The 144,179-nt window shown below is 35.6% G+C and overlaps 2 protein-coding genes and 1 long non-coding RNA gene across 4 annotated transcripts in view; all 3 read right to left on the bottom strand.

Annotated features, from left to right (window-relative positions):
* The window catches only part of LOC127868607 (phosphoinositide 3-kinase adapter protein 1-like), a 72,272-nt gene extending 28,527 nt beyond the window's left edge, over positions 1-43,745 (bottom strand). The window contains exons 1-16 of one of the 2 annotated variants that reach the window (XM_052410481.1): positions 43,200-43,744; positions 37,164-37,805; positions 33,429-33,570; positions 32,526-32,777; positions 31,709-31,911; positions 30,303-30,390; positions 28,787-28,948; positions 28,109-28,279; positions 27,681-27,848; positions 27,003-27,188; positions 16,038-16,207; positions 15,016-15,129; positions 12,802-12,922; positions 11,482-11,531; positions 7,622-7,669; positions 4,872-5,801 (exon numbers count right to left, since the gene is read on the bottom strand). In XM_052410481.1, coding sequence (XP_052266441.1) covers positions 5,793-5,801; positions 7,622-7,669; positions 11,482-11,531; positions 12,802-12,922; positions 15,016-15,129; positions 16,038-16,207; positions 27,003-27,188; positions 27,681-27,848; positions 28,109-28,279; positions 28,787-28,948; positions 30,303-30,390; positions 31,709-31,911; positions 32,526-32,777; positions 33,429-33,570; positions 37,164-37,730 — 2,451 coding nt within the window. In that variant the 5' untranslated portion in view covers positions 37,731-37,805; positions 43,200-43,744 and the 3' untranslated portion in view covers positions 4,872-5,792. Of the gene's footprint in view, positions 1-4,871; positions 5,802-7,621; positions 7,670-11,481; positions 11,532-12,801; positions 12,923-15,015; positions 15,130-16,037; positions 16,208-27,002; positions 27,189-27,680; positions 27,849-28,108; positions 28,280-28,786; positions 28,949-30,302; positions 30,391-31,708; positions 31,912-32,525; positions 32,778-33,428; positions 33,571-37,163; positions 37,806-43,199 lie in introns of those variants that run through there. The other variant, XM_052410480.1, reaches the window with a different exon arrangement.
* A 20,819-nt stretch (positions 43,746-64,564) lies between these two features.
* On the bottom strand, positions 64,565-70,702 carry LOC127868606 (uncharacterized). The gene is made up of 2 exons (XR_008044197.1): positions 66,931-70,702; positions 64,565-66,785 (listed from the first exon to the last, which is right to left on the bottom strand). It is a non-coding gene; the product is annotated as an uncharacterized LOC127868606 (long non-coding RNA).
* Positions 70,703-75,674: 4,972 nt separating this feature from the next.
* Positions 75,675-141,172, bottom strand: LOC127868601 (protein flightless-1 homolog). The gene is made up of 31 exons (XM_052410479.1): positions 141,090-141,172; positions 114,796-114,906; positions 114,323-114,475; positions 113,853-113,938; positions 112,825-112,901; positions 108,286-108,474; positions 107,682-107,798; positions 105,974-106,032; positions 105,599-105,756; positions 102,646-102,730; positions 101,559-101,712; positions 100,757-100,910; positions 99,621-99,703; positions 99,372-99,422; positions 99,005-99,117; positions 98,394-98,579; positions 96,310-96,366; positions 95,816-95,931; positions 95,134-95,269; positions 93,660-93,744; positions 93,061-93,371; positions 92,643-92,726; positions 90,255-90,351; positions 87,859-88,033; positions 81,618-81,834; positions 80,379-80,416; positions 79,969-80,092; positions 79,284-79,373; positions 78,785-78,877; positions 77,152-77,265; positions 75,675-76,688 (listed from the first exon to the last, which is right to left on the bottom strand). Exons 1-31 carry the CDS (start codon positions 141,150-141,152, stop codon positions 76,554-76,556), a joined length of 3,711 nt encoding a protein of 1,236 aa, XP_052266439.1. The 5' UTR covers positions 141,153-141,172; the 3' UTR covers positions 75,675-76,553.
* Between the last annotated feature and the right edge of the window lie 3,007 nt (positions 141,173-144,179).

Below are 144,179 nucleotides of genomic sequence, written 5' to 3'. Positions count from 1 at the left end.
CCATACAAAGCGCGCACAACAGAGTCCTCGGTCTCTATTATAAATTTGCAAATTTGACAGTTCTAGCTAGTGCACTCTGGGGCATTGCGACTAGCGAAGTCTGAAGGCAAATTCACAGATCCCGCCAGATGTCGTAGGTTCACACCATAACGACTGACAGAAGACAAGAAAGACGTGACTCTCGGACTGGACGAAAACTCACCTCTGCACATTTTCTCAAAAGAACGAACACAAGGCAAACTGTCTGTTAAAACACATGCTTGGCACTTGGATTGAACAATGTAGGGACTGAAATGCTTTACTGCAGCATTGATAGATAAGGCCTCTATCTCGCACGGTAACCACGTCACTTGATGCTTCCGTAGTTTGGCACTGAAGAAACCGGCTGAAGGTAGGCTATTGTTTCGGGTAACGTACAAAGTGGCACCTATGCCTCTCCGAACTTCTGAGCCATCAGTAACAATCATAATTTGATCGTCCGTCCTCGGTAATACAATTGACTTGTGGTTGAGAAGAGATATCTGTGCAGCCGTAAATTGGTTATGCAACTCATCACTCCACAAAATTGATGTCCTGTCCAGGGCGACAAGCTATAGCGTCTTCAAGCTGAGAGAGGTATCTTGATGTATTGGGGATCACTCTGCCTAAGATCTTATACGCACCAATAAAACCTCGCAAACCCTTGACAGTTTCAGGAGTAGTACAAGTAGACAAGGCTGTTTTCTTGCTGAAAGTTTGCCATTCGACCATGTCCAACCCAAGATAGTAGTTGTCGTAGGACATATGACTGTCTTTATTGACGATAATTTGAGGTTTGCTTTGTCTAGTGCTGTCAAAACACGCTTTTAGTTTTCATAGAGTGCTGGCAGGGTGTCTGCACCACAATTAAGGTCATTAGCGAGCTTAGCTACAATGCCGTCTTGTAGACATCCACCTAGTACGCGGCACATAACCTCCTCAAGTGCTGTTTCAGTGCCTTGCACTCCCATCGCGGTCCTAATATACACTCGTACGCCCTTGAATGGTGTAACTACCCCACAATATTTCATAGAGTCCTTGCTTAAGGGTATCTGGTAAAAAGCACTGGTCAGGTCAGTTACAATTTTATATTTTCACGGTGCAATAGTGCGCAAAATGGTGTCTACGTCAGGCATAAAAGATGGCTGTGGTTTGCTGTACCTTGCTACCTCAATGAAAGCAGTAACTAGTCTGTAACCGCCCTGCGCCTTTTTCACTAAAAATGAGGTGTTCAAGTATTCGACACTAACTTAACATCTTCTGGACGAGCAAAAACACCCTTTTCTTCCAGGTCATCAAACTTAGCCTGGAACTCAACAAGCTTGTCTCTTGCATATTGAGATACTCTTCCCTTACGTTGCGGCGGTAGTGTGAGACCTATGTTAACTTTTGCTTCAAAAGGTCCGCATGCTCCATTATATCCAGAAATGTCTCCATTGAAGACGCTCTCATACTGGGTATGAAGGGATTGAAATTGAACTTTTATGTCAATAGGTAAAATGTTGTCAGTATCCATATAAATGCTATTTGATGAGGATTTCTCAATGCATACTGGTTCACGCAAGGTAGGTTCAGACACAACGTTCTTAAATACCAACAGGATAGTTGGAAGCGCCTGGCAAACATGATCGTGCTTGCCTAGCTTTTGTGGAATCCAAGATTCATTTAGGATTCAAATCTTTCCATCAATGGCATCTATTATCTGTGGGGTGGGTCAGGAACCGTTTGTGTTGACACAGTCAGATCTGGGCTCTAAAGCAAGAATTGTGTCTGGTGTTTCTGTCGAGGGTAACTGTATCTCAACGTAATCCCCTGGCCACACAATGGTATTGGAAAAAGATACTGGTAAAACATACGGACGTTTTGTAACACCATCTGCATGTTTACTGTCACTAGATGAAGCAGAAGGGCCATATAATATTGGTGGATCAGACGCTATCCTGATTTTATGCTTTGCTGCTCGGAGAGATATATCGTTCGCTTCCATGAAGGGGATTCCACCTAGTGCATCCACATCAAACTTGTCTACTTCTACAACTAATGCATCAAACGTCAGCTGCCTGCAGCCCCTGGTGAACTTGATATGTACTTCACCTAATGTAGGAAGTGGGGACATGCCATCAGCCTGAATTGCTGTCTTAGAGGCACTCGTTACATGGATACCCAACTTTTTCGCAACTGAGAGCTTTATTAGGTTAAGTTCAGCACCAGAGTCAAGAGTTATTGTTGGGGTGTTATTCCCATAGAACACTTTAAGGGTGGGGGATCTTTTGGCACTAACACGGCGCGTTGCTGGAGTAACCCGTAACATGCTTTCACTTTGATCCTCTTCACTGTTATAGCTATCGTCAAGATATACAGCCTCCTCGCTTGTGTTCTCTTCAGTGGTCTGTCTTACTTTGGTTATGTAGAGTTTGTCAGACTAAGGTAAGAATTTGCATGCACTTAAGAAGTGTTGAAATCGAGGGCGGCCAGTCTGTTTACACATTGGACAAACAGGTCCACTGCGCACATTGGACAAACAGGTCCACTGCGCTTTGTTTTGACAAAGTCCTCTGATTTCTGCATAGCTGTCCTCAGCACCTGAGAGTCTTGCATTGAAACCAACTCATCTAAAAGACTATCCATGGTAACAGATATCTCTGGCTTGATAGAAGCAATAGTCTTAGATCGAAGCTCTGTTCCATATCGCTGTCTTATCAAAGCAGGAAAGCAAGGGTTGATAGCACGCAACAACATTAAAACGATAATGTTTTCAAGTGAAGGGGTAATTTCCTCGTCCGAGTCTATATTTACTCCGTGATGAATGATGTCCCCGTCCCGCTTAAACAAATTATCCTCAACCAAACTTGTAATACGCTGGTATAGATCTTCAGGTCTCTCTTCATGCTCAAGTTTAATTGTCATTCAAATCTAGAAAATATGCACCTGACTGTTGGAACCCAAAGAGTTTTTCACGATTGAATTTCTACTTATCACTGGGCAATAGTTTGAAATCTGACCAAGCATTAATTCAAGATGAGTAACCTTTTGCTGGGCAGATCTTCTTGCTAGCCTATGGGATGTTTTCGCCATCATTTAACAAACAACGTAGAGCTTGAGTTGGAGTTTTCTTCAGCCAGGAGAAACCGTCAACGAGGAATGGAGCAAAATTAGCATCAAGTGACAAGGTGTATTCAAGATTTTGCCTCCAAGACTCAAAGGAAGTTATGGTCTCGCTTTTTGTCAAGCACCACTGTTTAGGTGCACGTGTTGCCATATTTAAGATTACAAGTCCACTGATAAAGGAGAAATCAGGGTCAATCCGGCAAGTTTTGGCTTAGAAATTGCCTTACTGTGAAGAATGAAGCGTCTGTTCGTATTTAGCCGCTGCCATCCACGCAAGTTGTTAGTAGAAACCTTAGGATTGAAAGACAAAATAATCCTCGGCAAAACGTTTATAAAACAACTTCAATGAACATATCCTAAGCAAGGGAAGTCACTCTACCCAAATCGAGTACAACGAAACACCAAAATAACCAAACATATTGGCGTTTACGGTCCCTTTAATAATTTATTTTACTTAATTTACATTTATCATACAATAAAGCTATGTAACTGGAGTTCATATTTCCTGTCAAATTTCTAAAGTGTTGAGTCTCTCAGACAATTTGACAACTCAAGATTCATTCTTGATACTTAAAAATTAGAAAATGTTATATAAATATATAAATACAATGTATTTGTATACAATAGAGGACATACAATATACTTATACAATATAAACAATATCACATATAAACTAGAGGGCAACATGCCCCAGGTCAAATGAGACAATAAAGAACTTATCCGTTCCGAGCAGCATTCATCAAGTTTTCTCACCATTTTCAAACTCAGCTCAGATACAATCAGAACAATTTCTTTAAAATTTTGTAAAACATCAAAGCCATATAAAACACACACACAAACACAAATGCCTGGCAGCCATGTGTTTTATCAAACTGGAACCATTTTCGAATTCAACTGATATATCATTAGAATGAATTATTGGTCAGAGAAAGTTTTGTTTAGATTAGGCAAAAAATGTGACTTAAAGGGTTCATCGGTTTTTCTATAACTATATAAGACAAGTGCCCCACCCTAGGCAGACATGTTTGTCATTTAACCAGAACCATTTTCAAACACGACCTAAATATTAGAAATGCATGTCTGCCCGAGTTTCATGATGAGTAGGAAAAAATGTGACGTCAAGATGGTTCACAAGTTTTCCCAATAGCCATATAAAGAAATCTGCCCCACCCTATTTGGCCATATTTTGCAAAGGACTGAAAACGATATTGAACCCAGCAAATATATTATTGAAACTAATTTGCAGAGCCAATTTCATGGGCAAAAAGAGTGTCTTCTAGAGTTTGTATTTTAATGTGACCAAGTGTCCTAGTTTTCAACCCCACAAAACCCAGTTTCAAACACCAGGTAAACGTTGACGACGGACGAATGGAAGAGAAACAACAGACCAATGATGATCACGAAAGCTTAACTGTTGTGCTCAGTGAACTTAAAAGGATAAAAGATTGGGTCACTGCCTTGGAACAACTTGTGTTTTTAGATTTTTATTAGTGAAGTGTCCATAATTATATGCTAAAACATTAATGTTATTATTCATCTGATTATTTACAGGCGTTATTATTTTTCTCATAATTAGTCATTTGGTTAAATATAAAAATGATGATTGTTTATTAAAACCATGCTTTGAAATATAAATTGATCTCAATCAATGTGTACCAGTGCAAGAAAATCTTCCAATGTTTAGAGAAAATAATGTGATTTGTTATTGACTTCATGTAAGAAATATAAACAAGCTGGCTTTGGTTTCATCAAAACTGCTGGAAGGAAAGGGTTGCTTGCTGGGATGGAAAATATTGCTTGATTGAAAGTCTTTAAGAAAGGATACCCACGAAAAAAGTCCAGTGGTCAACATATGACACAAACAGGTGGTATTTTAATAAAACAAGTTTGTAAAACTTATATGAATTACTGATAGTGGATCATGAGGATTGAGACTATTTTATAAGACATTTACACATATATATGAGTTTAAGCTTTTATCCAAATTTTAATTAATTTTGACTTTGAACTGTACAGGCACCACTATTTTCAACATTTGCATCAAATAAGCTCAGCATGTTGTGAATCCTAACTGCTTATGGTAAGTGAAGTCTAAAGAAGCTGGGACATGGCACATAATTTCAACGCCTAACTACAGAGAGAATGATTGTTTCAAAACAAGACATTTATACATGGAAACAACTGCTTTGATTATCTTACTGGTCTTCCTCTAAATATCATGTTTTCTACTTCATGGGAGATATCCTTTAACTTATAAATTGCCATATACTGGAATGTGTCAATAATCAAGTGTACAACATTATATAGTCAAGCTAACATTGTCATGTGGTACTACACTTTCTACAAACTGCAACATGCTAAGCTGTTTTAGTAATACTGTATCAATATCTATGTTATCCCTTAAATGAAATGTAGATGTACATTTATTCACCTTTAGCTCTTCTTAACCCATATAGATCACCTGAAAATTTATCAACAGATAAACCAGTTTAAAAAAACTCAAAGGATGTCCACTCTTGCAGAAATTACACACTGTTCATATTGTGAACATCAAAGTCATATCCAGGAATCTAGTTTCTTTTATTGTCACTAGGTATCTATTTTAGTGTCTGGGTATCCACCACATACATCGGTGATCCTTGTTCATGCATTCTGTTTATTCTAAGCTATTCCTCCTATAAGGAAAACATGGCAAATTATGTTCAAAAGTTTACCTTAAACTGCTTAAGCATAGAAAGACTTGTAGCCTAATAAGAAACTACATAAAGTGATTTAAATATGAGTGTGATGTGCCTGCTTTGCCTTTAGCCCTAATATGAATGCAAACTAGAAACCTAATGTGAACAGTTAATACAGTATGTATGTACCAGTCCTTTGTCTCTGTTGCTACTTATACTGCCTATTTAACATAAATGACATTGATCTGTCAGCACCATAGTTGGTGCATGCAACACACAAACTTTAAATTAAGGGACATTTCAAAGAAGAGACATTTACCTCATGTACCCTTAATAAAAAGGAACTGATGGTTACATCACAATCACTCATAGAATCTTAGCGCTATGCAAAAACTTCAAGTGTCCACTGAGATCTGTGAGTGCAATCCCAGAATGCACGGTAAACTCGTTGGAAATATAAAAAAATATGCGTACAATCACAGTGTCCACTGTGACCTTGACCTTAAAGCAGTGCCAGAGTTGTTGAAATCCACATGTTGTATTGATGTGTGGATCATTTGTGCTTATTTATTTTGAAATCCCATCATGCACTACAAACCAATGGGCTGACCATTTAAATGAACAGAGTCACTTTCACTATATACAATTTAACGAATATGCACAACTTTAAGGTGTCCATTTTAAAATTGACCTTGATATGAGCAACATCTTGTTTTAATGCAATACATCGTCTTCATATGATGATCATTTGCGCAAATTTATTTTGAAAATCCTTACATTCACAACAATGTTATGGGGCTGACACAAATGCACTTTCAACATACACATAAAAGGAATATGCAAAAACTCCAAGAGGTGACCTTTACATTGAAGAAAGAAAAACTGGTTTATTACAAAGCGCATTTCTTGAAATCATTATCATTTATGCCAATTTATTTTTAAACACCTTAAGGCAACACAAATGTGTTCTTTCACTATATACATAACAGGAATAAGCAAAAACTGTGACATTGACCATGAAGCACTGTGGTATTAGCTTTGTTGTCTAGATATGATCATTTGTTCTAATTATTTTCAAAATCCCATCATGGACAACAATTTATGAAAGAATTACAAAATGTCTCTCACAAACACACTAGAATCATAAATACACAACCAAATACACAAACACACACACGCAGACAGGTGTACCACTATATTCGCTTCTGCTATTACAATTGCAGGGGATTTGCAGCGGCGTAAAAAATAAAAAGTTTGGAATTATTTTATAATATTTTTTATTGAAATGTAAGTAAGACCTATTTATGATAATCTTTGCATACAAAATACCAAAAAACAGACACATAATTGCCACGTCTGAAGGGAGTTTTATTACACCCATTTATTCTATGACTAAATTTAGTTTGACTCTTTACCTGCAGAGAACAGAAACAGTTGCCTCAAGAAAGATGAATTTATGTATCAACTAGATCACTAACAAGCAGTGCAGTGGGGTATGCTGGTGTGAATAATTACTAACAAATACACTCTACCCTATCAATGTTCCCACTCCCGCCCCTGGGGGCAGGCAAAGTGCAGTATTTGCTGTTGTTAGAACTGTATCCCTGTAAAGTGGTTTGTAAACTAATTTAAAAAAGATAGGACAGTTTGTTCTAAAACACTTTGAACTGCAATACACCTCCGTAGTATGATTTATTATAAGTTCTTATCTAAGTAGCCACAATATACATGAGTGAAAATTATACATTATTTATGCTGTACATACAAACAAATTTTCATTGGGAATTCAGTGGCATGCAAGTCAACAGTGCACTCACCTCTGTGTCTGTGTTTGCATCGCGAGGTCTACGCACAACAATATCATCCTGAAATAAACAGGTAATGGGGTGTTACATTTCTACAACTAGCAGAGCATCACAAAGTTGGAGGAGATTCTTAACGTTAGTTGTAGCAGGTCTTTAAATATAGATAAAGAAGATTGAGAACTTTAGTTTGGGGCTCATAATTTGACATAAAATAGGTTCAATAATTTAAGTACAAAATGTTGATAGATCTAGCAAGTAAAAATTAATAACTATGACAGGAATAGATTCATCACTGAAGCTAGAGAATGTTCATTAGTATAGCTAGGAACCTTGTGACCTAAGCTAAAGAATGTTCATTAGTATAGCTAGGCTCCTTGAGACTTAATTAAGCTAGAGAATGTTCATTAATTAGCTAGGAGCCTTGTGACTTAAGCTAGAAAATGTTCATTAGGATAGCTAGGAGCCTTGAGACTGAAGCTAGAGAATGTTCATTAGTATAGCTAGGAGCCTTGATACCTAAACAAGAGAATGTTCATTAGTATAGCTAGGAGCCTTGTGACATAAGCTAGAGAATGTTCATTAGTATAGCTAGGAGCCTTTAGACTTAAGCTACAGAATGTTCATTAGTATAGCTAAGAGTCTTGAGAATTAAGACAGAGAATGTTCATTAGTATAGCTAGAAGCCCTGTGACATAAGCTAGAAAATGTTCATAAGTAAGCTGGGAGCCTTGTGACTAATCTAAAGAATTTTTATTAGTATAGCTAGGAGCCTTGCGACTTAAGATAGAGAATGTTCATTAGTATAGCTAGGAGCCTTGCGACTTAAGATAGAGAATGTTCATTAGTATAGCTAGGAGCCTTGTGACTTAAGCCAGAGAATGTTCATTAGTATAGCTAGGAGCCTTGAGATTTAAGCTAGAGAATATTCATTAGTATAGCAAGGGGCCTTGTGACTAAAGCTATAGAATGTTCATTAGAAAAGCTAGGAGCCTACAGACTTTAGCTAGAGAATCTTCATTAGTATAGCTAAGAGCCTTGATACTTAAGCTAGAGAATGTTCATTAGTATAGCTAGGAGCCTTGAAACTTAAGCTAGAGAATGTTCATAAGTATACCTAGGAGCCTTGAGACTTAAGTTAGAGAATATTCATCAGTATAGCTAGGAGACTTGAGACTTAAGCAAGAGAATGTTCATTATTTAGCTAGACGCCTTGAGACTTAAGCTAGAGAATGTTCATGAGTATAGCAAAGAGCCTATGACTGAAGCTACAGAATGTTAATTAGTATAGCTAGGAGCCTTGAGACTTAAGCTACAGAATGTTCATTAGTATAGCTAGGAGCCTTGAGACTTAAGCTAGAGAATGTTCATTTGTATACCTAAGAGCCTTGAAACTTAAGCTAGAGAATTTTCTTTAGTATACATAGGAGCCTTGAGACTTAAGCTAGAGAATGTTCATTAGTATAGCTAGGAGCCTTGAGACTTAAGCTAGAGAATGTTCATTAGTATAGCTAGGAGCCTTGAGACTTAAGCTAGAGAATGTTCATTAGTATACCTAGGAGCCTTGAGACTAAGGTAGAGAATATTCATCAGTATAGCTAGTAGCCTTGAGACTTGAGCTTGAGAATGTTCGTTACTTAGCTAGAGCCTTGTGACATAACCTAGAGATTGGTTATTAGTATACCGAGGAGTAGTGCTTAAACGGGTACCCGAAAAAAACGAATCGGCGGGTCAAAAAAATACCCGCGAATTCAGGTCAAAGTTTTTACAAACGATACCGGTTCGGATCGCAAGCTGCGAAGTACAAGATTACATGTTGAACGTGTAGTCAAATCATCTCTTATAAACAAGTGAAGTAAAATCACATACTTAATCATTTTAAGCAGTGTTGTTATTACAAATAATCATAAATTAATAGAAGTAACGCACCAAAAGCAATAAAGTCGAATTTAATTCGTTATTCACATCCAAAAATGGCAACGTTAAAAAACGAAACTTGTATTATAAAATATATCAACTTCAAAGTAGAAAAGGCAGTTATTGCTTACAGTGAAAGTTATTTTGGCTTCTCTCCTCAAAATAAGACAAGCTTTATTTAATTTTAATTAAGTTATGTATTAGCCGACCCGACCCGAATTTTCTCGGGTATTTGAATTTTGACCCGCCAACCCGACCCGAATAATATTTTGACCCGTGTGAGCCCTAACACGGAGCCTTGTGACTAAAGCTAAAGAATTTTCATGGTATAGCTAGGAGCCTTGTGACGTAAGCTGGAGAATGTTCATTAGTATAGCTAAAAGCCTTGTGACATAAGCTAGAGAATGTTCATAAGTATAGCTAGAAGCCTTGTGACCTAAGCTAGATTTCTCATGAGAATAGTTAGGAGCCTAACGAATTAAGCTTGATTGGTCATGGGTATATCTAGGAGCCTCATGACTAAAGGTAGAGAATGTTCATAAGTATAGCTAGGAGACTTGTAACTAAAGCTAGAAAATGTTCATGAGTTTAGCTAGGAGCATTGTAACTAAAGATAGAGAATGTTCATTAATATAGCTTGGAGACCCATGACTTAAGGCAGAGAATGTTCATTAGTAAAGTTAGGAGCCTTATGACTAAAGGTACAGAATGTTCATGAGTTGAGCTGGGAGCCTTGCAACTTAAGCTAGAGAAAGTTCATGATGATAGCTTGGAGCCTCATGACTAATAGATAGATTGCTAAGGAGTAAAGCAAGGATCTACATGACTTAAGTTAGAGATTGTTTATTATTTAAGATAAGGTTCATAGTTAACAATAAAAGAGGTAAATGACTAAAGGTAGAGAATGTTTGAGAATATAGCAAGATAGTAATTATATCTATAGCTAGATACGGTATATTTATATCTATAGCGAAATATATATATATATATATATATATAGCTAGAAGAGGTACATGACTAAAGCAACAGAATGTTAATGACTATTGCTACAGACGTTTTATGACTAAAGAAACAAGAGATGTGTTTGTCAGAAACACAATGCCCCCTAATGCGCCGCTTTTTTTTACCTTTGACCTTAAAGGATGACCTTGACCTTGACCTTTCACCACTCAAATTTGCAGCTCCATGAGATACACATGCGTGCCAGTATCAAGTTGCTATGTTCAATATTTCAAAAGTTATTGCAAAACTTTAATATATTAAATTTTTAAATTTTTGACCTTTGACCTTGAAGGATGACCTTAACCTTTCACCACTCAAAATGTGCAGCTCCATAAGATACACATGCATGCCAAATATCAAGTTGCTATGTTCAATATTTCAAAAGTTATTGCAAAACTTTACTGTAAGGTTAAAGTTTTGGGACAGAATGACAGAATGACAGACAGACAGGCCAAAAACAATATACCCCCGATCTATCGATCCTGGAGCATAAAAAGTTCATGACTATAGCTAGAGGAAGTTCGATTAATAAATTGAGAAAACTCATGAATTAGATGCTTTTGTATAGCTAGAGAAGGCTTATGAATAAGAGGTCTTGACAATAGCTAGAGAAAGTTCATGAATAAGAGATCTTCACCATGCAATAAAGGCTTATTAAGACAAAATCTTCAACAATAAATAATTCAAGATCTTTACCGTAGCTGGAGAAGGTTTATGAATAAGAGGTCCTGGTAATAGCTTGAAAAGGCTTATTAATAAGAGATTTTGACAATAACTAGAGAAGGCTAATGAATAAGAGGTCTCTAATAAAGCTAAAGAGGATTCATTTATTGAGCTAGGAAAGGTTCCATAACAGAGGTTAATGACCACAGCCATATGAGATTCTGTTTTTCTTCATTAAATGTTAAACGTAACTAAATATCGTGAAGTGTATGACAGTGAATGACTTGTCATACCTCTTCAATCATCTCTATGGCACTGTCCTGAGACTTATCGCTCGAAGAACCTGCAAAAGTAACAACAGAGGATTGGGTTCAAAACGGGTGTACCTGCCAAACACTTTAGTGTGAAATGCAGCAGTTGCATTCTCTATCCTCCTTACATCCAACTAGGAATCCCATCAGACTTTAGGACACATTTAGGACACTTAAAATGTCAATTTAAGAAATGAGTAGCATGATTCTGCATTCAGTCGGTGTATGAACGATCAGGAAAATTTTACCTAATTTGAATGCATACCGACAGCATTTATGCATTAATAAGGCGTAATTTTTCAGACATAGATGAAAAGCAGAAACATGCTATTAAATTCTTATCATTACAACGCCATATGTATAAAAGCTGGCAATTTTCGAAACTATAAAAGCCACAAAGGACTTTTATTGGCTCGCTTAAGATTCATGTTTCACTTTTGCTTTCATCGTGTATGAACTGCACAATGTTAATGTTCATGCAAAACCATAACACCATTGCTTTATTGACAAATGAAATACAACATTAAGATTTGCACAATATGAAATACAACATTAAAATTTGCACAATACAATGACATCATTTGAAAACTTGTTGACAAAAAAAAGTCAGGAATATTTGTGAGTTAATTTGTATAGGTAGTGGGTCAATTATGAAATGAAGCACAGAAGATGAGAGTGGATTATCCAATGAGAATGTAGCATTCATGTGAATGTTGCAATTATAAACTAGAATTATGCCTCCAGAACGAAATGTCAATGTGAAAATAGAAAAAAAATGTAATTATAATGCACAATACTAAGCAATAAGCCATGACACTAAAACAGCACTGACATCATCATATGCACAATAGTTTCTTGTTATCAAACAAGTTGCATCATGCCGCAAGTATAGTTCCAAACCATCCTGCGTATCAGTGCCATTATTCAGGAGCTACCCTGTCCCCTGTCCCCATTGAGACTAAAACCTTTCCTGACTTAATAGCAGGCAGGGTAGCTTCTTTCTGGACTGCACAGATGCGCAGACTAGTCTGGAGCTATTCTGGCTTCATAAGGCATAGTATGGCCTTTGAATAATTTACATAATTTTACAGCTGTAAGAAATGAACATATTTTTCTGTTCACATTACTGATATTTACTTAGTATTTATAACAAATTGAGATGAAATTGTATGTGCAATTTACAGATTAAGTATTAACATACAACTAAATCTTACTATACAAGGATAAATTCAAACAATAGATCATAGATTGCCAAGACAAATTGAACCACATGAATGACATTGGGTCCTGCAGTGAACATACTTGAGGTTGAGGTGTTGCTGGCAGTGCTTTCCCTGTTACTGAACATGTGCGGCCAACTCGGCTTCTTCATGATGTCCCAGGTGCGGTAGCTGTTTGACCGCGCCCCAGTATTCACGTGATGCTGCAGGCAGACAAAACAGAGTTCACATTGACATACATATTTTATCTTATTAGGGCTCTTTTTAATAATATTTACAGTATTTTACATATTTATTTGTTATTGAACACAAAAGTATTTGTAATGCATACCTGTACTTCAATATATCTCTTAAATAATTGTCTAAGCAGAAAAATATTTCATTAACAATTTCTTGTAATCTTGCAGTTTTTATAACACAATATACAATACTTCTGGGAACTTGTGGGGGCAGGACGAAATAATACCATAGGCCTCATAACTGCATATAGACTTGTAATGTCCAATAATGTCTAAAACACACATATAAGCGATAGTCCTCATCACTGCATGAAGACTTGAAATGTCAATAATGACTAAGACACACATATAAGCGATAGGCCTCATAACTGCATATAAACTTGATATGTCAATAATGTCTAAGACACATAAATAAGCGATAGGCCTCATTACTGCATATAGACTTGTAATATGACAATAATGTCTAAAACACATTTAAAAGCATTAGTATAAAACAGCTTTGTCACAGCAAAACAACTTTTGGTTATGGCAGAAAAAAGACACATTTTAGTATGAAGAACAAACTGAAATAACATGCATATTCACTATATGTCCATCTATCCACATTGCAAGTTCCATCAATGTAGCTTAAGTATTTTGAAAAATTGCAGAATCCAGATTTAAGTTTTACTTATTTATGTATTGCTCATAAAATGCGAGTCATATAGGTCCGATTGAAACTTGTATGGCATGAAGTAAACAACCAACACAGTATTAAGATTGAAAAAGGGCATTTATTACAAATGCCATAAAAGTGATGGCATTCAAATCTGGATGCCCTAAAACAATGAATGTAATACATACACAACAGTGTATAAAATATGTACATTCATATAAAAACAAAACATATTAGTAAATGAAAACATACAAGTTATGTACAGAATGCCATATTGGGCGATAGAGAACCGCCTGTACGAATGCCATATTGGGCGAGAGAGAAACGCCTGTAAACATACATAACAAAAATGATATGTGGCGGAGTTTGGGGAGGTGGTGGTTTTGAAGCGTAAGCTTGGCGGTGTAACTGCACACGCCAAAATTTATCTGGAAAGAATTTGGAAGCATTCTGATTGGATTAACAGATCACATGACTTTGAATTATACAATGATTGGCTGATGCCTAAGCGTGTGAGGTTTAAATGCACTTAATTTAGCTTGTAAACATAGGAATTAGAGATAACTTCTACTAAACAAGAAAAATAATCACAATGACATAAAAAACTTTATGTATGCATAAACTTGGTTTTATGTATTGCTCATAAAATGCGAGTCATATAGGTCCGATTGAAACTTGTATGGCATGAATTAAACAACCAACACAGTATTGATATTGAAAAAGGGCATTTATTACAAATGCCATTAAAGTGAAGGCATTAAAAACTGGATGCCCTAAAACAATGAATGTAATACATACACAACAGTGTATAAAATATGTACATTCATATAAAAACAAAACATATTAGTAAATGAAAACATACAAGTTATGTACAGAATGACATAATGGGCGATAGAGAACCGCCACAAGGGTAAACAATGGTTACCCACCGAAGGGTACCAATGGTTACCCACCGCTCATTGGTTTTGTGAAACCATAACAACCGTTATTCTGATAAAAATACTGCAACGCTGTGCAAATTCCCTGTATGAGCCTCAATCTATATACAGAGTTACATCGATATTGTTTTAGCTGTCACAGTATACATATTTTCAGTTTTAACTTATTTCTGAAACCGAACCAACATCAAATTCATCTAACCAAAGAAACACACATTAAAAGTTGTATGTATCCCATGTTGCCATGTATCTACAAACTGAGTTTCAGCATCCTAGATGCTTCTAAATATTTCAGGATCGAGATTCGAACAAACAAAAATATGGTCCAGGAGTAAACTTACAGTCCCGTATACTGAAAACGATGATAGGCTTACAAAACCTCATAAATGTGTCACTGATCAAAGATAACAAAAGTCTTAAAGCCTGTCATGTACGTGTTTGTTGTTGTTTTCACCAATATGTACCTCAATCTCCACTTGCTTCTTTTCCGCCTTTCTCTTTGTAAGTCTCGAAAACAGCCCGCCTTTCTTTTTGCTGCCTACATCTTCATAAAGCGACCGCAGGCTCTCCAGATGTTGCTGAAACATACAGGCAAGTCTCATGCTGTGGGAAAAGATCTACAACAATCTGTATTATTAAAATTACGTACACACTTTTAAGTGAAGGTTGATTGCATTAAAGCCATGCTGCATTTCTTGGACAGAAACAGTATTTTGTGTCTTATTGAGAGATGCTTCCAGTTTGGGGACGGAGACATGAACCACCAAGAACATCAAAACCACAATTTCACTACACGCACAATATTATTTCATATAAAGTATCTTAAATACAGACCACTTGTCAATTTGGTAAATAAGTAAACTTTAACCTATCCTGGATAGAAACATTGTACTTTAAGACCAGCTAAGAAATTTTAAATAACCACAGGTCTGCACAGGCTAATCACGGACGACACATTCCTTCGAGGCTGGATTTTATTTTAAAAGAAACATTTTTTAAACGAAAAATTTCATCAACGCAGAAAGTTTTTTCCATGATAAGCCTATGCAAACTGTAAATGCTAACATGGGAATATAATTTATGCATAAAGCCCAGTTTTCACAGAGCACAGCGTGTTATTTGGGTAACAAGGGATGGGGACCATACAAGAAAAGCCAAGGTCCTGGGCCAATCGTAGGCCTTACATTACCTAGTGTGAAGCAACTCAGTTAAACATCTCATGCGAAAAACAAGTTTGTAGCTAACTATAATGGCTGACGACAATAACTATATTGGAACTGCATCATTAAAAAATGGTTTATACGCGACGTGCGACAAGTGAAGCTGTTCCATAAAGTTACAGTGAACGTTTCGTGTTGTAATTAGCACACAGGGAAGCTCAAGAAGATAATTTGCATATTTCTGGGCTGGTCTGGAACTTACACTGGCCGCAAAAGCCATAGCACCCATTCCATTTGAGTGGGTCTTGATCTTGTATAGGCCGCACCTTTTTCTCCTTGATGGATTTTGAGGAATCCTTGTTGCGTTCCTGCCAAGCGCAGTATAGTTTGTCCACGTCGTCCATGCCTATGCCACCGAGTTTGTAGCTCTCTATGATCTCATTACTCTCGTTAAGGGCGGATGACCCCATCGATCCAGGCGACAGCAAGTCACGACCTGGGGAGAATAATTATTCATGTCAAAAGTATTTAGAATTGAAACTCTATGGTACCTGCTTGAAATTGCTTAATAGTTTCATAGTTTGACTATAAACTGACAAAGTGCGTGATGTAAATATGTTTTACTTATTATCGTGCTATAAAGTAAGACTAAGGAAACACCTCTAGGGAGGAAGTCTGCCCCTTAATGGATTATTCAAAACTCTTCATTATTTATTGTATTAATTCAATTTAAGAACAATTTTTAAAGACTTCTTGACCTTCAAAAGGAGGAAATCAGCTATAAGGTGAGAAAATGAAACCCCTTCAAATAAGGATTTCAATGGCCTATCAAACATGTAAAAAAAATGGAAGATAGGCAATATGCAAATGTATTTATGACCCCACATATTAAATAAGTAGCTGATTGATTTCATCCCAACCTAGCAAATTGTTTACTGGTTGACAAATAATGATAACTGAATGTATTTCTCTTTGATAGCAAACATTTAAGGTCTGATATCACTATGAGAAGTAATTTTTAGCCATGTTGATAATGGGTCTTAAACCACATGCGGACATGGCAGCTGCAGACCGAAAAGTGCTTTCGAGCAGTTTGGTGAGGGCATTCCCTGTCCGCTACCGCGCGAAATTAAAACGGGAAGGGTAGCTCCTGACCAGACTTCGCAAAAGCACAGGCTGGTATGGAGCTAGCTTGGCCGCACATGGAATAAGATTCATTTTTGCATACGCGGTCAATTTTAGCATGCATCTTCAATCTTCTCAGTCACACATATACTAGTATAGGATATTTGTTGGATTCGGTAGAATATCGATTTTAATTTACTCGTGATCATAGAAAAGATATATTTTCACTCGTGGCGCATATTTCACCGAATCCAACAAATTCCTTTTTATTTTATGCTTTTTTCACCCATTATTTCCATTGTTAAAGAGTTTCACTGAATAATTTCGCCGGAATAATGACGTCATTTCGTCAAAAAAATGACGTTATTTCACAGTAAAACAGTGAAAATTATCGATAATTTTCGCAGTTTTTTTCACTGTTTGAATCAGTGAATTATCAATTTTAATTCACTGATATTTCTCTATAAACCATCGAAAAGCATAAAATAAATTAACATAACTACTGGTGCTACAGCTCGATGATTCTTTTCGGTAAAATCTTAGTCATATGTCTACCCGCTCAATAGTCCTGGGTATTAAGTGATACGCAATATTGCCATATTTCGTACAATGTTTCTGAAAAATAAAAGCAATAGCCGAAATTTCAATGCAAGATGTGGTATTTTAACATAGATTTAAAGAGAAAAGGCATGCTCGTTTTTATTGTTGTGTGGAGCTCTTCATTCCATTTTAATTTCCTGCAACGGTATCTAATCATACGACAAACGAACACTAACTTGGTACATAACTTGGTACATGAGCATGTATTTAATATCATGTTTCGCAAAAGACAAAAATAGCATTTTATACCTTGTTTAATCTGTTACCAGACCACATCTAGCGTTGAAATTTTGGATATTGCTATAAGGCACAATGATTTTTTTTTATGTGTAAACTTTATTTGTTCGAAATATTGTACGAAATATTCGTTGATTTTGAGGGTTTATGGGCTTTTAAAAATATCATACTACCGCACAAAATCTTTTCAATATTGACGATAAATGCGAATTCAGATACCACAAACGTATGCCACGTATGAACGTATTTTTCTGAACTACTCGGACATCACTCTTAGTCGTTAACTCCACCTTCATTCTAAGCAAACGATTCGAAAGGTGAAGCTTTACACGTGCTGTAATATAATTGGACGATTACCGCTTAGCAACTGGTTTGGCATGTCGATCGCTGGACATATGAAGCCAATTTATTGGAGAGAAAGGTATCATTTAACGGCCCTTGACACATTGTTGTTTGGTGTCAATATTACGGCGTCTTTGCTTTATTGCCCAATTAAGTATAAAGTATCCAATTACCCGTGTATTATAACACACAAAATTTAGATTTAGACATGTCATCTGTCAAAAGAATAATTGTGTAGGTCAGTCAACACATCAAAGAAGTTAAAACAGTAAAAGCCGGAAATTCATCTCAAAAAACGATACTTGAAAGATTTAAATTAACGACCATTATTTTCATAAACAAACAAACAAACCAATATACATAGACTTCACAATAAATGAATAATTATTACCATTTGAACACAAACAAATGTTGGTTTATTTTCAAAATATGTATTTTCACCTTTTTCCGATTTTCATAAAATGAGTTCTAATTCTCCAGGACAAATGACACGTCAAGAAATCTTAATAACGTATTACCGGTTACTAAATTTTATCATCACTTGCATAATTTTGGTATTACAATCTAAATGTTTAACTTAATAGACCAAAAATTCCTTCAAAATTTTGATACGTACAACATTTAATATTAGTACAAACAGTTGCTATGCAATCAGGTCAAGACAAGATGAGAATACTTCCTAATCAACACTTCAAAGCAATGTGTTGATCTCCCGGTAACTCGAGAGTATTAACCCCTCTGGTTGATGGCTTATTTATTCTCGCTTGATGAAATCTGTAACCGGTACACAAATGCGTATACACCTGAATAATAAACAGCATGACATCATATGGAGAAACATGGTTTTGTTAGTGCGCAAATATTGAAAGATCTACAACTGACTACAGCCTTTATGAGCTAAGTTTCAGCTTTCATGACCAATAATAGGCATAGCACCTACAAAGGGAAGGCTCTTAGAGCACATATCACATGAGTTGAATACCTTAGGAAAAAATAAAATCTTCATTGTTGTTAATTTTTCTATTAACCATACATATTATCAGAAAACGATTAGACTTATATTTGAAATGATAGTGGTAGTGTCAAATGTTTATGCTATTGAACTGATAGTGACAATGTTAAATATTAACGGATAGTGACAGTGTACAATATTAACTGACAGTGACAGTGTCAAATATTAACTGTATCTTCAGTTTTAAATAGTTGATAAAACAGTTCATTGTAGGAGTTATTTTTCCGTATTTCACACTGAAATATTTCATTAATATAATTATGTAATTCACAGCGTTATTAACCTCTTGTATTGTGAAGGCATTTATCCCTAAACTGATGTCTAAGAGAGATAGTTTAACATTCAGTTGTTGTTTCTCTAGAAAGGTTGTCAATTGAATCTATAGAGATTGAATATGTTTACACTCCCAGAAAAGGTGTTCTATTGTTTCAATATGTTCACTACACATCACATAGATTTGTATTGGATAGGTTGCACTTAAAAAGGTATTTATTTGTAGCTATGATTCTCTGGATGTATTTATATTGAAAAATTTCTCCAAGAAGGTTTTGCCATTTAGTTTGAGCTTTAGAGATTTTGGCAGGGTTTTTAATTTGAAGTGTGTAAAATATTTTGTTCGTTTTGTTTTGTATTGCAATTATGTTTTCTACGAAAGTTGTTTGAGTACATGGTGTGTTATTTGTGTTGGTAAAAGCTTTAATATGTATGGGTATACTTTTATCAATGTGTAGTACATCAGGAAATTAATTGTAGGTATTCCGAATATGTAGCATAAGTTATCAAAAGAATAGAAGTCGTGTATTCTGTAGTCGTACAATTGATCTACATATTTTATGTTTCGTTCAAACAAATGTTTTACTGTTTATTTTGGTTTCTAAATTTTGAGTAACTTTACACCCTGCCGAGAGAACATTCGACAGAAATATGTTTTTTGTTGAAATTTCATCTAAGATATTATTGTTGATATTACATTCAAAAAGTAAGAAGTCACCATATGTTTTTAGAATTTTCTGGTAGAATAATTTCCATTTACTCGTATTGGTATTATCTAAATATCTTTTAACCCAACTGCATTAGATTGCATTCAGAAATGAATCTATATCCGTTAGTCTGATACCTACATATTCTACTGATTGAATTACTTGAGTTCGCTTAATTTTATCAGGTTTTCCGTCCCATATGAAATTTAATATTTCTAATTTTATATCGTCAATAATATCATTTGGTGGGTTTGTGAGAACTTTTAGTGTATAAATTAATTTAGGGAGTGCAAACGTTTTCAACACTTTCTTTTTCCGATTAGTGTAAGTTTACGATGCTGCCATGATTTTAAACAATCTTTAAATTTTTGTAACTTTGGCAATATGTTTTTTAGAACTGTTTCATTTTTATTGTTTGTAAAGGTTATTCCTAACGTTGTTGCTTCATTTGATGTCCAGTTGAATTTAATTTCTTTTTTTAGATGTATATTACTTTGTTCAAATTTACCTACTCGTAGCACAGTGCATTTACTTTTGTTTAGTTTAAGACCCGATGCTATTCAAAAGAGGGTTAGCGATTCTATAAGATTATTGAATGAGACACTACTGTCATTTAAATAATAAGTTGCATCGTCTGCAAAAAGGGACTGCTTAATTACGTCGTAAGGTTCTAGCGATATTCCTTTTATATGGTTATTTGATGGGATATAGTGTGATAGATACTCAATGCATATAATAAATAGCGATGATGAAAGTGGACATCCTTGTCTTACTCCTCGTTCGATGTTAAAACTGTTTGAGAAAAAGCGATTGTTAATAATTATGCTGTTAATATCGGTATATAATAGTTTACCACATTTAATTTAACTTTCACCGAAATTCATATTTTCTAAGGAAGATAACATAAACGAATGGTCTAGTGAATTAAAAGCCTTTTCGAAGTCTGCAAAGAAAATGAGGCCAGAATTGTTTGGTTGGTTGAAATAATTTATGCATTCTTGTATCAGATATACGTTTTCACCAATGTAACGTCCTTTAATGAAACCAGATTGAGGATTGAGATCTTGAAATGATTGATGGTAATATTTTTTTAATTCTGTTTGATATACTTTTAGGTGCAATTTTATAATCATTGTTCAGTAAACTAATCGGGCGCTAGTTTGATAAGGATTGTAAGTTTTTTTTGCAGGTTTTGAAAAGAGTGATATTATACCCTGTTTTTGTAGCGTAGTTAAGTTTTCGTTGTTAAATGAATAGTTAAGTGAATTAATTAAATGTGTTTTAATATCATTCCTGAATATTTTATAAAATTCGATTGTGATGCCATCAGATCCTGGACTTTGGTTATTTTGCATTTCTTTTAGTGCTAATCCACATTCATATCCATTAAGTAATCCGTCACACATTAGTTTTTCCTCTTGATTTAAAGCATGATGTGTATTTTTAAAAAGGTTGTTATTTTCAACATGTTTTCGTTTATAGAGGGTTTCGAAAAATAAACGTTGTTCTTCTAGTATTTGAGTTTTGTTTGTTTTATCTTCGCCATTGACTACTAATTTGTGTACACTTTTTTTCACTTCTACGTTTTTCGATGTTTGCTAAGCATTTTGTTTATTGTGTTTAACATGCTGTGTACGTGCTCGTAGTACTATTCCATTGAGATGTGTATGAAAAATTCCTTCTAATACTTGTTTTTTGTAATGTTATTTCATTTTCAATTGCTTTGGTATCGTTTGTGTTTGTTTCATGCAATTGTTTTTCAAGTGTTTCAATGATTTTGATGGTTTCAGTTTCAAGTTTGTGTGTTCCTTTTTGTTTAAATGATGTGTATCTAATTGTTGTGTTACGTATATTTCCTTTAATTAATTCCCATAAGGTGTTTGGGTTCGCATTTGCTTTATTTGCGTTTGATATTGTGTATCTAATAGGATGCTGTTATTAAAGGGGCCTTTTCACGTTTGGGTTAATTGACAAAATTGAAAAAAGTTGTTTCAGATTCTCAAATTTATTTTCGTTTTAGTTATAATATTTGTAAGGAAACAGTAATACTGAAAATTTACCATGCTCTAAAATATCCATTATATGCATCTTTTGACGATTTAAAAACCTGAAATTTATAAAGCGTTGCAACGCGAAACGAATTAATAATTTGGAGAGTTCTGTTGTTGTCGCTATATTTTGTGAAACTACGAGGATAACTTATATAGAGTATAAAATACAATACCTTTAACATATGGAAGGATAGCCGAGTGGTCTAATACGTAGAATTTTTACTCCAGGACTCCAGGGGGCAGTGGTTCGAGCACTTCTGAGGTTTACTTTTTTCTTCTTTTTTAAATTTTATTTTGAATTTTTACTGGAGCTTTTTATATCCAATGTTTACATTTATCAATATAAAACATTTAATGACAAACCTTAAAACATGCCAAAATCTGTGAAAAGGCCCCTTTAATTTGAAAGTATCCTGGGCCTCTTTCAGGTTGTATTTTTTGCAGTTTAAGTTCAACTAGAGAGTGGTCAGTCATAAATCCTGGATTTATGCTACATGTGTCAATAATGTTGCAAAGTGACTCAGATATTAAAAAATAGTCTTATCTACAAAATATTGTTGGTTTTGTGTTTGAGTGCCAGGTGAATTTGCTTTCATTTGGATTTATGGTACGCAAGATGTCTATCATATTGTAGTTTTCAATTATGTTATTCAAAATGTTTATATTTTTAGGATGAGTATAAAGGTTTCCCTTCTGTTTTATCTAATAATGGGTTAAGAACAGTATTGAAATCGCCACCCACTATAATATTTTTGATCTTGGTTATTAATAATAAAGGATTGTTATTGTTTTGTAAAAAGTGGAATCATCTATGTTAGGGCCGTAAACGTTGATTAATGTTAATTGTGTTTCGTGTATTATGATATCTATACTTGCTTGTCTGCCAATTATTATTTCGTTAAAGTCATCGACTGTGATCCCTATATTATTTTTTATAAGAAAGGCAGTGCCTTGTTTATTAGTATGTTGTCCACTGAGATAGATGTCTCCGTCCCATTCATCTTTCATGGTTTGTGCTAACGTATGTGTCAAGTGGCTTTCTTGTAATAGGCATATACTATATTTTTGTTCGTCTAACCATTTGAAGATTTTAATACGCTTGTCTTTATTATTTAGCCCTTTTACATTCAAAGTACATAATTTAATCATTTAAAGAGGTGAAGGGTGATGTAAGTGATAATTTGTGGGTGTTTGTTCAGTTAGTTCTATTTTAAAACATGTCCAGTTGGTTTCTATTAATAAGACATACGATGTCCACACATACGAACAAAAATAGAAAACATAAAATAGGGATACAAAAAGATGAATATTCCATGGAAATGAAGAAGTAAAAAGAAATAATAGCAAAACGGTATAAAAAATAAACAAACAAACATAACAGAGAAATGATTACAATATATATTAAAGCAGCTTGGTAAAACATGGCAAAGATAAACGAGCATATGCAGATCAGTACCACATTAACTAGAAAAGTTTCATTTTTATGAAAAATGGTTTTATTTCTTATATATATTTACCCTATTATTAGCATTTATTATAAGTATTAATATACAAATATTATATTATCATGAATTGTTTAAATTAATTGTGTTTGTCTATACTGTAAGGTATATTATATATAAATCGTCAGTTAATAGCACTATTAAAGTGTATAATTATACAAATATAATGTTATTATGAATTGACAAGAGTTATTCTATTTGTAAAAAAACTAAAAGTATATTACTTATAAATCCTTAAGGTGATAGCTGTCAGTTTCGTGTTATCAATACACTAACCAAGACAGGACAGATTCTATTTTACAATGATAATGTCATGATTGTACATATCTTAAGTAAGATTACAAAGCTGGTAACATGTTTACGGTTTGTAGCAATACAATTATACACAAATACAGGAGATTAGTATACATTCTACATGCATGTTATTAATAATTGTGTAATTTATCTACTTTAGAAAAAGCTAATACTATGAAAGCAACGACAGTGAATCAGACAGTGTAATTGCATTGAACATCTACCATTCACTTAACACGTAAACAAGGCTCCATATGAAAGGGACAATGAAGCAAGAGTGTTTATAACTAAAGGAAGAACTGCTAGCTTATAAGTGTTACATGAAAAGCAAAAACAAATGATTTTTTGTTCACCACTTATAGTACCTTCAAACATACGTTATATTTACAATAACAACTGAAAGGGAATCCTTGGTATTGAAGGTATCAAGTGGATAAAACATAATGTACGCGGTAACACTGATTGACCAGGTATTGTTATTAACATTCACAATAACCAGTTTGTTTTCTATAGTTTAGCGTGCACAAAGACATAAGATTGAGATTGTATGCAGTATCAACATTTGCGAACTTTGATGAGAATAGTATAGATTCTAATTGCAAAAAAAATCATGGATGATTGCTCAATTTACGTGCATATTTAGGCACAAGAACATTCACAATCATAAACATAATTGAATGTTCAAAACAAACAAATGTAAAAAAAACGAATTTATGTGGAAAGGCATACGTGAGAAATAACACTATTTACACAAGGCACAAGAGCATTCACAGTCATATACATACTTGAATGTTAAACACATACAAATGTAAAATAAAACATTTAGGCACAATAGCATTCACAGTCATACACAAAATTGAATGTTCAACACATACAAATGTAAAAAAAGAGAAAACATTTAGGTACAAGAGCATTCACAGACATAAACATAGTTACTATTGCCTAGTGTATGTTCGATTTCATGTAAACAGACATAAACAAAAACAGAAAGTTATTAAGAAAGGTAGTTCTCGTCAGATATTTTTTTAATTCAGATTGGTAAATATAATTCCACGTAAGAATTAATTCTCACTGCTTAAGTTTTTGTAGTTAATGCATAATTATATTAGTATACAAACATTAAGCAGAAAGTTAGCACTTTTATAACATGCTTACATACAGAATACTAAAATGCGTTCACGAAAAACGCATTGAGCTCAGCAGCGAGCACGTAATTTTAGCTTTAGTTTAACATTATACGTGCAACCGTGTTAACATTGTGAAACCAATGTATTTTTGTTAAAAAGGGACGTAACCATGTACAGAGAAACTATATCATCTGCATGTGCGTAGCATGATCAATTCCTATACTTGACACAAAGACACAATGTTTTATTTATCCATGGCATGTACTTTTACTTTTTTTGTCGAATAATGTATATCATATGTGGTAAAATAGATTTTAATTTGTTAGTATTAAATTAGGAAGGTGAATTTTGATAGTGAGCATGGGGGCACATTACTGTATTCCGATGAGCACATAGTTTGTATAAATAAATATTAGCTGATAGTGACAGTGTCAAATATTAACTTATAGTGACAGTGTCAAATGTTAACTGATGGTGACAGTGTCAAATGTTTACTGATAGCGACAATGTCAAATGTTTTCTAAAAGTGACAGTGTCAAATGTTAACTGATAGTGACAGTATCAAATGTTTACCGATAGTAACAGTGTCAAATGTTTACTTATAGTGAAAGTGTCAAATGTTAACTGATAGTGACTGTCTCAAAATGCTTACTGATAATTTCACTGTTTAAAATGTTTACTTATAGTGAAAGTGTCAAATGCTAACTGATAGTGACTGTCTCAAAATGTTTACTGATAGCGACAGTGTTAAATGTTAACTGATAGTGACAGTGTCAAATGTTAACTGATAGTTACAGTATCAAATGTTGACCGATAGTAACAGTGTCAAATGTTTACTTATAATGAAAGTGTCAAATGTTTACTGATAGTGACAGTGTCGAATGTTTACCCATCAAATGTCAAATGTTTATGTTATTCAGAAGGGCACTTCAACCTAAAGTGTTACCCAGAACTTTATCTTTAACTTTTAACATATTTATTTAAATATTACACAATTATGTTGTCATTTCTGTAATAAATTGACAAAATTTACTGGCTAAAGGATAAATGTGCACATTGTATGCTATCTGATATATTGGGATATAAAACAATACATAATATAATAAATATAAATAAAGCAAATTGTTTCTTAGATTTCTTGATTTTATGGCGATTTTATTACGAACATAAAATTTATAGTGTTTATCATCTTGAATCACAGTATTTTGATAATTAGCAAAGATTGGTTGATAGCTTAAGCCACATAAACATTACAATATGCCCCACTTTTGTGAATAGCTTTTATTAAAAACACGCATTTATACTTTCTGTCTATTGCATTTTTAAGCTCACTGAATTATAAAGTTTAAAGGAAAATTAAAAACACAAGTTCCATGTGTAAAACTTTTACATAAACATATTTTTTTTATTTAGCAGGTGAAAATATATTCTTTTTTTAAATTTAATACAATAAGTACTGTAGATGGAAAGATTATTTCTATGTCACAATCAAATAATATATAAGATATAATTTAAGTGAGTTGTTATGTTTCAAACATAATTAACAAAAACTTGGTTCGAAATAGACTGATCTTGTCGACGGGTGATTACACACAAAATATTTTGAATGAATCCATTTGGTTTTTATTTAGAGACGCTTGCAAATGAAGGTACATATTTTAATTAGTCATAGTTTTCACCATCATCCAACTTGTTTTTGTATCATGACCTAAACTTTTATTTTCTGCATGCTTAATGTGAAGTGAATAAAGAGAATATTGGCCTATTTTTTGGAAGTCTATTTTTTAAACATGTAACATTACTGACCAGATATAGAGGCCGCTTCCCGTGATGCCTTAACATGCCAAAGTATTTGACTTTTTTTATGTTGGACAGATTATTTAATCGATTTTGAAGTAACGAAACAGTATATAAAGATCGTTCACTTTCACAAATTCCTGGAACCGCTGTATATTCTTAAGCTGTAACTTTAAAATATGAGTAGGTGACTCCAAGTCTGTTAAAGTAACACAAGCACCTACTTCCTCCCTTGGGGTCATCATCCGGCGTCATGTTTGGGTTGAATGATTCGCCCAGACTAGGGTGTCGTATAGGCTGAGCTGGTTGCCTCTCTGAACGGTTGCCAGGGTAACTGCTGGGGGTTCTATTCACAGCAGGTGGGGATGTCTGCTCTGGGGTACGCAACTGGCTTGATTTTCTTCTAGGCACTTGAAACAATACATGCAGATGCGATAATTAAGATGCTAATAAATTAGCTATGCGTGCGATAATGGGTATTATGCCATATACACATTCATACTGTCAAATCAACTCAACTTTTAAGTCATGCAAGGTTTTATGGTCTAATTAGAAGACATTATGACTCCTCGTCAGAGTTAACAGACACAGCGGTATATCTGGAGGTACACACTGGTTGGATGTATCCTAGCGCACATTTTCGCCTAACCAGCCTCGAATGTTACCGTGATGTTTGATCGAGTTCTAGTTCTAATTTGTTACTTTGTACACTACACCATGGATAAAGAACAATTAACAAGACACACAGTAAAATAATATATATAGTATTGGAAATTGTAAATTAGATATAAAATTTAAATAAAAAATCCCTTTCATATTCGAGTTTTGTGATCATTTTCTTTATGCCAAGCATTATTATTTTGCCAAAACAAGCGAGATGATGGGACAAAACAATTATTTACCAGGAGGTGCCTGCTCCGTAGGTTCATGAATGTCTTCATCCTCGTCAACTTCCACAGCTTGGCTTGAGGTCTTGTCCGTTCTCTCATAATCATCTTCTGGAACACGCCCCTTATATACGAATGATCCAGGGCTACCACCCATTTTGAGGTAACCATCTCCAGTCTCTTCTGTAAACAGCATTAATTTTAGGTATTAAAATTCAAGCCGGCTATATATAAGTGTTATGACAGCATGCAGAATTGTGCACTTTCTTTTAAAAACAACTAAGAACTTAAGGTTTCATAAAATCTTTTAAATGTTAAAATTCAAACAGTATAAAAAGATCGTTCAATTATACGCATTTCGGAAACCACTCTATTTTCTTAAGCCATAACTTTAAAGTATGAGCAGGTGATTCCAAGTCTGTAAAAGTAACACAAACACGTACTTCCTCCCATGGCGTCATCATCTGGCATCATGCACATGGCCTTTGGGTTGTAACTCGGGGGATGTATGGGCCTCTCTACACGGTTGCCAGAGTTAATGCTGGGGGTTCTAGTCACAACAGGTGGGGAGGGCTGCTCTGGGGAACGCAACTGGCTTGGTTTTCTTCTTGGCACTGCAAACAATAAATGTACATGCAAAAAATTAAGATGCTCGTCAATGATGGGTAATAATGTAATAATGGGTATTATGCCATTTACACATTCATACTGTCTGGTCAACTCAACTTTTAAGTGATGCAAGGTTTTGTGGTCTTATTAGCAGACATTATGACTCCATATCAGAGTTAATGGACACAGCGGTGTATCTGGAGCTGCAGTGTTTGGTTATGTCCTAAGGCCCATTTTGTCACTACCAGCTTAAAATATTACCATGATGTTTGATCGAGTTCTAGTTCTAATTTGTTGCATCGTACTCTACATCACGGATGAAGAACAGTGGACAAGACATACAACAAAATACTAAATATGTATTGGAAATTATGAATTACATAAAATTAAATAAAAATCAAATGTTAAAATAAAGAATGACCTTCAAATTTGAGGTTTGTGATCGATTTCTTTTTACCAAGAATGTTTTTTTGCCATAACAGGCGAGATAATGGGACAAAGAAAGTATTAACCAGTAGGTGCCTGCTCCGTAGGCTCATTAATGTCTTCATTCTCGTCAACTACCACAACTTGGTGTGAGGTCTTGTCAGTTCTCTCATAATCATCTTCTGCAACACCATCCGTAACGAACGATCCAGGGCTACTACGATTGAGGTAACCGTCTCCAATCTCTTCTGTAAACAGAATTAATTTTGGATCTTTTAATAAAATAAGTTTTGTGTCTTTGACAGCATTCAGAGTTACGCTATTTCTTAAAAAAACAAAACAAATGAGAACTTCATGTGTAATCAAATATTTTGAATGTTAGTAAGTGCTATCCTTGTTTTGTTTGCTTTAAAATAATATTGGATGTTTATATTGATAAAAACAATAGGTCCTCTTTCTTGTGGAGTGATTTTATGGGTTTTCTTAGATTTGACCTGGTGTCATTATTATTGGATACAGTGACTTAGATTGAAACATGGCATATATATTGCAAAGATAAACATTCTTACCAAAATTCATCAAGATCGAGTTAAACGTTTGGCTTCTAGAGCGGTTACACATTTTGTCTAAGATTCCACATGTTGAACTTGTTTTTGGACATGTGTAATTTTCAATATTAATAATCTGACCACCTTTCATCAAGATTGCACAAAATACTACATGGCCTGTTTTATCTTGTTTCAATAGTCAAGAAAGTTAACGAACACAAAGTCGATGATGCACGTCGCACACTGCACGACCCAGCACATTTGACAAGGCGTGATCACAAAAGCTCACCTTGAGCATTTTGCACTCATGGAAGCTAAACACTTTACATGCCCAAATGATATACGGAGTTAAGCATGTATTCTCCCACATTTATAACTCAATTTGAAGCAGCATGTGAATATTTTAAAAATCTTTAAAATTATATTCTTTTTTTTGATTTGGTATAAGCCAACAACATGTAGTGTCTGATAACAGTGTCTTTTTAAAGGGGTTTTACTTCTGCCTTACTTAAATTGTGTACTCATGTGTTTAGTTTTTGTTCTCACTTTTACATTGCCACAGGCTACATACAAAGCCACGGTGGTCAACTCATACTTTCTGAACACGTGTTGATTATGACATGGGAAAATACACATAGCCAATCTAACTAAACATTCCTTTGTACCGGGCTTAATGCAGTTGCCTTAGGAGCCGTTCCAGATTCGTATGTGCAGTCCACACAGGTTAATAAAACACAACACTCTCAGCTTTTTATGGAATTTTATGTTAAAATAATTTATTTTCTTATTTAAAATCAAGCCTACACAGATAGGGTGTGTCATCCTTGATAAGCCAATGAACTGCACAGGCTCATTGAGAAAACACTTAACGCACACGAGTTAAACCTGGTTTTCCAAGTTTCTCATATTAAATGTATGTAAAAGTAGCTTCTTGCACAGGTTTGAAATAGAGAGAATAAAATGTCATTGCCCTATGACTTTGTTATATTTCAAGCGAGGTTTATAATAAATTAACGACAAGGATTTTGAGTGTTTTTACGCTCAAAATACTCACTGTTGGGTGTGTAAGAGTAATCCGCTAGCTGTCCATTCTTCATACGTGTGTACAGGTCTTCAATCTGTGTGTTGTAGTCAACCATTTCCTGCAACACACACAGTACAAGGTCTGACGTGCTGCTGCACAGACATGAATGATTGTCATTTGTACTGTTAAAATGGTTAACAATTTAATATTTCAATATTAAAATATCAAAACGAATCTTCGAATAGCAATTGCTAAATAAATTAGAACACAATACAATAATAATCACTAAATAATTCCAGGGTAAAACACAAAAACATATGTGTTATAAAAAATGGTGTACTTGGTATTTTGGGATAACCAGGCTTAATGCATTTGAGGGTAAGATATCTTTCCATGGAAAAATAAGACTTATTGCATGAAAGTATAAGAACGGTATTTTGGGAAAACCAGGCTTAAAGTGAGATTATACGATTTTGTCAAATATTTATAAATTTAAATAAAATTTGTAAAAAAACTTATTATACATATATTTCAATAGAAATTAAAATAAAAGTTAAGAAGAACATGTGTCGAAAAATGCGAAATAAGCCAGATATTTAATTCTAAATCGAAAATGTCTGTACAGTCGAATTCTCTCGCATGTATATCATGCATGTACTATGTGAATCTAAATTTAGTTTTACGGATCATTTTAATTTCCTGCTCGATATCTATTCATACGACACACGAGCACTAACTCCGATCCTAATAAAAAGACGAATGCTTCGGTTATTGTAGGAAAATATGTACGAAATATCTTCGTTACAATCGGTTCATAATTTTTCTTGCCTATTTTGTGTTATTGTTACATATTTTTATCAATAGATTACAATTGTACACATATAAAAATCGTGCAATTTCACTTAAATGTATTTTAGGATAAGAAGCGTATCCTGGGAAAACATTGCATGCAAGTCTAAGAGCGGTAATTGGGAGGAAACGTGGATTAATGTATGTGAATATAAGAGGCTTGTCCTATAAAAATCAGGCTCAATGCATTTGAGTATAAAGTGCGAGTCATGTGGAAACTATGCTACTCTATGATAGTATACGAGGTGTGTCCATGGCAAAGCAGACTTAATACGTACGAGTATAACGGGGGTTGAGTGAGAAAACTAGGCTTATTGCATGTTAGTATAAGAGTCCTGTCCTGGGAGTTAAGTGTAATCTTGGATCAACCTGTTCAGTGGACAATAACACTTACTTGCTTCAGTGGTTGACTGATAGGAAGGGACATACTTGAATAAAGAATTTTATGAAAGCAGAAAGTTTTATCCAACTTGGATTGGCTTGAGGAAAATTCTGAAGGACAACCTATTGTGCCTCATTTTCCCATGAAACGTTTAATATGTATTAACTTCAAAACATCTTACTGCAAGCGTATTCTATTCACGTACCAAGAACACATCGATGTAGCCTATCAGGTCTTCATTGTTCATTTCCTTCGCAATATCATACGGCGTCTTGTCGCGGCAGTTGAGGATCTCTAGAGCCTCGTGTGCACCGGGCGTGTCGATGATACTCGAGGCGAGGGAGTTGAGGCTGTATTTGCAGGCAAAGTGAAGTAATGTCGGCAACTCACTGTCACTCTTCTTAGAGCCTGCAGAGGACAGCAAATGAAGTTATTTAGTGAGTGCTTAATCATTATATATTTAAAGATCACTTATATGTATTGTACAAGTTGTGATCGTCTAAACGAAAGGGCAAGCACATAATTTGTTTTGTCTACGTGAAAGAATGAATGGCAAGTGAGGTGTAATCAATTGCTTTGGTTGCAATCAAGTCATGCAATTATTTGATTTCTTAGCGCTGTAAAAGCACTATATGTAAATTTAAAGTAAATTCAACCGCTTAATTTTGTTGTTGTGAGGGGAAAGACATATACTTCACGTTGGCGCAAAGAAATATCAATTATTTTTTAAGTACACATTTAAATTTTAACTGTCAAAATGGCGGAGAAACCTGACTTGCTTTTGCATTTCGCGTAATAAGCCAAGATTGCGGAACAATGTATATATACCTTTAAATGTGGCTGTCTTTGATTAATAGACTGATATGTCAAAATATATCAGATAAAGTTCAGGATGGTGTTAAAAATGTGTAGAGACAATGTCCAGTTGAACTGATAATGTTTCTGAGGCTTAGCACATACACAAAGAGTTTCGAAAAATAATACTAAAATCATAATAAAATGATAAAAGTAAATGCACAAACCAACAGGCAGTATGATGTTTCTGTGCGTCAGCATGTTAGCCATTGACCAGTCCGCAGGTGTGCTGGACTGAAACACTGTGGTGAGGTAATTGTCAAGTCCCGTGTGATCAGCCGCATCTAGATCTATCAGCTGACATAGGAACTCCGGGTACGTGTAGGCAAACTCACACATTCCAGAGTATTTGATCATTCTTTTGAGACACTTTTTGCCGTCCATAAATACGTACATGTGCGTCATCCCAGCTTTGTATGCTGCAAAATATGAGTAAAAAGTGTTATTGGTCATTTTAACATGATTTGAGACCAGTTTCTCATAAACAAAGAAAATACTGGGGATTATGTTCAGACATTTTACAGAACTTAAAAACGTTCTAGCAAAATCATAACAAATACGCAGTTTCTCTATTATCAAACCCATAAATAATTTTCTATGTGAACATTATCCTAACTATGGGTTAATTGAGAACCCACTACACTAAGCTTACTTGAATTGTGCAAAAAGTGTCTTATTTACGCTAATTGTTCAAGAGCTACCCTCTCTGTTAATGAGACCACAAAACCTTGCCTGATTGTACAGAGGACAGGGTAGCTCCTGATAGAACGCTAGTCTTTAAGAACTTTGGTCGCAAATGGCATAGACCCATTTTCGAATGATGTGGGTACGATTATCGTTACTACACACATGCCGTATATAAAATTTATAGGCATTGGTAATATTTGGACCAAATCGTATGAATTATAAATTCAAACATATGAGATAATTGTTGGCTGTGCATGCAGTCGTCTTGAAACTGTAAAACTAGAAAATTATTTGAACTGATTTGAATAAAATTAAGTTTTAAATATCATTAAAATTCAGGGCAAATTAAAGCAAGCAGAATCCTCCTATACGTATATACTTACATGGAGCTGTGAAGGAAAATGTGTACTCATTTATCCGCTTGGTTTCAAGTTTTTTAGCATCGTCATTTTCGCCAATAGCCACTTGAACCAAATAACTTTCAGGAATGGCTCGATACCAAACAACCAAAACTGTTTCTCCACCCTTTTAAATATCAACAATTATTTTTACAAAAGTATCATGAAAAGAGAAAATAATACTAAATAAATTCAAGCAAATATTTGAAGAAAAGAAACAACAACAAACAGACAAACAACAATCTAGTTTACTTTGTGTTTTTTTTTTTATAAATAATCTTCAAAGCCAAAAAATCACCATGTTATATATTTATGTTCATTTGTGTTTTACTATAGTTTCCTGTTATTTGAAACTTTGTTAAATATAATGGAAAAAGTTAAGTAAAATGGAACCATGTTGTTAACTGTTTTTCGTGAGACAAAAATGCACTTCGTTGATGTAAAGTATAGAAATGAATTAATAAATTTTCCACATTTAAAATAACGTGTGTGTGTGTGTGTGTGTGTGTCATTCGTATTAATTTATATTGTTTGCTTTCATGTACCAAATCTTTTCTTCAAAACTGTAATAACTTAAAGACCCCGAACACGTATTTAAGGCAAATTTCATAAGAAATCGTTCTCAGGACACAGGAAGTATATAACAAATATAAAAACTTTATAGTTTGTCCTGGTCCTTGAATTTAATTTCTCCTGAAAATGGTCTCAATGACGAAAACTTTTGAGCCAAGTTTCAGGAACACCCTTCACATGGTATAGGTGATATAGATGCGACATGAAAAACTCACCTGAAAATGGAGACTCAAAATAAAACATTAAAGTGTGAACTTTTCTTGAGCTCAAATGAAAGGCTCATGCCGTTAACACATTGTGAAAATGACCTAATGCCACGTTAATTCTTTAAAGTGCATATAAAACATGGAAAGGAAATGAAATTGTTCACGTTACGTGTGACCTTGAAATTGAGCTGGACTGAATTACTCATGCCTTTTGAACACCAAATCAATGACATACACATTAAATCCCAGTTTTATGAAATTTTGTCAAATGGTTTAGGAGATGTGGAGCAGACTTTGTAATGGAGGCTTAGTCATGTGACCTTGAAGTGCGACCTTGAGCCAGCTTTACCGAATCTAGACTGCATGAACATCATTTGAATGAACAACATATTTGAGTCATGTTTCCATGCTTCCTGGTTTATGGAAGATATGGAGCATACACGAACCATTGAAGCATAAAACATTTAAAAATCAAGTTTTATTTGACCCTATTCGCGGCTGACTGACTCATGGCTTCAGCACATCGTCTCAATTGTCTTACTGTTCGAGCCTAGTTGCAATGCAAACCTTTAAAATGTACGGAGGAATTGTGTGGAAATGTCAAAATGTAATGGAAAGAAGTACCTTTTGATAGACCGATGGGCGAAGGAGTAAAAATATATTTAAATCTTTTGCACAGAGTGTTTTACATAACAATGTCCATATAAATGAATTTTTTTGTTTTCTTCGTTATTTTCTTTCTGGTACCAAACCCACCGGTTTATTACCAAAACACCAAAACATCATTCATTTCAAAGGTAAAGAATATCTTTCAATAATTCAAACGAAATGAAAATTAAACTATACAAACAACAAGTTAGAACTTAACAATTAAGCACAGGGTTACACATTGAATGCAGTCTCAAGTAAACCAGGCAGTGTTAAGTAACAACATGTTGTACAGTTGGGCAAGTTTTGACCTAAGAGAATTATTTTTAAAAACTGTGAAGATATGCCATAAAAGATGCCACCAGCCTAATTTTAAACCGCGCGGTTTCATGAGAGATTTGTAATGTTATTTACTGTGCAAATCTATGCACATCATGTGACTTCTGGGGAGTTTCTAGTTTGGACCCCAATAACATGATCTGAGCAAATCTAGTACAGAACCACTATACGATGTTATACACAGTTCATAAGATGTTATGTTATAGTAATCACACAATTTGGCCGTGGTGAAAACATATTAAGATTCAAGCAGTACTATTTAATCATTTATGTAAGTGATTTCAATTCTTCAACTACATTCATTGAACAATTGACATTAAATGTGTATGCTGTGTAAAAAGATATAATTTTAAACGGATCCTTAATAGCAAAACAGTCAAAACACAAATTAGGATTTATGCTTGTCGCAGAGGAGTACATTTAAGCATAATTAAAAAAGGAAATAAGCTAAGGCATAGTCACGTGGTATTTTTGCGCAGCGCTGGTAGTCATTTAGGCCCTGATGCTCTAAATATAAAAGCTGTAAATTAAAAATATATTCTAACACAGCAAAAAAAATCAACTATAGGTTATACTGCAATAATGATTGGAATTCAAAGCAAGTGTCCTGTTTCACCACACTTTCAAATCATAACTAGATTTTGTTTGGGACGCAATTCAAAAACATCAAGATGTTGGTATTAAATACGGGCCAGTGTAGACCTTGTGATAATAAAATATATGTTTTACATAATCCTTTAAATAATCTTCCTCTTTTATCGTTATCCTTTTCTTCCTCACCATCACCTGAACATCACCGACATCATTACAAACTGCATTAACAACCCCTCACCATAATATTCTTTTATCATTATCAACAACAATACCATTCTAATATCACTGCGATTATCTCCAATGTCTTCGTCATCAAGATTTATCATTATAAAAATCTAAACGGTCATCATATTCGATCATAGTATCACAATTATCAGCTCATATTACACGATGTTTACAACGACCTAATGATCACACGTTTCAATGCAATAATTCCGTAAGCAGACATTAGTATTCTTGATATTTTCATATCAAAATATATTGGTATTAAACGACGTTGATAGTCTGGTGACGTGAAAAACTGAAAATGCATCTCATTAGGCTGATCTTATTTATGATGGTGATGATGACGGTTTAGGTATGAGGTTGGTAAATGTGATGATCTAATAATAACGATTATGGTGATTTTTATGATGATGAAGACGATGACTAGTATAAGGATGAGGGAACTGACGAAAAAAGGATGTTCTAGGCACAACAAAATCGCGTTTCGTTTCACTATATATATGTACTAATTCAACACACTGTGGTCGCTCTTTGTTGGGTTTCCACCAAATTGTTGTAAAACAATTATTTCTGTGTCCGCAATATCAAACAAAGGTAATGCATTCATTGCGATGATTTAAATCTAGTTAAGCTCTGGTGACCTACACATGCAATAGATCCAAAGTATTCGAACAGCTTTAAAAGAGGACCACCCAAGGATTATTCTTGTGAAGTGCCGTTAAAATATGGCGAGAGTTTAAGTAGTAGAAGTCGTAAGACGAAAACGTTCAAGCACCTCACACGCCAAACACGCCTCACGCATGTACAGACTGACGACTGACATCAATGACAATGTATCTTTAAAGCTCCATATTAGCACTATGCATTCTGAATGTTTTTTTTTTCACGGGATTTCTCATTTAAATATATTTATTTCCCAGAACATATACACTTACCTATTATTATTAGAAATTTGCATGTGTTTGTTATTGTCCGTTGTGACAACATGGCCGACAATCTTTAACAAAATTTAGGGCATTATTAATTGCTTATGATATTTTTAATTTAGCTTCACAAACCAAATGAAATTAAATAACGTCGCATTGATTGAGCAAACTTTTTCTACCGGAACAATGAAAACAGACACGTTCCATACCTGTCTTATACTGTCAGGGGATACAGTAATCTGTGCAGAATGTTTAGGTTTGGCTGTCGAGTGCGATGATTTCGTCCGTAACATGTCACCTGATGGAGATGGAGCTGGTTTTGCGACCATCTGTGAATCCTGCACCATGTTTATAAGACTGGACACTGTCGCTTGAAGCTTTCCTTGTGCGTCCGGATCACTAATTTTGAACGTTTTCCAAGTCTTTGCGCTTGGATATTTGGGCAGAACATTGCTATAAAGTTCTTTTTCACAATCATCTATGAACAACTTGATTAGGGTCACATAACTGTGGTTTTGGAGTGTGGTTGAGAGTTCTGATGCCACAGAATCAATTGTCTTCAACATTTCTTCTGAAATCACCAAACTCACGACAGAATACTGTGCACACAGGATGTGGATGTCTTTCATACTGGCAGCCAGGTCCTTTATATCCACCTCTTTTATCTGAAGACCGAATGTCTTAATCTCATTTTGAATAAACTCTGTCCAATCTCCGGCATCTTTTGCGCTGTGAAGCAACAGCACGTCTTTCAGAGTCGTCGCTTTGGAGGCCATATTTACTTGTCAGTATTCCAAAAAAGAGAATCGCTTTCAAAATAATGTTGAAAGTTCTTCGCTGCAGGAAAATTTCTGTAAAATATCATGATTAGAAATAATGTAACAAGTTTAGCTCTTCAGAAGGAAATCTTTATTTAAAAATAAATTTCCCCAAAAATCTAAGATCACATTATTAACTTTAAAGGGACATATAATACCGGTTTAACATGATATATTTAAGGGGAAAAGTAAACAAATATAAAGATAAATGTAGTACCGGACATATCCGGTCGCGCTATAAGTAATCTGGTCCATGCTTAAACCATATATAAGCCAAATCTGTTATTGCACATGCCCTCCATTTTCTGGGCGTTGTATTTTTCTAATAAATCCAAACATGACTTCCTTTATGCTCTTTATTACCAACATTCCTGACACTTTGAATGATCTTTATCATTTGAAAAAATAATTTCTAAGCTCATTTCTGCTGAATAAAAGTGATTGAACTTCATGTAAACAAATGTCCATTGAGCATTTTCTGTTTACAACAAGAATGTACATGTGAAAAAGATTTCTTCAAACATATTTTTTAAGACATTGAATTTTTTTCCTTTTCACATATGGTTAAAAATTAAATTTAAAACTGTTTTCAGAAATAATTGATTGATTTAATATAAGTTTTTGATTATGTATTGCACATACAATTTAAATGTCCTCTACCGCCAGCCGCACAAAATTCCCTATGTAAACACCTGATGTGAATTCTTAAGGACGCATCCCTTGACCAAGTCGCCCAGTCGCCTACGCGGATAACACATTACACCAGTAAGCTGCTTGACTTTGTCTTCCCTAACAACACTACCTTAATCATCAAATGAAAGACAATTCCTGGAATAGGGGACTACGAAGCCATATTCGTAGATTCCAGCCTACGTCACAGGAAAGCGACCAAACCACCACGTAAGGTCTATCAGTACAGAAAAGCAGACTACCATTCGATTCGAGATAAGTTATCACCTCAGCGTACGCAGATTGTGAAACGGCTAAGGAAATGTCAGTTAATGACACATGGTCTACTTTTGAAACAAACTATTCAGCCGCAAAACAGAAACAGGGAAGCCAAAAGACCAACATTTCCAAGCCAATGCAACCACTCAACGACTATAGAAACTGGCTTACTGGCAAACTTCATTTGCCGAAAAACTACACCATCTTTACTGTAAACCATGTAACTCGGAACAATTTTTAACGAATCAACTTCTGAGGGCTGGTATCGAAATACTGCTGGATCAATGGTACTGATGTTATAATTTTTTCTGATAAATTATTTTATTAGCTTTCGAAAACAAAAAAATATTTTATTAGCTTTCGAAAACAATCGGTGTGTAGTTGATTCGTTAAACATTGTTCGAGTTACATGGTTTAAAGTAAAGATGGTGTAGTTTTTCGGCAAATGAAATTGCACTCCTTGTTTCTTTTATAGCATATATATATATATATATATATATATATATATATATATATATATATATATATATATATATATATATATATGTATATAATACTATGGGCTTCCCTCCTGTGCTATTAACAGGGTGAATGATTACCGGGGTTTTCATGGGTTTACACACGGGCTGGACAGAAAGTAAACACACCGTTTAGAACTTTATTTTTGTAAATATCTCTAGTGAAATAAATTTGCAAAAATATTTAGTATATATATATATATGCGGTCAGTGAATGGGAAGGATATGGACTTGCTAGATTTTTGTGTATGTTGACAAAGAGGCCCCTTCCATACGAAGTCTTCACCGGAACGCTGTAGTCGGTCGCAGCGTACCGGCGCTATCTAAGGTACCTCCAGAGGAGTCTTCGTGGTCTCTTCCCGAGCTTCCTGTCCCAAGTAATCCTCCTGCCTTCAGAAACCCTCTGTCCCCAAGTACCCCCCACTCAGAGGGATCGAGATGTACTGCCTGACCAGGCTGCTCAAGAGCAAACACTTCGATGATCGTAGTTACTGGCCCTTTTTCAGGACAGAGTAATAGCCCTATGCCAAGCTGCGCAACTGGTCAGATGAGGAATGCGCAGATTACCTGGGATGATCATGGGGCCTATTTGGTAAGGTATTTTTAATGCCGTTCTTACGGAAGGAAGGGGCTGTACCCTATGCAGAGTTATTGCAGCGTCTGAAGGAACGCTTTTGCGTTAAAAGGCTCACTGCTACAGCGAAAGGTCAATTCGTATGATCATGAGTCTGAGAGACGATATTCGAATGGTTAGATAGGGTCCTCACGCTTGCAAAAAAGCGTTTCGTGAGCTTCTCCCAACAAACGCCACTGAGCAGGCAGTGTAAAAATTCTGTCAGGGCCTAATTGACAAGGAGACAGTTGTTCTGCAGCGACCGTTTTCCACGAGGGACGAGATGAATTTTTATGTGCTATCCGTTTTTACCCCAGCTCAGAGTGCAATCTCTTGCACGACGGTTACATTACATTCACCTCTGTGTTGCGCTCAGAACTGACTATTGTTATGAAAGCGTCTCATTCATGTCATGAGCATTCCAAGCGTTCATCATTGAGGTTACAGTATACTAAACAATCTCTTGCACACGGTTACATTGCATTCACTGCATTAAAGAAAACCATCTCATACCATGATATCTTATATCTGTCTTAATTCATTATTATAAAATTGATATGGTTTTTTGATGTTAAGAAATCAACATACATACACACGTTGAAGCAATTCCTAACGTCACTCAATAAAAATTATGTTCAATTGTTTACATTTGTGAAGTGCGTGGAATGATTCCATCTGCGTAAATGGGCAATAAAATTGTTCAAAAGAGTTGCATTAACACTCGCAAGTTTTTGCACGATTTATCGTACATTTAAAAGTCATATTTCTTAATTTAATGCATGCGATCTTAAATATCCAATCAAATATACATTGAATGCGTTTGTTCGGTTTTACCTATTTTATAGGCAAAATGGCAAGCTGTGCATTTCGCAGAGTTGTATGTGATAGCAAGGAACGACAACTCTGCGTGGAGATTGCTAAGAGGGATAGCCACAAGGGTATTAATTCAGATGATTCAAGGCGGGTTTATGAGGTGAACACGGGACAAACGCCAGGTGGGAATAAGTGGGTCGGCTATCAATAAGTTGAAACAAGTGGTTTATAAACTACAAGGTGCCCTAGAACGATTTCCAGCTCTGGTGAGAGTCCGGGAATGGTTTCCCAAATCGTGCAACCGATTCATTTGTTTCGCAAAGGTTGAGGCGAGAATTTCTATGGTGAGTATGCGGCCACATGTCCATATCGAGGGGGCACCCAGAACAGAGGGTACAGCTGGTAAACTGAACAAAGTTAGAGTGGTTATCCAGAGAGTGTGGGAAGAGGCAGTCACAGTGGGTACCGAAACCCAAATTCTTACGCAAAGAGGCACCGTTGGTGGAGGGTATCATGGATATAATAGGTATAGTGAACAGAGGCAGGGTACCTATCCCGATAGTGAAGGTAAAGGGGGTCAAATGGGTTATCAGAACATAAATATCCATCCTGTTGTGGATATGGTACCTATTCGGGATTTTCTTGCTAGGTTCAGACAGCACGTGTTAAAGCTGATGGCAGAGAAGCGTGTGCTTTTCCAGCTTCAAGTAGATTTTCTGGGTCGCTGGGTTAGTAGCAAAGAGATCGCAATGGTTACCCAAGGCTGGTCGATCGATAGATGGTCGAAAGATGTGAAATAATTTCTAATGTACTAGCCTGACCATATATCACCGGGTGTTCATAATAAATTAATCAAACAAAGCAGAACGCCTGTATCGGGTCAAAGGCAAGAACTATTTTAGATGGGAAACTGAATAGCAGCAGGCGTTCGAATCATTGAAGGCAGCATTGAAGACCCCCCCCTCCCGTTCCGTTACTGGATCATCCGAGCTATTCTTTTATCTCAGACACCAACTCCTCGGATGAAGCTACAGGGGCGGACTAATTCACATTCAGAATTGGGAGAAACGCGTGATAGTGTCTGGTAGGTACACCCTGACTCGGCGGTTGTACGTTTCACATGTCCATTAAGGAATTACTTATTGGGACGACTTTTCATTATCAGGACTGACCACTCAAGTATAAATTGAGTGTTGCGTTTCAAGGGAACCACCGGGGCAGCAGGCGAAATGGTTGGAAGAACTGCCTCAGTTCAACATGGTGCTATAGCACAGGGATGGTCGGACGCATGCGAATGAGGACGCTCTCACTCGTAATCCGTGAGGGGTTCGCAGCGAGTCTATTCGAGGTCCAATCTTTTTGAAATCGGAACAATAAGTCCGACCGGAAGGGAAAAGCCTAATGACCACGTACTAGACTAACCAGGAGGGTTCACTTAAATTTCTTGGGTCAATTTCTATGTTAGCCCCGATGTACTGAGTACTCATGATGGATGACCAGTTCACCAAGTTGGTGAAATGTGTCCTTTTACCAACGCATACAGGAGCGCGGACAGCTCTTGTCCCGGTGGACCATTTCTTTTCACCAATTTATTTTTCAGATCCAGGTTAGGGACGTAACTTTGAATGCTACCCATTCACGGAGTTGTGCAGCGTTCTGAAAATCGACAATGCTAAAACAAAACCCTACCGGCCCTCAGCAAATGACATGTTGGGCAACTCAAGAGGGTAGCTGGTCGTCGTCGGCCACTATTACGGCTCATTGGGTCATTGTCGACCTGTAATGGCCCCACAAGTCAACCGAGGGTGACTAGAAGCCAATTCTTGTCACCCTAGGGTGACTTCAAGACGATTCTTGTCACCCTGGGGTGACTTAAAGCCGACCGGGTGACTTGAATCGGCTTGAAGTCACCCCAGGGTGACATGAATCGGCTTCTAGCCCCCCCCCCCCCCCGGGTGACTTCAAGCCATTTCAGGTCCTTCTAGTCAACCGGGGGTGACTAGAAGCCGATTCTTGTCACCCTATGGTGACTTGAAGCCGATTCATGTCACCCTGGGGTGACTTGAAGCCGACCGGGTTACAAGAATCGGCTTGAAGTCACCCCAGGGTGACATGAATCGACTTCTAGTCACCCCCGGGTGACTTAAAGCCATTTCAGGTCGACAATGACCCAATGAGCACTATTACGGCACCATAGGGCACGGTAGAATCCGGGAGGGGTGATACTCTAAGCGTCTTGTTGCCTCAATCACTGTAGGGACGGCGGCGGTAGTAAGCCTGTAAGGCGGAGTGCCTTTAACTCTCGCCGTTGGGATCGGGCCCAGCGGTTTTGGATTTGTTGCCCTTTTAAAAGTGTTAGAAATTAGAATTGAATTAGAGTTTGGATTATTCGATGATCGCTTTTTATTTTCAGGTACGAAAGTCAGAAATCACACCTTTCTGCTATAGTTAAGTACACGTATTTTTTTTCATTAACAAGCTGTAGCTAAATATATCATTTTATATAATGGAAAACGAAACTAGGACGAAAATTACCTGTATTTAACCTGAAATCCGTTTTTCTTGCGGTATTGTAGGAGTATTTAGGTCCAAACACCATATTTATACATCGGATAAATGATACAATATACACTCATAATTTACTTTACTTTATCAAATAATCATCTTTGACTGCACTTCATTTCTGTTGTCACACCAAAACCTACACCTGTATCTGTCACTCTTACTTATCGTCATATCGGGTATCATTCTTTATCATCTTTATTGCAAAATATATCGAACGGAGATTCCGGAGATAGTCGATGTTTAACGATTTATCGCGCAATTTCATGTACGACTTATTATGGTTTAAAATTGACTATTATTATATATCACTTCTACCATAGAACAAACCATTTAACATTTAAATCGAAATAAAAAGTTAAATTCTTTGTGGTTTACGCGTCCAACAGTCGCATCGTAAAAATGAATGGCTGAGTAAAGTTTCGGAAGTTGAAGATGAGCTGTGGGTTATTACTTATTTGAAATAAAATGAGGTAATTTTCAAAGGTGCACACCTTGTTTTGGGAGAGTTTTTTTAGGATATACCATGTAATGCGCATAATACTTTTAAATTACGTCAAAATTGTATATAAACATAAATATCCATACTTTTGAATTATTACATTTATTTCATAAAGAGCCATTATAACAACTTAAAAGGATTTTATCGAAATAATTACAATATAAGTAATTGTAAAGAATTTTCTTAATAAATAAATAAATAGCCAAATAAATAAATAAATAATAAATAAATAAATAAATTAATAATAATTATTATCATATTTTTTTTTAATTATAGGTGCAAAATAATTTACGGGCACAAATTTATTTGATAGTCATGCATAGTAATAAACAATACATGTCAGGACATATATTCTTCCTTGATGAAACACAAAACTGTTAAGATCTTCCAAGCTAATAGCTCTATTTTCATAAATGTTTTGATTTTGTGTTATTTTACGTCAGCCTCGGAAAAATATGGCTAGAGCTTTTGATTATAGCATAAACTGATTTGACGCAAACAGAACAACATTATGTGTCAAATCAATCGTCATTGCAATTATTATTAATTTATAAATACGCATATTACTGCAGATTTATTTGCAATTAAACTTTGAAATAGATACAGGTATCTCGATGGGAAATAACTTTTCGCCACATATTGTCCGCGGATTATTTTTTTCCACTCCAGAACATGAACCATTGTGTAGCCATCCTTGATACTGCTCACGACCAGATTTAGGTAATAAACGCCGGATGCTGGATTTCGTTGTTACGAAAGAGGATATGCAGCATAACAAAATGGCAGCTAAAACGTTCTACAAAAAAACGCACAAAACTAATGCGAAAATATTCGGTTTAATGCGCCCCACAAAAATAACGTCATTTTTTAATTGTTTTAAAATCTATCAAGCTGGATGATTTGATTCCAATAGTGCCCAGCTGTATGATGACCTCACATTGTAATACACTGATTTAAACATTCAAATGCCATTGGTCATATTCGTCTTAAACTTAAATTGATACAATTTTCTTCCACTCCCGCACTGTCTTTAACATTGTGGCGAAACATATTAATGCAAAAGAGATAAAGGAATCTAACAGAAATTCCAACTGAATTCCGCCGGAATTCACTTCACTTGCGGTCTCCTCGATATAAGAAACCGGTTGCCGGCTTCACATATGATTCGATAGGTAGCATTAAATGTATATTCATTAATACGGCTTTGAAATATTGATGATAAACGCCATTTTGATCAAAATACCTAACAGCAAATAAACCATCGCGTCCGACATCTTTGTACGGGCCGGGTACCAGGCTCGGACCACGCAATTATTAGTCTGTACATCAGGTCGGAGTAAAATCTCCTGGAAAGAGTGTCGTTAACTCCTTGCTCACATAAACAATTTATTGAATGTGAATGCTATTAACTTGTGTAAGAAAATGGCAGGTGTATTCTGCTGACCGAAAAGATTAAATTACAAAAAAGGACATTGTATGTAAAAGTGAATATAATAAAGTATACGTGTTGTATTCTTAATTTAATGCTTGGAAGTATGTGAACCAGGGCCCGTTTCAACCAGCTAAGTCTTAAAATAAAGAATAGATTTGAACCCCAGAAATCTTACTGGGTGCTTAAATATATACAGGCTTCACGTCATTAACGTTTTGTTCTAAACGAAGAATATCTTAATTGTAGTGCTGAGAAGCTAGACATAACTTTCAAGACGTTTTACTTTGTCTTTTAAACATGTACATGAAAACTCCATATGGGTCATTATTTATTTGATTTTAGATGTTTAAAAGAGAAGACTCGTTAGTGATGTGCTAGGTCTTCTTTATAATTATGCTCAAAGAGAGAAGCCAGAGACCGCTGGCTAAATAGGTCTTTTCTACTCCGCTTTAATTAATGTAGAATAATAATGTACCGAGCTTTTTAAGGTTGACGCACAGTTAGTATTGGTTATTTTGTAAGGTACGTACCGGTACATTTGAAAGTCGGTTCCGTCAAAATAAATCCATCGTCGTCAAAACGTCAACAATTTGGTGTGTAGACAAGAAAAAAACTATATCTCATCCAATCTTTAACAAACTTGGCCATATTGGGTATAGCCATATAATCATGCATATCATTGAATATAAGAAATGTTAAATCAAATGTACTCGAGTTATGGCAATTTTTTCTTGCGAAAATAAAATGAAAACAAGAGCACCGCCTTGCGGGTGCAGACCGCTCATCTATTTTCTTTTTAAAGGTGAAGGGACTGTCATTTTCAATCACAAAGGAGGGAGGGGTGGAGTGAAGAGGGGTGTATAGTGTGGGGTTGTGGACAGTTATTACATTATCTTCCAAAAAAGCGAAAAAAAAAAAAAAAAAATCGGGGGCGGGGGGGGGGGGGGGGGGGTGGGGGTGGGGGGGGGGGGGGGAGGGCGATGGGGGGGGGGATTTTTTGGGTGCGATGGTTGGACGGTATTTCAAACATAACCGTTTAAAAAAAAAATTGGGGGGGGGGGGTGGGGTATAGTGTGAGGGTGTGGTGGTAATTTGTGAGATGATCTTAAAAAAAAAAAAAAAAAAAAAAAAATGGGGGGGGGTGGGTGGGGTGGGGGGGGGGGTGGGGTGGGGGTATAGTGTGAGGGTGTGGTGGTCATTTGTGAGATGATATTAAAAAAAAATAGGGGGGGAGGGGGGAGGTGGGGGGGAGGGGGGGAGGGGGGGGGGGAGGGCACGGGGGACGGTTTGGGTGGAGTCTATTGTGGTATGTCAGGTAAGAGTAGTTTCGTCAAAGTATCAATCAAATCTAATCATAAATAAAGAAGTTATGGCAATTTTAGCAAAATTTAATAATTTGACCTTGAGAGTCAAGGTCATTCAAAGGTCAAGGTAAAATTCAACTTGCCAGGTACAGTAACCTCATGATAGCATGAAAGTATTTGAAGTTTGAAAGCAATAGCCTTGATACTTAAGAAGTAAAGTGGATTGAATTTAACCATATATTAAAAGTTACTTAGTCAAAAAAGGGCCATAATTCCGTAACAATGACAACCAGAGTTATGCAACTTGTCCTTTTACTGTACCCTTATGATAGTTTTTGAGTGTTCCAAGTATGAAAGCAATATCTATGATACTTTAGGGGTAAAGTGGACCAAAACATAAATCTTAACCAAATTTTCAATTTTCTAAGTATAAACGGCCCATAATTCCGTCCAAATGCCAGTCAGAGGTACATAACTTTGCCTGCACGGTCCCCTTATGATAGTTAATAAGTGTTGCAAGTATGAAAGCAATAGCTTTGATACTGTAGGAATAAAGTGGACCTAAACACAAAACTTAATCAAATTTTCAATTTTCTAAGTATAAAAAGGGCACATAATTCTGTCAAAATGCCAGTCAGAGTTACATTACTTTGCCTGCACAGTCCCCTTATGAAAGTTAGTAAGTGTTGCAAGCATGAAAGCAATAGCTTTGATGCTTAAGGAATAAAATGGACCTAAACACAAAACTTAACCAAAATTTTCAATTTTCTAAGTATAAAAAGGGCACATAATTCTGTCAAAATGCATGCCAGAGTTATCTAACTTTGCCTGCCCAGTCCCCTCATGATAGTAAGTAAGTGTAACAAGTTTGAATGCAATAGCATTGATACTCACTGAGAAAAGTGGACCTAAACGCAAAACTTAACCAAAATTTTCAATTTTCTAAGTATAAAAAGGGCACATAATTCTGTCAAAATGCACGCCAGAGTTATCTAACTTTGCCTGCCCAGTCCCCTCATGATAGTAAGTAAGTGTACCAAGTTTGAATGCAATAGCATTGATACTTTCTGAGAAAAGTGGACCTAAACGCAAAACTTAACCGGACGCCAACGCCAACGCCGACGCCAAGGTGATGACAATAGCTCATATTTTTTTTTCAAAAAATAGATGAGCTAAAAATGATATGTAGGCCGCTGGCTACTAAAGTTTTTTACAACCATGGGTAATGCTTTCTGTGTGTTTCTGTAAGTAACATAAGTATTTTGCAGGATGGCTGCATAGTGGGTGTTAGTTATTTTGACGGTTACGTAATTTAAAGAAGAGTATTCCAAAATATATCAGTTTCCTTGTATATTTCGCCTCAATATGCTTTTCTCAAACTTTGTTATAATAAATAGATTTTATTTTCTTTATGTTACTCAACACTAGTGTATGTTTATGTAAAAATGCTAACCCACAGGAAATAACTTCAAAACGTCAAAAAGTTACTTAAATAAATGCCACAAGCCATCACATGATTATACAAATACACTATTAGAATAATAATGACAATGGCAATACAATAACTTACATGCTCAAGACGGAAGTTCCAATTGGACTGAACAAAAATCGACCTCGGACATTTTATGGCAGGAATAAAGACAAACTAGTGCACTAACCGAGACTCAAGTTATATGTATTTTGTATTAATCAATAAGTGGTCAACATGTGTTGTGTGGGTGAGATAGAAGCCTAATTTTTCGACCGACCGTAACCATTTTCGAACTCATCCAAGATATCATTGGAACAAATCTTCTGACCAAGTTTCATGAAGATCAGACATTAAATGTGGCCTTTTGAGTGCTAACAAGGTTTTACTATAGCCATATAAGAAAAAAATGCCCCGCCCTGGCGGTCATGTTTTTCAAGCAACCGGAACCATTTTCAAACTAGTCCAAAATATCATTAGGACAAATCTTCTGACAAAGTTTCATGATGATCTGACAATAAATGTGACCTCTAGAGTGTTAACAATGTTTAACTATAGCCATATAAGGAAAAATGCCCCGCCCCCTGACGGCCATTTTTTTCAACCAACATGAATCATTTTCGAACTCGTCCAAGATATCATTGGCACAAAACAATTTTTTTTAAGTAAAATTCATTTTAATTATTAAATACTTACCTGCTATCTTATTAGGTTTCTCATTTCCAAGGGGAATTAACCCATCCGGAATTTGAACTGGGAATCGGCCACCTCCATACCGTAATACAGGCCAGGTTAAACATAGTGCAATGTAACCTAGGCAAAACCGGTAACCAACCCTCAATATTCTTTCAATATATATACACAAATATTAATCGAATAGCGGGGTGGGAGGTGGGGCTTTCCGATAGCAGGTAAGAATTCAATAATTAAAATGAATTTTACTGAAAAAAATTTGTTTTAATGTCATAAATACGTTACCTGCTATCTTATTAGCTGATTTTGCAGCTGCGGAGGGAAGATTCGTATATATTTTCCCATCACAGTAGAACCCATATACCGGGTTATCAGCTAATGATAGCAAAACCCAAACAAGGGTTATCAGCTAATCTTCGTTCGAACGGTATTAATTGTGACTTATCGGACAGAGTATGTCAATGTCGTAAAAGACACTACCGTTAGTGAAATCACAACGAAACCAAACATACACAAATTGTAGTGTTGGCACTTCAGAGAATGAAGATAAAAAAGATGAAAAAGGTGGTCGGATTCCTCTAGACAATAGCTTGGAGCATGTTAGAAAGTGGGGTGTGATTAATATACGCCCACGAAACAGACAGAGCTCTTAATTCATGCGGTCAGATCCTATAGAGGAATTATTCATTTGATTACAGATAAGAGTAAACCTTCCTTTGTCGAGGTATAACTCAAAGAAATAGAAACCTCAGACACATCCCCCTTTTTTTGGGGAAATGAAGAGTGTCTTTTGAGAACCTCGAATGGACTAACACTGCTGAGATAGAACTTCAAGGTCCCGATTGGCCATAGAACTTTATCCTCATCTTCATGTCTACCAGTTTAAAACAAACTTGGAAACTTGAAGATTTTTGAAGCCATATAGAGGAGTTGATATTAAGCAAGGAATCCTGGCTGACACAACAAGTGAAGACGACATTAGATGCAATTGAAATTGGTCGTATTCAACAGAAAAACACACACATTAATTTCACTTCTCCGTATGGTAAAAGCCATAATAAGAAGGAAAACCGTCTTAAATTATATTGGAACTGTAAATAAGCCTGATGACAAGGTTCATAGGAAGCTTATTAAGCAACCAAATAACACAAAATAAAGAAGTGAAACTCCAGCTGCTGGAGCAGTATTGAATTTTCATTAAATACAATTAGTTGGTCCTTTATTTAAGGCAAGTGACCGATTGCCCAAACAGTACAAAACAGCACAATACAGCACAATACAAACCAACATAAACACAAAATATGAATAAAGCTGGGGTCACCGCCTTGGAACGGTCAATGCAAAGCATTGGGGGTTTAAACCTGGTTATAGAGCGCTCAACCTCACACTTGGCCCAGCAATATTCATAATACATTTAAGTGTAAATAAAATTTAACGTCATAGCATTGTAACTCAAATTAAACAATAATAAAAGGGAATTAAAACGCATTCAATTTAATTACTATTTAATTACTCAATTGCATTGAAGATACAAGAGTAACAGAATTACAACTTTTTGACGAACGATCAAATAAAACTATTAACAATTGTCAACTACATTCCTTCTTTATAGAAAAGATTTGAGAATATAGAATCATAGAGTTAATATCTCAGATAATCATCGCGCAAATACAGAAAGAAGCAGCAATAATGGGTGTAAAAATTCCATATTACATAGCTTGGTTGTTTATGTGACTGCTAAAAAAATTAAAAATAATTAAATCAAACAAGAAACGCATATCAGAGAGAAAATATAAATAAAATGGAACGTTATAAACCCAATGACCTATGCATGTAGATTACAACTGGGAAAGTCGGTCGTATGACGTCACAAAAATCCATAATGACATAATGACGTGAACAAATTCCAAGGGCAGTACTAAATAAAAATATTAATGGGGCTGTGCTACTAATAAAACGAGTTTAGGTGATTTAATATTAAGAAGCAAATGAATAAAAATGGTAATTCCATTAAAGCGACATTATTGGAAGCCAAATCCTCTTAAGAAGGTAAGGGAACGAAAAACATAGTGTTGAAGTTCCAAAACTTGAATCAGTTCCAAATTAGGTAAGACAGCACCGAGTTGTGATGACTTACAAAAGCCAAGGTATACGAAATCATAATCTGTATCCTTTTATGGAGATAAGAACAAATTTCTTTTCATAACAGAAAAAGATGAGAAAAAACTCTATGCATATAGCAAAGTGATTAAGGTAATAAATATGCTCTCGAATACCCAGTCAAAAAAGAATTTCCAGAGAACCGCATATACAGTTCTGATGGAATAGTCCTTGCAAAAGTAACAAGGATGGAAGTTCTGACAGAAAAACGTCCATCTGTACAGACAACTAAATAATGGCCAGACATGTAGTGGCACATGTTTGGATCAGTATAAATATGTCTCTCTGAGATACGATATTTGACCTGTGAGGAAGTTTCCTGAAATTAATTGTACAGGAGACTTAAAAGGTCGTAGAACCATAATCCCATGGTTCACTAAGTAGATACCATAAAAATATGGCAAAAACTCACCAAGATATTCCAAAACTGGCAAAAGAATAGAATAACGTAAGTATCCAGTTTATGTCAAGTGGACGAATGTATAACAATCGCACACGCTGCTTGATCGATTTCTGTGAACTGCATTCACGTTGTTAGCATTTATACTGCGATCTATGATCGCATTTCGCTCATTACTAGCGTTCGATGAGAAACAACGTTCCTCGAAATTATTTTGCATCTACATGTACGCCATTTGCATAAACACTGGCGCGCATGCGCAAATCAAATTTCATTTAAACAGAACAGGAAAAGAACTGCAAGACAAAACGTCCAACAGGGCGTTGAGACGACCTGCTTTGTGAAGGACGATAGAGAAAAATTAATGTTCTTGCAAATAACGAATAAGTTCCTGGTTTCCAAATACAAGGAGTGATAATATGTTCACCTCTGTGTCTGGAAGTAAACCATGACCGATGTGTGTTAGATGAAATCATCACAAAGGAGTCGTGAAAATGTTTGTAAATGAAAAACTGCTAAAAAGAATGCTCGCTTTTCAAGATGTTGATGTGCGATGATATTAATAAGGATTCCACATACTTGAGAATATCAGGATAAGTGGTTCCAGGTTATCTGTTGTCCTCAACCTTCCCTGATCACATCTGTATAAGAAGTAAAGAAGGTTGAGGTATAAGAAGCTATATTCCTACCAATAATAATTTATAGTGTAGACACCACTGAATAGTAGGAAGTAATGACAAAAAGATGGAAATCTGTGTCATTGAATAATCATGAGATTAATTCCAATAAACTTTCGAACATGCAATGTCGTAGGAGCAATCGAAAAGCAGAAGTCGATACGAAATGTCGTTTTGCTAATCCTGTTTGAGTCACATTGTGTCCCAACTGTTCCGTGACAGTGACTGCAAAGTCTGTAGCCGACAGGTAAGGTGTGTTAAAATTTTAACCGAAGATTCTCGAATATAAATTATAGATCAAATAGTAATGTTCGACATCAATGTTAGATTCCGAGCCCGCTTCAGCCGAACAAACTGCAAGACCAATAGTCTGCATGTAGTCGGCTGAGATAAAAGAAGAAATAACAGATAGATGTATTTCATATTCTTATAGTATTAGTAATTCATATTCAGCACCAATTTGGATTAGCTGGTAAGGAAATTCAACCATTTACCAAATCAGCGTAGATGATTTGGAAAATAACGGTCGTCAATAGAACAGAAGTATTAAAAAACACAAAATGTCATGGAGATTGTTCAATCCATAAAATATTGGATTCAATAGAATCATAGCAAGGGTTATACTACTAGTAATGTTGAAGATAACCGTGGCTACAAAATATGACCAAGGAAAACACAAGTTAATACCGGTGATTGGTAACTGTTTACCTAACCGGACCTGTCAATGATCGGTGATTATAGTCAGGTGAACGAACCAGTCCATAATATTACAGGTAACGTTAACGGTTAAATGCCAAAATATGGTTGAATCCATATGGTCTGACATGAAATCCGATAATTGCTCGACAAAGAACATCATTAAAGCAGACGACGAAGAGTCCCTCGATGACAAAGAAGAGAAGGAAGAATAGTCCAATGATGATTAACTCCATCGATGACGAAAAAGAGGAGGAAGAATAGTCCAATGATGATGAACGACTACTTGTTTTCACCGGTGACTGGTGTCCGAAGATCGGTGCCCTGTGATCAGAACGAATCGGTCATAATAAGACTGCGTCAGAATGAAAATAACTGGTGCAGAAGAATGACTATCAAAGAAGTCAATTAACTGATAATGTAAATCGGAAAACAACGTTAGATTATTAGTATGATATGCACAAAGTGTCCAATGTAGTCGTAGGGGCGAGATGACCTAATCTCGAAGCCTGAAAATTAAACGAACTAATGTTCGTATACAAATAAGGTTCGGTGACTGCAACATGTGTGGATGCCTAAGGAAACCAACACATGTGTAATGGAGACATGATATTCCGTAAAGGAATAAAATGGAAAACGTCAATATGACCAGTAGATACAAAAATCCATTCATGATGAATAGCGAATTCCAATATACCTGCGATGCCGAAATATTGTTTGGCTACGCTGGAAATAAAGTCTCCTAAAATAGTGTCTACGTGAGCGTTGACGTGAACGCTTACGAGAACTGCTCATTGAAAAAGAGGTGTGTTCGATGTCTATCCTATTGTATCTATGGTGGCAGCTCGTTGATGATGATGAATCTTCCGACGAAGTAGAAGAAGAAAAATCCGATGATGATGAACGACTTCTTCTTCTGACCGGTGCTCGATGAAGGAGAGCGTGTCCGTCTACTGTTATTGTATCTGTGGAAGAATAAGATGAAGAAGAATAGTCAGATGATGTTTACTTACCTTATCTTACATACCTGACTGAGTGACTGAGACATTGACCGACGTACTGTCATAGCTCCTTGGTCAACGTCTTCGGGCAAAGACCGATGAATGGTGTGCGCCATAAGGTCTAACGACGATCGTCGGAGAGCGAAACCCCGTAATCCACGTCTTGCCCGTTTCTTAGGTACCGGGAACCGGCGACTGGATATTCCTCTCGGTGACAAGATCAGTCCCCGGTAACTGGTGTTCGGTCACCGGACCGATCATAAAAATATGAAACGGTGACGTCACCTGCAACGTTAGGTACAGTATGCAATTATCATACATAACTTAATTAACAAATCTGAATAAGACATTAACCGACTTACAGTTGTTGCTCCGTGGTCAACGTCTACGGGCACAGACTTCGTGTTCCACGTCTTGTCCGTTCTCTCCATAGTTACCGGGAACCGTCGACTGGATATTCCTCTCGGTGACAGGATCAGTTTCCGGTAACTGGTTTTCGGTGAACAGACCGTTCATAAAATGAACATTGCTGTCACCGGCATTGACCCTCCGTGGTCAACGCCCTTGGGCAGTGACCGACTATGGCGTTTCTTTTCCCCTTCTAGGCGCCATAATCATATGGTCTGATATTGACCGACTGTTTAACTTTATAAAACTAAGTACGGTCGCCATCCTGCCCGGTACCCGGTGACTGATGTTCTGCATACTCATCATCCATGATCTGCGAAGTCACCGGGTACGTATGGCGGAAGCCATATGATCAGATGTCCTCTCTGCGAACATCGTGTAATTGAATATGAAAAATAAGACTAAAACATATTCAACAATTAACTGGTTGAGGTCAAGGTCAACTTTGGAAAGATGTGAAGATACATTTTCTCTCCAAAAATGCATTTGAATAGATGCATATAGTGAAGTAAAAGTAGTAAATTATAGTGCAACATGTGCATGAAGATCTAATAGATGCTATTATAAAGTGAAAACATGGAATAGTTATGTGATAAAATAGTGGTTTGAAGAAGTGTATATCAAAAGATTTAAATATTTTTGTGACACCTGAGTGTTTACCTGTAGGACAAACATCAAATTTCACCTGGACAAAACCCCTAAACACCAGCAGAGTGTAAAAAGGATTACAAAAGTATTACAAAAGGATTATAACCATTGACTAGCGATTATCAATTATATACTTTAAAAAATAACTTACTTGAACAATGAGCAACGACACAACAAAAAACCAGCCAAACCTTAGTTTCACAGGGACTAAGCCACAAACAAAGACTGCTGTCAAAAAAATACAGGCCAGACAATAGTGATAACAGTAACTCAAGCATGGAGGAACTGAATTCAATACAGATGCAGCTTCAGATCATAAATGAAGGAATTACAAATTTAAGGGATGATATTAAAGGCATGCTAAAAAAGATGAAGTTGAATAGCTGATAATGAACACAGTCACAAATCTTATGAAAAATATTGAACACACCACAAACAAACAAAATTGAACAAATGATCAACAAAAAAGTAAATGATATGCAATCCAAAATGGACAGCCTAGACTTTGAAAATAAAAGCCACAGAGAAAAAATTGAACATCTCGAAAAGACCAATGAGATCAATAACAAATCCATACACGAGCAAATTGAAACAAGAAACCGTCGGAGACGGGTGATGCTCCCCAAAGTTTTTGTGTCACAATATTGCACTATATATTCAGATAAAAGGAAACGTCTTGAGGGGCATAACTTTGGACAAAATAATACGATGGATGGTTTAACAACTTAAACATTTCAAAGGGCCATAACTCTCTAAATAAATCATCTTACCAGAACCCACAAATAACATGCGCATCTCCTCAAGGTATTTAAGCTTCCCATAAAGCTTCATTGAATTCCAGTCAGTAGTTGGGGAGAAATAGCCCAGACAAGAATTGCACTATATGTACAGTTTATAGAAAATTTCAAAGGGCCTTAACTCTGTGAAAAATCATCCGACCATAACCTGCTGATAATATGCACATCTCCTGTTGATAGTGAAGCTTCCCATAAAGTTTCATTGAATTCCCGTAATAAGTTGCTGAGAAATAGCTCGGACAAGAATTGCACTATATGTACAATGGAGAATTCCAAAGGGCCATGAAAAATCATCCGACGAGAACCGGCTGATAATATGCACATCTCCTCTTGGTAGTGAAGCTTCCCATAAAGTTTCATTGAATTCGGCTCATTAGTTGCTGAGAAATAGCCCGGACAAGAATTGCACTATATGTACAGTTAATGGAAAATTTCAAAGGGCCATAACTCTGTGAAAAATCATCTAACCAGAACCGGCTGATAATATGCACATCTCCTTTTGGTAGTGAAGCTTCCCATAAAGTTTCATTGAATTCCGGTCATTAGTTGCTTAGAAATAGCCCGGACAAGAATTGCAAAATTTCAAAGGGCCATAACTCTGTGAAAAATCATCCGACCAGAACCGGCTGATAATATGCACATGTCCTCTTGGTAGTGAAGCTTCCCATAAAGTTTCATTGAATTCCGGTCATTAGTTGCTAAGAAATAGCCCGGACAAGAATTGCACTATATGTACAGTTAATGGAAAATTTCAAAGGGCCATAACTCTGTGAAAAATCATCCGACCAGAACACGCTGATAATATGCACATCTCCTCTTAGTAGTGAAGCTTTCCATAAAGTTTCATTGAATTCCGGTCATTGGTTGCTGAGAAATAGCCCGGACGAAAATTGTGCACGGACGGACAGACAGACACACACACACACGCACGGACAGACGAAGCGGCGACTATATGCTTCCCCCAAAATAAATTTTGGGGGAGCATAAAAACCTACGACGTGAGTAAAACTGCACATAAAAAGGCAAACTACAACGAGCAATATTCGAGAAAAAACAACATAAAAATCCTCAATATACCAGAAACTAAAGAAGAAAATGAAATATCACTTGCAAAAGCTGTAGGACAAATTCTGAAGACCCACACGGAAGTTGACCTTCAGCCAATAGATATAGTTGCATGGCACCGTATCCCTACCAAGAGGGGGCAGATTCGTCCCGTACTTATTAAGCTACGCAACAACTCTGCGAAATCGGCCATCATGTGGAAACGGGCTCCAATGAAGAGCAACGGTTACAAGCTGGTTGACGATGTCACGAAACCATACCAGGGCTTAATCAACAGGCTTCTTCTGCATCCAAAATATTGACAGTGCGTGGTATTTTAATGGGGCGGTATATGGACAAACTGTTGCGGGTGAACGCATCAGATTCGACATATATGACAATGTGAATGATGTTATCGAAAGCTTCAGGCAATATAGAAGAAATGGCGTGAGCGGGCACCCGGAGAAATGAACGTAACATTCAAAAGTGGTATGTTTCTAATTTTATGACTTTATATAAAAACCAAAAACATTTTTAGCTTTAATCTGTTCTATGTTGAACCCGTTTGTGTTGTTTTCTTTTAAAATTGTACATAGATGTTTAAATACACCTTAACTCAATATTTGTAATAATCATATAACTTTAAAAAAAGACAAGAAAACAATTTTTTTCTAAAAACAAAAGCAAAACAAATTTTGTCGACATTGATAAAAATCAGCAATTGATTAGTCAAAAGCAGAAATCACACAAGTAAATATAGATACGAACTATATAGTTTCTATTTTTAACATGACCATATAGCCTTTATCAAAGACTACGATCAATTGAAAGCAGCACTCACATTAGTAAACAAGAGTGCCAAACTGTCACAAGATACGCCCGTTCGAAGGTTTTAGACAACATACTCAATGCTTGAAATGCACTTAGTGACCTCGAGACCTAGTTATTTACCCGGCATGACCCATATTTGAACTTGACCTAGATATCATTTAGATGTAACATCTGACTAAATTTGGTGCAGATCAGATGAAAACTACTTCAATTAGAGAGCGGACACCATGCTAAATGCTTGAAATGCACTATTTGACCTCGTGACCTCGTTTTTGACCCGGCATGACCCATATTCGAACTTGACCTACATATCATCTAGACACAACTTCTGACCAAATTAGGTGAAGATCAGATGAAAACTACTTCAATTAGAGAGCGGACTTCATGCTAAATGTTTGAAATGCACTAAGTGACCTCGTGACCTAGTTTTTGACACGGCATGACCCATATTTGAACTTGACCTACATATCATCAAGACACAACTTCTGACAAAATTTGGTGAAGAACGGGTGAAAACTACTTCAATAAGAGAGCGGACACCATGCTTAATCCTTGAAATGCACTAAGTGACCCCGTGACCTAGTTTTTGACCCGGCATGACCAATATTCGAATTTGACCTAGATATTGTCTAGACACAACTTCTGACCAAGGTTGGTGAAGATCGGATGAAAACTATTTTAATTAGAGAGCGGACACTGCTGTGGACGCCGCCCGCCAAGGGTGAAACTATAATACGTCCCGTTTTTAAAAACGGGCGTATAATATTAAAGATACTAACTATATAATCACCGGTTGGATTCAACAAATTGACTATAGATTTATACTTTCTAGTTGTAGCATGACCATATAGCATTTATGTAACAATAAAGAGCAGAACATAGTCCTTATCTAGTTTAAAATGCTAATCCCATTAAATTGAAAGTCTATGAAGATGTATGTACTAAGGTTCTGTAAATTACACATCAAAGTTTATAATTAACATTGAACACTCCCATTTTGTTAACTGGTTGTTGCATTAATCATTTGTGGGTAATGTATGCATTAATAACCATACCCTACATAGTGATGTACAAACATTACAGGGGAAATATTGAACTTAATGACATCCTTTTAGAAAAACTGGAGTAAATCAGGTATAAACAAACAAAATACTCTTTAGAACCATAACCTTTTTGTCAGTAAGTATTGAATTCAATGTAAATACAGACAGTGTACTTGTTGCTTATTATGTTCCATACTCTGACACAGACTATTGTTTTTCACATTTTATGATTGTTTTCCATATACTTATTCGTGTAGGTAAATTATAAACAATGTATTGCTCTTAAAAGAAAAATTTATTGTAAATTGCAATTTCTACTGCTGCTCTTATATTATAAAAAATTAAACATTCTTATAATTTTATTTTACCGTTCCATCTGATCACATTGATTATGAGTTTTTCTTTATAAGCTTGACAAGATTAAACTACATGTGCTTATATTTGCTCCTTTGAAACTACTGTATGCTTACACTTCCATTGTGAGACAGAGTAATAAGAACTACAATTATTGTAAACTAGCATTTTCTTGTATATTATATCTCATATGTATAGATAGATGGGAATGTAATTGGCGTCGCAATGAAGTGCGGCGACTAGTATGTAATACGTGTTTTTTCTTTCGCAATGAAGTGCGGCGACTAGTATGTAATACGTGTTTTTTCTTTCGCTTATGGGAGGAGAAATTATTTTACGGATCAATGTATATATTTTTGTTGTCAGAATATCTTGCATAGTGGTGATTTTTTTTGTGTAAATTAGTGTAAATAAGTACTGCATTTGTGCCTACTACATTTACTACAACATGTATTGCCAATAATGCAAAGCTAATTCTTTTAATTAATAACTGATCACAGGGGCTGGGCAAATACGCGAACCGGTGAAACTTTCTGGTTTTGTATAAAAACAAAACTTCTTTGTTTCACCATCATAGCAACCACCTAGTTACTAATAAAGGCGCTATAGAGCGCGAAGCGCGACACATATTATTAATTGTAATAATGAGTCTTGATAAAGGAAGCAGCCGCTTATCAATGAGAAGCACCATCACAGCACCCCAGTCTCATTACTATCAAGTCCTACTACAGGTTTTTTTTTTAGAACCACATATAGAAGGCCGCAGGCCTGACCCGTATCTTGCCAGTGGTATGGACCCTTTGGTATGGACCTTTAACCCCGGTCACTATCCAGCGTTTAAACTTCCGGGTTTACATTTAAACCGACTATTAATAGCTTATTAATATCTTAGTTAGAAGGTGATTTTTCAAGCGGTTCCGTATTGTAGTGGTTACACGCTCGCTTCACATGTGAGAGGCCCAAGGTTCGAGCCCCAGTAGAATCAAATTATTTTATTTGTGTTCTATGTTAACTTTTTGTTTTGATGTACACATTTTAGTTTAAATAAATATGCTGTTTTATTGTAACCATTTTTTGTTTTTATTATGCCCATGAAATATATGTGTAAGAGGGTGGGTGGGTTCGTAAACACATTAAAACTTTTACAGTGTTTTCATATCAATGAGTACTCAACCCCTATCGTAAATGAGCAACGTAAGAATAAGTTCAGAATCATCTCCCCTTGAAGTTGAGAAAAATATGAAATTACGCAAGATGAAGCAGATTTTTTAAAACCTACACAGTTCTGTTCCATTAATGAAAACTGCAAATTAATGCCAGTAAAAAAAAGGAAACCAACGTAAATAAAATGAACTATGAAATATTTGGGGGTTATAACACAACATCATAGATAATGGTTATTTGGGGGTTATAACACAAAATCATAGATAATGGTTATACCAGTATCTTTTTCTATTTTGTTTAAAATAATCGGCCAATATATTAATATTTACAGTAGAAAAAAAACCTTCCATGTTACTTCATTGAGTGCCTTTTACACTGAAATTACCGACGCCCTTTGATGCTTTGCATCAATACTTATCTTGTTGTTCTTTTCAACATATGAAGCCTATCATAATGGTTAATTATTTAACCGGAATTGTTGTTCTCTTTATTAATGTTTGAAATAAGAGTATGTAAAGGACAAAGATTTAAGAAAATAAATAAGTTCTGATACATTTAAAAAATATTGTCAGTCTATAAATGAATGTTATTGATATCTGCAACACGTGAACGTTGATTCAAAATTATTTATCTGGGAAATTTGTCCTTTCATTAATTATATGTTAAGTATACATATATGTGTAATAAGTATGTGTAAATGTAGTTTTTGTCAAATAAGTAAAATTTAATAACAAAACATTGGTTCTTTTCTTCTAAATATAACAATTGTTTTTTATGGTGTATATTTAAAGATGCTTTTATTTAGGATATATAATTAGCTGTATATGGGTATGTTTTTGTATATGTGATGGTGTATGTCAGTATTTATATAGATGTTAATTTATATAAATATATGTAAATAACTTGAAAAATATCTCATACAGTTACCTACTTGCTTATGATTTAAGACATTATGCATTTATTTAGGATATAGATATAGATGTATATGTGAATGTTTTAGGTGTGATTGTGTATGTCAGTATTTATATAGATGTAAATATATATAAGTGTATGTAAATAACTTGAATACATGCTTTTGATCTAAAAACATTATGCTCTATATGTGTTTAAATGTCCTTATGCGTAAGAATTGGGTGCTTTTGTCTCACTCTCAATATCATATGTTCGCCATTGGATGCGATAAGATGAAACACTACATATACAATAATATGTTGAAAACATTTACGTTGTAAAAATTACATCTATCTTTAACACATATATGTAAAAAATCTGTTGTAAAATCATGTATTTTGATGTAAACAAACTGATTTGTTTGCTTGCAATCACAATCATTTGTTTTACCCTACTACCCCTTTTGTTCATTTTGTTCTTGTTTCTTTGTTTCTTTGTACTTAATTTGCTGAATTGCTTGCATCTTAACATGCAGAATTTTAGAGTTGAAAATGATGTTGATGTATGCTATCTATCAATTACATGTTTAATAATTTATTTGTTAAAGCACATGTTCCACCATGCCTATATTAAATGGATAATCTTAAATTAATCTCGTACAACTGTAAGGGCCTAAATAATATTAAACAAGGGACAAAATTGTCACAAAACCAGGTTTTCATTGTGAAAAAAAAATCTGATAAAGGGAGAAAACTCAAACTGAACTTTTGAAATGACCAAAAAAAATTAACCCCCTTTGTAAGTTTTTTTTTTTTTAAATCTATTTTTAGTCGTGGCGACCTTGACATTGGAGATATTGACGTGATTCTTTCGTGGGACACACCGTCCCATGATGGTGAACAAATGTGCCAAATGATTTTAAAATCTCACAATGAATGACATAGTTATGGCCAGGACAAGCTCATTTATGGCCATTTTTGACCTTTGAACTCAAAGTGTGACCTTGACCTTGGAGATATGGACGTAATTATTTCGCGCGACACACCGTCCAATGATGGTGAACAAATGTGCCAAATGATTTTAAAATCTGACGATGAACGACATAGTTATGGCTCGGACAAGCTCATTTATGGCCATTTTTGACCTTTGAACTCAAAGTGTGACCTTGACCTTGGAGATATCGACGTAATTATTTCGCGCGACACACCGTCCAATGATGGTGAACAAATGTGCCAAATGATTTTAAAATCTGACAATGAACGACATAGTTATGGCCCGGACAAGCTTATTCCGCCAGCCCGCCAGCCCGCCAGCCAGCCAGCCCGCCAGCCAGCCAGCCAGCCAGCCCGCCCGCATTCGCCAATCTAATAACCAGTTTTTTCCTTCGGAAAACCTGGTTAAAAACGTAGAGATGTTTTTGATTTTTTAAAAGGGAAACAAGCACATATTTACTTTCTCCAAGACTGTCATTTTACTCCTGATATGAAAAATAAAATCTACTCAGAATGGTACGGGGAATGTTATATTAGTTTTGGGAAATCAAACTCTAGAGGAATATTCGTCATGTTTAGAAAAAACCTACCAATCACAGTAAATAAAATTGAAAATGATTCTTCAGGTAACTACATTTTACTGGATTTAACATATATGACCAATAGGGTTACCTTATGTTCATTATATGGACCTAATAAAGACACGCCCATCTTTTTTACATATCTCTTTAAAAAGTTAACAGAATTTCAAAATGATGATTTCATTATATGCGGAGACTTTAATTGTGTATTAGATGTTAACTTGGACTATAAAAATTATTCATCGATTAATAATAATAAAATGCAAGAAAAACATTACAAGATATTATTAGAGATAACAATATAATTGATACTTTTAGATATATAAACGGCACTACCTAACAATATACATGGAGAAGATTAACACCGTTACAACAGGATAGACTTGATTTTTTCCTTACTTCAAATTGTCTGTCATCTAATATAAGAAATTATACGATTTATTCATGTTTTAAATCAGATCACTCCATTATTGACCTAGAAATAAGTTTTGAAGATATAGCACATGGAAAAGGGCTATGGAAATTCAACAATACATTGTTAAAGGATATAGACTATTTAAACTGCATTAATACCTTAATAGAAGATGTTAAACAACAATATTGTATTCCCATATACAACTTTGAAAACATTGAACATATTGACAATAATAATATACAATTTGTTATCAATGACCAGCTATTCCTAGAAACATTACGGATGGAAATTAGAGGAAAAACTATTTCATTCTCGTCGTATAAAAGTAAACTAAACAAAAACCGCGAATCTAATTTAATACAGGAAATTGACAGACTTAAAAAATTATTAAATGAAACAAATAAAGACCAACTAATAGAACTACAACACGAATTAGAAAATATAAGGGAAAATAAACTAAAAGGGTATCTTATTCGTTCTAGAGCTAAATGGATAGAAGATGGGGAAAAACCCTCAAAATACTTTTGCTCGCTAGAATCAAGCCATTACGTAAACAAGTCGATACCTTTTATTGAACTAGAAAATGGTGTAAAATTGCAAGATCAAAATGAAATTTTAAATGAAACCGTCTTATTCTATAAAACATTGTATAAAAAGAAAGACAACGAAATTAATTATGACATAAATGCTGATTTATCTTATGTTGAGGTACCAAAGTTGAATAAAGTTTAATCTGACTCATTAGAAGGAATGCTTAATATTGAGGAAGTATCCATAACGTTTAAAAACATGAAATCTGACAAAAGTCCAGGCTCTGATGGATTCACTGCTGAATTCTTTAAAGTATTTTGGACAAAGTTAGGTCATTTTGTTGTAAGAGGTCTTAATTATGCTTTTATTACAAACTCCTTATCCATAACACAAAAACATGGTATTATAACTTGCATACCAAAAGAAAACAAGCCCAAGTGTCATCTGAAAAATTTAAGACCATTAACCTTATTAAATGTTGTTTATAAACTAGCATCAGGATCCATAGCAAATAGACTAAAAACTGTACTTGATATTTTAATCTCCAAAGAACAAACTGGTTTTATTAAAGAACGATTTATTGGTGAAAACACAAGGTTACTTTATGACATCCTGAAATACGCTGAAGATAATAATTTACCTGGTTTACTAATGACTATCGATTTTGAAAAAGCGTTCGATACCTTGTCTTTCCAATTTATAGAAACCACCTTTAGTTTTTTTATTATTTTGGACCGATGTTTCAAAAATGGATATCCATGTTTTTGCATAACACTATGGCCTCAATACAAATAAATGGATTCTTGTCGAACACCTTCTGTATAGAGAGGGGCTGTCGTCAAGGAGACCCAATAAGTGCTTACAGTTTTATTATATGTGCAGAAATTCTTGCTATTAAAATAAGGGAAAGCAAACAATTAAAAGCAATAAGAATAAAGAAAATAAAATATAAAATATCTCAATTTGCGAATGATACATCTCTACTACTTGATGGATCAGAGTCATCACTAACTTGTACCATAGACATGCTTCATGAATTTTCCCAGTACTCTGGACTAACCATTAACTATGACAAAACAAATTTAATTTGGATAGGCTTAATGAAGTATAGTACTAGAAAAATTAAAACAAAATATAAACTGACATGGGGAGCTACTACTTGTTCTTGGAATAACCTTTGATATTAACTTAGAAAAACATGGTAAAAACAAACTTTGAAAATAAAATTGAAAGTATTAGAAGAGCAGTAAGACATTGGAATCGCAGAAATATTACACCACTTGGAAAAATAACAATTGTAAAATCATTACTTTTACCTTTACTTACACATGTATTTATATCTCTACCAACACCAAAAATAGAAACCATGAAACATTTAAATCAAATCTTTTACGACTTTATTTGGGCAGGACCAAGCAAAATAAAAGCCACTGCTGTTGTTAAAGAGTATAATGAAGGCGGTTTAAATATGATTGATATATGTTCATTTGAGAAATACATGAAACTAACATGGCTAAAGAGATTAGTGTCAAGCGAAGGAAATTGTTAAACACTTGTTAAATCGATAATAGATTTAAAAAAAAAATTTAACACTGGTAAATTGTACGCCGAGAAAGTATGTTTACAGCTTAAAAATAAATTTAGGCTTGATGTATTGAAAACATATATATTGTATATTGAAAAGCAGCCAATAATAAAAAGTGATGATATTCTGGACATGCCACTATTTTATAACCATAATTTTAAACTGAACAACAGTCATATTTATATGAAAAGTTTATATGAAAGAGGTATCCGTTTAGTTAGAGACATTATGACAGAAAGTGATTGTTTTATTTCCAAATAATCTCTGGAATTACTTCTAGGAACACATGTTAATTTCCTATTATACCAAGGATTAACCAGCATTATAAGAAGATACATTGGAAATTGTCATAGCATATCAAATTTAAACAATAAAACCCAAGGACCTATATTGCCGACTTATATAAAGAAAATAGTAACCAGTCCTAAAGAATACAAACATATTTATAAAATATTAATTCAAAATAGTGATATTCCTTTAGTCAAACAAAATGGAATTCAGAATTTGTAAATATAGATTGGAAAATGTATATACACTGGTCTTCAATTTAACTAGGGATACATATATTAGATGGTTACAGTGTAGAATAATCCACAGAATCTTGGGAACGAAATCTACTATGTTCAAGATGAAAATTGTTGCCAATTATCTATGTACATTCTGTAAAAATGAAATAGAAAACATAACACACTTGTTCTGGTACTGCCCCTACACCCAAGAAATTGTTAAATTTGCTGTCGAAATCATCAAGAGAAGTAGACCTAGCTTACTTACTCAGCTGACATGTCAGGTTCTAATACTTGGGATTACGAATTCCAAAACGACTGATATTAACATTGTATGCCTTGAAATTAAACGGTACATTTTTGATTGTCAAAAGAAAAATAGAAACCCCTCAAAAATTGGACTTGTAAATAGCATGAAGCAAACATTTGAAATATACAAAGCTACAATATAAACAGAAGAAGAATCGAAAAACTGGTCATTAGTCAAAACATTTTCAGACATCCCCTGCAACTACTTTATTAATCATAACACCTAATACATGTATAGTTCATCACATCTGCATTTTGTCAAATCTGCACTTTAAATTTAATAAACATAATGCAACTCAGCAATTAAATAATTCATCTTCCTTATGTGCATATAATTTTATAAATAGAAAAAAGATATGCAGACATACATGTGTATTTCTACTTTTATAAGTAAACCAATGTGTTACTTTTACTTTTATAAGTAAACCAATATTGTTGTTTTTTCTTTGTTTTTTTTGTTTTGTTTTAAAAAATGAAAGAAAAATATATGTTAATTGTTAAACAGGAATGGGATATGATCGAAACTATGTTAATATCCAATAATGTAAATCCTTAATCTATGACGTATATACAGTGTTTTCTTTTTCTTTCCTTTTTTCCGAATTGGAATTTGTAACATGTGTTGTATGCATATTTTGGATTACTACTTCTATGTCTATACACACCCTACATGTACATGCTTATGAGTTGCTATGTATGTTGCACGATTTTTATATGAATCGAATATGAATGTATGTATTACTACATGGCAAAAATAAAATATATGCACATAAAAAAACAAAAAACAAACAAAAACAAACAAGATGTGTTTGTGAAACACAATGTCCCCCTATATGACGTTTGACCTTGAAGGATGACCTTGACCTTGACCCTTCACCACTCAAAATGTGCAGCTCCATGAGATACACATGCATTTCAAATAAAAAATTGCTAGCTTCAATATTGCTGAAGTGACATTACATGAGCAATTTTGACCCATATATTTGACCTTGAAGGATGACCTTGACCTTTCACCACTCAAAATGTGCAGCTCCATGAGATACACATGCATGCCAAATATCAAGTTGCTATCTTCAATATTGCAAAAGTATTCATAAAATAAGCGATTTGGGCCACATATATTTGACCTTGAAGGATGACCTTGACCGTGACCTTTCACCACTCAAAATGTGCAGCTCTATGAGATACAAACGCATGCCAAATATCAAGTTGCTATCTTCAATATTGCAAAAGTACTCATAAAATGAGCGATTTTGGCCACATATATTTGACCTCTGACCTTGAAGGATGACCTTGACCTTTCACCACTCAAAATGTGCAGCTCCATGAGATACACGTGCATGCCAAATATCAAGTTGCTATCTTGAATATTGAAATACTGCAAAAGTGTACATTAAATTAGCGATTTTGACCCATATATTTTACCTTTGACCTTGAAGGATGACCTTGACATTGACCTTTCACCACTCAAAGTGTGCAGCTCCATGAGATACATATGCATGCCAAATATCAAGTTGCTATCTTCAATATTGCAAAAGTTATTGCAAATGTTAAAGTTGGCGCAAACCAACCAACAGACCAACCAACCAACAGACTGGGCAAAAACAATATGTCCCCCACTACTATAGTGGGGGACAAAAAAACAATTAACTGGTCCTAGACCAGATTGTCATAAGGCACATTAATTAATTATTTGCCTATAATACAATTAAATAATATTATCTTAATTACTATTGTAAAAGATAACATCAATTGTATGTATAATACACACTGCCGTTGAACATAAATTAAACCAAAGTTTAATTCAAAACAATTAAAAGACCATCAACTAGATTGTCATTTTATTAATGTAGAATAACACGCTTTGCACGTGCTCGTTCACGACTACATGTCATAAACCTCGTGTTTGTAAATTCATTTTCTTTAATTCTAAAACAAGAAAAAGGAAAGAAAATACAAACATACTATAACATGGTCATAAACCAGATTGTGAAATATAATGTTAAATTCAATATATGTACACAATGCAAACAATAAAGATTCTCTCAATTATTTATTGAAGAAGAAACACGAAAAGCACGTGTTCAAGTGCATGAGTGCGTACAAAAACCCGGCAAAGCTGAAACAATTAAAGTTTCAACAATTTATACATGAAATAAGTCATCCATGATCTGACAAGTCACCGGGTATTTATCAACTCTTGTATCTTCGACCATCATTTAGTCGATTATATGAAAAACAAGAACGAAACATATTCAACAATAAACTGGTGACAGAGCAGATTATCATATGGCACATAAAATCATTATTTGTCCATAATGAAAATAATTAACATTCTCTAAGTTATGATTGTAAAAGAGAAAGTCAATTGTACGTATAATACCACTGCCGTAGATCATAAACTAAACAAACGTTTAATTCAAAACAGATGAAAAACAAGAAACCGTCGGAGACGGGTGATGCTCCCCAAAGTTTTTTTTTGTCACGATATTGCACTATATATTCAGATAAAAGGAAACGTCTTGAGGGGCATAACTTTGGACAAAATAATACGATGGATGGTTAAACAACTTAAAAATTTCAAAGGGCCATAACTCTCTACATAAATCATCTAACCAGAACCCACACATAACATGCGCATCTCCTCAAGGTAGTTAAGCTTCCTATAAAGCTTCATAGAATTCCAGTCAGTAGTTGGGGGGACAAGAATTGCACTATATGTAAAGTTTATAGAAAATTTCAAACGGCCATAACTCTGTGAAAAATCATCCGACCAGAACCGGCTGATAATATGCACATCTCCTGTTGGTAGTGAAGCTTCCCATAAATTTTTATTGAATTGCGGTCATTAATTGCTGAGAAATAGCCCGGACAAAAATTGTACACGGACGGGCGGACACACACACGGACAGACGAAGCGGCGACTATATGCTCCCCTTCAAATTTTTTTTGGGGGAGCATAATAAAATGACCATCAATTAGATTGTCATATGGAACGTAAAATCATTATTGCACGCAATGGCAAATGATAAACAATCTGTCAATGAATTAGAAGAACACGCTTTGCACGATCTCGTAACACGTTAGGAGAATATTTACACTGTACAAATTTTCTCAATAGATATATCCCGGAAAAGCACGAGTTTAGAAAAACCCACTAATCACCCCGGTACAAACAACGCTGGTCCATTAAATCAACCAATGATAGCTTACTTTAAATTATAACGGTTGATACGGTGTGTGATTTTGAAAGGATTATAAATGGGTCATGTTTATTTGTACCAGCAGATTAGTGGGTTTTTCCAAAAAGTTGCTTTTTCCGGGATACATAATATTGCGTATTGACGAAGATCACGATATACACGTGCTCATGTACATGAACATGTACCAAAAACGCAGCAAAGCTGAAAACAAGTTTCACGCATTAGAAGAAAACGTTTTGTACGTGCTCTTTCGCGCCTTAAAACACCCAGGGTAGAAATGAACCATTGTTCAATAAAAGCAAGCATGGCTTACCTTTACAACTGAAACAAAAGTCCATAAAATCCACATAAAATATTCCGAATGAGAAGTAAAAAGATAAATAACACAATTTATCTAATCGAAACCCCAATCAACCAAGTGAAATATATCGAAAAACAATTTTCAATTCAGAGCCGTAAAAGACACGTCTACACCTGGATGATCCGGAAAGAATATTGAGGGTTGGTTACCGGTTTTTGCCTAGGTTGCATTGCACTTTGTTTAACTTGGCCAGTATTACGGTATGGAGATGGCCGATTCGCAGTTCAAATTCCGGATGGGTTAATTCCCCTTGGAAAGGAGAAAGCAAATAAGATAGCAGGTAACGTATTTATGACATTAAAACTTCTGACCAATAAATGTGGCATCTAGAGTGTAAACATGGCAAATGTTGACGCCGCACGACGGACAAAAGGCGATCACATTGTGCTCAGGTGAGCTAAAAAGCCTAGTGTGGACACCAACAACGTAGTTTTTGTCCAAGCCCGTGATGAGAAATATGAAAACGTGAACAAGGAAAACAATAAGACTTCATTTATTGTCAAAGATTTGACCGTGCATTTAGAAAGTTTACGACTTGATTTGTGCCTCTATTTTGTTGAGTAAGCAAACATGCGTTCTATTTTATACAAGGATATATAAAGATCTAACGTACATTTTTTTTAATTGCCTTTACTGCTATGAAAATCATAGATGAAGCTCTGACGCTGTGTATGTTTCACTACATTCGATTTTAAAAAATCATTTTTTCAAGTCATGTTATAATGTATGGTTAGTCACGCACAAATAAAAAAAAACACGTGTATTGTCAACATCAGTCAACTGGTTTAATAATTTTAAAACACGAGTTTACATAAGTAAATAATCTGCCTCACGAGAATCAATCAGTATGCAGATGTCTATTGTCATAAGGCAATAATTACTCTTTTGTTTATATATACAAAAGTAAACCTCATGTGGTCTGATGAAAATATAACATTTCTGCTGGAGTCATATGTTTCTGGCATTGAACTAATCACGCTACAGCATATAATAATACACATAAGAGTTTCAGTAACTATTTCAGTAAAATATTTTAAGAGAACTGTTGGATGGAGAGTGACTGAATTGTATGCAGATCAGGTAACAAAAAAGTATGAGTTAATTGTCAACATTGATTGAGTTAAAGTGCATTTAAACTACATCAAGTAATTTAAATCTTTCATAAAATGCCATATACTCTGAATTGTCTACAATTTAAAACATATCACTGTGTTTTAGTTACAATTTATTATTCGTATAGGAGATTCGGATAACAAGCGGTACAAATGCAATGTTTTGTGGACATTGCCAGAAGGCATTAACAAATATGAGGACTTAAAACGAATTTATGGACGCAAACAATCATTGAATTAACAATAACCAGCAAACTAGGCACACACAAACACAAACTGGCGACATGCTCTCAGGAATATTATATGCCAGTTAGCACATTTAGGACATAACAATGGCGCATTATATATATATTTATATATAAATAAATATATATCAGGCATTTCCCCAGACTGTTTAAGCACAGCGGGCCCGCGGTGCCTGGACTTCAAAATCCATTACGCCGCGGCGCTTGATTTTCAGATAATGACGTCGCGATGCTTGAAAAGTTTACAAGCCATTTCAAGCTCTGATCCGAATGTTGTCTCCATTCTGGCATCGACCAATTCTTATAAGTTTTATTTTCATAATATACAGATTTGATAAGACGCGAGCACGATTTATGGGTTGTTTATAGGGGTCAATTATGGTGTGTATCCCCTAATAATGGTCTATAATGATCGATTATTACCGGTACACGTGCCGTAAGAGCAATTAAAGGTATTCTCGATTTTGTTGCTGTTCCATTTTAATTGCACACGACTATGTACAAAACAAACAGTCAACGTTGTTTGTTGCGGTTGTGCGTTCTTGAATAACAGAACATAACATGTGTTTTATTATTACTTGCAGTATAACAAAACAAAACGTGATTAAGAAGATTCATGTCACGTTCATCATATTATTTTAGTAAAACACGGTATACGTTTCAGCGTAATTTATGTTATATTTACAATTAATTGAAGTCAAACGTCTCACTTGATTTCTCCCGCAAACTTACAATGTTCACACTATTTTCTCAAACGCGACTTAATTAACAACACCAACATAACACGCATTCACATCAAATAGCTTATTCAATATTTTCGGAAAACGCTAAATATCTGCAACAAAGTTTTCTTTAGTTTTGATGCACGAAATAATAATACGATCGAATATACGACCAGTCCCTGTGTCTGGGAAATCTGGAATTGCACATTTCTTTGTCAGTACTACTAATTATCGTCGCTGTCAGAGAGTAAAATAAGTAAAAGTGAAAGTGTCAAGGACGTTTTAGTGATCCTGAGACCTCCAACCCACGAACCAAAAGTCTCAAACAGCGAGTCAGTGGCAGCAATATTGTCCAATGTTGTTCATGGGTAACAGAAGTTAATGGAGGTAAAAAGATCTTTACTTAACTAAACTTATATAAGTATGTAGTGAAATCAACGCAAAATGAAATCGCACGTGAGTAATTATTAAAAACAGACAGATAGTGTGTTGAATAAAATATTAGACACTACAGATGATAACATTTAAATACAAAAACATATCTTAATGTAACTTTATAAACATATACTAGACTTTAAAATAAAACAGTTGTTTGAAAAAATAATCATCCCTTTTGTAGGTTAATTGTGTTCTTTGTGTATTCTTCACATGTGCAGATCAGTGCGTTCAGAAGTCGATACTGCTCCTTGGGTACTTGACTACACTGTCAAAAATATAAGTAATAACAAACGAAAACTGATTTTTTGCTTAAGCATCTCATAGTGTTAGGTCAATGAGATTAAACATTCTAATTTCAGAATAATTTTAAATTTTGTTTGTATTTTAGACTGCGAGTAGGCTTAAGAACAATGAAAGGGGGTAAACACAGAAAATTCTGCTCGCCTGAAGTCTGCTGTCCTCAATGCTCTGGTGATGGTCAGCATTGAAGGACCAGACAATGAGGCAGTGGACTTGGTTATTTTATAATATAAAATATGACTTTAATATAATAAATTGAGGAACAATAAATAAACAATAAAATAAATTTTAATGCTTTCATACCTCCAAATAAGTGTGTATTTTATATAGGAACATGTAGAAAAAAGTAATTAAATAGCTCCTAAGTATTGTGTTTTGTGATTAAGAAAATGTAGAGAAAAAAAGAAAGCTTAATGGGCACCCTTTTGAATCAACACCCATTCCGCCATGTCTTGCCGCTGTGCTTGACCAAAATCCTGGGGAAATGCCTGATTATATATATATATATATATATATATATATATATATTTCATTTAAACAGTATGGTTCTGTAGAAAAATGAGAGCTTATAGTATTTATTAAACACACAGCATGTCATGATTGAAGAACTCCCACTCAACAAAAGGCAGTCATATAGAATACAACACATATACCTGCTTACCTTTATGAATTCAGTCACACACATCAAAACACACACACACACACATGATATATCAAAGACTGGATTAACATGTATATACATAGTTATGTGGAAGCCAATATTTTGTAACACATACTGTTAATGTGACAGTCCATAATTACTCCCAAAATATATGACACAATGTAGTATAATTATAATCACAAAGGATTTAGAGAATAAACATGAATACAAAATATTTTTCAAGAACCTAACAGATCTATTTTTGTACCTTTTAATGATATTCTGAATAAAAAACTTCCTCTTTTTCCAGTACAAACAATACATTATAAACAAGAAGGCATAGAGGGCCCTTCATCACTCACCTAAGTGCACAGACACCAATTGTTAAAGACATGACCGGTTGTATTGTTTTGACCCAAATGGCCCTGATTCAAGCCTTCATAATACATGGATCAAGATAAACATACTCACCACCTTTAATCAAAATCTGACCTGGTGATCTAGCTTTTGGACGCACCTTACTCAGATTCCAACTCGGCCACATTGTCAAAATAAACCTTCTGACAAAGTTTCATCAAGCTTGAGTCATAAATGCTGCCCCTAGAGAGTAAATATTTACCTCGAGACCTAGATTTTTGATGAACTTGAAACAGATTGAATTTCAGCCTAGATATAGTCAAGATAAACATTTTGGCCTAGTTCCATCAGGATTGAGTCATACATGTGGCAACTAAAGAGTTAACAAGGTTTTTAAAAACAACAACAACACGGTGATCTAGTTTTGCGACGCACACGACTTAGATAAAAACTCCGCCTAGAAAATGTCAACATGGACATTCTGACCAAATTTCCTCAAGATTTGGTAAAAAAAGTGGCCTCAAGAGTGATAACAATCTAAAAGTTGATGTTGCACACTACAGAATGCAAGACCATGGACATAGTGTGATCACGGTAGTGAACCTTGAGCACTTGATGCTCAGGTGAGCTGAAAAATATTAAGCTTTTATCAAAGTTGTCATTTTCACACAAAATTCATCTTCCATTTTTTAAACAGTCTCTGGGATATAGTATTTTTAACAATCTTTAATAAAAAACATTGGTTACCTTGAATCAAGAAGATACTAGTAACTCAAATCAACAATACTGGAGTAACAGGCTTGCACTCTCAATAAATTATTTAAAAAACAAGGGACAAAATTGTCACAAAACCAGGTTTTCATTGTGAAAAAAAAATCTGATAAAGGGAGAAAACTCAAACTGAACTTTTGAAATGACCAAAAAAAATTAACCCCCTTTGTAAGTTTTTTTTTTTTTTTAAATCTATTTTTAGTCGTGGCGACCTTGACATTGGAGATATTGACGTGATTCTTTCGTGGGACACACCGTCCCATGATGGTGAACAAATGTGCCAAATGATTTTAAAATCTCACAATGAATGACATAGTTATGGCCAGGACAAGCTCATTTATGGCCATTTTTGACCTTTGAACTCAAAGTGTGACCTTGACCTTGGAGATATCGACGTAATTATTTCGCGCGACATACCGTCCAATGATGGTGAACAAATGTGCCAAATGATTTTAAAATCTGACAATGAACGACATAGTTATGGCCCGGACAAGCTTATTCCGCCAGCCCGCCAGCCAGCCAGCCCGCCAGCCCGCCCGCATTCGCCAATCTAATAACCAGTTTTTTCCTTCGGAAAACCTGGTTAATTATCCAAACCAATTATCTTTTATGTGAGAAAAAAATCAGCTATAAACAATGACTGAATATCACCAGAACATTCTGAATTCTCTATAATTTACGAATCCAGAGATCAGTGCCAATTATGAATAGCACTTACTTATATAAATATTGCACAGTTACAGAGTTTAAGTAAAAACCCACAGATCACTAAGATTTCTCTGGAACAAACATGAGTAAATAAAACACAATACTGGAATAATCTGCAATTGGGAAATGCAGTCAATATAATTTTAAAAAATACTGCAATTCACTACTTGTTAAATAATAACAAAATATTGATAAATAAAGCAAATGCAATATTTATGGGTGTTCATCATTTGTACTAGATTTGATTATTGAACAAATTAAGTATTTTACTTCAAAATTACAAAAATAGTTCGGCTAATCATATACAGTTTCAATGACAATTTATACAGAGAACTGTATATGTTGTTATGTGACATACAGGTCACAGTCCCTTCAAATAGCCTGTCAAAATACATACTTGTAATACATTTAATTGAATACTTTAACTGTAATCTCATAAACGTTATTAAAACATCATTTAAATTATACTTAAAGTGTTTACATTATGAAATGCTGGGACAATGTTTTAATTATTTCTCATTCTATCAAGACATGCAACTATTTTCTGTAGACAAAGACAGAATTTTAGTGTGGGTTATTTTGCAACAAACCATGGGCAGAGCCTAATGTTGTGAAAAGAGTTCAGAAAATTCCTTGAAATAGATCAGTAAAATGCATGTGCTTAATGTGCAAATGTTTGACAAACAAATAACTTTGGAAATATGAAGCAGAGTAAAAACACAATTGTTAAACAATTGTTTATGTCTTAGTTAAAAAACTGTTAACATAGAGGATATTTGTTGGATTCGGTGGATTATCGATTTTAATTCACGAGTGATCATAGAAAATAATATTTTCACGAGTGGCGCAGCCACGAGTGAAAATATATTTTTTATATGATCACGAGTGAATTAAAATCGATAATCCACCGAACCCAACAAATTTTCTTTTTATTTAATGCTTTTTTTCACAGTTTATATCCATTGTTAAAGAGTTTAACTTAAGAATTTCGCTGGGAAAATGACGTCATTTCGTCAAAAAAATGACGTCATTTAACATAAACAGTGAAAATTATCGATAATTTTCACTGATAATTTTCATTGTTTGAAACAGTGAAATTATCAGTTTTAATTCACTGATATTTCTCTATTAACCACCGGAAAGCATAAAATAAATAATGTTCATAAGGTATTTCATTTGCATTTATAAGCATAATATTTTCACTCTTTACATAATACAAACAAATTAAACATTGATTTGTGGAAAAATCAAAACAATTTCCAGCTAAATGTTGGTCGTAGCAGTAATAACTAACGGCATGTTGTAAAGATGCTTGTTATTAAACAAATCAGGCTATTGCCTTTTTTTATATTCCCTATATAATTATATGGCTATTGCCTTTTTGTTATATATCCTATATATATGGCTATTGCCTTTTTGTTATATTCCCTATATATATAACTCCAAACTGTTGATTATGAGCTGAATAACAAACACTTAGCCCAAATTATTTATTTGATGACTTATGGAAAACAAACATACATTAAGGATCTATAAAAACAGATATTATCACAAAGCCTCTTGGAGCAAATGAACACAAATTGTTGAAGTACAGAAAGAGAGATAATCTTGTACTTTGATTTCAGTACACACCTGACATACCATATTGGATAGCTGCTAGGCAATTCAATGTGAGCATGTGACTGTCAGCTGTGTACTCTTCCAAATGTATAATATGTTGCGTATAAAATTTAAAAATAAAAAAAAGTGGTTCATACATCATTTTCAAAGATGGCATATTTCCTGATTGTGATCATGTTTTTGTTAAACTGTTATTCAAACTATGTGAAACTTGCACCTGAAAGCAAATATCAGGCTGATATATCCGTTTCCCATCATGTGAATGCAGACAGCTCACGAAATTGGAGGATCTCTACAAAACTTTTCCATTTTGTCTGTTGGCAAAGGTGTATTTCCATACAGCAACTTTCAAGACCACAACAATAGCCCCATCACACAATCTTTACATCCCTGCGCTATCCATTCACTGTTGTCATGGTTACTCCCGCACCTCCCTGTACTTTCCCCAGCCATGGAAACACTTGGTGAAGTTCTTGTGCTCCTTGTACTTCATGGCCAGCAGCAGTTTGCGGGGCCGCTCAGGCTGTTTGTTCCTCAGGTGCTGTATGTAGACCTGCCAAGGAGTTGTAGAAATCAAATAAGGGATAACAAAGATTGATTCTAGTTATCTGGTAAGCTTTTTTGCCTGAAGTATTAACCCTTTCCACTCAGAAGCAAAATGATAATGGCTATGTGCAACCAGCATAAAACCAGAAAAGTCTGAGAATAACACTAACATTGTTCAGGTTTTATGCTGTTTGCTGCTCATCAGTATCTTAGGTTTTAAATGATGCCTTTTAAAACTTTAATTTTCAGAAAGGTCTTTTATTTATTCTAATGGACTACAAACGGGTCAAAATGAGTATCTGAGAGGTGAAGGATTAACACATTCATGCATACAGAAGATACTAAGTGATTCAAATTAGTCAAATTCACTTTTCTCTTGAATTAATGCAGTGGACTTTGCTTAATAAATGGACGAAATAATGGCAAACTACAACAGATCCTTAAATATTGTTAACAACAAGAGTGATTACCTGTGCACTTTTGAAGGCCAGTTTGATTTCCACGTCAGATGTTTTCTTGCCGACCCACAGGAACACTTGCTGACCGTTGTCCAGTATCATAACATCATCATCTGCCAAGTCATCCTGCAGTGGGTAACAAGAGGGTTGCAACATTAACAGATACATGGCCGTCATGACAAAGTTTGGCATACAATTGAGTGTTTTTTATCCATAAAACATCTTTTAATAACAAGAGATGTCGCAACATGCTAAACTATTCTTCCGCTTTGATAGTGTATTATACATTTTCTGTACTTCACCAGATATAATGTCCAAAATGACATATAAAGTTAAATATCTATAGTAGTTTTATAGTACCCGGTATGTGTACAATTAACCCTGAATATTATATGTTAGAAAAAGAAATGTAAACATGCCAAGTAACAAGATTTAAATTTATCAATTAATTTAGTTGAATTATTATCTTTGAACACAACCTAAGATACTTACAAACAAAATTACATCACAATACCTCCATCCTAACTCAAGTTATTGAGTAGAAACTGTTTTCTTATTTTTAGTTACAGTAACCAGACCTTGATCCCACTCTCTCCAAATTCAATTCCAACATAGGGCTCCATGTTAGTTACCTACACACAAAACTAAAAAAACAAAACATCCTCCAACCAACTTAAAGTTATTGAGCCGAAACTCATTTTTAATAATTAAGTAACAGTGAAATAAAATTGGCCCCACTTGCCTCAATTTAATCCTACATTATATAAGCATGCGACTGTGACATCACTACCAACAACTTTTCAGCTATATAACCCCCATCCTTATTAATGTTATTAAGTGCAAACTTTTTTATTTATTTCTACTTACAATGACCTTCACCCAAATGGCCCAAAATGCATTCACATTCTAAGTCTGCAAATCCACTAGAGATACCTAACCCACAATAACTAACTTGATTTCGTACAAAGGGGGCATGATTCTGCTTAATTGCAGATCAGAGTTATGAACCTTCGTCAGTGACCTTCCATGAATATCTCTAAAATATCTTTAGTGGTTATAATAGGTATGAACTTGTTGCATGCAAACCTTTATCTGAATTTCATCTTGCACACAAATCTTAACCTGACCATAATGTGAACAAAAGGGGGAATAATTCTGCTATTAGGCTTGTAGAAGTAATAGGATTTGGTCAGTGACTCTTTCAAAAGACCATGAACAAGTTCATAAAGATTTATTTAAATATTTTTGGTAGAAATAGAAACATGAAGCTGTTACAGGCAAACGTCAACCTGAAATTTCAAAGTACAACAAGAGATGTGTTTGTCAGAAACACAATGCCCCCTAATGCGGGGGATGTTGGATGTATAACTTTACAAGAGCATTACGTAGATGCCGACACAAACAAATGGGTGAGTAGAATAGCTTGGACTATTAAATAAATAACTACCGGTATAACTGTTTCTTAACACAACTTGAGCAATTCTGCCAGATCAACTACAAATATAAACTCTCAAAATATCCAATAGTCTTGCAAATACATATCCATTTGTCAATCTGTAAGATATTGAAAAGGGCAGTAGGGAATTCCTACCAATGACACTCTTTACCCCATCACCATGATTCTACAGAATTTATTCCTACCCACCTGACAGAAGTCTGCACATTTCTCAGATACAGCAAAATACCCTTTCTCATTAGAGCAGCGGAACAGACGGGCGTAGTTCATGAAGTCAGCCTCCTGGAAATATAAAATAACAAAAAGTTAATTATTTATTTATTATTTAAAACACTAAATATTCAAATATTTTATAACAAACAAGAATTTGATAACTGATTTTAAATACACTTGTAGTTCAAATTGTCAATTATAAATTTAAGAACGCCACAATTGGTCTAATATTTTGAGATATGACTGAAAGCCAGAAAGCAAGCATGCATGAGATGTTTGTAAGTCTTGGTAACGAATTGAAGTATCATTACTATGTTAATTGAACAGTTGTGACATCTCAATCAAAATATGAGCTGGCAAACTATTGATTAATTTCCCAGTTTCAAATTATAAAACGCATTCCATAATCTAATCAATTAACTTAAAATCTGTGGACAAACCGCCATCTACAAACATAAAGCCTGAGCTAATTTACCTGATCATATGGTTTCTTGCCACCAATGCCAACCCAGAAGAAGTTCTCAGGCTCCTCCCCCTCATTGATCATCTGAACGGTGTAGTTGTTCTACAAACAACAAAGTGATACAGTCTGGAATATCTAGACATAGTGCTGAAGTGTTTTTTAAAGACACTTTTTGTTACTACCAAAGCTTGGTATAATTTTAAATGACTTTTGTGGATTGTTGTAAACTTTGAAATAAAAAAATTTTTTCATTAATTAAAATAATTTGTATGAGGAATACTAAAAAATAAAAATAAAACATTTCTGTAAGATCATTTGCTATTGAAATACTTCTCTTATTAAACATGTTTTATTCATCATTCTCAACATATACTGAGTTAATCGTTTTAAGAATACAAACCATTTATGAACACAAAATCCTTTTTAAATGAGCTGCGTACAGCCTTAACTGGGCTGAATGCATGCACATCAGGCTTATCTTGGTAGACACTTTCAGCCTAGTTTCAATTTTCGTTTAAAAGACCCTTCCCTTACACTAAAAATCCCATTAAACGGAGAGTGTCATCCATGATTGTCTAGGCTGACTGCACAGTCTAATTGTGAACCACACTATACACACATGTATTAAGTCTGGTTAAACCAAAGCGCGGCTCAAATAATAACTGCCACTCAGTGCCTGTTGCAAGTGATGGCATACCTTGTACATGGCGTAGGCAATCTGCTCAGCCAGACTGGCGTCTTCATGGTTGGCTTTGCTGCCACACCAGACATAGACCACTCCATTGAGGTCCTCCGTGTCAAACGGAACCATCAAGATATAGCTGTAATATGTACATATGTGCATCATTATTATATTCCTTTGTTTTGTTTTTTTAACAGCTAATCATAAGTTAATATCTTACTATTAATTGTTTGCAAACTTACTGTCCAACAAAAGGTCATCACCTTAACATTTTATTCCATGAAATGTATGGTATGCATGCACACATTTGAGTTTACAAACCAGAACATTACATATCTTTTTCTAGTGACTGTACATTACTACAAAAATTAAAAATTTACATAGAATTTATTTATCCAGTGTGTAATGAACATTTAAGACCTTACCAGAAACACGAGTTCAACAAAGCTGCATGTGGCCTTATCTAAAATACAAAGAAGTGTTTAAATGAAAAAAGATTGTGCACAAAAATACACAAACATATTTAACGATTTCTGACAAATACAGGTTTTTACTGAACCTGAACTGTGTGATACATGGAAAAAAATTAAAATTAGGGGACAGCATGACTCTATCCTAAAATACATTTAATACCCTGCATCACACCATACAAGGTAAGTAAGCAGCAGTGTAATTTATTACTAAGAACCATTCTATCTCAAGCATTAATGTAATAACAGGACAAAAGTAAGCTATTTACTTCAAAGTTTTTTATTTAACCTTATCTTATAAGAAAAGCTTCTGACCTTATAAAGAACAAGAGGGCCATCATGGCCCTGAAGTGCTCACATGAGTTAACAGTACACTAAATATGATGCCTGCCAAAGACTTGAAATGATGACCTAGTTTTTTTACCTACATCAGTGACCTAGATACAAACTAGGCCTTGAAATTATCAAGATAAAGATTTCGACCAGATTTCATAAAGATGGAGTAATAAATCTGGCTTCTATAGTGGAAACAAGCTTATTTTAAGATTTGACCATGTGACCTAGTTTTTAAACAAACAAAACCCAGATTCAAAGTAAGCCGAGATAATGACAAAGTTTCATCAAGATGGGATGAAAAATGTGGTCTCTAGAGAGGTAACAGTCTTTAAGTTGATGACTGATACTGAAGGATATACAACGTCAGACACCGTCATAGACTGGCAACAATAGCTCACCATGTTCTCAAGTAAGCTTAACCAATGATTTAAGTATCAATGCATAAAACCAAAATCCAAGCCTTATAAAAAAAACAAGCAAATTCGTTGAATTGATATCCCCCGCCAATAATATGCTTCTGGACACAAAAGTGTAATATTTGACACTAAAAAAGCATTTTTTTAAGATACAAAGGGCCATAACTCCGTAATTAACAGATGGTGTACAATTTCATTTGGCATGCATCATCCTCTTATCCATATATATACTCATACCAAGTTTCAATGAAACCCGCCAAAGCACTTCCAAGATATGGCTCCGGACATATAAGTGCCGGATGGAAAACGCCAAAACAATATCCCTCGGCCGTTGGCGGGGGATAACAACCAACAATACTTAATTATGAATGTGATGCTGAACATGGCTTCTTACCACAAAAAAACACATATGAACATAAAAATACTAATGTGACATTCCTACCTGTATACACCTGGTGGATATGATGCCTCCATTCGCCCGCAGTTCAAAGAACTCCACCTGGGCCTTGGCAGCCCCCTTGCCGGGTTGCGTTCTCTTGCCCCGCCGGATGACGAACTTGCGCTTGAAGTGTGACATGAACTTGAGGTTCTCCTGCTGCTGATGGGTGCGCACAACCTCCAGGTTGTCACCAAACAGGGCCTCAAACTTCTTCTGCAAGCTGGGCAACAGATAAACAAATTGTGAGTTTTTTATTTCTGGTGTCAAATGTCCCTAATGTCCTCATGTATGCATTTAGCATGTCAAAATTAGAGCTGCAACGATTCACCAACAGCTCGATTCGATTTTGATTTTAGACAGTCCGATACCAATTGTTTCGATTCGATTCATCTTTCAACCTAGTTTTATCATATATTCACTCTTCTGCCTCAAAATAAACATTTCTGTTCAAATGTGTTCCATACCTTGATATCTTGGGCATTTGTGTGTTTGTTAGATATAGTTTGGTTGGTTCAGCAGCGTTTGAAAAACTGTTGAAAGTGGGTTAAATTAACATTTGTAAGAAATATTTAGCAAGAAACTGCCAATTTTCTGACAAACAATGTCAATATTTCAATAAAACACATAAAAAAGAACAGCAAATTAGGAACTCAATATTAATTTCAATAAACTTTTGACTAAAAGATTGTGTTGACTTCACGTAATATAATAAATAAATAAATAATAAGGCTGGCAACTTGAGTAGTTGCACTGGTGCTACCTCTAGTCTAGTCCATATAAACGGACTGCCAGAGCCTTTGATAATTTTTGCTATGGCGGCTCTGGCAGTCCATATGCACCCCTTCATAAACATGGGTGCAGTTCAGCGCAGAGAATCCGTGTGCTTCACAAAACAGACGTCGTTCGAGACAAATTGAGGAAAATAATGAATAAACTTCATAAACATGTTAAATTTACCTGAATGGCAACCAACGGATGTTATCCTTTGCATGCACCCTATATAAACACGACGATGTTTCAACACACTTTCCTTGCTGACATGTTTTATGTTTAAATTTGAAACAGTGTATTCTGTAACGAATAACACATCGTTATCGACTTTGTAGGCTCCAAACATAACCCGACGTGCAAAATATTGCTGTACTGCGACCTAACCAATATTGGGTCAATTTTCCAATATGGAGGATACAGCGTACGAAAGCAAAACTAAGTCAATAAAAAGCAATTATTTATTGTTTTAATGGTACCATTCGTATGAGTTTGGTTTAGACAGGTAAATGTTGATAAGATCTTGCAATTTCAGTGTTTCTTAACCATTGCATTGTTGATAAAATTTTGCACCCATGGGCAAGAGCCGGCGCATTGCAACTATCAGTTAACCATTGGGTTATAAATCTGAGAGTTGAATTATTGCAACTACCTCTAGTCCATATAAACGGACTCCCAGAACCTTTGATAATTTTTGCTATGGCGGCTCTGGCAGTCCATATGCACCCCTTCATAAACATGGGTGCAGTTCAGCGCAGCGAATCTGTGCGCTTCACTAAACAGAGTTACAGACGTCGTTCGAGACAAATTAAGGAAAATAATGAATAAACTTCATTACCATGTTAAATTTACCTGAATGGAAACCTACGGACGTTATCCTTTGCATGCATCCGATAAAAACACGACGATATTTCAACACACTTTTCTCGCTGACATTGTTATGTTTAAATTTGAAACAGTGTATTCTGTATCGAATACCACATCGTTATCGACTTTTTGGCTCCAACACATAACACGACGAACAAAATATTGGTGTAATGCGACCTGACCTATATTGGGTCAATTTTCCAATATGGCGGATACAGCGTACAAAACAAAACCTTAGTCAATACAAATCAATTATTTCTTGCTTTAATGGTACCATTTGGATGAGTTTGTGGTTTAGATAGGTAAATTTTAATCAGCTCTTGCAGTTTCAGTGTTCATTAACCTTTGAATTGTTGATAACATTTTGCACCCATGGACAAGAGAGAGTGCATTGCAACTCTCAGCCTAAGCTGAGAGTTGAATTATTGCAACTAGTGCTACCTCCTACTAAAGCAACGTTATGTTTGCGTATGACATGTTGCATAAGATTAGTGGTTGAGCCGGACTTAGGGTACGCCACGTCCGTGAAACACAGTTCAGACGTAGCTCTATCGGGAAGGCTACCATCCCGAAACCCAAAATACTGCCACTATTTTGATTTTAGCTTCTTAGGCGCATCTGATAATTTCAATTTGTCGGCCACAACTTTTTCAGCCATTTTGACGCTTTTTCCGAAAGTAGACCGTAACCCGCTTATTGATTGGATGACTTAAGTAATAAGTAACCAATCGCGCGCGTCGTAATTACAGGTAAAGATGAAACCTATGGCCATAGAAAATAAATAACTAGATTCTCATCCAAATTTTGGGATAAATTGGGGCGGGTGGGTGGGTTTTATTTTGTATTTTGTATTTTTCATTTTATGTGTCCGACCTATATATAAGTAATGAAATGTTCATGAATTTGTTGGTTTATATGCATAATGCCTATATGTATATATGTATGTAAAATTATATAGAATAAAAGAAATACATTATCAAAATTTGACTATTGTGTTTTATTTTATCCTTTAATATCATGTTAAACAAGGGCTGTTTGTAAAACATGCATGCCCCCCTATATGGGCTATAAGTTGTAGTAGCAGCCATTGTGTGAATACGTTTTTTGTCACTGTGAACAACGACTGGTGGTGGTGGTGGTGGTGGTGGTGCAACCTTAATTTCATTTTTGCCCGATGTTTATTGATACAATGCATTACAAAAATGCAGTTAGCCTTACATTTGGTAAAATTTAGGGATGTCAACGAATATCCGAATATTCGGTCCCGGACCGAATATTCGGATACTGTTTTCCGAATCGAATATTCGGAAGAAAAAAAATCGAGTAATTTCAAAGAATTTGTATTCGTAAAAATCGTTCACACATTGTCAATAAAGTTGTTCCTCGTGTCATAATGTTTATTCCGGTTGGCGCGATAATGCGTCGCTATGGTGATGACAGTATACCGGTCATAAATCCCGCTAACAAAGCCAGACACTTTGTGTCAAAATTATGATAGGTGCAAATTGCGTCGGCAATCAAAACACCGACCTGCACTTGATCCAATGACTCGAATTACATTTAAAATTATCAAAGATTAAATGAGTAAAGGAAAAGCCAAGTTTGTGTAAAAAAACAAATAAGACCGTATGGCAATTAAAACACCGACCCGTCATGATCTAATAACTCGAATTACATTTAAAATGATCAAAGATTAAATGAGTAAAGAAAGAGCCGACTTGGTGTGAAAAACAAAACAGATCGTATGGTTATAAACACGTTGTCCAATCAAAAAAGCTTTTAGAAAATAATTTACTCAACCTCTAATGAGTATTTGCGTATCGTATGGTCCAAACATTAATGAATTACTCAATATTCAATCAGATATTATACTAAAAGAAATGTTTTTGGAATTGCACCCTCATTTAATTGAAAATATTATAATTGCTACACGCATAAAGTAAATATTCGTCCAAGCTAAATGCCACCTACGCCTTCCGCTGCTTGGAAGTATTTCACGACATCATCCGATAAGAAGTCGCCGATCCAAGTGTCTTTTAAACGTGGCAACTTTAAAAGACTGACTGTTTAGTCTGTTAAACATGTTCAAAGTGTGTTGTGGCTATGTACATAATTCGTTTAAGTTCAGCTTTAATTATATGTAGATCTAACTTTTTTGTCATGTAATTATTTTGTCGTCTTGTAATATAATGTTTCTCGTTCTATTGTTGATGTACGATATTAATAGTTTAAAAACAGTCTTTGTCATTCAATTTTAACAATAAAAAGTAATCAACAAAATCAGCTTCGAATTAGCGACGGCAACGCTGTGTCAATAATTAGTCACTTCTGGTGAACTTCCGGTAAAAACGAAAGTAGAATTCATGGACTAATGGTACGGTAAACAAAGTTGACTTTTTTCCAACAGATGTTGACCGAATATCCGAATATTCGTTCGGAAGGGTGACCGAATATTCGAATACCGAAATCGGTATTCGTTGCCATCCCTAGTAAAATTTAAATAAATTACAAGGGAGGCAAATGCAGTAACAAAAGAACATGCATAAACAGTAGTTGTTTCCCTTGTTTGAACCATGCTAAATCCTTAAAATGCCTATTTACAGTAACTGTGACCTTCACCTGTGACCTTTGACCTAGTGACCTCAAAATCAATAGGGGTCATCTGCGAGTCATGATCAATGGACCTATGAAGTTTCATGATCCTAGGCCCAAGCGTTCTTGAGTTATCATCAGACAACCATCTGGTGGACGGACCGACAGACCGACCGACATGAGCAAAGCAATATACCCCCTCTTCTTCGAAGGGGGGCATAACAATAATGACATTCAATAAAACATTGACTAGACAAAACATTGACAAGACAAATTATTAAAGAAAATACAAATCTGTAAAAGAACCCTTTAAATTATTTGTTCAGTATCACGAGTATGACTAGATATCATTGATTAATACATGGTATGCATTCAATAGACAGCATTTACTATTTCAAGTTCAGTTTGTATTAATCCGATGAAGATGTTGAGAATGAAGATGATACACATTTAATATGGGAAGTTTCAAGGGTGTCTCCAATACTAAAGTCAAAAAAATTTCCTAGGCAGCCGACAGTTTGACTAACTGTAACATCGGGTGACACCTGTGTCAATTCTAATTTTTATTTCGGCCGACGAAGGCACAGGCATTTTCGGGAGGTCAACTTTCAATGGGGCATGATCATACAAACCACAAATGAAATCATCGTACAGGTCCGTGAGAGTTAAAGTTTCTGCATATTTTGACACCCCGTACCAATCTTTTACGGTTGTAACACCGTTTCTACACCTCAAAATAAGAAACATTTTGTTGTTGTTTTTTCGCTCGATCACTTAAATTTCAGACGACGCTGGTGCGCCGTTAAAAATCGATAGGCATCTCTAAGACATTGAGTTCCCGATTCGCACTTCGCTATTTTCGTACTTATTCAGCCGTTTCTTCCTTAGTATTTTGCTGCTCGAATTGTTTTTATGGATTTTTTTTTCAAAATAAAAAACGTTCGGGCGGGACAATTTTTGATGGGCGGACAGGGAAGAGAATCTAGGAATTTATTTTATATGGCCTATCAAATAGTCAGAGAACAGCGCACTTTACGTATCTATGTCTATATGTTAAAGAATCGAATCGAATTTGGTAGGGTTGGTATTGTAATCGAATCGACGCATTTAAAACCGATTTTTGATGCATCGGATCGAATCGTTGCAGCTCTAGTCAAAATACATGAATATAGTCACAGTGGATGCTTCCACTGTGGGAACCCTTGATAGTTTAAAAGTTCTATGCAAATGCAATGAATGAATGTCCACTGGATACACTGCAATCGTATGTGCATTCAACATACAACAGATATCTTTACAAATGCTAAAACAGGCCTAATTGCTATTTCGGGTTTAGTTCCAAGCATTTAACATTATTGAAGTCTTAATATGCAACTGTCATGACAAAGACCGGATAACACTTGTCTGAAGCCCATGCTACTTACCTGATGGTAAACCTGTAGAACCTCATGTTTCTTGCCTAAAGGTAAACATGTAGAAGCCAATGCTACTTACCTGACGGTAAACCTGCGGAAGCCCATTTTACTTACCTTGAGGTAAACCTGTAGAAGCCCATGTTACTCACCTGAAGGTAAACCTGTAAAAGCCAATGTTGCTTACCTGAATGTTACTCTGCAGAAGCCCAAGTTGCTTACCTGAAGGTAAACCTGTAGATGCCCATGTTATTTACCTGAATGTAAACCTGTAGAAGCCCAAATTACTACCTGTATGTAAACCTGTAGAAGTCCATGATACTTAACTTAAGGTAAACTCGCAAAAGCCCATGTTATTTACCTGGATGTAAACCTGTCGAAGCCCATGCTACTTACCTGAATGTAAACCTGTCGAACCCAAGTTACTTACCTAAAAGTAAACCTGTAAAAGCCAACGTTACTTACTTGCAGGTAAACCTGTAGAAGCTCAAGTTACTTACCTGAAGGTAAACCTATAGAAGCCCATGTTAATTACCTGAAGGTTAATCTATAGAAGCTCACATTACTTACCTGAAGGTAAACCTCTAGACGCCCATCTTGCTTACCTGAATGTAAACCTGTAGAAGCCCATGTTGCCAGCGTCTCTGCCCTGCCAGAAGTAGACCACACACTTGATCTGCTCTTCTGGAAGCTCTGCATCCTCATCTTCATCCTCAGGCACCTCTTCTGGTATCCAGTAGCGACACATGAACACATAGCAGTCCTCACTGTGGAATATACCTGCAATGATATGAACACATTGCAGTCCTCACTGTGGAATATACATGCAATGACATGAACATATAGCAGTCCTCACTGTGGAATATACAGTGGAAACTCTAAACCGGATCCTCTCTATACCAGAATCCTCTCTAAACCGGACAAATTGTCCGGTCCCATTTCGTTTTTCTATAAAACCATGCGTAAAATATCTCCGCAAGACCGGAATCCCCTCAATTCCGAATGCCGGTCGTTCTTTGGGTCAAAATTGGGTCATTCCATATGTAATTGTACCTCTCTAAACCAGTAAGGATCGGTTTATTGCACCTCAGACCCAGAGTCAAAAACTTGTGAATAGCCGATTAAAGCCGTATGAAATTAATTAAGATGGTCGAAAGTTTTGCATACTGTAAAAATCGCAAAACAATTTAATCAGAGTTTGCCTGTGATGTGCATATCGATCAATAGAAGTGATAATACTGATTATAAATACTGATAACAACATAGGGTTCTTAAGTGTTTGGTTTTTGATGTAGGAAGTCGTGCTAAATTTTAATAAGCTTAATGCTATTTAATTTGAATTGTTTTTTACAATTGCTAATTTAGTGTCATATAAAATGGTGATTTGCAGAGTTCTTGAAGCAGTTGCATTAAGATATTCATTAAGATTTTTAAATTGGCAATTAAGATAATGAAGACTAAAAATGTCTGAACTTCTTTCTAAGCGAAGGCGCTTGGCATTGTCTCTAGTAGACAAAATCAAACTGATCAAATATTGAAGATGCTGTCAGAGAAATATGGGGTAGAAAAGTAAACAATAGGGGATATTGTGCGAAAAAAATCCGTTTACATGTCTCATTGGGAAAAGAACTCTTCTTCCAACAAAACTCGGTTTAACAATGAGATGAAATTTGAAAAGATCAACAAACTTGTATGGGACTGGTTCTGTATTATAAGGGCTAAGTCATTGTTGATCTCTGGTCCGATCATAAATGGAAAGACAATGAGCTGAATGTTCTACATTAATAAACTATTAAAATTTGCTGAAAGTGTGTGTTTTTCCACATTAGGCTATGTCATTGACCTTCTGAAAGTAAAATAGTCCATTTCCCCTCTAAACCGGAATCTTCTCTAAACCCAAATTTCCTTTCGGTTCCGGTTATGTCCGGTTTAGAGGGGTTCCACTGTACCTGCAATGACATGAACACATAGCAGTCCTCACTGTGGAATATACCTGCAATGACATGAACATATAGCAGTCCTCACTGTGGAATATACCTGCAATGATATGAACACATAGCAGTCCTGGCTGTTGAATATACCTGCAATGACATGAACACATAGCAGTCCTGGCTGTGGAATATACCTGCAATGATATGAACACATAGCAGTCCTGGCTGTTGAATACACCTGAAATGACATGAACATACAGCAGTCCTCACTGTGGAATATACCTGCAATGACATGAACACATAGCAGTCCTGGCTGTTGAATACACCTGCAATGATATGAACACATAGCAGTTCTGGCTGTTGAATACACCTGCAATGATATGAACACATATCAGTCCTGGCTGTGGAATATACCTGCAATGATATGAACACATAGCAGTCCTGGCTGTGGAATATACCTGCAATGAAATGAACACATAGCAGTCCTGGCTGTTGAATACACCTGCAATGATATGAACACATAGCAGTCCTGGCTGTGGAATATACCTGCAATGATATAAACACATAGCAGTCCTGGCTGTGGAATACACCTGAAATAAGAGGAAAACATAACAGTTTTAGTCCTTGCTTTTGAAAACTCCAGAAATAACACAAGCCAGTGTGGCCATAAAATGTGGGCTGTGCAGACAGTTTTTGGCTAGCACACCTAATTAAAAAGAAAAGTTTTTTTCTGCTTAAGAATGTCATGAACTGTAGTTGTTTTATGTTTCTTTAACATTAAATATTCCAGTTGAGAACTGGACTATGGTCACAATTGTGTAATGGTCTGTCTGTTTTTTTAAAGCATGTCATATTGGCACTTGCAACTTGAAGGTACAAGGTCTCTTATCGCTTACAATTAAGCATTTATGCAATCAGCTAAATCGGTACCGCCATATTTGATTTTCAAGAAAACACTCAAAACAAACAAAGAAGGTTGGAGAAAAACTGGGAGCTAAGACCCACCTACATTATATTGTATTCTGTATAATGAGAAAGCTTGATTTACAGTGTTATATCTCGATGGTTACCTATCTCATCCTCTGGAAGCCTTACAAACTTCTTGTCCTCCAGAACAAAGGCCTCCATACCATCCAGGTCTTCATTCCATTCCTCAATCAGATTCTCCTGAAATTGTTACACAGTGCACATGAAACATGTGATATACTAGAAAGCTCCAGCCATATAGAAAATTCAGTTACCGATGAATTTATTTATTCTGAATTAAAAGTAGAAAATTACTTCCTTTCTTTCAAGCTTTAACACAATGCTTGACTCAATTAAACTCTATTTTTCAATGTTCAAATTTTATAACTAAGTTGAGCTGAAGTTGAACTGACTGGCCTGTTGCCATACAAATACATGTATATATGAGCCGTTCTATGAAAAACAAGATTGAGAGAACTAGATGCCTATTGGCAACATAACCAGTTGATAGTCAAGTATGCCAGTCATATTGTTAGTATTTTAAAACAACCATGTCACCATGACCTTGGGACTAAGACATCAAGCAAAACACATCCTCTTAATAAAGTGAACAGTTAGTCTTTTTCTTAATTTTTATTTTCTGATCCACGGTCTGCACAATATATAATGCCCATATTTTTAGCGTTTACCAATTACGTGACCGTGATCTTTCAGCTATTCTGAAGAAGTATTTTTTGTATGCTGAACCCATTTGATTCATGAAATCAATTTCCTGTATTCATCTTGTAAGAAATGGTTTCCCACCATTTAAAGCATTCTGATTGACCATCTCCAAAGAGTGATCAGTATTGGATGTTCCCTACATAATGTAATTGCCACTTTTATTTACACATTGTTTACAGAAATGCACAAATGCTATGTTTAGAAAAGGGTTTTTACAAAAATATTTTCAGTGACCAGAGATAAAAAGACATATGCCAGGACAAAAAAAAGAAATTAATTTTTTAACTAATTGTTTTCACTACCAAAATGATATTGTAAATGGTCTGTTACATATCTTCAGGTAAAAGAAACCCAGCCAATACATGCATTACAGTGTTTGCTGGTTAGATTTGAAAACTCTTCCTTGCATTTTGTGTAACCCTTTACAACTTAGATACGTATTCAAGTTTTAAAGGTTTCATTCCCAACCCTTGTGTACTGATTAGCAGCAAACAGCATATAACCTGAACAGACTGTGAGTTACTGGCAGGCTGTTCTGGTTTTATGCTGTTTGCACATTTGCCATTTTCCCTTTGGCTCTGAGTGGGAAAGGCTTAAAGGACCTGGATCATTGTCTTTCATCCTTAATCACTAATAATATTCTCAAACAAATTGTCACACTTGCCCCAATATTTTGTTCAATTATAATGTCTATTCATCAATAATTACATTTTGCAACAAGGGCTGTTAGTAAAACACGCATGCCCCCCAAAATGGGCGGTCAGTTGAAGTGGCAGCCATTGTGTGAATCCCTTTTTTGTCACTGTGACCTTGACCTTAGACCTAGTGACCTTCAAATCAATAGGGGTCATCTACTAGTCATGATCGATGTACCTATGAAGTTTCATGATCCTAGGCCTAAGCATTCTGGAGTTATCATCCGATACCATTTTACTGTTTCGAGTCACTGTGACCTTGACCTTTGACCTAGTGACCTGAAATCAATAGGGGTCATCTACCAGTCATGATCAATGTACCTATGAAGTTTCATGATTCTTGGCCTAAGCATTCTTGAGTTATCATTGGGAAACCATTTTACTGTTTCGAGTCACTGTGACCTTGACCTTGTGATCTGAAAATCAATAGGGGTCATCTGCCAGTCATGATCAATGAACCTATGAAGTTTCATGATCCTAGGCCAATGCTTTCTTGAGTTATCATCCAGAAACCATTTTACTGTTTCGAGTCACTGTGACCTTGACCTAGTGACCTGAAAATCAATAGGGGTCATTTGCCAGTCATGATCAATTTACCTATGAAGTTTCATGATCCTAGGCCTAAGTGTTCTTGAGTAATCATCCGGAAACCATTTTACTGTTTAGTTACTTTGACCTTGTACTTTGACCTAGTGACCTGAATATCAATAGGGGTCGTCTGCCAATCATGATCAATGTACCTATGAAGTTTCATGATCCTAGGCCTAAGCGTTCTTGAGTTATCTTCTGGAAACCATTTGGTGGACGGACCGACCGACGGACCGACATGTGCAAAACAATATACCCCCTCTTCTTTGAAAGTGGGCATAAATATGGGATCTACTTCACTTGTTAATATGTACATGTTTCAATAAATAGTGTTGATTCAACACTTACAATATAAAGCTAGTATTATAACCATACGAACTCTGAACTATGAAGATTCTGTAAGTCTTGGAAAACTAAGTTATGCAAAATTTAAGAAAAACGAAGATGAAAAATGTGTGAAGCAGACTGATGTAATGGTCGACTTACAGCCTCCTCTGTAGGCATGGAGGGTTGCCTGGCCATGAACAGGGCTGACAGGTCTGTCTTCAACTTGTCTCGCTCCATTATCACCTGCACACATCACATACATGTACAACGGGGTTTTAGCGATAGAATCTGGTGTATACAAGTTTGTTATAGGTATATGTCGATACTGAACAGTCAAGCTGGTCAGCATAGACTTCAAGGTTTGTAGGCACACTGTTCAATTTAAATGATCCTTATGGAAGAATAAGTACAATCCATATTTGTTGTAAATAGTAAATTACCTGAATACTTAATAATATGAATACTTTTTGGCAATAACTTTGACTAAAACAGTTTAATTCCAAACTCCAAAAACAAAGAAGAAAAAATGCATTTTGCATTTTGTTCCCAACATAATTAAAAATGCTAAGAGTGTTACCTTCATATCAGCCCCCCTCCTAATGATGGACTCTGCTGTACGTGTATAGTCCACGGGTATGACGTCATCCCAGCCTATGAACTTAGTCTTGAAGATCTGGGGCTCTGTCCCCTCCAAGCACCGCGTCACGCTGCAGTAGTCCGGCCTCTCCAACATGCTGTTCAACTCTTGTGACAGTTTGAGAGCTGCAGCTCGGATCAGGCGTGTTGACTTCTTGCCTATCCACACGAAAACATCTGTCTTGCAGTCAAGAATGTAGACCTGCTTGGTGTCAAGAAGCTTTTGCTTCAGCTTTCCTTCGGGTATCTCCTCTAAGAAGGAAAGGTATTTGGTACATTGAAGAAGAGCCCCATGAAATACATCATAGCAGTAATATATACAAGAACTTTTGAATCTTGGCATGAACCCTGATGTTGATGCCCCTACTAAATTATGTTAAAGATTGCCCCCAAACCCACTCCTAATATACCAAAAGACCGTTTGCACATAGCTTTTTTGTAGTAAGTGAGTATTTTCATGTCATTTGAAATTGATCAAATCAGGTTCTCACATACTATACAACATTATTGCATAGATGATGGTGAAAATGAATCCCGCACCTTGTGGCAGTTCCAGGTACCCCATGCCTAGGCCGACCTTGTACAGATGAGCCTCGGGAATCTCATAGTCATCTGGGATCCACTCCTACAAAACACAATGGTGAATTGTATAAATGAGAAGCTTCATGGCTTCATTATAAATAAAAATATGTGTATATTTGATTTTTTGCCATCTTAAACAGTACTTCAGTCCTACCACAGTTGTGTATCAAACATCTCAAAATATTGCTGAAACAAAACAAACAAAACAGAAATACTAGAAAAAAAACTATGAGCAAATAAAATAAGACCTGTATTTGTGACACAGCAGCTATTTTATAGAAAATTTCTTAGTCCAAGGCCTGTAACTTAAAAAAAAATCAATTGCCCGGAACGAAACTTACACTGCATTTGTAAGTCATGTAGGTAGACTCACTTAACAAAAATTAGCAAAATATCTGAGAGCGTTTTGTAAAAAAAACCTACGGAAAACGGAAAATTTCCATGTCCAAGGTTCTATGTCCAAGGTCCAAAACTTTGTCAAAAATAAATGGACCAGAAAGAAACTCACACTTCATGTATGTCTTGTTGATTTACCCAAAAAGAAAATCACCTAAATATCTTAAAGTTTTTCGTATAAAACGTCCTGGAAACAATTATTATAGAGATTATTTCCAAGTCCAATGCCCTTAACTTCATTAAACCCAATAGACTAAAACGAAACTCACACATCATCTGTAAGTCATGTAGGTTGACTAACATACCAAAAATCAACAAAATATCTAAAAACATTTTGTAAAAAAACTCCAGAAAACAGAAAATTGCAAAGTCCAAGGCTCATAACTTCCCCCAAAATCAATTGACCATAAATAAAACTTACACTTCATCTGTAAGTCATGTAGGTGACTTAAATGCAAACAAGCAGCTAAATCTAAAAGCATTTCATAAAAAATCTCTAGAAAACGGTAATTAAAGAGAAAATGTCAAAATCCAAGGTCCATAACTTTTTCAAGAAATCAATGGACTGAAACGAAATTCACACTTCATCTGTAAGTCACGAAGGTAGACTAACACACCAAATATCAGGTCAATATTTTAAAGCCTTTCAGGAAAAATACCGGGGGCATTAAAACTAGGAACAAGTAGAAAAACTAGAAAAACTGGACAGCCGGAACTGAACCAAAATAGATTACTTAAACTTATTTTCAAAACAGATGCAGAAAAAAAATCATAATTATGCTCTATTCCTACATCAAAATTTGCCAATCAACAATAGGAACTACGCTATAGAACATAGAAAGCACACTTAGAAAGAATGGAATATAAGTCTATGGGCTCACAGTGTTCAACATGATGACAATTTCATAACATTTCAACTCCTGAAAACAGAAAGGGAAATGATACACCCATATTTTGCACCTCTATTACAAGACACACAAGATCCCTATTTTCAACATGACTGCTATTCCACTAGCCATGTATACAGTGTTCCTACCTTGAAAGGTTTCACATCCTCAGTCTTCATAACATCGAGTGCTCTCCAGAATGCTGGCACCTCAGCCCCCTGGGCCAGGACCTCTATCTCCGCCTTGGACTTCCGCTCATTCTTGTTAATCTTCTCTGCTATCAGTCTGAAATGGTGTTAACTATCTTTGTATTCACCTACAATATGAATTTAATCAAACCAGTCATTTAAATTAATGTGAAAACCAAATTTATGTGTTTACACTTATATCATGCTAATCAAATCACAGCTTTGTGTGTAAAATTGCTGACAAACTGATGTACTAAAACTCTGTGGTTAAATCAGAACCTCCATGAGAAAGATAAATGTACATAATTATACAGAGATAACTGGAGCATTTGACTTATTCTCCTGCACCTTTGTCAGTTCAAGCGCATATCAATCAGACATGTGTGGGTCACTGATGAACAAATACCTTGCACATCTACAATTTATGGTAAGGACATAATTTAGTCTTATTATTTAAGTTTCGATTTACTCCCTAGAGAAAAGAGTACAAAATTTGCTCAACAAACTTGAACATTTTCAGCTTAATATTCAACATAGTGATTTCAATATAACCCCTCTCATACTTAGTTTGCATGGATATAATAAATGTTGGATGTATCCACGTAACCACATTTAGAAATCTTCTACTTCAGAAAGGAAATACCTAGACTTGGTTTTTGTGACGCCCTTGGATTTCTTTCCGACCCAAATGTACATACACAGGCCAGTGTCCACCAGGTACACAAATCTAGGATCCAAAGAACCCATGGTGGCAGGCATCTACAAAACAGACACACAGCAATACAACAGCTATTCAATACAAATATAATTTGTCTCTTTAGAGCCAAAAGATTTTATCATCATAGTTAATAGAATGGCAGATTAGCCCATCTTGTTCTAATGGAACTATATAACCATGAAATTTATTTGTCAAATTCACTTGGAGTTGACAGTAATATTGTGCTTTATTATGCTATGCACAAAAACAATTGTTGAACAACTAACCACTGTAGATACTGGTACATAGTACTTTAAACAGATAAGAATTAAAGATAATAGACCCAAGAACTTAGATTGAACTTAAACTCACCACTATATAAAAAGATAAGCATCATGACAAGTGACAACAATTGTTAAACATGGATACAGACAACATACCCTTTCCATGTGGACTGACTGGACACCAATAGCTCTGTACACTTTTGTATCATAAGACTGAAAGAGTACACGTTCACAAAAGAAATTGTTATGAAAACAAGGGCTGTTTGTAAAAAATGCATGCCCCCCATATGGGCTGTCAGTTGTAGAAGCAGCCATTGTGTGAATAAGTTTTTTGTCACTGTGACCTTGACCTTTGACCTAGTGACCTGAAAATCAATAGGGGTCATCTGCCAGTCATGATCAATGTACCTATACAGTTTAATGATCCTAGGCCTAATTATTCTTGAGTTATAATCCGGAAACCATTTTACTGTTTCAAGTCACTGTGACCTTGACCTTTGACCTAGTGACCTGAAAATCAAAAGGGGTCATCCGCCAGTCATGATCAATGTACCTATGAAGTTTCATGATCCTAGGCGTAAGCATTATTGAGTTATCATTCGGAAACCATTTTACTGTTTCGAGTAACTGTGACCTTGACCTTTGACCTAGTGACCTGAAAATCAATAATGGTCACATGCCAGTCATGATCAATGAACCTATGAAGTTTCATGATCCTAGGCGTAAGCATTCTTGAGTTATCATCCGGAAACCATTTTACTGTTTCGAGTCACTGTGACCTCGACCTTTGACCTAGTGACCTGAAAATCAATAGGGGCCACATGCCTGTCATGATCAATGTACCTATGAAGTTTCATGATCCTAGGCATAAGCATTCTTGAGTTTTCATCCGGAAACCATTTTAATATTTCGAGTCCCCATGACCTTGACCTTTGACCTAGTGACCTGAAAATCAATATGGGTCATCTGCAAGTCATGATCAATGTACCTATGAAGTTTCATGATCCTAGGCGTAAGCATTCTTTAGTTATCATCCGGAAACCATTTTACTGTTTCAAGTCACTGTTACCTTGACCTTTGACCTAGTGACCTGAAAATCAATTGGGGTCACATGCCAGTCATGATCAATGTATCTATGAAGTTTCATGATCCTAGGCGTAAGCATTCTTGAGTTATCATCCGGAAACCATTTTACTATTTCGAGTCACTGTGACCTAGAACATCTGACCTAGTGACCTGAAAATCATAAGGGGTCATCTGCCAGTCATGAGCAATGTACCTATGAAGTTCCTAAGCGTTCTTGAGTTATCATCCGGAAACCATCTGGTGGACGGACGGACGGACCGACTTACCGACATGTGCAAAACAATATACCCCCTCTTCTTCGAAGTGGGCAAAAAAACAATTGGATATAACTTTTGTTTAGATTAAATAGTAGATATCTTTAGAATGTACTTTAATACGTCATAACATTAGAAGCAAACATTTAATCATACAATGTATATATGTAGCAAACACATGATCAGCAAAAATTAAGAAGGCTATTGTCAAGCAATATGGTCCCCAACCGGATCCAAAATTTGTCAGAAATTCCACCATTTTCAGAATTTTTTTATATGTTTTGGTTGCCATAGCAACCACAATTTTTGACGTAGGAACAAAATGAAATGACGTGCATAATGTCCATATTGCCATCTATCCATGTGGCAAGTTTCATGAAAAAATATTAAGAACTTTAAAAGTTATCGCAGGATCCAGAAAACCACCATTTTCAGCAGTATTTCTATTCTATTTGTTGCCATAGCAACCAGAATTAAAGTTATCGCAGGATCCAGAAAAGTGTGACAGACAGACTCACAGACAGACAGACGGACACACAGAGCGCAAACCATAAGGTAAAACCGGTAGGGGACAATAAAACATACTAACAAGGTACCGGTATATTAAGATTTTTTTATGGGGTTTTAAAAGATACATGTATAACACGATCGTAGAAGCTCAGAAACAAAAGTTCCAGATCTTTTTTTTTGCATGAAAAGGTTCCAAATGCAATAAGATCAAATAAGTCACTGTAATTGAATTATTTAGTCAGGTAACATAGAATAAAATAATTTAGGCATTTTCTACTGATTCCATCACATTGCAAACCAATGTGAATGACAATTAGAAATAAACAAAACAAAATTATTATCATAACCAATACTAGCAGCTTTATTGAAAGATGAGGTAATCATTCATACCAGTTCCTCAACAGTGAAGAAGCCACTAGAAGTGCGTCCTCCCCCAATGTACGAGACTGGGTTCTCAAACAGGTCAAGGAATTCATCTGACTCGTCGTTCATCTCCTCTCGTATTGTTCGGCACTCAGCCCCCAGTAAGTTACGCAGGTTTACTGCGTGTATCGCCGCACACGCTTTCTTGTCCAGCTGTAAAATGCACATGCAATTTATTTAAGATTGGGAAATTTGTTTAGCATTTATGCATTTGGAAACACATGGCTAAGGAAAGCTTGCAATGATCCCAGCATTTCTAACAAGGAAATTATGTTTTTAGAGAAACCTTTAGCACATTTAATTATGCATATATAATGTTATATTAATTATTCATCATTATTTCCCTGTTTGTCATTAACAGCAGACACAAGCATAATGATAATTTGCCTGCTTGTAATAATAAGCAGGCAGAAGAATAATTATTATTTCCCTGTTTTCATTGTTAGCAGACACAAGCATAAGTATTTAAAGAATATATAGCCACTTAAATTTTAAATAAAATACACTAAAATGTACACACTTTCATTTTAAATAAGTCCTTGTTATTTAAAATACAGGTGTGTTAAGCTAATATTTACAGTGGTTTGCTCGCCAATCCAGTAGAAGATCTGCCAGTTCAAGCTGTTGGACTCATCAATGTACGTCTTTAAGATGATGTAGCAATCGGCCTCATAAAACTTGCCAATCAAGGCTGAAACATAGCACAAATGAGAACCCATAAATAATTATACCTCCAATAAACTATTACAATAACTGTAGCTGACTAATACTACATATCCTTAAAAATGACACTATTTTTGAGATCACATTTAGACAAGCATTTTAACTTGTCTATTGCACCAAAATAAAAACAAGCTGTATGTTTTCATCTCACTATACCATAGCTAGAAGACCAAAGCTTGACTTTTATTATTCCTAATCTTGTGAATGATTCCTCATACACACCTTCTTCTACTTGGTTAGGTAGAAAGTTTTCAATTTCCCAACAGGACAGACCTGAAAATATATCATGTATAGTAAACATTTATTACAAATAAATTAACAATAGTACCGTTACAAGTGCAATATGCCTGCAATAAATAATGAATATGATAAATAAATATATTTGTCATAAGTTAATATTTTACATAAATTCATAAAAAAATGTATATAATAGAAAGTAGGGAAAATGACTCTTCTTATCACTGAAGTTACCTGGAATCTGTCCGACTTCCTCCTCGAAGATCTCACTGTAGTCCAGATGAGGTCGGTTCAGGTTCTCATTCCATTTCTTGGGCCTGAAATACTCAGTGAAACTGACATGTTTACAAACTACCAAAGGAGAAATACAACATGATTTCATTCAATGATTCCCGCCAAAATAAAAATAAACAAGAGATGTGTTCGTCAGAAACACAATGCCCCGTATTGCGCCGCTTTGAAATAAAATGTCAATATATCATTTGGCAGGTTTGGAAATTATCTCCCTTTTATAGCTTATTACTTCCCTTGGATTGTATTTTTTTACTTTTGACCTTGAAGGATGAACTTGACCTTAAAATTAGTTTTTTGTTATATCCTTTAAAAAAATATTACTTCCCTTGTGAAATTGATCTGTACCTGCCAAATGATATAAAATAGAAATATGCCTTATCTCCCTTTAAAGCTTGTTACTTCCCTTGGATTTTGTTTTTCGACCTTTTGCCAAGATGGATGACCTTGACCTTTCACCACTCAAAATGTGCAGCTTCCGGGGGCATAAAAACACAACAAAGTTAAGGGCTTTTTATTGCGTAGCTATTAATTTGAATCTTACATTGCATTTACATGTAATTGAATGTTTAAATAAAAATAAGCACATTTTTATTAAATTTCAATTAAATATTTTTGAAATTGGTTGGTTATTTTACGTAAAGTTGATTCAATATTTTGAAAGTTGATTGGTCATTTTGAGCGAAGTGCCTTAAATTTTTTATATTCTTAAATGGCTATTTTTAGCAATGATGATTAAATGATTCCAATATGGTTAGATAATTTTAAGCAAAATTGTTTCAATTTTTTTCAATGGGACTGGAATATTTAAGCACAGTTGAGTCAACATTTTTAAAACAGACTGGTGACTTTGAGCAAAGTTGATCCTTTTTTTTTTTTTTTAAGCATGTTATTTTGAGCTGGGAAGGAAATTGTGAGTGAGGTTCATTCTATATTTGTGCAATGGGCAGGGCTATAAAAGCAGATTCAATATTTTCAAAATGCGCTGGTAACTTTGAGAGAAGTTAAATCAATATTTTCAAAATGGGCTAGTGAAATTGTTGCACCAAGTAATTCAACTACCAGTCCCCTGTACCCACTTGAGAGCCTTGAGTTCATCCTCTTGCTGCCTCTCTGCCACCTTGTCCTTGTCCTTGGCCACATCACGCATGCCCTTCAGCACCTTCTCACTCTCATCCTGCTTGTCACGGCGACGACGCAGGCGTAACTTACGGGCCACGGGGTCCTTCGACGCTGCAATAATATGAGCCTATCAACATGGTGTTTGTAGCATTATTGATGACATTTCACCTTTTCCCACTCAGTTTTGACTTAATTATAGTTGCTCAAAAAACTAGAAATAAATTAATGATCTTTTATAAAAGATCAAGTTTTTTAGGCTTCATTTCCAACTTTACAATACTGATGAGCAGCAAACAGCATTATTGCAAATAGCCTTTTCCACTTTGCTTCAGAGCAGGAAAAGGTAAGATTGAAGTCAGTCAACACTCACAAGCAATGTTTAAATTCATGCACTGAGACACAAGTCACATTTAATTTACAAAAATACATACTACATCATAAACTGTAATTATTGCTGGATTTTCTTCAAGATACAACAATATTTCTGTTCTAAATAGATTTTGAGTAAATATAATGCTGCTGTCAATGGACTTATGGGTAAAAGAGAGTCTGTATTTAAACTAAAACCACAATTAAAGTGGGATGTGTAAATCCAGATCAGCTTACGTAAACTTAACCAGCCAATCAAGGACAACACTTCACTATGACGCATTAAGCCTAAATGTACACAAGACACTTCACCTATCTATTACAAATTGCAACTAGCAAGCCACTTTTATCAATCACAACTACTAGTGTAGGGCAACAAAATCTAAGTACGTTGTGGCGAGGTGGCAGCAGCCGTTGTGGGTGCCCCAGCCAGTCTCAGCTGGTTATTGAGTGAGAAGTCAATGTTGTAGAACTCCCTGTCCTTTCGCATCTCAGCAGGCTTTGGAGGCATCACAAGGTCAGGGTTGTCTCGCACATCCAAGGTCTGTAAGCACAATACAGGTCATGACAGTGTTAGCATTTCTATTGGTTTGTCATCATCAACAAATAATCTTAAATCAAATTTATGGTTTACAATAATGTCTGTTTGTTAACATTTAGATACAAGAGTATCACAAAAGAGACCCCAAGACCTTTTGTCAAATACCTTAATTTGGTAAAAACAGGTTTTTTTTTCCTTCTTTATGACCTGCCGAAAAACGGCCCTTTCCCCTCGAATTTTTTTTCCCCTCAGCAGGTAAATTTTCCCCCAGATGTCATTTCCCCCCACCCCCAATTTTTTTTTTTTTTTTTTTAAACTTTAAATACATAAGTTAACCTGATCCAGTGTAGAAAATAGAACATATTGCATAATTAAATTATCTGTTGCCTTGAATTTGTGTCAAAACAGTAAAATATGTTATTTTGATTATTTAAGACTTTCCTTATTTTCCCCAAAATCCGGCATTTTGTGTGATTTTTTCCCCCAAAATCCGGCATTTCGCGCGATTTTTTCCCCTAATAAAAGGCCAGGCCCTTTCCCCAAAATCAGATAAGAACCCCTGGTAAAAAAATCACTTTTTATTTGATAATAATATTGCTGATTATTTTTAGCTTTAGCTATTATTTTATTGATTTTCCAGTTGAAAGTTTGATGTTCATTACCAACGTCAATCAGTTGTTAACTATGAAAATAAGTTTCAATCCAAATAATAAACAGACTATGATAATAACATAAGAATGTACTAAACTGTTTGTATTTTTACCTATATTAAAACTAAATGTATAAGTTATTTTGTTTAGGATCAGATCAAAAATATTCTGAAAAGCTACAATTTGATCATATTACATACATCTATGCATGAAACTATTTGCTTCACAATAATTGATACAATTCCGTGAAATCCATGTGAGGTGAGGTACTTTTGTTGGTACTCACCTCCAGTTCTGGCAGCAAATGAAGTATGTCAGGTAAGGTGATCAGTCGGTTACTGTTCAATAACAGCTTCTTCAACTTGCCACACCTGAAAACATTCAGCATTCTTTAATGGCTGCATTAATCAACCAGCTTTAAATGACAGGCTTAAACATAATAATGATGTCATCAAATAATCCACTAACGGATTTCTACTTGCAATCCCCCCACTTTTAACTACACAGAATACCTGAGATCTACACATAACACATGAATAATACAGGACCTCTAGGTCTGATATGCAAACCTTACCCAAATGCACTTCCGAATGTGTTCAAAATATTACACCCTATCATAAAGCCATATGTGATCTAATTGTCCACAATGTCTGGGATCCACAAATTTACCCCTGACAAATCTATAATCAACAACAAAATATCCACATTCACAACTGTTTAATATCAATACATTAGTGATACTTGAACAGCCCTTCACGTATCATTTCAACAAAATATCCACATGCACAACTGTGTTATATCAATACATTAGTGATACTTGAACAGCCCTTCACGTATCATCTCAACAAAATATCCACATGCACAACTGTGTAATATCAATACATTAGTGATACTTGAACAGCCCTTCACGTATCATCTCAACAAAATATCCACATGCACAACTGTGTAATATCAATACATTAGTGATACTTGAACAGCCCTTCACGTATCATCTCAACAAAATATCCACATGCACAACTGTGTAATATCAATACATTAGTGATACTTGAACAGCCCTTCACGTATCATCTCAACAAAATATCCACATGCACAACTGTGTAATATCAATACATTAGTGATACTTGAACAGCCCTTCACGTATCATCTCAACACAATATCCACATGCACAACTGTGTAATATCAATACATTAGTGATACTTGAACAGCCCTTCACGTATCATCTCAACAAAATATCCACATGCACAACTGTGTAATATCAATACATTAGTGATACTTGAACAGCCCTTCACGTATCATCTCAACAAAATATCCACATTCACAACTGTGTAATATCAATACATTAGTGATACTTGAACAGCCCTTCACGTATCATCTCAACAAAATATCCACATGCACAACTGTGTAATATCAATACATTAGTGATACTTGAACAGCCCTTCATGTATCATCCTAACAAAATATCCACATGCACAACTGTGTAATATCAATACATTAGTGATACTTGAACAGCTCTTCACGTATCATCTCAACAAAATATCCACATGCACAACTGTGTAATATCAATACACTAGTGATACTTGAACAGCCCTTCATGTATCATCTCAACAAAATATCCACATTCACAACTGTGTAATATCAATACATTAGTGATACTTGAACAGCCCTTCACGTATCATCTCAACAAAATATCCACATTCACAACTGTGTAATATCAATACATTAGTGATACTTGAACAGCCCTTCACGTATCATCTCAACACAATATCCACATGCACAACTGTGTAATATCAATACATTAGTGATACTTGAACAGCCCTTCACGTATCATCTCAACAAAATATCCACATGCACAACTGTGTAATATCCATACATAAGTGATACTTGAACAGCCCTTCACGTATCATCTCAACAAAATATCCACATGCACAACTGTGTAATATCAATACATTAGTAATACTTGAACAGCCCTTCACGTATCATCTCAACAAAATATCCACATGCACAACTGTGTAATATCAATACATAAGTGATACTTGAACAGCCCTTCACGTATCATCTCAACAAAATATCCACATGCACAACTGTGTAATATCAATACATTAGTGATACTTGAACAGCCCTTCACGTATCATCTCAACAAAATATCCACATGCACAACTGTGTAATATCAATACATTAGTGATACTTGAACAGCCCTTCACGTATCATCTCAACAAAATATCCACATGCACAACTGTGTAATATCAATACATTAGTGATACTTGAACAGCCCTTCACGTATCATCTTAACAAAATATCCACATGCACAACTGTGTAATATCAATACATTAGTGATACTTGAACAGCCCTTCACGTATCATCTCAACAAAATATCCACATGCACATCTGTGTAATATCAATACATTAGTGATACTTGAACAGCCCTTCACGTATCATCTCAACAAAATATCCACATGCACAACTGTGTAATATCAATACATTAGTGATACTTGAACAACCCTTCACGTATCATCTCAACAAAATATCCACATGCACAACTGTGTAATATCAATACATTAGTGATACTTGAACAGCCCTTCACGTATCATCTCAACACAATATCCACATGCACAACTGTGTAATATCAATACATTAGTGATACTTGAACAGCCCTTCACGTATCATCTCAACAAAATATCCACATGCACAACTGTGTAATATCAATACATTAGTGATACTTGAACAGCCCTTCACGTATCATCTCAACAAAATATCCACATTCACAACTGTGTAATATCAATACATTAGTGATACTTGAACAGCCCTTCACGTATCATCTCAACAAAATATCCACATGCACAACTGTGTAATATCAATACATTAATGATACTTGAACAGCCCTTCACGTATCATCTCAACAAAATATCCACATGCACAATTGTGTAATATCAATACATTAGTGATACTTGAACAGCCCTTCACGTATCATCTCAACAAAATATCCACATGCACAACTGTGTAATATCAATACACTAGTGATACTTGAACAGCCCTTCACGTATCATCTCAACAAAATATCCACATGCATAAAATATTGAGCTGCGTTCTGGGATAACTGATCAGGGACGACACTTTCGGCATATATTGGATTTCGATTTAAAAAAAACTTCCCTTAAACGAAAACATTCCATTAAAGCAGAAAGCATCATCCCTGATTAGCTTGTGGGTTTTGTCCATGACCAAGGCTCCATTAGTAGTACCTGCACAGCCCCTCTGGTATCATCTCGATGTTGTTGTTGGCGGCACTGAACACCTCCAGATTGTGCAGCTTGCCGATGCTCGCTGGGATTCCCTCAAAGTCCAGTTGGTTGGAGTTCAAATATAGCCTCTTCAGGGACTGCATCTTGTGAAGAGAGTTCTGTAAACAGCATACAGGTGTTTGTCTAGTAACTTTAGTGTTCATAGATACAAACACTTCTTATAGAATTCTGTGTAATGAGAAGTAGGATTACTAGTATGTACATGTAGGTATAAAGTTTTTGTATAAAGGTGTATATGTATGAAGAAAAAAGTATACATATATGTATAAAGTATTTTATGATTCAATGATTTTAAAAAATAGGAAGGTTACTTACTGGCAGTGTTTGAATCTTATTTCTAGCAAGGTTCAGAGTTTGAAGGTTTACCCAGGTATCTGAAATACAATAGACACTTAAAATTAGCTAATAAAAAGAATTTAAAAACTTATCAAAGAGCACATAACTTATGATACATCTTGCATAGGAGGTGAGTTATTTACCATGACAATTATCGGCTTGGTTGATAGGAGTGCGCTTCCAGATTAAAAGATGATCAATACAATTCATATCAACCTTTATACATTGAAAAAGATTTCGTTCTGATTTTGTATTCCTATTTGTCACATTAGGGTTAAGATTTTTTTTATATTTCAAACATGGACCATAGATTTCACCTCTAGGTTTACCATGAACATCATATTGTTATTTATTTTTTAAATTTCACATAATCATTAATGACTGGTGTGCTTTTCGAGTAATTCCAGTACTTAGAGTTACTGTATTTCAAGAAGCAACCACCAAACCATTTGTCCTCTGAAGAGATTAAAATGCATAATCCTGTTATCACTCTAAATGTGCATAACAATTTTATGATAAGGTACTTGGATTTTGATTTGTTGTTTGTATGACAAGAATAAGAAATATACTTCAGAAGAAGGGATTGACAGATGGACAAATCTACAGCACGATTTGCAAATCTAGTATTTTTGTTTTTATTTTCAGCAACAGTTGCCCGACTATTTTACCTCAGGTGAAAAACATAAAGATCATACAACAAGAGCTGTCACCATAGGATGACTTATGCCCCCTATAAACGCAGATTTCGAAACCTAAACATGGACCCTAAGTTCAAGGTAAAGGTCACAGGGGTAAAAATTTGTGTGCGTATGGAAAGGCCTTGTCCATATACACATGCATACCAAATATGAAGGTTATATCTCAAGGGACATAGAAGTTATGAGCATTTTTCGAAACCTAAACACAGATTTCGAAACCTTAATACGGACCCTAAGTCACAGGGGTCGAAATTTTTGTTCGTATGAAAAAGCCTTGTCCATATACACATGCATACCAAATATGAAGGTTATATCTCAAAGGACATAGAAGTTATGAGAATTTTTCAAAACCTAAACACAGATTTTGAAACCTAAACGTGGACCCTAAGTTCAAGGTCTAGGTCACAGGGGTCAAAATTTTTGAGCGTATGGAAAGGCCTTGTCCATATACACATGCATACCAAATATGAAGGTTATATCTCAAGGGACATAGAAGTTATGAGCATTTTTCGAAACTTAACGCAAAGTGTGACGGAAAGACGGACAGTCCGATCACTGTATGCCCTCCTACCGGGGGCATAAAAAAGGTTCACATTTTCCTTTATAATGACAAGTTTTACCCATATATTTGCAGAACTGTTTTTTGATTTATCCCAAGATCCATGTTGTCTCTCAGATGGACGGACAGAGCACACACTTATACTATAGTCCTATCTGGAGATTTATGCTGTTAATTTAGATTGTTTAAATCATTTCCAAGACAAATAAATATATATACATACCATGATGGCAAAACCAATTCTCTGTTTGTCTAGGTTGTCTTTTAGCATGCTCAAACTATTAATAGTGAGACTTGCTTTATTATTGCTTTTAGAAAAACATCAAAATGTTATTTTAATTACCAAACAAGTCAATATTAGAATCATCCACCTCTGTATTCTGATAACAATTAAACTAATGTTTTTTTCTAGACAACTGTAAGTCATTACCAATTAGAAGTGACAGTTCTGATATCTGGTTGTCTGAGAGGTTGAGGTGTTTCAAGGAGCTGACTTTGTACAGCGGCTCAGGAATCCTCAACAGATCATTCTTGGACAGATCCACATCTGAAATCAACACAGCTAACATCTCACATCACAGACTTAGTGATAAATCCTGCTCTCACTCTAAATGACCCTATCATGCAGTTGTGATTTTCATTTTTACTTGTAGTTCATATTACTTACTTGAAGACAAATATGTCTTTTTCATTTTAATATTGGGGAATTTATTGTTCACCATTTTATTCAGATTTTAACTAAGTTTATGATCAAGTTGGACTAATTTATTAAATTTATTAAGTAAATACATGTATATTTCTTTGGGACAGTTGATATGCCAATGGTAAAAGTGGTTATCCATCTACATGTATTTCAATTTCAAATTACTCCATTGTTTTGTGACACTGACTTAAAACTGCTACCTTAATTTGTGCTATTCAATTAAAAGCATCACAGAATTTCAATGATACCAATGTTTTAAGGCATTCATCATTTGATCAATGGAATGTAGAATGGCCCATAAAAAGGCATAACAAGATGTTCAAAGACTGGCCTTGAAGATTGACAAGGGATTCTAGACCAGAAGGGAAGTTGGCAAGAGTCCTCTGTGTGTTGCGCATGTGAAGCATCTGTAGGGAGGTCATGGCAGGCACTTGTCTCAACTGAGCGTGTACCAGCGGGTTGTCATTTAGTATCAGGGTCTGCAGGCTTGTCAGACGACGCATCTGGGGTGGTAACGTCTCTGAAGAAACAATAAGCAATACAACAAGGGCTGTTTCTAAAACATGCATGCCCCCCTATATGGGCTATAATTTGTAGTAGCAGCCATTGTGTGAATACGTTTTTTGTCACTGTGAACGGTGGTGGTGGTGGTGGTGTAGTAGTAGTAGTAGTAGTAGTAGTAGTAGTAGTAGTAGTAGTAGTAGTAGTAGTAGTAGTAGTAGTAGTAGTAGAAGTAGTAGTAGTAGTAGTAGTAGTAGTAGTAGTAGTAGTAGTAGTAGTAGTAGAAGTAGTAGTAGTAGTAGTAGTAGTAGTAGTAGTAGTAGTAGTAGTAGTAGTAGTAAAAGTAGTAGTAGTAGTGGCAGTAGTAGTAGAAGTAGTAAAAGTAGACATGGTAGAATAAGTGGTGGTGGTGGTGTTGGTGGTGTAGTAGTAGTAGTAGTAGTAGTAGTAGTAGTAGTAGTAGTAGTAGTAGTAGTAGTAGTAGAAGTAGAAGTAGTAGTAGTAGTAGTAGTAGTAGTAGTAGTAGTAGTAGTGGTAGTAGAAGTAGTAGTAGTAGTAGTAGTAGTAGTAGTAGTAGTAGTAGTAGTAGTAGCAGTAGCAGTAGCAGCAGCAGTAGCAGCATTACAATACCAATACTTAAGAAAGATCAAATGGAAAAAGGTAACCTAGCACTGGCAGTAAATATGGGGCTAATTTACAGGTCAGATTTGGAATCTCTGCTATAAAATGAGATTTTGAATGAATTAAAGGGAGGCAAATCTGTAATTAAAAGAACATGCATAAACCGTAGTTGTTTCCCTTGTTTGAACCATGCTAAATCCTTAAAATGCCTATTTCCAGTAACTGTGACCTTCACCTGTGACCTTTGACCTAGTGACCTCAAAATCAATAGAGGTCATCTGCGAGTCATGATCAATGTACCTATGAAGTTTCATGATCCTAGCCCCAAGCGTTCTTGAGTTATCATCCGGAAACCACCTGGTGGACGGACGGACGGACCGACCGACCGACATGAGCAAAGCAATATACCCCCTCTTCTTCGAAGGGGGGCATAAATATAATATATATACCCTTTATCTTTACATAGTGATTGTTTTAAATAACCAGACAGAGCAAAGCAAGTTTTTCATTAATAACCCACTCCATCCGCTCAGATATAAAGATACTTATTTGGAGATTGTGATTATAATACACACCACATGCTGACATTCACGGTGGAAAAAAAGTGCTCAAATCAGGAATTTATTGATCCTCAGTCAGTATTAAAACAAATTTATAGGAAGACAAAAACTATAGCAACAGGAAATTGACACAAATTAGGTAAAATAACACGCAGATCTAGTTCAGTAAAACTACCACAGCTTGAGTTTTGATGATTTTAACATGGCCACAATTTTTGGACACATGTTCTTTGCAAAATAACAAAAGCAATTCTAACATTGAACAGTTGAGTTATCTACAAAGTAAGCTCCTTGGAGAGATTATCATTGAGCAGTTAAAAGGTTAGTGTTGCAGTGACACTTCTGAACAAATGCAATCAGTAGAGGCAAGATATTATTTTATCCCATTTTCACCGCGACATTGACGGTATAACACGTTGTGGAATATACTTGCTTGTATTCAACACTGTGGACTACTTTTTAAATGACGTCATGCGATATGCGCTAAAATTAGGTCGATATTGTTTGGTTCATTAATCGAATTTTAAGATCACCCATTAGAAGAAAATGTGCATATTTTGCAGAAATATATATATATGACATATTCACCAAAAGAAATGTTGAAATAAAATATAAAATTACACGATTTTTGTTTTGTTATTTTTTTATTTATATTTACTTTACCACTTAATGATTTTTCATAAGAAACAAAGTCTACAAAACTTAAGCTTCAAAATTATACGACCTTCAACCTTTAAATCTAGTCATATGACATAATTTTTCGCCATCCGTATAATGAATCAGCTGATTGATGGCGTCATAAAATGACATACTTATTGCGTCATTTTCCCCATTTTTTTGACGATTTATTATAAACGCGACTCATTTCACATGTTTTCTACATGTACTGTATGTCTACATATCTAAATTGTCAATTGATCACATTTTTCTTATTTCGTGTAATGTGCATTGTTTATAACCAAAGCATATACTTTTGACATTTAACTTAAATATTAAGAATGTACAACAAGCCATACACATATCGCACAGTTCATGAATAATCTGCTATGTTTGCTTTCCTATTTAATTCACGTTAGGCATAGAGCTGTGTAAAGTATAAGATGGTAAAAATAGCACCACACTGGAATTGGGAACGTCCCATTTTGTACACAGGTATTTTCTACTCATTTATCTGTTGTGTACTGGAATGTTTTCCATTCTTTGTGTATTTATATATTAAATTATTTTCTCGTACAATAAGGGCATTTACCATAGATAAATAAAACATTGTGCAAGTTTAAACATAATTATGTTTGTATGCAGAAATCTGCAAATGCAACCGAGTTTACCAACGGCTATTATTAGATAAACTGCTCCGGTTCATTTGAACAGCAGGAATGTAGAGTACATGACGTAGCGTGTGACGAAGAAGAAAGTTTATCGCGTTCATAAACTCATTTGAATAAAGTGATAGAATGGCATAAGGGTCTTTATTTAACTATGCTAAAATAATTATTAAAGACCCTAGATGCAAAATCGTCAATTATTGAGTTAAATGGATTATTAGATGGATTTTAAATGATAATTAAAGGTAAGATACTAGTTCTTACGTGTTTTGATTTTTGTTTGTACTTTTGTCGTTCCCTGTTCTCGGGGAAAATATTTTAACATGGGCGCCATTGATGCATCGGATCACACACCGCATACCCCTAACATTATATAAAAAACACGTTCTGCGCGTCCTTAAATTCGTCGTCCGAAGTCGGAAAACGTATTGCCCTGTATATTTTGTCAAATAAAGTGTCAGTCCCTGCAATTGTCTGTTTACTCGTCAAAATTGTCAAGGTCTTCGATAGCTAAAGAAACTTCAGCGTACAGTTTATTTAGTATTGACAGACCTGTACAAAGTCGCGCCAGTCAAAAATCATAAAAAGCGACATTTAAAGTTATGGTAGCCAGAACTAGGTCGTCGATGGTGTACATGTATGTTGACATCGACAGCATTTTGTCAGGAGCAATCGCCGCCATATTGGATTTTGATCATTTTCTTTCGAAAATAAAATAAATTATAGTAAGTAAAATCTTCTTTTCGCGGTCGTAATGTGTTAAATTTCACATACTGCGTAAAATTGAATGTAGGCATATGGTGATATTTTTACTTGTTTTACAGTTTGTGTGTGAATTTTTTAAAGACTATTTTGCGTACCAGAACAAATACATGTATATCACTACGCATGGTTACATTTGTTAGATTTTAAGCGCTTTTATGACTGAATTTAAATTATTGTTAAGGTTATTAGATCTATTTATGTTAAATGTCACGTTGATAAAATCAAATGGGATAAATAGAATACTAGGATTAGCGTTGAATACAGAAGGCTCGCGCTTCCGGCGTTCTAAGCCTCGCAACATAAACTTCTCTGTATTCAACGCTAACCTAGTATTCTCTATGACCTACACTATGAACAGATGGCAATACTTGCTCCACCAAGACCACCCAACCCCTCAAAGTTTGCAGTGTATTTCAGATATGATTGAGCCTGTTTGTGTCAATAAAACACAACTGCCACAAAACATTCTCCTTCATTTAAAAGTACAGGAAGTAAACAACTATGAATGTAATGTAAATTGACTCATGAGAATGTTTGCGAGCATATATTCTCACTTGGAAAAGATCTAAACAAGATAAGGAATGTTCTGACCTTGATACAACAGAATATTGTATACAAAGCAGTAGGAGATAAAATGATCAAAACAAACAGGAGTGTCTGACAGAAGGAATGACTCTGTACGACACCTTATATCTACATTCGCTCTAATGTCTGCAGACCAAAATACTTATAAATTGAATGCATACAAAGGAAAATACATGTACATTGCGGTGATAAGGGCCCTCATTACTGGAGCTTGTGTGCTAAAATACAAATTGAAATGAGCGCAAGAAGCTGATCAAATCACTGAAGAAATACCAAAAGTGTGCAAATGTAGATATGATGGCATAAATGGACACATAAATATGCTGGTGTCTTCTTGTGTATTGACACGAACTGCTAAAACGGAAAATTCAAATAGGCAGAGAACAAAATATTCACATGTATGTATGCTTTTTGACTCCAGTTCGCAAGAATGTAATAAAGGATTTCATTAAGTGTTAAACTATTTAATGGTTAAGAAAATGTATGTTATCTGATGTATTTATTTGTTCTCACCGAGGTTATTATGACTCAGGTCCAAGTAGGTCAGGTCTAGCAGGTTAATGAACAGCTGGTTGGGAAGCATCTCTATGCTGTAACACAAAATACAAATGATAGCACCTTACCTGATTGACTTTTAGTGTACCTCATGATAAATAGGTTATTAAGATGTTATTAAAACATTATACCTGTATGTATTAGCTAGATGACTATACAGTTGACAGGGTAAACTCTTTTTTTACATTTTTTTCATAAACAGGTAAATTTAACCAGAAAATAATATTCAAATATTTACATTACCCTTACTGCCTTACACACATAAAAACCTGACAATAAGGATTACTGGATATACATATGACTCTATCAATAACTCTATATTCACGTATAGTTGTTACTTTCATTGTTTGGCAATCATTAACACACTTTAAGATATTAGCATGGAAAACATCCTCACTCATTTGACTGCCCAGGTGAAATTAAAATAGTCAAATTAGCACCACATAAAATTCCTGAAATTTTTGCCAGCTAAACTAAAGTACAACAAAATTTGTGTTTGTCAGAAACACTATGTCCCCTTCTACGCCGCTTTGAAGCTATATATTTGACCTTTGACCTTGAAGGGTGACCTTAACCTTTCACCACTCAAAATGTGCATCTCCATGAGATACGCATGCATGCCAAATATGAAGTTGCTATCTTCAATATTGCAAAAGTTATGGCAAAATGTTTAAGTTGGAGCAAACAAACACACAAACCAACCAGCCAGCCAAAAGACAGGGCAAAAACAATATGTCCCCCACTTTAGTGGTGGGGGACATAAAAATGCACATGCCCTCAAAAAGATTTAAATTACATCTGATCAATACACAGTTACAAATGCCCTAAAAAAAGTTTAAATGACAACTGACCAATACCCAATTAGAAAATGAGAAAGACCATGATTAATATATACATGTATACCAAGCACATCAAATATATCATACAACTACCTTTGTAGGACAATACAGTGCAACATTTATTTCGTGCAAAAAAGAGAAACTAACTTGTTATGACTAATATTGAGCACAATGACACCTTTGGCATTTTCTAATTCTGGTGGAACTTCATTTAATTCATTGTGGCTAAAATCCTGCAAATAAAATGTGATAACATACCAGTTAATCAATGTGCGATTAAAATCATCAGTTTATAGAGAACTAAGAATTGACAGATGTTCCAAATCACACTTACCAAGTACAGGAATTTCTAGGAATTTGAAGTAAGGATTAGTATACTAGTAAGTGTTTTTTTAAGAGAAAAGTGTGATGTAATCATTGAATAAACGCCTCTAAAATCTGTAACAACTTGGCATCAGAGTGCGTTAATAAATTAAAAACTCTTTAACATATCTGCCCAGACGATAGCCCTTTCTTTGTATTTGTAGCTGTTGTATTAAATTTTAATGTAAAAAGCAACACAGGTTCTTTAGCTAAACTTACTGTCATAAATAATAAAATGACAGTAGTTAACTTACAACTACAGAAAGGTCTTGCAGCTGGAACAGCTTTTTAGGGATCCCCTTATCTGTGAGTTTGTTGTATCGACAGTTGATCGTTCTCAAAGCCGTAAGATTCTTAATGTCCTTCCCGAGAGTTGTTATGTTGTTCTTGATCAGCGACAAATGTTCCTACAAAGTATCATAGAAACTTAATTGTTGAATGTACATGTAAAAAACAAGATTTTTTCTCAGTTTAAAGCTAACAGAGAATTCACCATCATTAATGAAGTTTATTTCCTTCAGATGAAGCCCAATAGGTCATTGAGACAAACAACATTAAGAAACCAACAAAGTCATGAATGAAACATGACATTGCCCAAACTAGTTTGCCTTACCAAAAAACTTTTTTTTTAAACAAAATATTATTATAATGCAAACTGAAGTGTAACTTAAAATCTGATTGATTGAAACAAACATGGTTTGTAATGAATAGTTGAAATGAGAGTCACCATCTTTTTAAGGTTCCCAATTTCTTTTGGAAGCTCTTTGAGCCCAGTTTTGTTTAATTTCAGCCAGCGTAACCCTGTCATGTCTGCCACATGTTCTGGAAATTTAGCCTCCTAAAAGAAAACAATAAACTCTACTTACTATATCATTCAAATTCAGAACTTAACTTTCTTGAAGCACTTAATATTTCAATATTAATCATATTATTATTTGAAATTGTACTACTATTGACAATAACTTTATTGATACAATCACAAAATACAATGAACAGTTTTTTGTGTTCAAATTCAGGGCCAGTATAGGTTAAAAGTATATATTTTTTTCTCAAATGGGATCTAAACATCCAAATTGAAGTTTTTTTTATATAGATCTCATCATTTTGAACCAAAGAAAAAAAAATAAAAATAATTAAAACACTTAAATTATCAATTTTTAAGCTTTTATAAGCAAGACAACAACAACACTAATTTCCCAATTTTAGTCAAAACGCCACCATTTTTCCCAATTTCAAGGGACCTGGCCTAATTTTAGAATTGGTAACAAAAGAAACAACACTAAAATAAATTGTTTTATTAACAAGAAGACACCAGAAAGCTTTACATATATAACTACAGTCCACTCTCGTTATCTCGACATCGGATATCTCAATATTCTCGATATGTTGAAGTAAGCTCAATGTCCCATTTTTTTCCACTTCTTTATCTATACAAATAAACAACGCTTATCTTGATTTGCTTTATGTCGAATAGTTCGATATGTCGATATAAAATTTTGTCCCGAGGCCCGATTTTACATGTATTTACTGTGGTTTATCTCGAAGTGCGAATAACTGTCCCATGCAGTGTCGGCAAAGGTGAGACATTTATTCTTTGATACTTCACCGTCCGGCTTCACCCGGCTGCTCCGGATACTGTGCGGTAGGAAATTGATCTGTTAATTGCATCAATCATGAATGATCACACGTGTAATGTCGTTAGCCATTAACACTTAAGTAAGGCCTGTCACTTTAACATCAATGCAATTAATACACAGCCTGCCGAAAGGCCGAAAGACTGAATTCTTCAAGCCTGTATCTAGATCTGGGGATGTTGAGTAATAAAGATAATAAAGATAAAAAGACTATTGCCAAGCAATATAGTCCCCTACCGGCTCCACCATTGTCAGAAATTCAACCATTGTCGGATTTTTGTTGTTGTTGTTGCCATAGCAACCAGAATTTTGAACAAAATAAAATGAAGTGCGTAATGTCCATATTGCCATCTATCCATGTTTCAAGTTTAATGACAAAATATGAAGAACTTTTAAAGTTATCGTAGGATCCAGAAAACCACCATTTTCAGCAGTATTTTAGTTGATTTGTTGCCATAGAAACCAGAATTTTTGACATAGGAACAAAATAAAATGATGTGCATAATGTCCATATTGCCATCTATCCATGTTTCAAGTTTCATGAAAAAATATTAAGAACTTTTAAAGTTATCGCAGGATCCAGAAAAGTGTGACTGACTGACGGTCTGACAGACAGAGCGCAAACCATAAGTCCCCTCCGGTGAAACCGGTAATGGACAATAAAGACAAGACTCAAAATGGCTGTTCATTTTTGTTTGATCCTGTACTAATAATCGATTGAATTTGCATTTCAAACTACAAAATGTACATGTACAGTATAGTATTCCAGAACGTGATTTACGCATGTTCAGATGGAAAACCCTCGTCTTTATTGGACCTCAATTGCATCATAACTTTAAATAGCAACATAACCAGATGTTTACTGGACAGTTTAGAAAAATTATAACCACTTGTGTTCATGCAATTCTGTAATTCTTAAAATGTCATTTTAAGCATTTAAATAGCAAAATTAATTGTGCCTCGTTAAAACGCGTAAATATCAGGTAGAGAGTATTATGCCACACGGTGACGGCTTTAGTTAGACCACTTACCAGGTATTTAGATGTTAAAAACAAGGTAAATTTTTGTCTCATTTTGTCTTTGAAAACGCCTAATCGGATATCTCGAACTCTCGTTATCTCGATATTTTTTTTTGTTCCCGCCGACTTCGAGATAATGAGAGTGGACTGTATTTCATAAGCTTTTTTTACATATATTTGAAATAGTTATGTGGTCAAAGTTTTGTCAACTGAGGCCTAGTATTCAGGGATTGGGATTGCCATTTTTTAGATAGAAGATACTACTCCCTTGACTGGGACTCAGGGGGTATGACTAGATACCAAAAAAAGTACTGTTTTTGCGAAAACAGTAAATTTACCGAAAATAGATTTCCCACCTTTACATCGTGATAAACTATGATTTTAATAAATGTTTACTCCAGTACGCATTTAAATGATGCTATATATTAATTCTTTCTTTTTTATAATAAACATTTTATTCCTGTTTAAAAAAATGGAAGCATTATATAATACAAGGACATGATACCGAAAACAGTAAATTTACCGAAAACAGTAAGATTTCTCACCTTTACATCGTGATAGTGGCGTTGAACTATGATTTTAATAAATGCTTACTCCAGTACGCATTTAAATGATGCTATATATTTATTATTTCTTTTTTATAAAAAACATATTATTCCTGTTTAAAAACGGAAGCATTATATAATACATGGACAAGATACCTAAACAGTAAATTTACTGGAAACAGTTTACATCGTAATAGTGGTGCATTTTTATGACCGGATTAAGGTCATAAAACCTGGCAGATGAATCCCTTAGGGCAATGGCCCATTTCATTTGCGTGATTCGGTTAAAAACCATGTATGCCCATATTAAACAAATGGTTTCCCACCTGTGACAAATACTTTTCAGTATATACGGCTGTTATTGCACCTATTAATGCTTATAGTATTTCAACAGTACTGCGCAAAATTATTTGCTGCTGACAATAAATTATTAATGCAAGAAAAAGAAGTTGTTGTTGAATTAAACAATGAAGGATCAAATACGGACCATAATTATGTTTGTATATCTCTTATCTCACAAAGGATACAGCTATCCGTACATATGAACGAACACACGTTACAATTGTCAATGGGCATTTATTTAGAAAGATGCAGTACTGAATGTCCAACTTCTTATACCCAAATAAGTCGGTCTGATTTTCTACACGAAAAACAACAATGTTTGTTGATGAAATTAAAGGAACGATCATGGAAATTGTGAGAACAACACAAAAATTATACCAATCAGGTTCTTTAGTTGTTCTCTAATTACAATCCCTTAATGATCACAGGTTAATATTTATAGAAAATGCAACACAAAAGAACATACGAATTGGTACGATAAACAAACATTGCCGACTTTGCTACTTATATATTAATGTGATCAATTATGACACCCATTTGCTATGCTGTTTTTGGTAACTGTTTTCGGTATTTTTTTAGTATTTATTTGTTTCATAGTTTGAATTACACAATGTAGGGTTCTTGGAATAATAGACTTCTATACAAATTAATAAAATAGAATTGGTAAAGTATTATCGATATCTATTTCTAACTAACATTGAATACACACTGTTTTCGTATATTTGTTCACTGTTTTTAGGTGAACATTTTACTGTTTTCGTAAATGCAAAAACTGAATGCAGATTTTTTTTATTAAAATAAATTTTATTAACAAAATTTAACATATATATCAGGGATCTAGCAATTGGGCGAAGTGGACGATTAGATAGCCGCTGCTTCCTATTATTGGCCCGGCTAAATCCTGGCAATTATCATATCCACAGCACTATCAAAGTGGCTTCTGTTTTTTAGCGACTACACGCCGTGTCAATCAACTGACCGAATCGACGAAACTCCATCCCTGGCGTAGTTAATAATCTATTGAAAATTGATAAGCAACCATTCACAGCGCTCGTCATACTGGTATTTGGCAGGAATCTCTCTTGACCAATCACAGCGTGGGTTACAAACTCCATTTCGGCTAATAGAAAACATGACGACATGGCAAAACACTTTGTTAATTGATGTCAATTATCGCATTCAGTGTCCCCAAAACAATGTGGATTAAAAGAATGTTGGTATCTATGTATTAATTGGTATCTGTTCTTGGTAGACAGGTATGTATATTTTATGCACTGTGCCTGTATTGTCCGTTTTCCACACCGTGAAAACTTGCTTTTCGCGAGTAGTAGATGCCTTAAAATGGTTACTGATGGGAAAAGATGAGTTGATGCAAACAAAAACTGCGAGCAATTAACGTAACAGTATGTCACCAATTATGATGATTCTTAATACTCATGTAACAGGGTATTCACTCTGACACTAATCCTTTAATATTACTAACCCATGCAAGAATGTGAGCGAGTGTCAGTGTGGGTGCTAAGTGGTGAGTGAATGAGTTACTAACACTGCATGTTTTTATGTGAGATGTTTTAACTATAGAGTTTCAATGGTTTTATACCCTAGTCTATGATCATTCCATCATAAAGTCTCGTAAGAGATAGATGTTGGCATTTTCCATTTGTCATCATATATTTATTTTAAAACTTAAGTCCTCCGGTCGCTGGTGAGTTTACTTTTATTGTTAATATAATTACATTGTATTGTATTGTATTGCTTATTGTAATATAAATGTATTTGATTATTATGTATTTCATTGCAATGTTTAATTATTGCAATTTGAATTCGTTATTCATAATTGTTTTTGTATTTTTTTTCAGGCCATCATTTTCAATATTATAGACATCTATAAAATAAAGAATATATACGACAACCCACTTGTGTTCTCTATACACAACCCGGCTACAAATGGCGCCCAACGTGAATTTTTGATGGTCAGGACCTAAGCAGGAACTAAAAAGCCCAGGAACGTATCGGCTGCCTCTTAGAGGATAGATCCCCACTGTCCACAAGTCTACAGCAGACGATATCCACGGCTGTCCAGTACATCCTGGAGTTCCATACCAACGGCTACAAACGACGGATTCCTTACCGCAGAGATAAAACCTTTATCCAGATAGCCAGGTTACCCGGCCGAATTCAACCAGAATTCAACAGCTGAGAGTTTGACGTACTCCTATGGTCAGACTAGAAAGTTTGACTCTCATATTTCGCTTGTCAAAATATTATTTGCATTTGTGCCACTCATGTGCATACATGGACTTGCTTTTGCAAGTATCAAACTTTCAACGTTTGAGTGAACCCCAGTGACATTAAACGACGAAGGACCAGAACCGTTACAAACGATTTCCCGCGTATATGTTACACCACGGAGCATAGCGTATATTGTCATCTAGAGTCCGCTGTTACACTACAGTGACCGAGTGAACTGAACCAATCTGTGGACATATTTTATTTTATGTAATTTTTTAGTGTTTTAAATGTGTTTTAAAGGATATTAGGATATTTGGAACAGAAATTGTATGTAAGTACCTGAATTTGTTTTTGAATCTTCCAATACTTGGTATCATTTTATATTTTTTTATATTATTCCAGCAATATTCTGTTATAATTGCCTATTAAATTTAGAGATATTGTGCATGATTTTGAACTCTCATTATTATGCAGATTTTCTATGCTTTGTGGATTTGAATCAATTAGGATTCTTTAAATGTGATATAATTTGAAAAAAGTGCTATTATATCTCACGTTTGGAGTATTCCGATATATTTTGTAGGTTGGAATTTAAATTGTGTATTGACCTTTGACGTCACCTTTTTTTGTGTAGTCCACATTGTTGTTGTTAAAGCTACAACGGAAGTCAATTTTGGGAGTAAAATGTTTGTCAGTTTATAGGAAATATCATTATTTTTTTTTAAAGAATAGTGTTTGTGTAAGTGTTAACTTGTACATATTCTGCATAACTGTGATATTTTTCTTTTGCATGAATTGAAATATAACAGTTTATTTAAATTGTCTGTATAATCAGATTATTTATTGACAGTAGACAATAATTTACTTTAATTGTAATTTCGTTTCTTTTTGAAATTAACTGAGGTTATATTACGGTAAGTTTTGATTTTTGTAATTTGTGTGTCTTACAGAAATGTAATTAACAAATTAGATATGTGTATATATACTAACAACTAATATTAGTAGATCACCATCACAGAAAGAGTATTTTGCACATACCCTGTTATTTTTATTTTGTAAAGTCTCTATATTGATTAAATTTTTGATTTCCAAAACAATGTCAGACACTGAGAAGGTAGAAGGTGCTAAAAATACCAATGTCATAGCAGTAGAAATGTCTGAAAAAGACATGATTGAAAAATTGTTGGCTTCAGGTGACAAAATTTCTAAACCCGAGTCTGAAAAGCCTTCAAATACATTGAAATTTGTGGAAAATCCCAAAATACTGCATTCAACTCCTTTTCCATTGAATCCTGAACATATGTTGTCCTCTGGAGGTGCAATTCCCAAAACTTTATTTCAGAAGTTCTCTACTGCACAGGCAAATGATAATGATAGTTTGCAGGAGAATCCTTCTTTAAATGCTCATATTCAGTCTTCTGTACCAAAGTTGCCAATGTTTTCAGGAGATGAGCCTTGTCCAAAAGGAAAAGTGTCATATAATGAATGGCGTTTCGAGGTCAAATGTTTAAGATCTGATAATCAAATCTTTTGCAGGCAATAAGAAGGTCAATTAGAGGCCCAGCAAGGAGATGTGTGATTTCTTTGGGCGAAAATGCAACTGTTGAACATATTTTATTTAAAATGGACTCATTGTTTGCCATTTCTTTTGATAACAATAATGTTATGCAAGAATTTTTCAATTCTTTTCAGCAGCCCGATGAGTCTGTCACTGCATTTGCCTGTAGACTTGAATACATTTTGACTAGCTCAAATGAAACTCTTAAATTGAGTCCTGAATACAAAAATGAAATGTTGCGTTGCAAATTTTGGACATCCCTTTGTTCTGAGAAATTAAAATCTCAAACTAGACACAAGTTTGATGCAATTTTGTCATTTGAGCAGTTAATTAGAGAAATAAGGGCAGTAGAACATGAAATGTCCCTCGGCCCTGTTGATTCACAGTCAGTTAAAGCAAAAAAGGTTCAGCAAAGTGTTGTTTCTGCTGATTCCTCAGATTTTGAAATCAGATTAAAATCTCTGGAATTGAAAGTGGAAAACCAGTATGCATCTGTGAACAAAAAGCTTGATAAATTATTAGCAAATTGTTCAAGTAAGGGACAATCAAGTTTTCAGAAGGTAAGTAATAATTATTTACCTCAAAGTTATAGAGGTCAAAATAGACATTTTAATGACCATGGCAGAGGTCAAGGTCTTAAAAACCGTGGTCAAGGCCAGAGTTTTAGAGGCCGTGGCAGAGGTACATATAATGATACATCTGCTAGTCAAAACAGCCAGAAATTTCACCAAAAAGAGTAACCGCTTCTGTTGCAGGCCAAACAAATGCTGGTAAACAAACTGGCCAACACAAATTGTATTCCAGAATAGTGGGTGAACCAATATTAGCAAAATTAGTATCAATGGATGTCTGTTCACAGCATTGATTGATTCTGGTTCCATGGTTACCACTATTTCTGAGACTGGTTTAAACTCTATGAGTGAAAAAGCTGAAATTTTACATTTAGACACACTTGGTTTAAAACTTTGTACCGCAGATGGTCCTTTGTTGAAGTACTGCGGGTATATAGAAGGTACACTGTGCATTCCTTCTATGTCACATATTGCTTTGGATGTGCCAATTTTAGTTATAAAAGATAACTCTTGTTACAGAGATTGTCCTGTAATTGTTGGCACCAATGTTATTAGACTCATGCGTGATATGGTTTCCCAGAATGACAGTGATGTCATTCCTGAGGAATGGAACATTGCCATTGCATCATTGAATGTGACGTCATTTGCAGCCAAACTATCTAGCAAAAGACCAGTTAAACTAGGCCCGTATGAAACAGTGTCTTTGAATTGTGTGGCTAGAGGGGTGAATCATGCTATAGCCAATGTAGTTACTGAAAATCATGATCCTTCAGCTAATTACTCTGTATGCCCAAGAGTAATTAAAATGCAACAGCATGGCAATTGTTGCAAAATTTCTGTGAAAGTTTGCAACATGACTGGCAAACCCATTGTTTTAAAGCCAAAGTCACATGTTTGTCAGATTTCTGAAGTTGAGGTCATAGAACATTTGTCCTCAAGTTTTCAGAATGACTCTCAACAGAAAACACCAGTAAATGAGTGTACCAATGACCTTGGAGTTAAGATTGATACTGAAAATCTGACAACCAAACAAGTACAAAGGGTTCAACAAGTGCTAGGAAATTGGTCACAGGTGTTTTCCAAAGGTCCTACTGATATAGGGTGTACAAATCTTCTTAAACACAAGATTGTGTTAGAAGACCCAACCCCTTTTAAGCAGTCATACAGACACATACCCCCAGGGTTGTATGAAGAGGTGAGACAACATATTAAAGAAATGTTGAATGTCATTCGTGAATCAGAGTCACCCTTCAGTTCCAATGTAGTGTTGGTGAGGAAGCGTGACGGGTCACTTCGATTCTGTATTGATTGGAGACAACTCAATACACGAACCAGAAAAGACGCTTACAACTTACCCAGATTTGATGACATTGTTGACAGTCTTTCTGGTGCTAAATACTTTTCCAAACTTGACTTGAGGTCAGGTTATTGGAATGTACAATTTGAAGAAGAAGACAAACACAAAACAGCCTTCAGTGTAGGAAACCTAGGTTTCTATGAATGGAACCGATTAGGTTTTGGACTTTGTAATGCCCCTAGTACTTTTCAACGGCTTATGGAACGTTGTATGGGCGACCTACACTTGAAGGAATGTCTCATTTTTCTTGATGACATTCTGGTTTATTCCAGAACATTTGATGAACATATTGAAAGGCTCGAATCTGTATTTTCACGCCTTCCTGAAAATGGTTTGAAGCTCAAACCCTCCAAAACTGAGCTCTTTATGTCATCTGTGGTGTACCTTGGTCATGTGATCAGTGAAGATGGCATCTCCACTGACCCTGAAAAGACCAGTGCTGTCACTAAGTGGCCAGCACCCAAAAACATAAAGGAGCTGAGACAGTTTCTTGGCTTTGCTGGTTTTTACAGAAGGTATGTAGAGCACTATGCTCAGATAGTTGAACCACTCAACGACCTTCTGAAAGGCCATGACACCACAGGCAGGGCCAGCAAGAGCAAGAAACGGTCCAAAAAGACCAATAAACCAGCTGTTTGGTCTTGGAGTGACGCTCAAGATCAAGCCTTTGAAACTATCAAGAGCAAACCGACATCCTCTCCAGTACTTGCATATGCACAGTATAATCAGCCCTTTATACTGCATACAGACGCATCAGGTCATGGCCTTGGTGCTGTCTTGTACCAAAATCAGGATGGGGCAGAAAAGGTCATTGCATATGCCAGTCGTGGACTGAGGCCGTCAGAGAAACGCTACCCAGCACATAAGCTGGAATTCTTAGCGTTAAAGTGGGCAGTTACAGAAAAGTTTCATGATTATCTTTTCGGTAACGAATTTGTTGTCTTAACCAATAACAATCCACTGATATATGTGACCACTACTGCTAAGCTTGATGCCACTGGCCATAGATGGCTGGCAGCATTGGCTGCATACAATTTCAGCATTAAGTACAAACCTGGTAAGCTAAATATTGATTCTGATTCTTTGAGCAGGATACCTGAAGTTTCTTCAGATATGGTCCAAGCCATAACACAGGCATCTAAAGTACAAAATTTTAATGCCCCTAGCAGAATGTATTGCCATTGATATCTGTCCTCTTGCTGCAGAAGAGGCCAGATCTCAATTACAACCTGCACAAAGGACTGACTGGAGTACAGTTCAGGCTCAAGATCAGTACCTGGCTAGAGTACTTGATCTCTTAAGAAGCGGTTCCCGCCCCAGAGAGGAGGCACTCCGTAAGGAACCACACGAGGTACAGCTGTTACTCAGAGAATGGAAACGACTCACTATTGAGGATAAACAGATGTACCGAACCACTTCTTTAGATGGTCAAGTCGTTAAGCAATTAGTTTTACCTAGTGCATTCAGGGAACAGGCCCTTAAAGGTGTTCATGATGATGTTGGACACCCAGGCAAGGACAAGTCCTTGTGGTTGGCCAGGCAGAGATTTTATTGGCCCCATCTAGAACGAGATCTAGAACTGAAAATTAAGGGTTGTACCAGATGTATTTTGAGCAAACGTCCTCAACAGACAGCTGCCTGGTCTGGTGAACATCAAGACCACAAAACCCATGGAACTGGTTTGCATGGATTTTCTGTCCCTAGAACCATCAAAGGGAGGCCATGAAAATATCCTGGTAATAACAGACCATTTTACCAGGTATGCACAAGCTGTCCCTTGCAAAAACCAAACTGCCACTACTACAGCAAAAGCCCTGTATGACAACTTTATTAGATACTACTCATTTCCTGAACGCCTTCACAGCGATCAGGGCAGAAATTTTGAGAGTAAGGTAATACAGGAGCTTTGCAAAATAGCTGGAATTGAAAAGTCCCGCACAACCCCATACCATCCAATGGGTAACCCAACGGAACGATTCAACTAAACACTCATAAAGATGTTGGGAACACTAGATCCAGTCCAAAAACAAGATTGGAAATCCTTTGTAGGTCCCATGGTGCAAGCCTATAACGCCACTAAAAGTGACGCTACAGGATATTCGCCCCACTATCTCATGTTTGGGTGTCATCCCAGACTTGCGATAGATACATTCATGGGTACCGAGCCCGGGAATGAAGGATCTCCAGACCTTACTGGTTACATACACAAATTGCAAAATCGCATACAGGAAGCCCATAAGCTGGCTGCAGAGGCCTCTGCGAAGCAAGGTGTAAAGAATCAGGCATTTTACAACCGCAAGGTTAATGCCACCAGTATTGAGGTCTATGATAGAGTTTTAGTGAGAAAAACTCATTTTGATGGTAAGCACAAGTTGGCTGACCGTTGGGAATCTGAACCGTATACTGTCATGGAAATCCCAAATCCTGACATTCCAGTATACAAGGTTAGACGAGAAGATGGTACTGGTCCTATCAGAACACTGCATAGGAATTTACTGCTGCCAATAGCAATATTCCCTAGTGCTTCACCCACATCAATTCACAAAAAGGGAACTCAAAATCCTAAAAGGATTATCAGATCCCAGTCAAAACACATGGAGACATCCGATAGTGACTGCTCGTCCGAGTCAGACTCTTATGTCATTCCACAGCGGAGAGTCGGATATGTACCTGGGTATGTCACAAGACAACAGACACACAGTCCGGTTGTCAATGCCAATTCTGAGATTCTCAGTCCTTTATCTCAGACACCGTCAGCGGTAGATGGTAGCATGTCTGAGCAGTCAAACAACTCACTCAATTTGTTGAGTGATCAAAATTCCACAAACTCAGGAGTTAACTCTCATGTTAGTGAGTTAGTTAGTCAGCCAGTGAGTAACCAATCTCAAGGTGAGACTCAGACTTCATCACATACAACACAGCAACATACACCTCAGGTTACACCACCTACAATAATACAACCAGAACCAGTTGACAGACCCCAAAGGCTAAGACAACCTCCAGATAGATATGGAGAATGGGTCATGCCAATCTTTGCTCAGAACTATAATGATTGTAAAAAGGAAGTCCATATTTATTATGTATAACTTATTTAGTATACATAACAGTCCCTATGAAAATGAATTGTCTATCTGCTTTTCATGAAAATATTTAAACATATTTTAAAACAATTGTTTTAAATTGATTTTGTTTATGCATGTTTTTATTTATCATATTTCAATGGTTTAATAATATTTAGACCTGATGAATGGTATTGTTTAATTTTCATCTTGTGTACATTGTCTTCTAAAGTCAATGTGATTGATAGTATTACTGTTTACTAAAGAACAGTTTTCAGTATATTATTATCAGGATATATTTATCAATATTTTGGTCAGTAAATAGAATGTTTTAACAGATTGATTTATTTGCAATCTAATAATGTATATTGCAATTAGTGTGTGTACTTAGATTCAGCCTTCTAAGTTGAATTATTGTGCATATTTTCCCTGTATATATATAGCACCAACTCTGTTTACATTTGATTGACAAGTGGGTCAACTGTCAGCTGATTGAACAGCTGTTTTCATACATACTGTATATAGGTCAGGAATTTTCCCACGCTCCTTGTACATACACATCGTGTTTCCGGCCACCATATTGGCAGATTGTAAATAAAGATTTTTTTTTTAAGCTTCTGGCATCATACCGCAAAGTTAAAGAAAAGCAGAGAGGGTCCTTCAAGATTAGAGACAATACAAGCCACAACACTACCGCTATTGATACCTTGCCCGTCCATGACCATTTTTTTTTCTTTTTCGTAAACTCTTTAATAGCACTATTTCGGACGTCATTTGGTTTTCGGAAACTTTTTTCTTGGTTTTTATATTACAGCATTTAGCAACTACCAAATGACTTAATATACCATTATTATTTATTTATATAAACTTATTGGGTTGTTTACCGGTGCGGTGCTTGTTATTATTGCTTTACTGTCAGGCTATTAACGGCGACTAGAATAAATGTATACATATTGGTTGACTGTCTCAGGATTGCGATTGTAGTAGTTATTATTTCTTTATCCTCTGTCAATTTTTCATTCAATACCTACAATGTCATTACACAATAAAGCATCCAAGGGGCAGAGCAAGAACCTGACCCCTTTACTAGGGGAGGCACTTTCAGGGTTGGATTCCCATCATCTTACCCACAACATCATGCCCTTTAGGTGCCTCCTCCAGTCAGTCGGAAGTGTAGGCCCCATTATGTCTTTCTTCACTATTTTTCAACTGGCCTCGTGTTTGGCTAGGGAGCTTCCTGGACTCGAGCGGACTGTGCCTCTTGCGTCTTGTTGCATCTTACTGCAGCTCAAGTCCGCTCAGGCGCATGCTACCCTTCTCTCTAGGGGGACTTTCCACCTTGGCAGCGTCGCAGTCCGGGCCTTATCACCCTCAAACATGAGGTCAGTTTCAGGTTTTATAGCAGGGATCCCAGAAAGTCAGGAACTTATGGAACTTCAAAGAAATCTTGTATTTAGCCCTGCGATTCCCCTTTCCGAACTTTCTATAACCAACTTGGAAAGGGTTGACCCCTATCGCCCCGCGCCCCCTGGCTTTTCGAGACTGGTCAAAATAACTTTCCTTACATCTATTCCAGTCCCTAACAAAATCCTTGTGAAGGGCACTTATATTGCCCTTGACATTCGTCCCTGCCCGGTCCAACCTGCCCGGTGTTTTTACTGCCATGGTTTCAGCCACATAGCCAGCAGGGGTAAATGCTCTAGTATCACTACCTGTTGCCGCTGCGCCGGATCTACTTGCCAGAGAAGGTGCACCAACAAAACAGGTTGGTGCGCCAACTGTGGCGGCCCGCACTCCGCTTCCTTCCAGGGGTGCCCCTCCTATAAGAAGGCTGTCACCTTAGCCACTTTTGCTCATTTTTATGGGGTCACCTGGTCCGAGGCGGAGAGCAGGCTATTTACGCCTGACACTGCGAGCCACAGCGTGGGCACCCGTAACACAATCAACACAACCGGTTTCAAGTCATCACCCAAACATGCCTCTACCGGTAGTATCATGCCCGAAACCGAGAGGTCATGTCTTTTAGTTGAGGGGTTAGTGGGTAAGAGTACCCCCCCTCAACCTATATATAGGGAATCCCCCCCCCCAAGGTTACTTTTGTGGAACCGGTATCCAAAACCACACCCGATTTATGCACCCCCCCCCTGTATCGCCTATCCAGGGGGATCCACCCACTCAGAGACGCCCTCCTGTGGCTACCAGGGGATCCTCCCCGTCCACCACGTTGACCGACGGTGCTAGCGACACCACCTGTAGTTGTCCTACACTGTCGGACGACTCTATGTTTGATGTGACGGGGAGAGACTCTCTGGTGTCAGTGCACTCCAGTATATTGGAGAACCTTTCTATCTCTGGTGTCTGTGAAATAGAGGAGGAACCCCGAGTTAAGATCCCCCCTAATCGTCCCAGAATGGTCGACTCCCAGACATCCCCAATGAGCTCCCCTACCGACAACACCAGCAGACGTAACTTGTTTGCTGGGGACTCATTTATTAAAATTAAGGATCCGCCAGCAACAGGTCCCACACATAGGAAAATATATCTCAGCGAGCTGGCGGATCTGGTTGCTGAGATACTAAAGGACCAGAAAAGGCCCACTGGGAGTCGTGTTATATCCTACATCTATAACAAAATTGATTCTCGGTTCAAAAATTGCAGAGAATCAATAACAAAGGTCATCCCCCCTGATAAATCCCTAACTAATAAAATCCATTCTGGAACGGGGGATCCTCCAATAGTAGCAGATCCAGGATGCCCCCCCCCCGGCCAGTGGTACCCTCCCCGTTAAAAAGAAACATGTTCGGCTTGCCAGGACTCCCGCAAAACTCAAAGGGGCCTGTGCAGGCCATAAACTAGGAGTTAAATCTCCTCATCATACATTAAATCAGATAAAACGCAAGTTAATTACACGCCACTATGGACAGTAACCTGCAAATCATTTCATTCAATGTTGGTGGTCTTACCGCCAACAAATTGACAGAGTTAAAATATTTTATTGACAGTAACCCTAGTACCCATATCTTATGCCTACAGGAAACCAAATTTTCAAATAGTACTGTAAAACAAATACCTGGGTATAACTGTGAATTTAAGAATTTTGTTAATTTAAACCATAATATTGCCGTCGGCCTTGCCATATATATTAAAAACACAATTAATTATGAACACCTGGGAGTGAAGAACCAATTAAAATCTGATGGTAGCACTGCTATTGAGGCATTAGCAATTAAATTGGTTATTGACAAGAACCGGCCTCTTATCCTGGTCAATTTATATTCACGAGGATGTGATCTTGAAACTCTGAACGGCCTCTTTAAGGAATTAAGGACCATTAAAGGACCCTTTGATGTAATATTCACAAGCGACTTTAATGCACATCACCCTGCTTGGGGTTCCATCAATTCAGATGCAGAAGGTCGGTCGGTAATAGAATGGTTGGACGAGCAAGATCTTATACTGCTCAATGACGGTTCTCCAACCAGACTTGACCCCACTGGTTTAAACTCCCACATTGACCTTACTGCTGTTAATGCCAGGATAGCAAGTGCGTCTGCATGGGCAACCGTTAATGATACCATGGGATCTGATCACCTCCCACAACAGGTTACCCTGCTCAACTATATTGCACAGGGAACTGAGGATCAATGCTCAGGAGAGCAAAAGTTTTTATTGGAAAAAGCTAATTGGGCTCAGTTTAGGGACCTCTGCTTAGATCTCTCCCTTGCAGATGTTCTCTCCCAGGATCCTAATCTGTTTTGCAACAACTTAACTAGCAAGATATTGTCCATAGCGGAATGTAGCATACCGGTCTCCTCCGGCAAGGTTAAAGCCAGAAATAGGGTCTCGTGGTGGAATGAGGCGTGCTCCAATGCGGTACAGGCCCGTAAAAATGCTTTGAAAATTCTTAAAAGGAACCCCGCTGAGCAAAATCTCCTTAATTATAGGTCCCTCGAAAATCAGGCAAAGCGGGTTATTTTGGACGCAAAAACTCAAAATTGGAAAGAATTCTGTGATTCAGCTATCATTAATAAGAAAAATACTAGGGATTTTTGGGAAAAAATTCACAGAATTAAAGGAAATTCATTCACCCCTGTACCGCTACTTAAATACAAAGGCGAAATTGCCACTACCCCAAGGAAAAAGGCTCAATTTTTGGTACGACATTTCCAATCTGTCTCCAGTGACTCAAACCTTCCCGTTGAAACTTTGAATTATCAAAAGCGTTTGAGACTGAGCACCAAAATATTTTAAATGAGCCTGGGGATAACAGCACGCCTCTCAATTTACCATTCACTATTACAGAATTATTAAGTGCCATTAACAGCAGGAGCAACACCGCCACGGGGCCGGACAAAATAGCATATTTAATGTTTAAAAATATGCCAGCCATAACTCTGAAAATCTGGCTTAACCTATTCAATCAGGTGTATAGGACAGGCAGGATACCACCCGAGTGGAAGCAGGCCACAGTGATTCCAATTCCTAAACCCGGTAAAGACAAAAATGATCCAAACTCATATCGTCCAATAAGTTTAACATCACATGCAGGTAAATTATTAGAAATAAAGGTCAAAAATAGATTAGAACACTTATTGGAATCAAATAATATACTAAACCCCTTCCAGTCTGGCTTTAGGAAGGGGCGATCTACTCTTGATCAGCTAGCTAGATTACAACATGATATTCTTTCTGCAAAAAATCATGGGCAATCAGTATTAGCAATTTTTTTGGACCTTCAGGCCGCCTTTGATTTAACATGGACCTTTGGCATATTAAAAAAGCTAGCTGACTATGGAATCACTGGATACTGTTTCCACTTCCTCAGAGCTTTCCTAGAGGGCCATAAAATCCAGGTCAGGGTTGATGGGGAGTTATCAGAGGTAGCCATAACTGACCGCGGAACCCCTCAGGGGTCTGTAATATCCCCAACTCTGTTCTCCCTCATCGTAAACGGTCTACCTGATGCCGTAAAAGACTCAGGAATGGTTATCTCCCAGTTTGCCGATGACTCAGGCACTTGGTTAAAGGGGTCTAACATGTTACGCCTGCAAAAGAGGACTCAAGCATGCTTAGACTCCATATGGAAATGGGCAATTGAATGGGGATTCAAAATTTCTCCAACCAAAACAGTAGGAGTACTATTTGGCGACCAATTTCAGCACTCTTTGGACTTAAATTTAGGCGGCACCGAAATTATCTTTGAAAAACAAACTTGTCGGGACTGGCACCTTCATCAAGGGGGAAATACTTAAGCGTAAGCATGTCGCCCTACCTTTTGGTGCGAGTATTAGGACCCTGGTTGAAGATGCCGGTCTCGACAAGGTACATGTAGCAGACCTGAGGCCCTCCAAGACCCCCCCTGGACGCTTGGACCCATTGATGTTGACCTATCACTCTCTAATAAAATAACGAAAACTGACTTGCCACAACTCATCAAGTCAGAAGCTCTCTCTCTTATAGATAATATGTATGCTGAGCATCTAAAAATCTACACTGACGGCTCCAAATGCCCTAACTCTGGTTTGGTAGCCAACTCTTTTGTAATTCCTTCAAAATACATTAGTAAAACGCACAAGCTCAGCAACAATCTCTCTATTTTTACAGCAAAACTTTTGGCAATTAAATTCTCTCTGTGCTGGATATTGGTCAATAAACCTACTAAAACTGCTATTTTATCAGACTCAATGTCATCTCTTGAGTCCATAAAAAACAGAAATAGCAGATCTAGGCCTGATATTTTAGCTAGCATTTTGGAACTTCATCGACAGTGCCTAGATAAATCTTTAAAGGTCACATTAGTATGGTGTCCAGCACATGTCAACATCAGTGGGAATGAGCAAGCCGACAGGGGGGCCTCAGAGGGCCTCTTGAGGGGGGCCGTTGATGCTGGGGAACCCCTGGCACCTACGGAGATCTACTCCCTGACAAAGAAATTTGTAATGGGTGAGTGGAATCTCCGGACCGACAATTTGTCTTCCCGTCAACATACTTTTACCAGACCTGCGAAAACCCTCAGGCCGCCTGACAGATACTCAGGAAGCATTGTGCTTGACAGAGCCATCAAGCGCCTGAGGATGGGAACCACCCTATCACCCAGTGGCGCAGGAAAGTATGTCCTTGGTATAGACCCCGCATGTCCTAGGTGCCAGGAACCTCTCACTGCGCCCCACATGCTGCTGCACTGTCCTAACCATAAGGCGCAGAGGGACCACCTCGAAGCTGCATTGCACTCCCATGGACTAGTTTTTAACCTTTCCAACGTGCTAGACCCCAAGGGAGCAGCTAGGGGCTCCGTCTTCTCTGCCCTCGCCAAATACCTTCTGGATTGTCAGATAACTGACAAAATCTAGGTCATTGGGGGAGGGAGAGCAGCCAACACCCACCTAATTATTCAGTCTTGTGACTGTTTTTCTTTTTAAACTGTGTAATCTTTGCACAAAACTGATGTAATCTAATAATTGTGTTGGATTTGTGTCTCTTTTACACAACTTATTAACAACAGTTTATTGTTCTACCCCGACCTTTCTAAATCAGGCCAATGGCATTGACCTGGTCTTCTTTATTTTAATACATTTTTTATGAGAGTATGACGTTAGTCCACCATTTACATTTTTCAGTTTTTTAATATAATCATATTTTATGGCATTTCTTACTACAAGAAAGGACGAGGCTGTCCAGTAACCTAGGATTGTTGGCTGCATTGCACCCCCTCTCTTCTCCTTTGACACCCCACCCTTTCCCCTTCAAACTCGAAGAGCCATGTCGGACTGGAGTGCACGGTGCAGGGCCTTATACCATGATAAACACTTATTTAGTCCTATCCAGGGTAATACCAATCCCTTCGTATTATTGTTGACTTTGTTGATACTGCTAATTTTGTACCTTTTAGTACATTAAATCTTGTTATAACTGCTATTTTGTGTAGCAAATGTCCTTATTTTTGCGTAAAACTGCTATCTTATATAGCAAATTGCCTTAATTTTTTTCTCAATACTGCTATTCCTACACCATAGCAAACAATTTACTCTGTATTACACTAATTCATGTTAAAATTGCTATTTTATATAGCAAATTTCCTTAATTTTATATTAAATTGCTATTTTATATAGCAAATTGCCTCGGTTTTTCTGTTTAATTGCCATTTTACATACCTTACAAGATACGTTAGTACTATTTCCTCCATTGTTATCACCAATATATAAATAATATTGGTTGGATTAGAGCTTTTTGGGTTTGTTTTAATGCATCTAGGTAATATTTGGTCTTTTTACCATTTTACATCATACCTTTTTATAATTCTCCTTCAATTGTATACAAACCATTTTCCATTTACCGTGCACTCCCTCTGGTCCAGGGGAAACAACCATTGTAAACTCCATCCCCACAATTACCTCCCTTAGTTCAACTGAGTGACATCACCCCTGCTGGCTCTTTTTCCCCCACTCACACCGGCCTACACTTCCAAAAATCTCTTCTTCTTTCAACCCTCCAGGGTGGCAACATGTATTTTAAATATATAAACGCATATAGTTCTGTACATATTGTAAATAATGTACTTTTTGTACAAATTTAGTTGTTTTTGTCTCATTTTTAACTGTAAAGCACATTGTCTTACCTTTATTTGTATGTGGCCCTATAAAGGTGACCGTTTGGAGACACGTAAGTCATAACCCTTAACATATAAGTTTTTTTTTACTAAACTCACTTTTAAATATTGTTTTAATGCCACTCTGGGGGGACTTCTCTTCTCCATAGCCCAATCCTCCTTAAGTTCCATACAGACAGGGTCTTACGTTGGAGCATTACGGCTATATTCCCTGTCTGCAAGTGTTCAACATTGAGCCACAAACATAAATTTATACACATTACATTTTTAATAACTCAATACTCAATTGCAACATTAATATATATTTGAGAGTTATACTCCCTATGTGTTATTATATATTGTCTTTTTTCCTTTCTTTTTTCATATAATTGCATGTATACATGCAAAATCACTTTACATTTGAGAGCTGTTAAATCAGGCTCTGGCATCCCTACTAATTAATGTTCATAGATAAACTTATCTCTCCACCGATTAGATCTTGTTGTGTGGCATTTCGTTTAAACCTTAAATATACACATAATAATGGTACTTGATTATGTATGTAAATATATAGTGGCAACGTTCAACCACTTTGTGATCTGGAAAACCCTCAAGTATTATTATTTTGTTTCTCAAACATATTACACATCTGTGTATTCCTTTTTCTATAAGCATTATATCAAAATAATCCTATTTGGATTTTAACATTTAAAACACAGATCACAAAGTCTAAAGACTCCAACAAACCCATTGCAGTATATACTGAACAGTGGGTCTAGTAATGATGATGCCACATACAACAGTATGTGTGTTTTCACCATCTTTACTTATAAAAATTGGGCTATTCTTATTCTCTCTCCTCCTTAAAAAACAAAACAAACAATAACATACAATAACAACATCATATAAATAATAATAATTAATAAGAAGTACAGTAACATAACATAAACATAGTAATTTATAACTATAAAACAAGTCCAAGTTCTTTTGGATTTATTCATCCTTTTCTTTCATTTATATTTTCTGCATAGAAACTATTATTGTTTACTTTTTTGTAAAAGTGCAACGTCCGCCGTGGGAAAATTCTATTTATAAACGGATTGACCTACTTGCAATCCTTAATAAGAAATTTCGGCCAATCAGCGTCATCGTTTTAAAAGTGTATCAACCAATAAAAACGCCGCTTTTTAACAGCGTTTGGCCCAGCCAGTGTAAAGTACTGCGTTTTTTAACGCTTCTTAAATATGGATAGATATTTTAAAACCAATAGATTTTTATTAAGGCACCGCACCAACACTGCAAAGTTTTCTATTTATATCAATGGTACAGCCCAGTAAAATCGGGCTGTCCATTTTAAGGCCGTTTTCGACCTTTTAATGCAGAGTTTTATGTTAAGCAGTGTGCTCGGGCAATGGTTTTTAACCGAAGTCCCGAGGGTAAACAACCCCATCAGTCCTGACGCTCCTTGTAAACACTGTATACTCTACTGGAGAGTGTACATGTACTTCAGTAATGTGAATTGCTGGTATAGTCAAGGGGGTACTATAGTAGGGATTGGTCATTTAAATTTGTGTGTTATATGTTTAAAATGTCAGGAGCCATTTTTTCCAACAGAGGGAGTATGTAACACGTTACAGGGTATTCACTCTGACACTAATCCTTTAATATTACTAACCCATGCAATAATGTGAGCGAGTATCAGTGTGGGTGCTAAGTGGTGAGTGAATGATCTAACATTGCAAGTTTTTATGTGAGATGTTTTAACTATAGAGTTTCAATGGTTTTATACCCTAGTTTATGATCATTCCATCATAAAGTCTCGTAAGAGATAGATGTTGGCATTTTCCATTTGTCAGCATATGTTTATTTTAAAACTTAAGTCCTCAGGTCGCTGGTGAGTTTACTTTTATTGTTAATATAATTACATTGTATTGTATTGTATTGCTTATTGTAATATAAATGTATTTGATTATTATGTATTTCATTGCAATGTTTAATTATTGCAATTTGAATAAGTTATTCATAATTGTTTTTGTATTATTTTTCAGACCATCATTTTCAATATTATAGACATCTATAAAATAAAGAATATATACGACAACCCACTTGTGTTCTCTATATACAACCCGGCTACACTCATTATCTTGGTCATGTTCATTCTGTATCGCGAACTCAGACTGTAAACACAAAATGCTGACTGAGAAAGAACTGATAAATAAGTGCTTATAGAACTGCTTTTCCAAAATTATTTTCTTATGATTTGATGCTTATATTTTTGTCAGTAATAAATTTATTAAGGAATGATTTTATTACTTGAGTTTAAATACATTTACAGGTCATGGTTCACAATAGTCCATTCTAACACAGACTATATGCAAGCCCAAATACCGAAAAACCTCAGGCCAGCATTAAAAAATTGTTTGTTTGCTGTAACCCTACCAAAGATTTTTAAGATGTGTAGGTAAGTTCATTCTAATTTTATTTTGTAATAAATCCTGTAAAAAAATTGAGAAGCTAAAGTCATATAAGGAAACATGCTGAAAAAAACATCTGAATTGGGAAGATTTTGATGCAATTTTTTAATGAACGGCCTGACAGTATGGTGATCGCAAAAGATCCACTTCTCCCTAAAACTTCCTCACTTCTCCCTTTCCAGAGCTTAGGGATTAATAGTTCTGGCTTCCATAACTTTAAATGTCGCTTTTTATGATTTTTGACTGGCGCGTCTTTATAGTTATGGACCAACCTCATTAGGAAAGTCAACCAGAAATTCCCGAAAAGTTGACAGTTAACAAAGACCGGTCCAAAACAGCTTTTAAATGCAGTTGTTGCCCCAAATCAACCACTTGATTGGAAAGATTGACATTTTCCACATTTAACTGATATATTCTTTCACAAAATACTATCTTAAACATTTAAAATGTATCTATTCTGCTCTTACATATCGAGAAAAACAGCGATCTAACAGACTTTCTTGAAATGCGAATCTCCCGAGATTTCACGGTCAGATGACGTTATTTCTATTTTTAGTAACAAACCATGTGCTCGGGTGTTTTCAAATTCAGAATGACATTTCCCGGTATTTTAATTATGCTGGCTTATTTTGTAAACAAATTGTAGTGTCAATACAAAGTCAAAGTAAATATTATATAAAACTACCTGATTCACAATGAAATCAGTCTTATAATCCACCAGACATAAGTTGTTAATCACAAATAATAGATTTCAGAAAACGAAAGTAATGTTTACAATTTCAGCATAAAATGTCACGGTTTATCCGAAAGTATCCAAATGAAAACTCGTCACGTGACAAAGCGACAATGGCGTCAAAATTGTGAATTTCAGACTGATGAGAGTTATTTTCATCTATTGTAAGATGCATTTGAAACATTTGAACCTTAAAATATTCCTCGATGCAGTAATTTATATTCATTTACCAATATATGTAGAAATGTATCCAAGAAAATGAGCTTTCTTTGATTTATAGCGTGACATAAATATGTTACGACTCTGGTTGACTTTCGATACGGGGTGAGCTTCAGCGTACAGGTCTGTCAATACTATATAAACTGTACGCTGAAGTTTCTTTAGCTAAGGGATTAATGACTCCTCCTAAAAATTGGAGTCTAGCTTGATCCCTGTATATTGAAATCTCTTAAAACTACTATTCATTTTCAAACCAGACATAGGAAAAAGCGATTATTTCATCTTCATATTAAAGTTTTCGTATAATAAAGCACTGTTTTCACGAAAACAAACATCTAGTCATGCCGAGATTCAGGAGAAGTCAAGAGTGAACCACCTTAAGTTAAACATGTACACAGTTGTTTTTTTTGTAAACTTTTGTTGGTAAAATATAAGTTTTCAATAACCAACAATAACTTATTGTTTTTTATGCATTTTTCTGAGAATTAATCAGTAGAAGCCTTATTCCACTGAAAAAAACACACCAGGATAATTTTATCAATAAGTCACCAAACGCGAACAGTAAACTTCACTTATGTGAGGGTAGTCATGTAGTTTTGGGAAATGCTTATCATAACAGTGATCTTCAAGTTAACAATTAAAACTACTTAAAAACTACGATGACAAGAAAGTAATGGGCATGATTCGGGGACATTGACAAGGGGCGATTTTAGTCCAAATAATTAGACGTAAGCTGGGGTAGCTTACGTCTAAACGGCTACCGTCGTTTTCCTATAGCAAATTGAGTTCAACTTAAACTTCAGTTTTTCTCGTTAAATCTTTGATAATGCATAAAATTATCATTAATTAGACATAAATGTGAGTGATTACCTGTTAAATGTGTAAAAATTGTGCTTTTAAACCACTTATGTACATTTTTAAAAATAAACATACACAACACACGAAGTGTGTTTGTCGTTTATAGAATTACATTGAATTATCTTGAACGAAATTATTTTTTGAATAGGTTACACATAACCAATTGTTGTTGTACAACAAACCACATCACTTTTTAGCTTTCTGTACTTTTTAATTAAATGAAACCTATATGTGTGTGTTAAAACTACCAGTTGTATCACGGAGTGTATATTGATAGGAGATGAATCGAGTATTTGACCCTTACTGTAGTAAATTCAATCTTATGCAAAAACTATTCATCCGATTTTATTTGTTTATACGTTATCGTGTTGCTTATTAATTCCTCTTTCAAAAAATAAACGTTTTAGTATACTCCCGTTGTTATTAATGGATTTATAGCGAGATAAACACAAGAAATACACATTTTGTTTTACCACCGCGCGTTTTACCGTGTTGTGGCTATCGATCTTGTACAATTAGCGTACAGCGAAGCGCCGAGGTTATACATTTTGATGTACCCACTCACGTCTTTTGTTGAATTATAGTTTCATTTCTCGGCCGATTTTGACAAATTATATATCATTAGAAAGCTTACGTTACGTAGTAAACAGATATATAAACATATATTAAGTTTTTCTTCTGATTTCGTCAGCCCGGCGAGTTATAACTTTAACTTTTGCAAATATCTTACCGTATTGGAGTTTTAGAATCTAGATTGACGGTTGACATGTTCGTACTTAATACCAATTTGTAGCGTTTATATTTGGAGTTCAGTTTTATAAATTACATCTTGCTTAGGCGAATAGAATTCTGTATACGATAGAAAAAAAATGTTTAAAAACGAAAGTAATTAAGGAATGAAGGCGGAAGAAAGTATCGCGCGTTCCTAACGCACTGAACTGATGCTACGGTCTTGGCGACTATGCTTTTGTTTAGAAACCGGCCATTGAATTTCCTTTGCCATGATTATTATATTTTTTATGGAATATATTGTGGTATTTTGTTCACGAAACATATCAATAAAGCTTATTATAAATAAATCTTAATAAATTAACGATTTCAGCTCTTGTTTATAACACAGAAAGGGTGATAATTTTATGATGAAACAGCGTATATAGCGGACCCTCTCGATTTTATTCGGCTTTGCATGCATACTTGAAATAAAATGGGTGTCAAAAACATTCATCGTTTGCTGTTAATTATCAACGAGGGAATTATGTATGATTATATGAAATGTTATTCACCTTAAATTATCAATTTATTAAAGATTCTTGAAAATCACGGTCGGTGTTACGCGGGTCATTTCGTATTTTGACATCAGGGCATCATGTCCAACTGTTCAAAATCAGATTTTTTTTCACTGGGACGATGACGGCTTGGATTTAGACAGGCAGACAGATAGTTTATTCAGACTTATACAACAGTACATCGTCTTCAACTCAAATATATAAATTATTTTTAGACGAATTGTTAGGTGATTACACATATAGCAGTGATGATTCTGAGAATGTTGCCATGTTTCTTATCCGTGTAATCTAGAGTCCGTGGTTTGAGCATTTTTATCGCGGTGTTCAATAAAAGATATCTCAATAATCTTGTTTATTGATAGATCTGTGGTTTTATTGCCCCTGTGTTCAGCACAAACCAATTATATCTTTATGATCAGATACTGTGCCGACCAATACTAAATAACACTATGGTGTCATACGCCACAGCAGGGACCTATACTTGTGATCATAGAGTCTTAGTGCAAGACTTAAAAAAGTATGTTGTTTCGCTTGCGGTTGTTAAGCCAAAACGGGGCTTCCCAGCTGGCACAGCTGCTGATATTGGGATCTGAATACCTAAACTTATTCAGACCTTATTCTTAACCGTTGCGCGTTTTACGATATCGGATTTTAGGCGGGAATACAACTCGGTGAAACTATTCAATTTCTTATACAAAATTAAGCATATTAACAGTTATTGAAATTAACAATATCAGCGACATCTTTTTAAAGACTAAACACCTTTTCAAGTATCGAATTTAACATGTCAATAATATATATTAATACCAAAAAAGGTTTCATTTAATTTTGTTCACATTAAACCTTTAAATGAAAGTGTCGCTTTAACTATTTTCCGTGTCTTATTAAGCCGCGAATCGTTTGCTAAAAACAGTTAACAAAAAGGGCTACACGTTCTAATTCTTAATGAAATACAAAAATAAGTATAACATAACTAATAATGTCCATAAACACACACGGCAAGGTCAACGTTTTAATGGAAAACTAATATGACATTCCACGTAAATTATTATTTTCGTCTAAATCGAATACTATATATAGAGAAACAATGTATTTATAACCGACCAATGAGGTAACATTATGCAACTTTCAATTTACACAGTGCTATATGGCAACAATATGGAATTTGAACAGTGGTAGTGTTTTAAGGTCTGGACTATCATTACTTGTAAGTTTGTATAAACATTTTTCTAATGCAATTAGCAAAATAATGTTTATATTTTATGTTTAATAATTTATTGCATGATTATTCTGTGCTGTTATATGAATTTGATGCCGTTAAAGCTTCCGACATGAATTCATGTCGGAACGATGCTATTGCAAAATAACGTTAAACGATATGAGGTCGATGTAAATGTAAATCGACCTCATATTTATAGGAGTAGGGGCGATTTATATGTAACCACTGGCCCAGGTATCAAATAGTTCATCAAAAGAGAGGCTTTAACGTATAAGTGAATATTGAGTTTATGATTGTTTAAATGTTTTAATAAGAAGGCGAATCTCTACCTGGAAATCATTTTTTGTTAAATCTATTCCTCTAACAAACGGCAAAACTCCTGTGGCTGCCATTTTAGGTTACTTTAAAAAATGAATTGGTTACAAACTACTAAATATTTTTAGTTTCTCCCACAAGTACCGGTCTGGTACCCTGCGTTTGACACACGACAATATAATATACATGAAAAGGAGTAGAGTGCTTTTATTATGACATAAAATCAACTTGTAGAAAATCAAGAGACGTGAATATAGAAAACAAGACACACATAAACAGTCATTGAAAGTCAAGTTGGTCGGGAGATTTGTAGCCATACCTTTAAAATAATAATAATAATAATCACGAACTATTAGAAAGGCGAGAGATTTTCGCTAGTTTTTTTATCTTATAAAAGAAACCCTACTATATTTGACACAGCAGGCACACATTAACCGACAAATTGCATAATAAACCACGTTCTTTACCATTTTCAGACAAAATTTTCCAGAATAGGAGGCGTATGATACCCTACACATCATGTCGCTATTTTTGTTTGACATTTAATCAACATCAATGGCTATCACTTGGGTAGAGATTCTTAGCAATGAGCATATTCGTGCACAATACACAAATGTCAGGAAGGCAACCTTTAAAATGCCATATATTTTAATCAACATTTAATTAATGATTTTGTTAAGGATTTTTTTTACAGATTTAATGACGGAAAGCTACGGAAAAGGCCATACACAACCAAACATGTCCTTCTGTTATTTTTATGAGAAACATTAAACGCCTCTTCCAGTAGAAAGTGCTCTTATTGAACATAAGCACAACAAACAAACACGTTTAGGAGTTAATTATTATTACAATTGTTGGGTATTGTAAAAACCAACTGGCTCTCCAGCATTTCAAGCACCTTGTATAATTTTATTATAGTTTCACCTTGGCGGCGGGCGGGCGGCGTCCACAACAGTGTCCGCTCTCTAATTCAAATAGTTTTCATCCGATCTTCACCAAACTTGGTCAGAAGTTTTATCTAGACAATATCTAGGTCAAGTTCGAATATGGGTTATGCCGGGTCAAAAACTAGGTCACAGGGTCACTTAGTGCATTTCAAGCATTAAGCATGGTGTCTGCTCTCTAATTGAAGTAGTTTTTATCCGATCTTCACCAAACTTGGTCAGAAGTTGTATCTGGACAATATCTAGGACAAGTTCGAATATGGGTCATGCCGGGTCAAAAACTAGGTCACGGGGTAACTTAGTGCATTTCAAGCATTTAGCATGGTGTCCGCTCTGTAATAGAAGTAGTTTTCATCCGATAATCACCATACTTGGTCAGAAGTTGTATCTAGACAATATCTAGGTCAAGTTCGAATATGGGTCATGCAGGGTCAAAAACTAGGTCACAGGGTCACTTAGTGCATTTCAAGCATTTAGCATGGTGTCCGCTCTCTAATTGAAGTACATGTAGTTTTCATCTGATCTCACCAAATTTGGTCAGAAGTTGTGTCTAGATGATATGTAGGTCAAGTTCAAATATGGGTCATGGTAAAGTTATCAAGTTGTCCAAAACCTTCAAACGGGCGTATCTTGTGACAGTTTGGCACTCTTGTTTATAAATTGGTATAACATGTGCTAGTTTAAGGCTTTCGGGGAATTGACCTTTATTTAACATGATATTGCACAAGTTACTTATGGGCCGAGAAAGAGAGGGTTTGCCTGCAATAATAACTTTGGGTGGAATTTGATCGACTCCAGTAGCCTTCTTTGGATGTAGCCTTTTTATAGATTTTGATATTGTAAGTTCTGTGACTGGTTCAAATGCTAATTGTTGACCTTCTGTTTCTGTGTGGTGCTTGGTTATCTTCTCAATACTTGGGTGGAGATCTGTGTCATGTGTGTTATCTTCTATATCTATGTTCTTTGCTATATTGATATAGAATGTGTTGAGTGTGTTGAGTGTGTTTGCGACATCATGTTGGTCTGATTTGAGTTGCCCATCAGCCGACTTTAAAATAAGTGGGTTGTCTGTCTTATTTGTGGGTTTTTGTTACAGGACAGATTTGATGATTGGCTTGAAGTCTTTCGACTTACGGCCGCCCCCGCACCTTTCCTGAAAGTATGTTGTGATGGAGTCTCTTTTAACCTGTGTTTTTATATTTCTGATTTTTTTTTGTAGTTTGACCAGTTTTAATTAGTTTTATGTATGTTGGTAGTGTTTTTAGCTTGTCTGGTCTTGTAAATAAGTTTTCTATATTACGAGTTCATGTAGGGTGGGGACTGATGCTTGTTTAAAAAAAACTTTTACAGGAGCATGATCGTTAACAACCTGTTTCAGAAGACTCTCGTGGCGGCTATTTTTTCTAAAGAATATTTGAACAACGTTAAATAAACGTCTACGATGCATTATTATATCTGTTTACAACCAGTTACGAGACTGGCCCATGAAGCTGAAATATGGCACATCTTCACAAGAAGGTTTCACTTGTTTGTTTAATTTCAGAACTAAATGTCGTAGATTTTAATTATATTGCAACTTGAATGCATTTTTTAATCTTCTTTTGGTGTATATTAATGGAATGCAATACTATTATTACGATATATTATTTTTCCGCCCTATACATATATCTTAGGATACATGTATAGCAAAATTAACTAAAACGATTAAATGTGTTTTAAATGTTGTTGTTTTTTGTTTTTATCAAAAAGTTGAACTTTAATGATTTGATCAAACTTGCTTTTTGATTTGTTTTCACGTTGTAAACAAAATACAGCGCAATGTTGTATGGTAGAAAATGTGCTAATGCTGAATATTGCGGTGCTGTCGCGGATAACGAAAATTATATTTATGATTAAATTGCATGTCTTATTTACCAAAAAAAAAACCAATTCTTCTCTTTGTCAAAGCTTAATCGTCTGCGTTGATGTTTACGTTTTATTGGCCCCTTTAACTGTCCGGTTGGCTAACACTTACATTGACTTTGAGACAAAGTGAGAAAATGTATATTGTGGTCCGTCGACCATGTTTCTTGTTGCTGCTAGGCATTTAATATAATGCCATTACGTTGAAGGTTATGGAAATGAACTCAAATATGGCTCTATGAGGTTTCACTCATTTAA

Source organism: Dreissena polymorpha, chromosome 2 (genome assembly GCF_020536995.1).
Source record: "Dreissena polymorpha isolate Duluth1 chromosome 2, UMN_Dpol_1.0, whole genome shotgun sequence".
Lineage (NCBI taxonomy): Eukaryota > Metazoa > Mollusca > Bivalvia > Myida > Dreissenidae > Dreissena > Dreissena polymorpha.
Note: the sequence above shows the minus strand (reverse complement) of the source record. Positions and strands in the feature narration are given on the sequence as shown.

Bases quoted from the DNA above. Each gene is read 5' to 3' on its own strand.
- LOC127868601 (XM_052410479.1), bottom strand. From the start codon at position 141,152: ATGGCAGCCACAGGAGTTTTGCCGTTTGTTAGAGGAATAGATTTAACA. The intron at 80,417-81,617 runs GTAGGAATGTCA...TTTGTATTTTAG, and splicing joins TATCCACCAGGTGTATACAG to ATAAGGCCACATGCAGCTTT. The intron at 76,689-77,151 runs GTAATCACTCTT...ACTCCTTGGCAG, and splicing joins TGGCCTTCAAAAGTGCACAG to GTCTACATACAGCACCTGAG.